The sequence below is a fragment of the Myodes glareolus genome, chromosome 9 (assembly GCF_982192425.1).
Source record: "Myodes glareolus chromosome 9, mMyoGla1.1, whole genome shotgun sequence".
Lineage (NCBI taxonomy): Eukaryota > Metazoa > Chordata > Mammalia > Rodentia > Cricetidae > Myodes > Myodes glareolus.
Genome location: NC_142034.1, coordinates 82,463,423 through 82,607,601, shown reverse-complemented (window position 1 = coordinate 82,607,601; position 144,179 = coordinate 82,463,423). Strand labels below are relative to the sequence as shown.

General features: G+C 36.3%; 1 protein-coding gene across 2 annotated transcripts; it reads right to left on the bottom strand.

The window, feature by feature from the left end:
- Positions 1–59,737: 59,737 nt before the first annotated feature.
- Positions 59,738–141,318, bottom strand: Gabrg2 (gamma-aminobutyric acid type A receptor subunit gamma2). Of its 2 annotated transcripts, XM_048435996.3 has the most exons (10): positions 140,945–141,317; positions 117,132–117,283; positions 115,597–115,664; positions 113,842–114,062; positions 111,486–111,568; positions 108,666–108,803; positions 71,101–71,253; positions 65,786–65,991; positions 63,615–63,638; positions 59,738–62,136 (listed from the first exon to the last, which is right to left on the bottom strand). In XM_048435996.3, the coding sequence occupies exons 1-10, from the start codon at positions 141,046–141,048 to the stop codon at positions 61,861–61,863; spliced, it is 1,425 nt and encodes a 474-aa protein (XP_048291953.1). In that variant the 5' UTR covers positions 141,049–141,317; the 3' UTR covers positions 59,738–61,860. The 2 variants fall into 2 exon arrangements, with proteins under 2 accessions (XP_048291953.1, XP_048291954.1); XM_048435997.3 differs by lacking the exon at positions 63,615–63,638 and having other exon boundaries at positions 140,945–141,318.
- Between the last annotated feature and the right edge of the window lie 2,861 nt (positions 141,319–144,179).

Here is a 144,179-nt window from a genome sequence, read left to right as displayed (position 1 = left end):
CTTTAAATTTTTTAATTTTTACTGTTTTATTACATTCAATTGTTAGACATAAAAGAGCTTGAATTAAACCTTCTCTTAATATTGGAATAGGTTTTGCTTTCTCTTCCAATGAATATCTTGTTTTTAGGAAATAAATAATTTGCTTAAATGCTGTTAGTGAGAAAAAGGACTTAAGGGGACTGGCTGAAATAATGATGGATGGTCACCCAATTCCCTTTGATATAGAGTGACAAACTACAGGGCCAGAGCTCTGCCTAATAGCGGCTGCCATCAGGAAACAGAGCAAGCTTGCCTGAAATAAATAAATAAATAAATAAATAAATAAATAAATAAATAAATAAATAAAGGAGGTTTATTTGCTATGTGGAAATGAACCAGTAAGGAGAATAATATCATGGCTGAGGACAAGAAGGAGGATATAAAGTAAACCAAGATAGCCATTCTATATTCTGTATAGAATTCTACTTTCTATATTCTATATCCTGTCCCTCTCAGGCAATCATTGTGTTAACAAACCTGTCATCATTTGCTATTAACCAAATCTCTGTCATCAAGATTTGATGCTTATATCGAACTGGTAACTAACATAGAGGAAAATCATAGCTGTCACAAGCCTGCATACCATCTGTGCTTTGGGGATGTAACAAAACAGTAATATAGCTTCAAAGGAATTGAGACAAAGTAAAAGATGAAAGGTTGGTGGTAATGAGGGTTTTCTCAAGGCCAAGGGAAAACCATAACAGAAAACTCCCTTAAGAGAGATTTTCACTAATGACCCCATCTGTATCTCTGTCTGGTTACTTTCCTCTGTGAGTGATGTATTCTCTCATATAATTATTCAGCTATGGTGATTATTATAAAAATCACTGCTATAATCACTTTATATTTTATGACAATTGTCTCTGAACTTCCCACAGATATTAAAATCTAAAAATACACATCCTGATGAAAAATATGACAGAATTTGTATGTAACCTCTACACATCTTCCTATACACAATGCATAGCCTCTAGATTGCTTATAATATTGATTACATGTTCATTTTTAGTGAGTACTTGCTTTGCTACATTGTTAAAAGAGAAATGAGTCACATGCCTACAAAGTATTTGGAACTAACAGACCTGTGTTGGAATGCTTTTGGTCTGTGGGTCACTAAATCAATAGACAACTAAATCATATCTATGAACACTGGGTAATTCTCTTGTATTTCAAAGTTAGAACATATGTCTAGGTTTGCCTGGAACCAAAGTGGAAACATATGTCCTATTTTTCTTTTGTATCCACCACTGGCAATTTCACATAGGACTGGAAACATACACTTGAAATTCCACTAAAAATAGGTAAATGGGGATTAAGTTTAGGAGTTAGTCAAGAGAAAATTGTTCCTGGATCCTGGATCAAGGCAAGTATCTTCATGTTTCCTCCTCCTTCTCTTCTTCTTCTTCTTCTTCTTCTTCTTCTTCTTCTTCTTCTTCTTCTTCTTCTTCTTCTTCTTCTTCTTCTTCTTCTTCTTCTCCTCTCCTCTTCTTCCTCTCCCTCTCCCTCTCTTCCTCTCCTCCTCCTCCTCCTCCTTTTTTTCTCTGATACAGGGTGTCTCTGTATATCTCTGGCTGTCCTGGAACATACTTTGTAGACAAGGCTAGCCTCAAATTCACAGAGATCTGCCTGCCTCTGCCTCGCTGAGTACTGGAATTAAAGGTGTGTGCTGTGGTGCGGGAGAATGGTCTGTATTCTGTCAATCATGGTTTAGATAAACGCTGATTGGCCAGGCAGGAGGTGTAGGTGGGAAAACCAGACAGGAAGTGGAAATGATGCAAGGAGAGAAGGAGAATTCTGGGGAGGAGGAAGTTGATTCCTCCCACTCCTGCCCAAGTCACCAAAGCAGCAGGATGTGAGCGGCCCCACTGAAAAAGGTACTGAGCCACATGGCTAAAATAGATCAGAAAAATGGGTTAATCAAAATGTGAGAGTCAGTGAGAGGCTAGAGCTAATGGGCCAATTAGCTTTATAAATAATATAGATCTTTGTGTGGTTTTCTTTGGGCTTGCTGGCTGTGGGGTACTGGGCAGGACAGAAACCCCCAACAAACAAACAGCCCCTCATGTTACAGTGCTGCTACCACCTAATTGGTGTCTCTTGCTCTTTAACCACTGCATATCCTTTAAAGATGCTCTACTTTAGTTTCAAATATTGTTTGTTAATGTGTAGTAGTACCAATACTACTAACTGTACTGAATAAGATGTAGAGAACTATAAAGCATGTCCTCTTGGCTCGTTGTATTGTTCAGTGAGATCTATTGTATGTTTTGCAAAAAGATATCAACATTTATTCTGCTCATAAAATCATGTTCTTGATGAATAGGTCACCCAAGATGGCTACAATATATCCTGGGAGAAATAGAAAGACATAAAAGAATTTATTACCCTTTTACCAACACACACACACACACACACACACATACACACACACACACACACACACGAGATAGAGAGAGAGACTATGCATGTATTGATGTACAAGTTTTAACATAAGAGTTATTTTGTAAAGAATATCATATGAAGCACAATTTGAAAGTTTGAGAGGTAATGTTTGTGCCTAAGCTTTTTGAGCTATAGCTCATCAGTGACACTGGAATGGATTGGTTTTTCATAACCTAAAGATTATCCTTCATAACTTCCTGCTATGTATCCTAGCCTATGTCACCAAAAAGCCTGGTTTCCTGGCAATATTCTGCCCTGTGCAAAGAAGGCGTGGTGAAAGAGGGAAAAGGAGAGAAGAAGAGAGTAAATGGAAGGGAGGGGAAGATCAAGGTATTTATGCTTCTAGCTCCTGTGATTTCTCCTTGACCTGACCACATTTCTAAAGTCATTTTTTCCTATGGCTCTATCCACATGATTCTCTTTAAGAATTTCTACAAATGATGTGTCCAGTCACCCTTCCAAGGGTTGCACAGAATACCAAAGTTCACCCTGCCACATCTTTGTAAGTAGTTCTTTTATTAAACTCCCTAGAGTTATCCTAATTTGAATGTGCCATCTGTTTCCTGCTGGCACCCTGACTAATACACCCATGATCAGATCTTAAAAATTAGTAACACCACATAGCTTCTAATGATTTGAATAGTCTGAAAAATGAATTTCAATATGGTCCTACTAGCTCACAAATCACAAGTCCAACAAAAAAATATCAATTTAGTTCAGCAAAAATATATCTAAAACTCTTCTGTCTTGGTGAGCTTTCTAAAACTAGGTGGGCTCTATTGGGAATCAACAGTGTACCTCAGAAGAACACATAGCTTCCTACAGGTATTCGAGAATTTGATAAGTTATGAGGATAAAGCTAAGGAGATAGGACAAAGGAGTCATTAAATCAAAAGACTTATCAGCAGCTCCAGTCCACAGAAAAGCCTTACACTACCGATAAAAATTAAAATATCAGAAAATAGTTCTTTTCAAGTGAGAAACTCTCTAAAATTTAAAAAAGAAAGTCATATTCATGCCTTTTATAACTCTGTTGACTTCACCCTTCTCATTTTTTTTGGTTCCGTCTTCATTTTTCAGAATTTAGTTTTACCTTTCCAAGCTCTCAGGACTGTGTAATATAGAGATGTGTCATATTGAAATATGTTTATTTATGAATGTTTATCTATGTGTTTATTTACTTGTGTTTCTTTACGATTTTATGTTACCAAGTGTATTTAAAATATTTAATTAGGGTATTAATGTGTTGGTTTCATATACAATACAATATCTCTGTAGGCATAAATTCTTTATAGTGGTTTATCCACCTGTTATATCTACTTCAGTGCCTGGCACAGAAGGAGCACTCAGCATTATGAGGCAAGGACTTGAAGGGGATCAGGTCAGGCTGTGCATACATAGTGTCTTAGTCAGGATTGCTATTGCTTGTGATAAAATACCTTGAACAACTTGGGCTGTGGTTTCAGTTCATATTTTCACTTTACTTTTCATCATCAAAGAACGTCAGGACAGGAACTCAAGGCAGGAACCTGGAGGCAGGAGCTGATGCAGCAGTCATGGAGGAGTGCTACTTACTTGCTTGCTCCTCATGGCTTACTCAACCTGCTTTCTCATGGAACTCATGACAACCTGCCCACAATGGGCTGGGTCTTCCCACATGAGTCAGTAATTTAAAAAATATCCCACATGCTTGCCTATAGGCCATTCTTATGGAGACATTATCTCATTTTAGACTTCCTCCTCTACAGTAATTCTAGTGTGTGTCAAGCTGACATAAAACTAGCATTACATGAATATTCCAAAGTCTTTTCCTATATTTAAGATAACACAACAGAAGTTAAAATACAGCCATATTCTTGATGAAGCAACTTCTCAGACTATCTATGACTTCTTTGATGACCAAAGAGTACAATATATACTATTGTGTCTATGTGTTTGAGGGTATGAAGTAAGTGTTTATAGACATAAGAATCAAGAGAATGTGGCATAGGGGGGCATGTGAAAGAGGAGGATAATAAAGGGGTTTTAAAGAAGAATGAATAGTGATAAATACATAAGGGATATAAAAGTAGAGAAAGACAGAATACTAGGCAAGGAAAGTTTTAAACAGAAGTGTGAGAGAAAGAAGGGAGGAGAGGGGCAAATATTTAACCAAAAGAAATTTTATAGATTCTAAAAGATATATATAAAAATATTGATTTATAAACTGACTAGAAAAGCATTTGTACCACATTTTTCTCATTTATTTATCTGTTAATATGCATCTAAGTTGGTTTCATCACTTAGCTATTGTGACTAAAGCAGCAATGAACACAGATGTGGAAATAGCTCTTTAGGAAGATATGTATCTCTTCGTTCTATTGCTGCAAAGACATACCTTGACCAAAACAAGCCTTGCAGAAGAAAACAGTTATTTGGGGGTTTGCTTAACAGAGTTAGAGGGCTAGTCCATGATCATCATGGCAGAATGCAGACAGGTATGGTGCTGGAGGCAGTAGCTGAGAGTTTTACATCCTGATCCACAGGGAATAGGCAGAGAGAGAAAGAGTGGGGACTTATGTGGGCTTTTGAAATACCAGAATCAACCCCCATTGGCATACCTGCTCCAACAAAGGAACATAATTTAATCTTTCCTAAACAGTTCAACAACTGGGAACAATGCATGAAATACATGAGCCTATGGGGGATAATCTTATTCAAACCACAGTCTCCTTTGGGTAAATGACAGGAGTGTGTAGTTGGGTCATAGAGGTTTGATTTCTGACTTGGTTATTTGTTTGCATGAGGAACCTCCAACCTGATTTTCAGAGTGGCTGAACTTTTTGACACTACAAGCAACAATTTTTGAGTCATTTTCATTCATAGTCCTGATGCTAAGCTTTCTGACCTGGATGAAATAAAATGTTAAAATAGCTTTAATTTGCAATGCCCTGATAACTAATGATGCTAATAACTTTTTAAAAGTCTTTCTTGGACTTCTGCATTCCTTTTTCTGTTCAGTTCAATGAACTATTTTGAAATTCCATTGTTTATTTTCAGATTGTTTAAGGTTTGGCTTGTTTCTAGTTTTATATATTCTAAGCCCTAATTCTCTATCAGTAGTTCATCGGCAGCAATTTTCTTTCATTCTGTAATCTGTTTAACCATTCACTGTACAGAGCTTATAAGTTTCACGAGAGTCCACTTGTTGACTGTGGTTTTGTTTTCTGTGCTACTGAACTCTTATTCAGAAGGTCCCTATCTAAGTCAATACATTGAAGTACACTTCTGACTTTTTTTCCAGCAGGATATCAGGTCTCATGTTCAGGTCCTTGAGTCATTTGGAGTTGAGTTTTATGTACATGAAAAGCGATCTGTTGTCACTTTTCTGCATGTCAAAACTCAGTGGTCCCAGAACCACTTGTGGAAGATGCTATCTTTTAAAAATCGTATAATTTGTACCAATCACACCATAATTTAATGTTACTGATCTCCTAGCCCCACCTTTTACTGAGGAGAAATTGGCTGCTGGGATAATTGCTGGGAGAGAAAGAATCATTTTTTCTTTGAGAGGATGTGGCTACTGGTAGGTTTCCATCATGTGCTCCTGTAGATGAGCCCAAGGCTGTGTATATTCAGAAAACACTAACTAGACTTAGTCGGGTATAAAAATAACAAGGGGTAAGGGCATGAAGTTGGGGGGCACAGTTTGGGGGAATGAGGGATTGGGAAAGGAAAATAGGGATAAATATTACTACGTTTCATCACATAAATGCAAGTAGTCACAAAGCCTACAGGAAAATGGATGTATGTGGAATATATAATATCAAGTAGATCATACAACCTCACAAAGAAAAGAAATATGTTATTCTTCATATGTGGAATATAGTCAATAATAAGCATATATATATAAATATATGTGAAGAAATATGTATGTGGACACAGTATAACATGTCTGAAAAAGAAAACTCAATGGTCAATATGAGGGGATGAGGTTGGACAGGATGCAGGTCATGGACATGAGTTATGGTAGATGATATAAGGCTAACTAGTTATCTAGTTCTAATTCAGACATGGAGTTTTCATTTTTGGGGATAGATAAGTACTGAAAAACATATTCAATATTGAGAGTATATGCCAGTATAGAGCTTCACAGCTTTAATATAGTTATCCAAACTGTATGAAATCTCATTTAGTTGTATGGCTTTTGATTCTGTTTATGGTCAGTATATGATATTTTATTTGTGTGTCTTTTAATAAAAAGTTTATTTTAAAATGTAAAGAGAATAACAATTTAAAAATTGTTTTAATGAGGTTTACTGCTTGGTTGGATAATGCTCCTGTTGGAAATCATGGGGTGTAAAATGAATATTCTAGCGCCAGATGTGGAGTAATTTCCCATGCGATATTTGTCAAGAAGATTCCAGAGGCTCCCCAAACAATTCAAGCTATTGTCATAGCTTTTGGTTGCTCACTAGACTAGATAGCAAGACAATACAGCTGAAGATATCACACATGCTGGATATACGACATAGAAAACAAATGCTGGAGTTGAACTGGAAGCTTCTTGCCCAATGGCTATTATTCATTGAGCTAGAAAGTGTTATTCAGCTACCGTATTGATACTGGGCCCTCTCTGGGGCTCCTCCTGGATATCCTATAGTTGTCCTCTGTCATGGAGATACTGTAGTTTTGGATCTGCAGATCCAGCTCTTTCACACACTGTAGCAGTGCATAGAAGAGGTGAATGTTGGGGTGGGTCGACTCATGGTTCTGGTTCTATGCCTGGGTGGTAGTGGGGTTAGTCAGCCTGCCAGCTTTCCCTCATCTTCACCACCAGAGTGATCTTGGCAGCACTGCCCCAGTTACCTCCCCCAGTGTCACAGGCAGCAAGGAGAATGACCAGATTTCCTACTCTCAAGCCCTCAGTCCAGCTATCCGAAGGATCCGTGGCAAAGAACACTTACAAGTAAAGATGAATGGACTAAGGGGTATACTCGACTCACCGGGCCGCACAACCGTTTCTATTCCAAGAATTTTTTGTCTGTTTATTTGCTACACTTCTAAATTTTGTTTTTGCTTTTTATGTTTGCAGGGGATGGGGAGAGGTCACAAAAGCAGAGAAAAGTGGATAGAGAGATGAATGAGATCGGAATGCATATATATATATATATATATATATATATATATATATATAATAACTAAATAAGTTTAAAAAAGAGTTATCCAGTCTGCTCAGGGAGAAAAGTTATCAATGGTTTCCACCTGTTGTGGATCCTGCATATAGTATTATATAGCTCTAACTTGCAAGATTTGCCCACTAGTGGCATGATGGTTCAGAGAGGTAACCAATCACTTTATGCTTGGATTTGATATCCACATCATAGAAAGAAATCCATGCCTGGTATTGCTAACATGATCAAATGTTCACTGCTGAAGTTTTGCTAAATAGACTGTGTAATGCTACCCTCTCAGCATTTGCACTCATGGACGAGTGCTGCTTTTATTCTTGGTTGTAGAAATTTGCTTTTGCAGTGAGCAGTGGTTAAGGAGAGATTTATTACTGGCCAATGTGCTGTCTGTCTAAGTGTTCAGTCCTCCGTGGGACAACTATACCAGCTCTAGGAACATTACCACATTGCTTAATTTCCTGTTTGTTTTATAAACTTCCATGACAAGAGCAATCTGAAGAAAAAAAGTTATTTTGGCTCACAGTTCTAAGACACCGTCTACATTAGTGGGTGTAGGAGGAGGTAGCTTGTTCTTCCTGGCCTCCCGGCTAGCTTAGCCCTAAAATAACCAAACAGAAATTGTATTCATTATAACACTATTTGACCCATTAGCTCTAACTTCTTATTCGCTAACTCTTACATCTTAATTAACTATCAATTTTTCTATCAATCTGTATATTGCCATGTGGACGTGGCTTACCGTGTAAAATTCCAAGTGTCTGCCTCCTGTAGCTCCATGGCTTCTTCTGACTCTGCCCTTCTTTCTCCCAGCATTCAGTTCTGTCTTCCCTGCCTACCTAAATTCTGCCCTATCAATAGGCCAAGGCAGTTTCTTTATTCATTAATGCTAATCACAACACACAGAGAGGAATCCCACAACAAGTGGGTAAGGCATAGCAGCAGGAGATGGCTTGAAAACAGGAGGTTGAAGAGACAGTTGGTCTCATTGTATCAGCTGTCAAGAAGTAATAATTTGGGAATGTAAGTGCTGAGCTGTTTTTTTTAATTAATTCATTCCATCATTTCAGACCCTGGAATGGTTCTCTACAATTACATGTGTGGGTGGATCTTATTTCTTCAATTAATCTAATCTTCACAATGACATACAGACATGTCAACAACTTGCTTCTTTAGTGATTCTGGATGCTGTTAAATGCTGGTATTAGCACAATCTGTGATGACTGGAATGGTTTGAATAGAAATGGACCCCACAGGCTCATATATTTGTGTGCTTGATCATTAGGGATTGTTGCTACTATATAATGATTGGTAGGAGTGGCTTGTTGCAGTAGGTGTGGCCTTGTTGAAGGAAGTGTATCTCTTGGGTGGGCTTTGGGGTTTCAAATGCTCCAGTCAACTTCAGTGTCTCTTTCTGCTTCCTGTAGATCCAGATGTAGAACTCTTCAGCTACCTTCAAAGCATGCTTGCATGCTGCTATACTTCTTGTGATGATGATAGTGGACTAAACCTCTGAAAGTATAAGCCAGCCCAAGTGAAATGTTTTTCTTTGTAAAAGTTGCTATGGTCATGTATATCTTCACAACAAGAGAGTATTTACTAAGACAATAAAATAATTCATCAAATAAAATCATCACTTTCCATCCTTTTTTTTCCTCATAGACTGTTACTCATCTAAAATTAAAAATTCACTCAGTCCAGCTTCAAACGTACTAATAGTCTTCAACAATCCCAATATTATTTGAGTTAAAGCCTAATTTGAGACTTAAGGTAGTCACTTCATTGCAAACCCTTAAAAAATAAAATATAAAGTATATGTTTGCAATATGCACAGAGAAGAAATCTATCCCAATAGAGAAGAATGGAAGCATAGAAAGAATTTATCAGTTCAAAGCAAGACTTAAGCACAACAGGGCAAAAACCAATTTACCCTCAAAATAGATCCAGCCGGGTAGGAGAAGCATGATGTCACACACACTTTTGAAGACATCATAGTGAAAACCATTATTCTTTAGTCTAAACTTCAAAAAGAGAGAGAAAATTTGACATGGTCTATGTTTAGTCCAACAGTGGAACTACCACTTTTACAGAAATAGAAAGAGTGGAAATCTTGACTTCTCTTTTTTGCCTAATTTGTCTATTAACATTTCTTAAACTTATCTTGAGTATACTAAATAAGTAGGACTGGCATATTTTAAAATGTTCACCCTAAAATAATACAAGCAGAATAGTTACCAAATCTTCTTATTCTAAAAATAAGCAAAAGGTTCCGATGTCCCAGTTCATCAGGCATTAGTTCTGCACCTATGTATCTGGACCTGCACAATGGCCCCGTGAAAGTTCAGATTTCTCTCATCCACAGAGTTTCTAGTATGCTGTATGTTCAGCAGAGCCTGGTGAGTTTCATTACTCAGAATTTCCAGCTGTAGTAAACATTGCTGCTCCCCACACTACATAATAAGAGTTGCTAATTCAGAATAGGTAGGAAATGCTTTCATTTCCACAATAATGGCAGAACTAGCAGATTTTAATGATTAATACCTCTTAAGTTATGTGATTCTGCTAGGGTTACTTCTAAAGTGGTGGGATCTTTCCCTGCATTCCAGAAAAAGACCTGGTATACCATACATCCATTTCAAAGATGCTAATGAGCTGGGTGGTGGTGGCACATGGCTTTACTCCCAGCACTCCAGAGTCAGAGGCTGGCGGCTCTCTGTGAGTTTGAGGCCATCTGGTCAACAGAGCAAGTTTCTGTACAGGCACCAATGCTACACAGAGAATTCCTGTCTCAAAAAGAAAAAAAAATGTGGGGGGGGGGGGAAGAAGCTAATGAAAATGACAGTTTTGCAAAAGAGATACTTGTCAATGTCTCAGGATTTATTTTTCCCTCTTGTATTCAGAAACTCTACAAATTATCTGGAGCTTTAATCTGAACACTGGCTTACCCAACTGAAAAACATTGTCTGATCTCCAATATGTGCCAGTCATAGCAAATCACACACATAGCCCAGATACTTCAAGATTAAACAAATAAACAGAACAGCATTGTCGCTGGCAAGATTCAGCCTGTCACACATGTGTGACGGACTGTGCACAGATGAGGAAGCTAATGCAATTGATGGGATTTGGCTAAGAGCTGCCAAGATTCATTTGTCACTTTCCTGTGAATGAATTGTGAATTCATTTTTAGAATTTATTGAAGCCGACTTGAATGCTTCATAATTACTCTCATACTCTTGGGAAAAGGAAGACTACACTGAGTCACTCAAATTTCTAGAAAACATGTTAGAAAAAAAGAAGAATCTGATTATTTCTGAAAGTGCAATTTGCATGAGCCAAAATTTTTACACGAAAAATCCCAAGAAGCAATGGTACTTCACACATTTAGCCAGTATTTCTCTAGCTTTGTATTGCAATTCTTTGTACATTGAAATGTACCCTTCAGTGGCAGTGTTTATATCTTTAGAAAGAAAGGAAGGGATGATCCTCTAGTATCCATGATTTGATGTTCCATAATAATAAGTCATTTTTTTACATTTGCAGAAAACATGTAAAGCTGGTGATGTCAATACACAGTTCCTGTTTACTGTGACCTCAGTTTCTCCTTTTAATATTCTATATTGGTATACTGTATTTGTTACAATGAGAATAACAGTACTTACATAGCAGTACATGTTTAGCTACCAATTAAGTACACATTTAGTACCAATTTAGATAATCAGTTTTACTGACTGTCCTCATTCCAGGTTGTCCCCACCCTGTCATCAGTAAAGGCATCTCTCTAGGGATCTCCCATGTGAAAGATTCTCAGAATCTTCTGGCTTTAATAATCCTGATAGTTCTAGGGAGAGCTGGTCACATATTTTCTAGACTACGTTTTTATGGATATTTGATGGTTTTTTCTCATAACCATGCCTGGATTATGATTTTTTATCACAAAACCACAGTGTTAATGTCACTCTCCTCAGGATTTCATTGCATTTCTTGTGCTTACTGATATTGATCTCAATTAACTGGCTCAGGTCATCAAATTGTCAGTTTTTCACTGTGGACAATGAGTGGAACACACCTTACTTTTACATCTGCTTATTGAAGAAGACTTGATAGCTTCCAGGTTTGGACAATTATGATAAAACATATTTCCTAAGTGCTCCTGTGTGTGCATGTGTGACATAGTTTTTAAATCAGTTGAGTAAATATCACCAAGAGTGGGCACTTCATCTTACAGTAAATCAATGTTTACATTGAATAGAAATCCACAACTACCTTTGAAAATGTTTGTGCATCTTTTTGATATTACCATTTCTTTTACTCCATTTTTCCTTAACAACTGGATGTTGTGTTTTATAGCAAACACTCAAGTAAGCATGTACTCTTATGTGATATTTTAATGGTCACAGGGCCTGGAGATATTTGTTCATGCTTATTGTTCATTTTGTGGACATCTGGTTTTCATTTGCTTGTTTCTGTTTTTTGAGGTGTAGTCTTAAATCTTACAGGAGACCCCTGAACATGTGATCTGTTTGTCACAGTTACCCCAGTGTTCAGATGATAGGCACATGCTACCACACCAGGCTAATTTGTTTTTGATAAACTGACTATTCAGAATACTTTGGCCATTTTATTGTTTTGTTATGTTACTTAATTTTTTGTCTATAACCCCTATATAGTTTGCATATAAGTATTAATTATATATGGGTTTTACATGTTTTCTCCGAGCTTGTGACTTGTCCCTTGAGTCTCTCCAAAAAAATCTTCCACAGAATAGATTATTTCAATAAATTAAAAAATCACTTGTCAGTTATTTCTTTTGTCTACAGTGCTTAAGGATCATGTCAAAAATAATGAAAGCTAAAAGACCTTAGTTTGTTCTATTTAGCAAGGCTTTATAATTTTAAAGAATATATGCAGATATATTCGGGGTTTGGGTTAATCATTTGGATATGTGTCTGTGTGTTTCTGTGTCCATGCGTGTGTGTGTCTGTGTCCATGTGTGTGTGTGTGTTAATATATATGAAACCAGGACCTCACGCATGCTGGTAAAGTGTTCTGGTTGGAATCTGGAACTCCAGACCTTTGAGCTTATGTGGAACTAAATAGCAATTAAACCCTTTCCTCCACAAGTTGCTTTGGGTCATTGTGTTTTACCACAGCAATAAAAACCCTAACTAAGACAGTTAACTTTATCCGTATTTACTTCTCTCAGAAGACCTCGATGCCTTGGGAGTAAAGAACTGATCATATTTTTAACATCCCAAGTATGAAATACTGTTCTTCTGAGACAAGAGATATTCTCTTTTGATCTTCTTTGTGTGTCCTGAATAGATTTTATTTGTGGATATTCTTTTTCTTCCAAGAGGTTCAAAATCAATGCTCCATCATAACCTACGACCTAAAGATGAAGTGGTACACGTTTATATTATGTCTTTTCTCCCCACAGATCTTCAGCTATGGTCCATCATATCTTGTTTTATATTTGATATAGATTGTAAAGGGCAGAAAACTTTCTTTATTTCCTATTAAGTTGTGCCCTAGAAATTTTACTTTCCATTTCAAAATGGGCCTATTTCATGGTCTTCTGGAGGTCTTGACACACAGGTCTGGTATAACATCATCCAGGATGTCTAAGTACTGTTTTTTATATCTTATTCACCATCAAATGCTGTGAAGAACTGGAGAAACTTGGTTATTGACTCTTCAAATCAGCTAGATTTGGTCTTTTTTTTTTATATAATGAGTTTCATTGATTCACAAAACTTAACCATTATCACTCTCAAATTTCTGACCAATAGGGTGCTAACACTTGTGCACTGAAACCAAGAAAAGGAAGGAAGACTGAAGGAAATATTTAGGTAATTTTCTTCATCCAATAAGGAGATAAATTTCTGGATTCACATGTGTCTGGGACCTTCAATAAAATGGTGATGGTGAGCTAGGAGCTATCTGTGAAGATCTTTAGGTCCCTCTGAGCAAATTCTATAACCTTTATAATCGCTCTACCCCTGGTGTCATTTTTGTTTCCAGCTTTCAATCAGCATAGAGGCAGGAACATCTCTTTGTATTTTACAGACATTACTCTAATGAATCTAAGATGTTGGAAGACATGTAAGTAGAACATTGAAGTTGGCTTAAGATGGGCCAATCTCACATTGATTCTTAGGACATAGGCAGAAAGTAGATTCTTTTCCAGATTGTTGCAAAACTGATCTTGAGGTCAGATTCTAACAGAATTCTTGTTCCCTTCTGAAACCTCATTAGCCAAAGTCATACTATCCATATTTCTCAACATTCTGATCATTAAAATTCTTATGACAATTTACCATTGTTCTCATTTCAACATACTATTGCTTTTTTAATTCAGTGTTTCAAAGTTGTCTATATTCCTCCTAGATTGGGTTAATCTAAATGGGTTGGACCACACTAAATAGGAATTGGGATCTCAGATTGCTTTAAAACATATCTGAACATTAGCCCTCAAACCTCTCTTCTTCTTGACTAAAAGACAATGTAGAAATTGTCTTTCTCACTTTCCCAGAATTACTTTTGAGTCTTTCTCTATCACCACTATAAGCTGCGTGTCAGATGCATCCTAATTGGGGGGTTGGGTGGTAATATCTTTTTCATAAAATCTAAGGACAGGAAGGATGATTTTTATTTTCTGAAAATTCTAAGTAGTTTCAAACTTATAATAGTTTAAGAAAATAAAAAAAAATGAAAGGACCATTTTTTTCCCTAACATTGCTTGACCAATAGTTATGGTTCTGTTTAATTTTACCTAAAGTCTTAGACTTGTGGCTGTCTTCACTGGCTTATTATACTTTCAGGAAGACTTTCAATGGTAAAGCTATTTAGTAACACCCTTTTTTCCCTGGTATTGTAGTTTCTGGATTGGTAATGGGTTTGGATGGTTGTAAGGCAAAGGATGCATAAAAACATTCCTCAAAATTTGTGCAAGGAAACAAGCCAAAAGGAGGTCATCGAAGTGATATAAGGGGCTATAAAAACAGCCCATCATTATGATTCTTCAAAAATGTCACCATTACAAAAGTTGAGGAAGGCTAAAGAAGTTGTTCGAATTATAAGACTAAAGAAGCATTCCTACTGAATATGTGACATAGCCTATTCTGTACTGTAAGAAATATAAGGTAGTGATCTGTTTTCTGAATGTAATAAAACTCATCAGGTACGCTATAGTTCTAAATAAATAGTTAATAGAAGGAACTTGATAATTATACCATGGTTAAAGTTGTATTGTTGTATGATAAACTCCTAAGTAATGTAAAGATGAAGTGTCAAGTCATATTCAACCTACCTTGTCACTTAAGGAAAATATAATAACATTTGAAAGACAGAGTTCTGTTCCCGGATTCAACATCTGGCAGTTCATAATCTGCTGTAAATCCAGCTGCAACACCTGCAACACCTATTTCTTGCTTTGTGGGCACTCTTGCATGTTTACACAGACCCAGAGATAAACACACACAGAGACCAATAACTTAATTTTTAAATAAGTAAATAATAAATAAATGAATAAACTAAGAGCACATGCCTTGCTTTTAGCTTATTTTTATATGTAGAAATTGTAGATTATTTTTGCATTTATGCTAAAGTTTCTATGTCAATATTTTAAAATACTTTAGTTAACATTTCTTTAAACTTTTGCATAGCTTTTCACTTACTTTCCATATATGACTTTCCAAGAATTCAGTGCTTAGTGATTGTTTCTCTTGTTTCTGGTGTTTTTTTCTTACTTCAGTGATTTCATGACATCTTGCTTTTAGGTTTACATAAATGAACATGTAATCCTAATGTATTTCTAATAGTAGTTTTAAAGACTTACCTTAATGATATTCAGTAACTCATTCCTACATTTAAGGGAACCATGCCTATTTCTTCACATTCTCATTGAGATAGTGATTCATTGAATCTTTGTGTTGTGCTATCAGTCAGCGAAAATGTCAATTATATATGTAAATTTGTACTATCTATATTTTAAATTAATTTGAATATGTTCTAAGAGTTTTGGGAAGTTAATGTTGTTTGAATTTTTGTGCACTGTTTACTATGAGATTATTATTTTCTTGATGCCCTGAAATAGCCATAAACAGACCGAGAAAATAGGCTACTTCTCTGTAATATTGGATTGAAACTCTTTTTTCCAAGTTTGCCTCCTGCTTGTGTTTATTGAATTTTTATTGCTGTGCACATATGTGCCTTGTTTTATTTGTGTGCATTGATCGCTTTGCTTAAAATATAATGAAATATTTTTGTGCCTCTGTTTTTTAACTTATTGATTTAGCTTGAAAACAAATCATGTACCCAAAATCAAGTGCAAAGATTACATAGAAAAAATGATGACAGAATACACCAAAAAAACCCAATGCTATATTTACAAGTTAGATATTATACTTTGCATCAGAAATCAAACAATGCCTGGATTTTATCAACATTATCAATTTTCTGGATCACTTGTAGAGAAAAAATTAATTAGGGATTATACTCTATAACTTCTGCAATCAATTAATTCATATTTGAAAATTGATATAGAGGTCACATTTAACATAATAATCAGAAATAGAAAATATTTACTTTTTCTTTGTCACTCTGGAAATATCCCCTCAGGTTTACAATTAGGATCTTGGTAAGGCTTTGATCATTAGCAAGAACCCTGTTTGTAGGGTGACAACTGATTTTTGACATTTTTCAAGGCAAATTATGATCATCTAAATTTATCTGTATAGCTGTTGCTTGGATTTCTGTCACCCAAAGGCTGAATTCTTAAATGTTTGGTCTTCCAGTGTGGTGTTTCTGGAAGCTAATGAACCCCAGAATGGTCAATCCAGCAGGAAAGAGATGGGTCTCTTGTACCCTTGTTTAGACTCACACACTGTCTGTTTCCACACTGAAGCCTCGCTCCCCATGTGTGCATGTGTGTGATTTTGTGTATGTGTGTGTCTGTATTTCATTAGAATTATTGTTTGAGACACAAGGAGTAAATCAACCTTCAGACAACTGGCCTAACATTCAAGTTAGATCTGACCTGAAAACCTCTTTGCTATGCTCTGCCATCTATGGTTCTAGAAAGTTCTATGCAAGCAGCTTAGGGAGAGAAACAGTTTTACCCAGCTGCAACACCTATCAACCATGGCAATGATCAGCATGGCAAAATATTCATAGTGATGCAGTAAGTGGTACTCACATGTTGGTAGTAATGAATGATTGTCCCATTGGATTTAAGTCCGTGCAATAATATGAAAATTATGCCTGTTACTGGAAATATAGCCAACTCTCTGGAACTAGTAAGGTTATGGCCATTAGAAATGAATGTATTACCAACTCTTTGTTAGACCAGCCTAATTTCTTACTACCTTCTAAGTCTTTCCTTATACAAAAAGACACAACACCTGAAGACCATCACAGAAAAAAAAAGCCTCCAAACAAAAACCAAACAAATAAACTATACACACTGCAGAGATCAACAGATGATTTCTAGCCTCAACATATGTCTACACCAAAGCTACTGCATCTACAGCTCAGGGAAGATGGTGGAAGAGGGAACAGAAAGAATGTAAGAGCCACGACTATCAAACAAGTCTGTCCTAGAAATGGCTGCACAAATATGACAGAACAATGGCAATGTCAATGAATATGCTCATGTGGAAATTGGGGAGAATTAGAGGGGTTCTTCTCTGTACGAAGAACTACAGTTCACTATTGACTGCTGGGAGAATTAGCCTCTTCCAGATTGAATGCCCTTGTGGGTTATCATCTGTATTTTACAATCCTCTTCCTTTCTGAAATTTATGTGTAATGCCAGGACTTTCACACCATTGTAGGTGTTTATGGAGCTGAAAACAAAACTGAGTAAAATAGCACATCTGCTCCTATTTCGAGCTGAAAAACGTGGCCTTCAGCCTCCTTAGTTCATCTCTCATACTGTGTACAGGTTCACATTAAAAATCTACTTGGTGTCATGATTTTCTTTGCCATTTTTGTCTATGTTGCCTCCTTTTAGTGTTGAAAAGTACTATGTCAAACCATAGGATGGAAGTGATATGTAGCATTAAGTTTAAGGGAGGTCATGATTCATGATGTTTCTTATGAAGAAAGTGTGTATTATGCAAGTTTTGCTGCATTATCAGGAAATTAGTACTAGTGGCTACGACTTCAATGTCATGCCAGTGTCTGAGGATCATTAAACATGGAATCTTTAAAGAAGAGCACATAATATAAGATTATATACTAATTAGTTAGCAAATATTTGTCTAATCACATCTTATATTGCAGCTAACAGCAAGAGGTGCTGTTGTTGCTCTACGGTACTCACAATGACGTGATAATCTCATAGCTATTATGTAAAGAGTCTCTTTGTCTATGCCCCTGTGTTTTTTTTTTTAATCCAAATGCTGTTGAACTAAGTTACCAGGTTGCTGAGCCAGAATAAGCAGTTGTTAAACATGTGTGTGGAATTCTTTGAGCTTCGGTTCTCTGATCTACAAACATGAATGACCATGCTACTGTGGTAAATTATTTGGAGGCTCTCCTCCACCTCAGAAAATCATCACTACAATTCTCTGATAGATTTGTTTTGAGAGTCAGTATAGTTAACGTAAAGTGTCCTCAGTGCCTTGCAAAGAGAATAAAGGCCCCGAATCCTATTCTTGCCAAGTGATTTTTTTAATTCTATATATATAGTGGCACAGTAAATTGTGTTTTCTATTAGGATTCAAAATAGATCAGACTGGAAAAAGTGCCCAAGATGATTGTCATTCTTGTATTCGCTTCTGATCCTTGAAGGGGAGTAGTTTGCTTACTGCTTTTTTGAGATACCATCTCATTCAGACTGGCTGCTAAATCTTGCCAATCATCCTCCTCCTGCCTCTGCTACCCAAGGGTTCTGATTTCCAGTGAGTGTCTTCACAATAGCCTATGGGTATGATATTTTTAAGTTATTTTGCATTCCCATTCCACATCCTGACTGTTCTGTGTTCTTAAAAGTCTCCCACTATTCTCTGAACTCTTTTTTTTATAAAAGTTTATTAATTTATAAAAATTTCCATTTCTGCCCCTCCTCCCAACACCCTCCCACTTCCCCCACTCCCTCTCCTCCTTCCTCTCCATCCCTAAGAGTAGTCAGGGTTTCCTGCCCTGTGGCAAGTTCCTCCCCCCTCCCTCCAGGTCCAGGAAGGTGAGTATTCAAACAGACTGGATCCCAAAAATCCAGTATATGCAGAGGAAACAAGTCCCAGTGCCATTGTCAATGGCTTTTCAGAAAGACCCCATGCCAGCCACATTCAGAGAATCTGGTTGGAGCATATGCTCGTTCAGACCCAGTCCAACTGGCCTTGGTGAACTCTCATTAGATCAGTCCCCTTGTATCAGTGGGTGAACGCACTCCTCATGGTCCTGCCTTTCTTGTTCGTGTCCTTCCTCCTTCTGCTCCTCATTGAGACCTTGGGGGCTCAGTCCAGTGCTCCAATGTGGGTCTCTGTCTCAATCTCCATCCATCAGTGGGTGAAGGTTCCCTCTGGTCTTGCCTTCTTTGCTCATGTTCTCTTTCCTTCTGCTTCTCGTTTGGACCTAGGGAGTTAAGTCCAGTGTTCCAATGTGGATCTCTGTCTCTATCTCCATCCATCGCCAGATGAAGGTTCTATGGTGATATACAAAATATTCATCAGTATGGTTATGGGCCAAGGCCGGTTCAGGCACCCTCTCCTCTGTCCAGAGAATAATCTGGATATCTCTCCTTGGACCTGGGATCCCCTTTATAATCAAGTCTCTTGTAAACCCTAAAATGACTCCCTTAGTTGAGATATATACTTCCCTGATCCCATATCCATCCTTCCTCCCTCCCCCACATCCCAATCCCCGAGTTTCCCCATTCCTCCCCTACTCCCTTCTCTCTAACCCTCTCCCCTCCCGACAACCCCCCCAAACCCCCCATGCACCCGAGGTTGCCTGGCCAAAACAATCTTATATAATAAAGGAACTTCTGGAGGTATAACCATCCCTGACTGCAAACTCTATTACACAGCTATAGTATTGAAAACAGCTTGGTACTGGCTTAAGAACAGAGAAGTCGACCTATGGAATCGAATAGAAGACCCAGATATTAACCCACAAACCTATGAACACTTGATTTTCGACAAGGGAGCTAAAGGTATGCAATGGAAGAAGGAAAGCATCTTTAACAAATGGTGCTGGCATAACTGGATGTCAACCTGTAGAAGAATGAAAGTAGATCCATATCTATCACCATGCACAAAAATCAAGTCCAAATGGATTAAAGACCTCAACATTAATTGGACCATTTTGAACCAGATAGAAGAGAAAGTGGGAAGTAGTCTACAAGACATAGGCACAGGAGACCACTTTCTAGGTAGAACCCCAGTAGCACAGACAATAAGAGAATCAATGAATAAATGGGACCTCCTGAAACTGAGAAGCTTCTGTAAAGCAAAGGACACCGTCAGTAAGACAAAAAGGCTACCTTAAGACTGGGAGAAGATCTTCACCAACCCCTCATCAGACAAAGGCCTGATCTCCAAAATATATAAAGAACTCAAGAAACTAGACACTAAAACTCTAATTAACCCAATTAAAAAATGGGGTGCTGATCTGAACAGAGAATTCTCAACAGAAGAACTTCGAATGGCCAAAAGACACTTAAGGTCATACTCAACATCCTTAGTGATCAGGGAAATGCAAATCAAGACAACTATGAGATACCATTTTACACCGGTCAGATTAGCTAAAGTCAAAAACGCCAATGATAGCCTATGCTGGATATATCCTGCATAGGATATATCTATATCCTGATAGAGGATGTGGAGAGAGGGGAGCTCTCATCCATTGTTGGTGGGAATGCAAACTTGTGCAGCCACTGTGGATATCAGTGTGGCGGTTTCTCAGGAAACTGGGAGTCAACCTCCCACAAGACCCAGCAATTCCACTCTTGGGAATATACCCAAGAGATGCCCTATCATACCACAAAAGCATTTGTTCAACTATGTTCATAGCAGCACTATTTGTAATAGCCAGAACCTGGAAACAACCTAGGTGCCCCTCAATAGAAGAATGGTTAAAAAAGGTGTGGAACATATACACATTAGAGTTTTACTCAGCAGTAAAAAACAATGACATCTTGAATTTTGCATGCAAATGGATGGACATAGAAAACGCTTTACTGAGTGAGGTAAGCCAGACCCAAAAAGAGGAATATGGTATGTATTCACTCATATGTGGATTCTAGCCATAATTAAAGGTCTTTGAGCCTTTTACTCGTGATCCTAGAGAAGTTAAATAAGAAGGTGAACCTGAAGAAAATCATGTAGTTATCCTTCTGGAGATTGGAAGTATTCTCTGAACTCTTGACAATCCTATCACCTGTCCTTTCTCCCCTGCTCCAGCTGTCGGGGCTCTGTTGTTTAGTTTGCTATGGAGTCAACTTCTTACTTTTAGAAAAAAAAAGCAAAATTTTGTTTGTTTGTTTGTTTGTTTGTTTTACATGAAAAAGCTTTTTACCTATATATTTACTTTTAAGAAGACGCATTGGAGGTACCTAGTACATTCTAAGAAAAATCTGGGTGACATGAACGTCGGCTCATTTATTTTCTGTGACCAGCGCTTCAGGAAGTCCCTGCTCACTTAAGCTTCAATTTTGAAGGGGCCTCTGGCCATTTTTCAGACTTCATGAGAAGAATATTCTCTTTAATCAACAGCACAGTGCTGCTGTTTTCTGTTGCTCACAGTGTGCTTGAGAGGCAAGGCCTCCGGGGTGAGCAAAAAACTGGAGTTTTGTAGCCTTGCCTCTATTCGCCAGCAGGGACTATTTTTCTTGTGAGTTGATGAGGCCTCAATGCCTGAGTGAGTGCTTAGATTTAGATTCCAATGTATTTTCTGAAAACAGCATGACTTCTGGTTACACGGGGCTTCTTAAAAGCGTGACTTTATTTTATTTTACTGGTATGCACTGTATCTTCAATTCTGTGGCATTTAAAGGTATCTGTAACCTACATTACCACATGTCCAGGACCTGTTCCCAGCATATCTCCCAGCCTCTCACTCATAGGTTAATAGTATCACAGTATCCTTTTCTCAACTCCTTTTCTTTAAAATTTTCTTTACCCCTGTCAAGATACAATTAGTACAATAACAAGCTTATCAAAAATTTACAATGGGACATTATTGTACAAAAATGTGTTGTGAGGTGATTTTCATAATCAAACCATTCATACATTCATCAACTCTTTTTGACAGATTTAGGACATTTTAATAGCAGCAACTCTGAATGTTAACAGGCTTGATTCATCAATCAACAGAAAAAGGCTAACATTTTGGGGATCCCTCAAAACAATACTGCTCCTTCTGTTACCTCTAAGAAACATGTGAACCACCAAATACAGACAACACTGTAGGGTTAAAAGGATAGGCAGCACTGTTTCAAGCAAATGGAACAAGGAAACAAGAAGAAATTTATGTTTTTGTGGTCTGATAAAAACACTTTTCAAGCCAATATAGAAGAGATGAAGATCCTGTTATACTGATTAAGAAAAAATTGCATGACAATATTTTTTTACACTTTTTTTTTATTTTAAATTTTCTATTCACATACCAATCACAGTTTCTCCTCTCTCCCCTCTTCCTGCTCCTCCCATCCTCCCTTCCTTCTTCCTCTACCCACTCCTCAGGAAGGGTAAGCCCTCCCATGGAGAGTCAACAAAGCCTGGCATATCAAGTTGAGGCAGGACCAGGCCCCTCCCTGCTGCATCAAGACTGAACAAGGCATCCCACCATAGGGAATGGGTTCCAAAAAGCCAACTCATACACCAGGGGTAGATCCTGGTTCTGTTGCCAGGGTTCCCACAAACAGACCAAGCTACTCAACTATCATTCAAATTCAGAGGACCTAGTTTGGTCCCATGCAGGCTTCCCAGCTGTTGATCCAGGATCAGTGAGCTCTCACTAGCTTGACTCAGCTGTCTTTGTGGGTTTCCCATTCATGATTCTGATGCCTTGCTCATATGCATACATTAACTATTAATTACCCATTTTATGCTTAAAATTAGAACATCTTGGTAATTTTCAAGTGTACCATGGATTATCAATTATAGTATTCATGTTGTTCAATAAATCCCTGGTTTTAATTATTCTTTCATAAGTAAAACTATGCTATACCTGAGCAGGTTCCTTACCTTTCTCTATCTCTAGACTCTATCAACCATTCTGATTCATTTTATGATTTTGACCTCTTTAGTTTCACATAGGAGTGAGAGAGATATAAGTTATATGCCTTTGCTTGTAAGCATTATGTCTTCCAGATTTATTCATATATGCAATAGACAACATTCCTTTTTAAAATTAATCTTTATAACAACAGACACTCCCATCACCCCATGGCCCAGACAAATGTGTACCACCACTATATATAAATGATGGAGGAATGGGAGAGAAAGAGAAGCTAAGAGGTTCATGTACTGTGGGTACAAGTGGAATTAAGAATGTGACAGTGGTGAAGGACAGGGACAGTTGATATGACTGGCTTATGTCTCAGTCTGTGACCCTACCTTGGCTGGAGTCTCTGACAATGACCATGGCTCAGGTGACCACCAAAGACTGTGCAATTCCCAGAGTCTGGGCATCAGTTGAGGCTACACTAGTTTCTGAGGGCAACACTGCTGCCGGGGTCACACCAGTCTCAGTGCCTTGATCTGCCACCCAGGTCTATGGTAATCAAGGGCCAGGAGATGCGGTCGAGGGTGATGTTTGAGTTCGTGGTCCTACTGCAGCTGAAATCTGTGTTGATATCCGTGGCCCATGTTACCACAGGAGAGCTGGCCTCAGCAAGGTGGTCCTACTATATGCCAGCTGCCTCAGATGGAGAGCAATCCCTCATCCCCAGAACTGGCTAAAATGTCATGGGCATGGGAAAGCTGCCTGAGAGGTGTGGCCCTGGTTGGGTCCAGGACTGACTAACTCCACTACTCTAAGGCCCATATCCAGGGCTTTGAGATGGCCCAGCCCCTACATCTAAAACCTATTGCATCACATAGAGGAACTGGCCCTTTGGGACCATAGCAGCAGAATCTCCATGCTGTGGTAACAGCAGGATATCTGAGAGGAACTTCAGAGAGGGTCCAGTATTGATGGTACACCAGAAGTCATTGACTTCAAACCAGATCAACATCTCACTGCAATGGAAGACATACAAGTAAAACTGTTTGAGTTAAAGGTGACACATTGCAGCTGCCAAGGCTACCAGGACAAATGAATATGTGATGGAGAGTTGGGAAAGATGTAGGAACAAAGTGGTTTTATTTTTTAATTATTATTATTACTGCTATTTTAAATTTTTAAATTTCTTCTGGGGGGTGACTACAAGAGTGGAGGTCAGACATAGGAGAACTGAGAAACAAGTAGAATTGGGGTTCATGATATGAAATTCCCCCCAAATCAATAAAAAGTATTAAGTTACAAATTTAATCTTCCCCTTTTTTAAGGTCAAACAGTGCTTTTTACATATATGGCACACTATATGTGAACCATATTTTAAACAGTTCTATAAAAATAAAAAGGTCTCTTAGAAATGTTCATTTTATTGGCTTTGGTGACATACCTGTAAGTAGGATTGGCATATCATTTGGTAATTTTGGTAATTCTTTTGCAACCCTTTTTAGTAACTTTCAGACTGTTTACCATAGCAGCTCCGTCAATTTATATTTCTACCAACAGTGCGCAAATACTTCCCTTCTCCATATCTAGACATCATTTTGTCTTTTTTTATAGCCATGCTAAGGGGCCTGAGTGCATATTCCATCTCAGGGCCTGTTCTTGCTAACCAATGAGTTTCCTAGCTTGTGGGAATTTCCACATCGATGGGTATTTGTGAGACTGGAGTGTCACCCTGCGTGTCAATTCTTGTTGACAATTTTGTTCAGAAAAGAATGAGGAGCATGCTTTCAAAAGGCAGATTCAAAAACACTCTGTTCTGATTTGCTTCTAGAAATACTAGTAATGTGTCTGTCTTAATTTTTGAAATGTGACATTTTAGCAATTCCAAAGGATGCAGGGTGGTAAGACGGTATGTGTCGAACAAAAACAAAACACTAGGGCCAGGAGACTTCTGGCACTTGTCCTAACCCACAGAACATAAGAGGACAGCACAAGAAACCATGAGTGGAAGCTAGTTGGGCTCCACATCAATTCTCTACCTAATAAGCAAGCAAACAGAAGCAAAGCTTTGATTGTTCAGGATGACTGTGTAAAGGCTTACTCTTCCCCAACTGCACCATGGTTAAGGATGAATTTGTGTGGTTAAACAGTGACTCTCTGCAGGCCTATCCCTCACATGCCAGTAAGCACACAGCAATGACAAGTGACTTCAGAAAGAACTGCAGACGAAAACGTTGGCGTACACACGGGTGTAAAAGCAGAAGCTTTTCCTGCTGTTTTTTCTTAGGTTTAGACATTGATTTCAACATCGTACCCCAAGAAATCTTGTCAGGCTGCATTCTCTCACCGGTTACCCTATTTTCTCTTTCACACAAGCCTGGAGTTTCTTGCATAAGTAATCTTTGCTAGTGTTCATTTAAGATGCCTCTCTACCCAAAATGACATTGTATCAAACCTCTGCTCCGAAAACATAAGCCTAATTTCCATGAAGTAAGTGTATCTGCATGGCATGCATGTACTCTTCACAGTCAATAAATATTTATTGACTACATCCCAGATGTCAGTCACAAAGAACGTAGTACTAAAATTTCAGAGAGCAAAGTCAGTTTCAAAGATTAGAGTCTAAGGTGTCCCTCAGAGGTAGAATATCTTCCCAGATGGCGTAAGTCCTGATTTTAGTACCCAACAACACCAAAACAAACAAACAAACAAACAAACAAAATATTGAATACCAAATACATTTAAAACCAAGTATTCTGGCAAATGAATGCAATTCTCATGACCAGGAAATTGAAACTGAAGCATCTTTAGTTTGAGATTATTCTGTTTCAAAGTAAAAACTAAGCAAAGCAAAATAAAATGATAACACCAGCAACAAAACCATTAAGGTTTAAAAATACACTGAAGATTGTAGAACTGTCAGTAGTTAAGAATATGCACTTCTCTCACAGAGGCCCTGAATCTGACTCTGAGCATCCTCATTGAGCACCTCAGTACTGCCTACATCTCCAGATCCAGTAGTGTTTAGTTGGCTTCACCCCTGCTCCCTGGAATACAGTTTTGAGATGTTGGGTAGAAAGCTCCTTTGCAAAGCTCCCTCCTTAGGAGTTGCTGCAGGCCAGACTCCTCTTCCAAGAAAGCCCACCAAATGGTGACCCCTCCCCAGGGAAGGTCAAGACCACTCCCACAGGCTATTTAAACTGGCCCCCAGAGAATGAGCACATAGTCTCCCCTTTTCACTCTTTCAGGTGGTCATTCTGGTTTTCCTCCTCCACCTCCATATTTTCCCAGGACAATCAGGGATTGCTGGCACCCGTTAATCCTGGGTATCTTTTAATTGAGTCTGATTTGGTCTGATTGGGATTGTTTTCATTGACGGAGAGGTTTGTTGGACAGGAAATATTTAAGTAGATCTGATGCCATCTTTTGAATTCCTACGGCATGTTGTGGAAGATTCATGCAAAAATGTGCTATTTTGTTTATATTGAAGAATATTGCTTTAAATATGTAAAGGTATGTTGCATTTGTTTTATGCTGCATTTGTTTAACTGTGTGAAGATAGATCACATTTGTTTTACCTTTTCTGCTTAAGGCACCTGATGGGTTGAATAAAAAGGTGAATGGCCAATAGCTAGTTAGGCAGTGGGAGGATAGGCAGGGCTGGCAAACAGAGAGAATAAGTAGTAGGAGCAATATTGGTGTGGGAAGTCCTTCTCTATATGTGTTCCCTTTATTGGTTAATGAATAAAGAAGCTTGCTTGGCCTGTGATAGGGCAAAGTAGAGCTAGAAAGGAAAAACTAAACTGAATGCTGGGAAGTAGAAGACAGATTCAGTGAGATGCCATGGAGCTGCCAGAGGAGAAAGACGCAAGCCACCAGCCGGAAACTTCCCAGTAGGCCATGATCCTTGTGGTAAAATATAAAATAATAGAAATGGATTAACCAAAGATAAAAGGGCAAGCTAGAAGTACACTTAAGTGATTGGCTAAGCAGTGATTCAAATAATAAAGTTGTTGTGTGATTATTTCGGGAGTCTGGGTGGCCAGGAAATGAACAAGTGACCTCCTATGACAGAACATAGGCTTGAAAAGGGAGAAGAGAAGAAGGGAGAAAGAGAGGGAGATGCCCCCAGGGCCAGCCAGCCAGGCAGCTGCCAGAAAGAGAGACAAGAAACAAGAAAAGTATGACATATAGAAAGAAAGAGAGCTTAAAAAGCCCCAAGGCAAACCGTAGATGAAAAGAAAGAGGTTAAAGTAAGTTATAAGGGCTAGTGGAACATGTGTAAGATAAGGCCGAGTATTCATAGCTAATAAGAAGTCTCTGTGTCATGGGAGCTGGTTGTTGGCCCAAAATAAAGCCTGCTATAAGAACACCTGCACTCACATTTGCTTATATATCCATATATATATACATATATATATTTATTTATTTAAAAACAACAAAAATATATCTTTAAATGACACAACTCTTGGTCAGCTTCTAATTGCAGCCCTTGATATAGAACTTCAACGTGATAAGCCTTTTCATTAATAAATAATAAATATTCATGGTCTAATCAAAAAGCAAAGAAACAAAAAAGCAATAAACAAAACAAAACAAAGCAAAACAACAACAACAAAAAAGCCAGGCAGTGATGGTGCACACCTTTTATCCCAGCACTCAGGAGGCAGAGGCAGGCGGGTCTCTGTGAGTTTGAAGCCAGCCTGGTCTACAAGAGCTAGATTCAGGAAAGGTACTAAAGCCAAACAGAGAAATCCTGTCTTGAAACAACAACAGCAAAAAAACCAAACCAAACAAACAAGAAAATCATGTATAAGTTCAAGCATCTATTTTTACTTGGTTGGTTTTTGTTTGTTTGTTATTTTTTTTCCTCTGTGTACCAGCCCTAGCTGTCCTGGAATAAGTTTGTAGACCAATCTGGCCATGAACTCACAGAGATCTACCTATCTCTGCCTCTCAAATGCTGGGGTTAAAGGTGCGTGCTGTACCTACCCTTCTCCTAGCATTCATTTTATTGCCGTGATGAAACACACTGACTAAAGGCACCATACAGTAGGAAAGGATATTTTCAGTTTATAATGATAGGTCACAGTTTATCACTAAGGGAACTCATGACAGGATATGTAAGCAGCAACCATGGAGGAATGTAGCTTCCTGGCTCATCCACAGGTTCATGTATTGTTAGCTTTCTTATACAGCCCAAGACATGAACAGAGAATGGTAAAGCTCTCAGTGGATTGGGCTTTCCTACATCAATTGATAGTCTTGCATACACATGTCCACAAGACAAGATGATCAAGGCAATCACTCAACTGAGACTCTTTTCTCAGAATACTCTGCAATATATCACGTTTACAAGAAAATCTCACTACAGCAAGAGAAAAATACATCCAACCTAAGGAAGTGTTTATAGAAGTGTCTTGTTTATGTTCATGTTCATGGGACTGGCTGGGACTTAAGGTTAGCATCATGAGATTCTGTCATATATATTGTCAGTTCTTGCAAAGCTCAAAGTACACATATAAAAGAAGTTCTTTAGTGAATGTGTAGTCCTTTTATACCACCACAAGGTCAGATCTAGGTCAAATGATCCTTTTTCGTAAGTCGATGCCTATATTTACCTATGTGAAGCAGTAAATTTGCATTTCACCCTCTTAGGAAAGACACTCTGTGCCACCCTAAGAGAAAGCATGCAATGAAGCCAAAATTGCTTCCAATTCATCTCATTCACTCCTCCCCACAGAAAAGGGCTTCACTGGGAGCACAGAAGACACAGGTTAGCTTTACTGAGAGCTGCTCTATGTCAGACCTTTTCATCACCATGGCCGCATTCACCCAGTAAGTCTCTCTCGCTACCCGCCCCCACGCTGACATGCACATTGGATATTTAAACATTCAGACACAAAAAGAGACAAGAATAGTACATACCACATAAGCTTCCAGTGTCAAAAATGGACTCTAAAATATTAATCCTTTGTTTTCCCACCATCCACATTCCAGTGATGGACTTCACAGAAACTTGGATCATACTTTAAGATGAGGCATTTATCACTGTTTACCAAGTCTAAGGTTACTATGCAAACACTATAAGAGCTAGTAACTAGATTTGGGCTTATCATAGTAATTACAGGTGTTACTACAGATGGAATAGAAGGGGCTGCTAACAATAAGCAAGGGAACCTCTGGCAAGGGAAATGGAGCACAACAAGAATTGTAGCTATTGCAGTCCTGGTAGCCACAACTTGTCTCATGAGTCTTAAAGTGTGTTAAGAGCATAGTCTGTAGAATCAGCAACAATGACTTAGGGGTTAACATACAGGACTTGTTCTGAGATGGATGCTTATGAGTTGAAAAAAAAATAAGTTTGAGAGAGGAGAAATTGAGCTGTGACATAGCCAGGTCATGAACTCCCCTAGAGCTATAGTGACCCTTGGGAGTTGGAAGAATCTTATGTCCATCATTCATTGGCAAAAGTTGCCCTCTGAGGAGTCCTGATTTTTGAAGCCACTGGCCTGTGTTATGACAAATCTTTCAAGAGGGCTAACAGATTATGAAATAAATGCATCCTTTAATCCTCAGAGAACGCACAAAGACATGACAGGAGTCAAATATTGTACCTTATCTTTAACTTTTCCCCAGGAAATAGGGAAACTAATCCCAATTTTGTCAATGAAGTAGTCAGAAATAGTTAAATAATGTATCCAGGGAAACTCATGTCTCCTCATATCAAACTCAATACACATATTTACATTGCTGTTAGTGATGGAGAGGACTTTGTGATATCATGGATTAGATATTTGCCCTCTCTCAAAGTGTCTTAAGCAATCTAGGTGTTAAATTTATAGGTTACTCTAAGTAAAGTCAATATCGGAACCATCAAGAGTTGTTAAATATAACCTAGTTTTCAAAGCACGGTAAGGGGCCAAGGTCAGTTGCCACAAAAAAATAGAGATGTACAGGCTTGGGGTCTACTCCTCAGTGCAGTATCTTTCCCTGAGAGCGGCAACATCAGCATCACTTCCGAGCTTGCCAGAATATAAGCCATTCAGTCCCAATGTCTCAAAAAGGATAGGGTTGTCATTTTTTATTTGAGGAAGCTTCAGGTCAGTAGAAGCTCTCCTATCTTTAGAGCCACTGAGAAAATTCCTCCACTAAATTTGGAAAAATTGCTGGTTCCTGTATTCTCTGCTCATCTTTCTGCCTTTGATTTGCTTTTGCAATGGTTCTTTTTTTCTTCTGTGATAAAGCATGGTTGGCTTCACAACAATCACAGGATAAAATGAAAGTTTTAAGGTTCAATTTTTCCACAGTTCTGTGACTTACCAATCTTCAAATATCTTCCTGATTTCTTCTTGTTGTTATTAACATTGAGAGTCAGCTCTATTTTCTCAAGAATCCTGTTTCTACAGGTACCCTCTGTGTGATGCGGTGGTATATGCTTTGAATCCTGCCCCTACTCTATCTGAGTCTCTCTTTCCTTCTCTCCCCCTCTTTTTTCTCCCCTCCAATCTTTTTTAAAACTAATTTCACATGTATATTTATATGACAGCAATAGCATCGTAAAACCTGTGTGTCTCCATTCGTATCTACAGTGATGAGATTAATACCAATTTTACTTCTTCTAGAGTTTCTTTATGAAGATCAAATGAAATCAGAAGTACAAGGTTATTTATAAATTATGATGTGCAAGACAGGATAGCAGTAGCGTCATTCTAACGTAGCGTTAGCATCCAGGAAAAACACTTTGTACTTGATTAATTCACATGTCATTTTGATAAAGCAGCCTTGTTAAATAATAGTTTTTGCTGTGATGGTTTTCACATACCAGCAGAGGAGAGAATGGGAAAAGAGTATGTTCAAAAGAAAACAAAAAATATGAACAAACACACAAAAAAACTGGCATTTTTTTCTTACCTAACATTTAGATTTCCCTCTGGCTATGAGAGCAAAAGCTAAAACTTTTACAAGTATTTGGTGTGAAAAAATATCTTTTGGCATGTGTTGCCTTTCTCAGGGGCATTCAAAGCCCTAGTTGGAGAATGCAGGGATGAACAAATAGAGAGCATGGGGATAACCTCATTATATTTATACATTTTCATGAATGCCATCGAAACCATCCATAAAATGGAAACTCATCTCTATGGGCTCAATGACAATCTCGGCATTCAGCAGGGCCTTCACAGAGACATCCATGGATATAGTTCAGGGCTATCAGCTGAGACAGAATAGAATATCTTAGACCTGGTGATAGGAGCAGGTGAATAGCTTTTAAAGCTTGATGACGTTGAATCCAGTTGTGATGAGTCAAAGGGTCCATTTGCTGGTTCTCTGATGGTCATCATTGGAGCTTGAATAGACAATATAAAAACTGCTTTACTTCTAACAAGTAGTGTATAATGTAATTAATAGTATGTGACTCTCCCGTGGTCCATTAATACACTGTGACCGTTCTCTCTTCCCTTCCCCCTTCTTCTTCCTCCCACAACCCCCCCTCCCTTATTCTGAGGAAAAGAAGTCTGCAGGATATAAGTAAGCTTATAAGAGTCACATGGTAAGGAACTGAAGCTTCCAAGGTGCAAAGAGAACAAGCTGTGTGCAAGAGACGAGTGCAGCCCCAGCCCAGTGTAGAGAGCAGCCATGAACAGGAACTATTCCAATAAGCTAGCTCTAGACTGCTGGCTTTCAGAGGCTTGTGACATTTTTAAGTTTCCTGTATTAAATGACTGTGTTTGGGGAAAATGTTTTATGTATATGCGGAGCTAATTAAAAAGAACTTGTCATAGGTATATGACTGTTTATAGTAAAGTCACAATAAAGTAAGCAAAAAGTCATTGCATCATAGTCCTATGTCAACATATTTATTGAATGCAGCCCTCTCACAGAGATGGACTTTTGTAATTTCCACCAGTGTCTGACAACTAATTCACTACACAAAATGGTTCTGATACGAGTGGATCACAACATTCCTTATTCATATGTAGTAACATAATTCAAAGAGAAAGAAAATAACTTACAATCCTTGGTTTTTAATAGGCATGGGATCAAAACCCACTATAATCCTGGTAGATTTGGTCTGCGATGAGAAGGAACATGCTATCTTAGAGACGATACAGTGCTTTCCAGGTAACTGCACTTGTGTAGCTTGCAGACTCTGGGGACAAGAATGGAATTGCACTGTTGCCCCAGATTTCACTAGCAGCATTGCAAAGCACAGAATGGTCTTACTAGAAGCATACCGGGAAAACAGAGAAAGGAATTCCTTTGGAGCCACATGTGGGTGTCTTCTGAGAACACGTGGTGCATTTCATTTCAATGATGTCTACAGGTGACATATAGCAGGAAAACTTTGACTTCCCAATGTTTACTTGACAAAAAAAATGATATCCGCAATCCTCCCAGTAATGCCTACTCAGTCACTCATCCGTTCCCAGAAGAACATCGGTCAGAACTTGTCACTTTTATTTAAGAACGGCTTTGGCACAGAGAAATCCTATTCTAATCATTCTTGTGTTTGACTTGACAGTTTTAGAGTATCTCATCATGTGTCCATTACACATGCTTGGAGAGACCACTTATCAGCAGAGACTTTTCTCCTTGGCCCACTTAGAAAGATTCTTATCTCCTTTCAGTCAAATTTCTAGAGAACTGAAAAGTGTATATTAAAAATATCACAGTTTTTGGAAATTTCTGAGGATTGTGTGAGAAAACATATTATAGAAACAAATGTAATTTTTTACTGGGAAGAAAAAAATGTCAGTGTAACGTAACACAAAGAGACACAGAATCACAGAGAACTGGATCCTGAATGATTTATTTTTACTTTGAATACTATATTGTCTAAGAAATAAGTTGAATTCATTCAGCTTTCCCCACATTTACACACCACACTACAATGCAAACTAAATATTATATGGATGATAATGCACAAATTGGATTTACTCACTCAATCTAACATAATCTCCATTTATAACTAATGCCTGTCATTTGTGATTCGAGAGAATGCTGTTTTAACAATCCTGTCAACCTTTCTCATTCATTACAATGTGTATGTGGCTCAAAGACTTGACTTATTTTATACACATTACTACATATGACACATTCAGCAACACTGAGACGAGTAAGGAACATGTCTCAAATCAAACATTTCATTCAAATTTACATTAAACAAGTTGTCTCAGGAAGCCAGTCATTTACAAGACAAGAAGGTAGCTGTGAACATGTCTTTGGGTTATGAAAACAAAGAAATGTGCTTCCATAGTGAATAATTACGACAAGAAAAATAATACAGAGGAGCATCACCTCACAAAGTCCCAATGAGCTGCATTCTCAGTAAACAAAGATGAAATAATTGACACCAAGGTGTAGAAACACCTACACATAGTTTACTCAGGTTCTTAATACCCGGATACACGAACACTGTGAAAAAATTTAATTTATTATAGCCATCTAAAATGTATAGGCAGATGTCATTTGTTCTCAACTCATATTCATGGTCTCGCCTCATTTTCTATTCTTATTTATAATTCTGAGATGGAGACATATCAACTTCGTTCCAAGGGAGTTATAGCAAAGGACATCAGCGACCAAATCAGATTTTTCTAGTACTTACTTTGCTTTAATTGATAATAGCACGCTGATGTAACTTCTCTGTAATGCTGACTGCACACAGCTGTCAAAGAGCAAAAGGGGAAGTCTCTGTGAATTTTCAGCTTTCCTGTATGCTTGAAATTGACACAAAAATGTTCAAAAGTAAATCGAGTGTTTACTTTCGCCATCCACTTTCATAACGGCAAAGTTAGAAGATATGGAAAAGGCCCCACTGCGCAAAAAAGACTTCCAGAGAAGAATAAGATGTGGTGTCAAGATACAGAATTTAGAACTTAGGATCAAACACTAATTGCTCTAGTATAGGTGAAAGATAAAATATCATTTCCTTATTACAGTGGGCCTCCATTTGTCATCCCCATGTTAATGTGACCAATGGGTCTTCTGATTTCTTTCATGTGTGTGGCATCACCTGATCCTAACGTGAAAGAAAATTACTCACACTGAACAGCTAGACGTAGAGATAATTGTCTTATATTCCTTAGAACCAGTGATTCTTAGCTACTTTCCCCCACACACCCTCCCCAAGCACAGGACATTAGTCAATGTCTAGAGCTGTTTCAGGTTTCATAACTGGGACAATACCTAAGAGGATTTCTCTTGCTAAGCAAAATTCCGTGCAGGGGCAGCCATTCAGCAAGACTGTTCAGCTGAAAGTATTGGTAGTGCAGAGGTTAAGAAATTTTGATTTTTTTTTAAAGTGGTGACATGTCAGATATAAAATATTGACCTGTATCCTATGTCAAGGAGCCCAGAAATGTCACTAAGACTATGAATGGCAGAAAGATGACACAGAAAAAAAATGGGTTCCCTTACAAATATATTTTTCCTTTATTCTTGAGAATTTTATATATATTAAATATGTGTCTTATCCACCCTCACCTCACACTGCCAAGTCCTTAACTATCCTCGCCAGCACATCTTCCTCCCAAGCTTAAGCACAAGGTGGCATGCTGTGGGAAAAAGGATCCTTGATATATCTCAGGTTGTCCTTCAGATTTCTCGTTTTATAGTTGGGATAGCCTCTGAGAATATTGAGTTAGTGGGTAGAAAAACTGTCTTTATATTTTTCAACTATGAACATATGATGCTAACAGTATTAAAATGATAGTAGTGCTTGGTTGGCAGTGGCAGCTTGTGTCAATTTCAGAAAGCAAACACAGCATGAAATTGATGGTTTTCAACTTCAGCATCAATACTATGATGAGGGGTGACTTGGAAGCTCTGAAAAGCTTCTAATTGCCTTAAGTAAGAGATCATAAGACTCTCAGTGCACCATGCTAACTCTCTAAAGACACTGGTACCATGTGTGAATCTTAGTAAGACTGAGTTTCTGTACACAGTGTTAGTGTTCTGTTACTTGCTTGTCTTGAACTTACTGGTTTGGGTTACATACAGCTTCTTTATCTCATTTGTTAAAGCAGTGAGTTGATTAAAGTTTAAGCTTTCTTTCAGAATTAAGTCCTACATAACTATAAATTAAATTCTAATGTTATATTTGTTCAAAAATATGATCATGGTGTGTGTGTGTGTGTGTGTGTGTGTGTGTGGTGACTGTCAGAGGAGTGGTCATATATGACTGTATTTGTGACCACATGCTTTATAAGGTAGCAACTACTATGTATACTAAATCCATGATCATTATTAAAAATTTTATTTTTTGATTGATTGGAGCAGTGAGAGTATTTGTAAAATATCATATTTCTTCATATCAAATGATGAAATTCTATGAAGTCTTTGGCAGCATCTGAATCATACTCAAACAAAGTATTACAATGGTGTCATGATCAGAAATAATATCAATATTGTCATCTTGATATAGAAATATGCTTTTCTGCATATCTTTGTATTTCACTTAAGTGTGTCCTCTTTGAATTTTTGGGACCCTGGAAGTAAAGACCTAGAAAGAGATGACAAAGTCACTCTGAATACCCATATACTTAGATAACATACATGAAAATGCAATTTTTTGTGATATTTTTATTTATTTTGGGTAACTATATATATAGTATATAATAAATATATATTTGTGCTGATTACTTATTTGAGATCCACCCCAAGACACTTAAAACAGAAGCTATAATATGATTTTAGAAAGTTTGCAAGGATATAAATCAAGACTTCAGAAGCAGTTGATGCAATAGTTAAATATCACATATTTTATTGAGAAGGTACCCAGGCATCCTCTAGTTTCTCAGAATTCCAGGTGATGATCTTGTAGAAATAAATTGTAAGAAACAGACAAAATGCACTAAATCTTTAGAAATCCTAATGTGCAAATGCAGACCCAACAGCTGTGTTTTTGCTGTCCCTTTAAAGTGATAGGCAATGACGCATCACATACACATTTTGACCTTCTGGTTCTGAGGGCAAAGAGCCCAGAACGGGCACCCAGATTAAGACTGGCAGAAAGAAGTGAAGCTAAAATAGCAGAAACGTTTTACAATGTGCCCACATGTTCAGCACTGAAGGAGCTTTTGACATAGAACTATTCTTTAAAACTCCGGTTAATTTTATATTTTATTAGATGAAAACAATTTCTTTATTGCAGTCTTTTTATTTTCATTGAGACTCTACATGAAAACATTCTTTAGAAAGAAAAGTGTTGTGTCCTTATACTACTTTCTTGAAACCATTCAGAAGGTTATTATGTAAACAGAAATTATGCAGTATTAAATAGGGTCTCACTAGATAACCACAACTAGCCTAGAATTTTATTTATAGATCAGGCTGAACTGAATTCACAAAGATATGCTTTCTAAATGCTGGAATTGAAGGCATGTACCATGCTTCCTGGCTTATATAATGTTCATCGATATTTTTTTTAAATCAGCATATAATTTACACTATTCCCCCTTCCCTTTTCTCCCCACAACCCTTTACATGTTTACTTCCTCTTGCTCTTTCTCTCAAATGTACAACCTTCCGTGTTTAATTTTTTGCTAACTAGTCAACCCAAAATAATCAATATACAATAACATACACACTGAGCATGTTATATTTATATATTTAGGCATATATGTGTATATATGCATATCTCTATTTCTTAAACAAATGTCTCATTGAAAAGCATTTAATAATGGCACAAGGCAGGAAGTCCTTGAAGAAGTAGAGATATTTTTAATAATACATTCAAAATTGGGCAATGTGTGCACTATGATTTTTACAAGGTATAGTTCAGGAATTCGTAGGTCACTGAATCACTGCTGTTGCATGAGGCATAATTCCAGTTAAAACAACTCATTCAACATAGTGTCAAAAAGATAAAAAAAAAAAAGCAGACTAGTAAGCAGCAACAGTCTCACTCTTATTTTTCTAACATTGTTGATATATCCAGGTTTATTAATAACAGATAAAGATGTGTGTTCTGGTTAAATGAAAACCAATAGCATTAACTGTAATGAAAGCAGTTGAAATGCGATTTCACTCCTGAACTCTTCTCTGAAATGGCTTTACTCAATGGAATTGTATTTAATCGACAGTTTAATGGCTCGGACCATCTGGCATTGCATTATTTGTACTAGAACAAATTCAGTCATCTTCCAGCAGTTAGCCTTTGGTGCAACACTCTCGATTAAAAGAATAGTTCTCTTAAGTAGGTAGTTCATGGAGACTTGACAAGCATAAAACAAAAACAAAACAGACAGTCCTAGCATATCCCCACAGGAGTTTCCATTCCATTTAGGCATTTTTAAAAGTTAAGTAATTGAAACCAAACACAATGAAACTCATCTATCTAGGTAACTAAGAAAAAGAGAAATGGAAACTGGTGGATATGTAGTAACTGGAGTGATTACACATTCCTATTGGGGCTGGAAAATTCTCCAGTATAATAAGTTGAGCTCTAGTGGTTTACTGTAGAATTAGAGGCCCAATACAGCAACCTTTGCCGGAGCAGGCCGGAGTCAGTGAACTCAACAGGAGCAGGTTGGAGGGAACAATCTTCATAGGACCAGGCCTGACCCAGCGACCTCCCCCAGAACAGGCCTAGCCAGTGACTACCACAGAATCAGGCCCATGCCAACCACCTCTTCGGGACCAGGTCTGAGCCAGCGAATTGTGCAAGGTTGCTGAGTGACCTCCAGGGTGACTAGAACCGTGGCCCTGACTCCACCATGAGGAGCAACCATCTGAACCTTGGATACACTAGCACCTGAAAGACTGATCACCAGAGACCAGGCTCCAACTACACCAATCAGAGAAAAAGATGGGTAGACAAGGTAAGAACACATTCAATATCACAAAAAGCAACACGACGCCAGCAAAAGCCAGTGGCTCTATAACAGCAAGACTGGAACACCCCAATAGAGATGAAGCAGAAGAAAATGACCCAAAAATATCTTTAGATGAATATTTGAGGATCTTAAAGAGGAAATAAAAAATTCTCTCAAAGAAATGGAGAAAAAGACAAACAAAAAAAATGGAAGAAGTCAACAAATCCCATAAAGAAAACTAAGGAAAGGCAATCAAACAAGTAAAAGAAACTATTAAAATTTTAAAAACTGAAATAGAGACAATAAAGAAAACATAAGCCAAGGGAATTCTGGAAATAGAAAATATGGAAAAATAATCAGGAACCAGAAATGCAGGCATAAACTACAGATACAAGAGTTGGAAAAGAGATTCTCAAGCACTGAAGATACAGTAGAGGAAATAAACTCATCATTCAAAGAAACTGTTAAGTCTAACAAAATATCCAGGAAATATGGACCATGAAAAGACCAAACTAAAGAATAATATTAATAGAAGAAGAAGTCGAGCTCAAAAGCACAGAAAATATATTGAACAAAATCATAAAAGAAAAAATTTCCAACCTAAAGAAAGACATGTATATGAAGATACAAGAAGCGTATAGAACATCAAATAGACTGGACCAAAAAAAAAAGTCCCCTTGCTGCATAATAATCAAAACACTAAATAAACAGAATAAAGAAACAATGCTAAGAGCAGCAAAGGAGAAAGGGCCAAATAAGATAAAAAGACAGACTTACCAAAATTATACCTGACTTCTCAATGAAAAAATTAAAAGCCCGAAGTTCTTGATCAAGCATTGTGCAGACATTATGAGGGTATGGATGCCAGGCCAGACTACTATACCCAGCAAACACCATAGATGGAGAAAACAAGACATTTCAAGACAGAACCAGATTTAATGAATACCTAGCCACAAACCCTGCCCTACACAAAGTACTCGAAGGAAAAATCTAACCTAAGGAAGTAAGCTACGTCCACAAAAACACAGACAATTGTTGATCTAACAGCAGCAAATTCCACAGAAAGGAAAAACACATACAATAACATCACCAACAATGAAAACTAAAATAACAGGAAATAGCAATCCCTGGTCATTAATGTTCTTTAATATAAATGGACTCAACTCACCTATAAACAGAAACACTAACAGATTGGATATAACAACAGAGTCCATTCTTCTGGCTACATACAAGAAACACACCTCAACCTCAAAGACAGACATAACCTCAAAATAAAGAACTGGGAAAAAAAATCCAATCAAATGAACTTAAGAAACAAGCTGTTGTAGCTATCCTGATATCTAACAAAATAGACTTTAAACTAAAATCAATCAAAAGAGACAAAAAGGACATTTTCATATTTGTCACAGGAAAAGTCCCTCAAGAGAAAAATCTCAATAATGAACATCTATGCCCCAAATACAATGGCACCCTCAGATGTAAAAGAAACACTACTAAAGTTTAAGTCACACATTAAACCCCACACACTAATAGCAGGAGACTTCAACACCCCACTCAGACATAAACTTAACAGAAAAATAATGAAACAAACAGATGTTAAAACTCAAATGGACTTAAAAGACATTTACAGACCATTCCATCCAAACATAAAAGGATATACCTTCTTCTTAGCACCTCATGGAACCTTCTCAAAAATTGACCACATTCTAGGTAACACAGCAATCTTCAACAGATTAAAAAAAAATCGGAATAACCTGAATATCTTATTGGATGACCATGACTTAAAATTAGAATTCAATAGCTACACTAATTTCAGAAAGCTCACAAACACATGGAAATTAAATAATGTTCACCTGAATCACCAGTGGGTCAAGGAAGAAATAAAAGAAGAAATTAAAGACCTCCTAAAATTCAATGAATATGATCACGCAGCATATGCAGATTTATGAGACAAAATGAAAGCAGTGTTCAGAGGCAAGTTCATAGCACTAAATGCCTACATGAATAAGTTAGAAAAATCCATGAGTTAACAGGACACCTGAAAACCGTGGAGCCAAAAAAAAAAATCATGTTTATGCCTTTATTGTCTGACCAAAAGTTCCATCATTAGCTACCTATCTAAGATATCTGAAATGATATGCCCCAAAATGACTCAAAAATAAATACTCACAGCTGATTTCTTAGTAACAGCCTTAAAATAGAGAAAAAAATGTTTCGATCATAGCAGCACGGATAAACAAACAGAATTTTATTTATACATGAGCATTTTATTCAGAAGTATAAAAGGAAATGTACATAGCAATATAGTTAAATATCAGATGTATTGTACCTCGCAAAGAAAATTTGAAACAAAGAATTCATGGTTCCATTTGAGAGGACATTCTAGAAAAGATGTCACTTACCGATGCACAAAAGTTCAGAACAATGATTGCATCAGTGGGAAAAGATGAGAAGTTGCTGTGAAGATTCGGGGGTAAAGTCTGTGGGAGCAATTTTGTTTTGCTATGTTTTTGCTAGTTCACATTTATTTGAGAAACAAGAATCTCACTGCTTAAGATCGCCTCTACTCTTCCTTTTCTCTTTGTTGGCCTTTTCATATGTTCCTCGTGCCCATTTACAAGTTAATTTAGATTTTGTCTATTTTCTCTTTCTTTTCATACACATGCACAGAATTAAAAATGCAATTTCCAAAAAAACGATAAGTAAACTGAGGTTTTAAATTTTTAATAAGTCATCCAATAGATTCTTTTAGAATCCAAGTGACTAAAGTCCCAGTTCAATGTAGTCAACCACTTACTATACCATAGAGTGTCAACTAATAAACAAGAAAAAAAAATCTTCACTACAAAAGCTGAAGTAGAGAGCTGTCATATGACATCACCCTCCTTATTTGCTATTGAATGGTCTTCCAAATCTGGAATAATACACTCACTTCACTCACGTAAAACTTTGGACATTTTCTTTTACAGACTCTCTGAAATAAAGCGCAACTCTAGTACCTTCTGCCTTTTTTTTTTTGAAAGTAAATTTTATTAAATTATAAAAGTTTCCATTTCTGCCCCTCTTCCCAACACCCTCCCACTCCCCCACTCCCTCTCCTCCTCCCTCTTCGTCCCTTAGGGCAGTCAGGGTTTCCTGCCCTGTGGGAAGTTCAAGTTCCTCCCCCCTCCCTCCAGGTCCAGGAAGGTGAGTGTCCAAACAGACTGGATCCCCAAAATCCAGTATATGCAGAGGAAACCAGTCCCAGTGTCATAGTCAATGGCTTTTCAGAAAGACTTCGGGCCAGCCACATTCAGAGAATCCGGCCAAATTCCGAGAATCTGGTTAGATCACGTCCTCGTTCAGTCGCAGTCCAACTGGCCTTGGTAAACTCTCATTAGATCCGTTCCCTTGTATCAGTGGGTGATAGCATCCCTCGCAGTACTGATTTCGTTTTTCATGTTCTTCCTCCTTCTGCTCCTCATTTGGACCTCGGGGGGCTCAGTCCGGTGCTCCAATGTGGGTCTCCGACTTTATCGCCGTCCTTCGTCAGATGAAGGATCTATGGTGATAAGCAAAATATACATCTACCTTCTGCCTTTTAATACCACAAGAATACAGGTCTTTCCCCCCATCTCTAATGTTCACAACACTAGCTCTCTGATGGCTTGTAGCGCTTGCTTAACTGGTGCTTCTCTTTCAGGTCATGGCCCCTCCAATCCATTTTTCACAATTCAGTCTCAGCGATTTTCAGAAGTCAAATCTGATTATGTCACTTTTTGGCTCATTTAAAGCCTGTCAATACCATTCCACTGCCTTCAGGAGAAAGTCCTACTCCTTAGCAGGGCGTACAAGGTCATTCATGAGAGATTATCGTCTTAAATTCCTGGCTGCTTCTACCTAAAGCATTTCACTTCATTCTAAGTTCCAAAGACAGGATACTGGATGACACAAATCATGCTGCATTTTATTTCATTTTTTTTTTAAATTTAAAGATGGCAACTTACTATTCTATTTCTTTGCTATCTCCTACTCTGGAAGATACACGTGTTTCTTTCTTCCCCTACTTTAATCCATTCTTGTTATTTAGCATCTGTGTCTGTGAATTGTAACACGATTATCCTTTACTTAATAGCTAATATCTACTTATAAATGAAAATATATCAGTGGACTGCAAGTGGATAGGGACTGGAAGAATAGAAACAGAGGAGATAGAAGGAGGACATGCTGGGAAAGTCCACTAGAGTTGGAGGGTATTTGGGGAGCAAGGTGGAAACTTAGTGCGGTGGAAACTCCTTGGAATCCACCAAGATGATCCTAGCAAGGACCATTTGTAATGAGGGCTATGGAATCTAAAGCAGCAATGTTTTAAAACCCAACCTGTCCTTTCTGTAAGATATGCTGGGGTTATGGTGTAGAACTTCTGTTGTGAGCCTCTAATGACTGTTCTAACATGAGGCCTATACCACATGAGGAGGAGCTTATGTCCAAGACTGCCTGGATGGCCAGGAACCAAAAGCTGGATGTTCCAAAGACCTCGGCAGAGTAGAACCAAATACAACTAGTGAGAGAGAAAGAGTCAATGAAATGATATTATTCTGCTATACTCATATATCAATGTCTAGTCCAATCATCATCAGAGAGGCTTACTCTGGCAGCTAATGGAAGTAGCCACAGAGACTCACAGGCAAACATTACGCAGAGCTTGAGGAACCCTACAGAAGATGGGGAGACAAGATTGTAGGAGCCAGTGCGGTTAAGGATACCAGGAGAACAAAGCCTACAGAATCAACTAAGCAGGGCTCACAGGGGTTCACAGAGACAAAAGTGGTAATAAGGGAACCTACATGAGTCTGTGCAAGGTCCTTTGCAAATACATTGTGCTTGTTTAGATTGGAATTTTTTATGGGAATTCTAACGGTGGAGGTATCTCTGACTCTGTTCCCTTTTCTTCGGGCCGTTTTCCTCATACTAGTTGCCTTGTCCAACCTTGATATGATGGTTTCTGCTTAATCTTATTACACAATATTATGCCATCTTAGGTTGATTTCCCTGGGAATCCTTCTCTTTTCTGAAGGGAAACAAAGGAACTGGGGGAGAGCAAAAGTAAGGAGTGGACTGAGAGGAGTGAAGAGAGAGGAGCATGAAGTCAGGACATATTGTATGAGAAATGAATACATAAAAAGGAAAAGATGGGAGGAAGAATGGGCAATTTTCTCCTGTCTAACAATTTTTCTTTTTTCCTGTACTTAATCTCATCTTTCACAATTTGGCTCAGGGATAAGTTCCATATGTGTTCTTCTCCAACACCAAGAAGTTTTTCCCCCTTCTTTTGTTCAAGAGAACATGGGCATTTCCATAGTCATAGAATTCACTGGAAGCTTTCTTGATTGATTTATTAACATAATTTCTACTCCTTTAAAGTCACATGACTTGACTTTCTTTAAGTTTAGGTTTCTTAGAACAAAAATCTAAGGGATGGGTTTAATGTAAATCATTTAGAATATGATTATAGTAACCACTAATAAGAGTACAGTGCCAGAGAGGAGATAATTGCCAATAAAGATGTGTTTGGATATTTTGCCACCCTAGGTATATTGTTGTATATTGGGTCTTGACAGGAATACATATAAAATCTGTGTCTCATAGTCACTACAACTTAGGAAGGGTTAAAACTTAAAAATTGCCAATTTGAACAACTTTCTGCACCTAGCATCAACTCCCCTAGCTGCTGGTTGAAAACAAGTCAACCGTAAAGGTGAATAGTTGTTAACTTCTGGACCCCAGATATCAGATCCTGTTGTATGAGCAGCAGGCTTATTCACCATGCTAGTCTGTATCATTATAGGTGTTCAGAAACATTTATGGAATGAGTGAAAATTTAAAGAAAAAAACAAAGTCCACATTTTTGGTTTTAGATTGTTATTCTCACTAGCAAGCCTTATTTCTGGCACCTGATGCTATATAGATATTTCCAAGGGAATACTTGAGTGGCGGCGTCACTGAATAAAGCAGATGAACATAAAATTTCCTAGATGCTATGATATCTATGGTATATTTGTGTGTATATATATGTATATATATATATATATATATCATACAAGCACACACATACATACACAGAAACACAAACACACACTCCTTACAGTGCATCCTTCTCAGATGCATGGCCTTATTATATCCCAGAGGCACCTTGGTGACTAAGGACTACATTTAATCCTTCTTAGCCAGCCCATATTAGTGAAGAGCAAGCAGGATGGTAACCTTCTTTCTTCTGCTCCACAAGAGAAAGCGTGTTGGAAATAGCAAGAGATGGGGCTTGGGGGCACTGTCACTTAGGAACATTTCCAATCACACCGTGGGGTGGTGGAGCACAGATTAGTTGCTGCCTCATGGGATCCACTGATGACGGAAATGAAACACATCTCCAGTCTCCAGAGCTATTACCCTCTGTATTCCCCAGCGTTCTTCGATATTTTTAAAAAGAACAGAAACTAAAAATAGAGGTTTGGGTGTGGGAGACGTTGAGTCTTCAAATAGTTTCTTGAAATGTCATGTAGAATGAGAAGGACTCCTGGGATAAGACAAAGGGGATGTGTTCAAACATCAGCAGAAAGCAAATGCATACAACCTGGAAATTTTAAAACTTTTGTCAAAACCAATAAAAAAAAGATTTAACTTTTCTTGCTGTAGTGAATTTATATGAGGTCTAATGTTTCAGTTCCAATTTTTTTCAGTAAAATTTCCATTTCTCTAAAATTTATTTCTATAGTGACCATATATAACCTAATTTTAGATAATTTTGCTCATAAGAGTTTCTAACCTGGTTTCACACCTCTTTTTTAAAGATAAGATAAAAATTAGTTTATATGAATCACAATAACACATATTTGTAAACCCCTGAAGGCTTATGCTGGCTGGTTAAATGAAGCCTAAGGTAAGAATCTGTCTCAAATAAAAATATTATTCTTTTTTTATTTTTTATTACTTTATAAATAATACCATTCAAACTTTCCACTTCCTTCCTTCCTCCCATTTCCCTCCAGCTCCTCCACTCACCCTTCCTCCATCCAGTCCTAAAAGAGGGCAGGGTACCCTGCATTTTGGGAAGTCCAAGGCCCTCCTACCTCCATCCAGGCTTAGGAAGGTATTCTTCCGAAGATAGTAGGATCCCAAGAAGCCAGTACTTGCAGTAGAGACAAATCCCAGTGCCATTATCATTGGCTTCTCAGTCTGCCCCAATTGTCAGTCACATTCTAAGGGTCCAGTTTGAGCCCATGCTTGTTCAGTCCCAGTCCAGCTGGCTTTGGTGAACTCCCATTAGATCAGGAACACTGTCTCAGTGGGTCGACCAACCCCTCGGGGTCCTGACTTCCTTGCTCATATTCTCCCTCCTTCTGCTCTTCAACTGGACCTTGGGAGCTCAGTCCAGTGCTCCGATGTGGGTCTCTGTCTCTATCTCTCTCTGTCGCCCAACGAAGGTTCTGTGGTGATATTCAAGAGAGTCATTGGTCTGACTGCAGGACAAGGCCAGTTCAGGCATCCTCTCCTCCACTGCTCAGGGTCTAGCTGGGGACATCCCTGTGGACATCTGGGAACCCCTCTAGAGCCAAGTCTCTTGCCAACCCCAAAATTGTTCCTTTAATTAAGATACCTTCTTCCCTGCTCCCATAGCCGTCCTTCCTCCATCTCACCCATCCCACTCCCCCCTCCCGTTTCCCCCCCCCCGTCTCCCCAACCCTCCCCTTCTTGCTTCTCTTTCCCCTTCCCCCCACCCCACAGCCACCCCAGGCTCCCAACTTTTGGAGCGAGTGGGGGGAGGGACAGAAACCTCTGGCAACAAATTGGCATATTAACGTGAAGGTGACTAAATCCATGTAAAACAAGAGAAAGCCTGGAAAGGAATTCTAGACACTAAAACACAACGTTAAGCCGCAGTTCTTCCTTTTTTGTTTTTTCTTTTCTTTCTTTTTTTTTTTTTTCAGATGGGCTCTCCTTGCTGGCTGCATGTTGCAGCTCCTTTAAAAGAGGCTTCCTGACTCAGCTTTAGCTGCAAAAACCTTGCAGCTGTCTTAAGAGGAACCACCAGCAAACACATCAATGGTGTTTATGAATTGTTAATAGCATGCTGCTTGGTGGTGTCAGGGACCTTAAAATGTCACAGAGTTGTGGCAATAAAAATGTTTCCGGTTGGTACCTCTGTCATGAGGCTAAGAAATGAGGTGGATTCAGCTGTCAAAACCACAGCTTTAATCCTAGCCATATTGCTTGGTAAATTAAAGAAAAAGATACACAGTAAAGATAGACTCAGATGAAGAAAACTTCTAAATAGTTTACAGTGTGTCAAAAATATATGTCGACTTGGGAGAGAAAAGAGAAAGCATAAGGTTCTTAAAATATAAAAAGGAAAGAAAGGGAATAGTTTGATGTGGTGGCACACCCCTTTAATTCCAGCACTTGGGAGGCAGAGGCAGGTAGGTCTCTGTGATTCAAGGACAACCCAGTCTACAGAGTGAGTGTCAGGACTGCCAAAGATACACAGAGAAACCTTCTCTCAAAAACCCCAAATTAAAAATAAAAATAAAAGAAATAGAGTTTAAAATAAAGCCTAGTAAAGATGGAAAATACACAGAGAGTCTGGATACTGCATATTATTGTGTTGTCTTTGAATTGTTTAATGGCTGAAGAAGAAGCAACAGCTGCTAAAAGACATTTGGATATAAATGTTGCTAGATTAATCCAACATATGTATTTTGAAATGCCTTGACTTCAAAATTTAAGTTAAAAGGTATGTTACTTTGGAGAAGAGGTTTTGATTTTGTTTCCACAGAAAATGTGAAGCTGTGGATCCATTCCAGGTTAAGAAAAATCAGGTTTGATCAAGGAAGACCCTGCCCACTTGATAAATCTCCTGTAGGAGTGGATGGCCCAGATGTCTGAGTTCTATATCCAGAACATTTTCAGGACTGCTGGCTGAGATGATCAAGCCTCACAAGATACTTCAGTCAGGACTTGATCAAAATTCTAAATTTTCTTTAGGTCCCTATAAGGTTATCAGCACCCCCAATCAGCAGGAAATATCCTGAAAAACTTCACCTGCATTCTCAGAAAAAGGATTATGATATTTATCTTTGTTTAGAGTGTTGATTACAAGATGTAATGGATAAAGGTCTGGACAAAAAATTAAACAAACGATAGTAGATTCAAAGTTCTTGTTTTGAAAAAAAAAAACGAGGGGGGAAGTGCTGTGGGACAATGGTCTTTTATCCTGTCACTTGTATTATTTTAACAAAATGTTGATTGGTCAATAGCCAGGCAGGAAGTAGAGGTAGGGAGATGAGAACAGGAGAATTCTTGGAAAAGGAAAGATGCAGTCTGCAGCCATCACCAGACACAGAGGAAGCAAAATGAGAAGGCCTTGCTGATAAAGGTACCAAGTCATGCGGCCAGCATGGACAAGAATAATGGGCTAATTTAAGATGGAAGAAAGAGTTAATACAAAACCTGAGCTAATAGGTCAACCAGTTTATGATTAATATAGAGTTCTATGTGCTTCTTTGGGACTGAATGGCTATAGGACCAGGGGGGACAGAAACCTCTAGCATTAATCCCTCATGTTCCTATTCCAACCAACTCCCTATCCAGAGTTCTTTCCTCTTTCACCTGTGATTTTATTTCCCCTTCACAGAGAGATTCATGGGTTTCTCCCCTTGTGCCTTCCTTATTTTTTAAGTTCTTTGAATCTGTGGCTAGTAGCATGGATATCATTTACTCAATGGCTAATATCTACCTATAATACCTACCTATAATAATGACATGTGAGTACATTCCAAATTTGATTTTCAGGTATGGGTTACCTCACTCGGGATGATCTTTTCTATTTCCCATCAATTTCCTTCAAATTCCATGATATCATTGTTTATGGCAGCTGAGAAATATTTCGCTGTGTAAATGCACCAAATTTTCTTTATTAATTCTTCAGTTGATTAACATCTGGGTCATTTTCAGTTTCTATTACCAATAATACTGTCATGAAAATAGTTTAGCAAGTGTCCTTTTGTTATGATAGAGCATTCTTCAGATGTATGCCAGGAGTGGTATAGCAGGATCTTGAGATGGGTCGATTCCTAATTTAGAGAAACCTCCATGTTAATTTTCAAAGTGACTGTACAAGTTTGCACTTCCATCAGCAATGGAGAAGTGTTTTTGATCTTAGCCACTCCAACAAATGTGAAATGGAATCTCAGAGTCATTTTAATTTGCATATACCTGATAGAAGAAAAAGGGTGGAATAGCCTTGAATGTATTGACACAGGAGACAACTTCATGAACATAATAATAATCATGCAGGCAATAAGATCATCAATTAGTAAATAGGACCTCATGAAACTGAAAAGAAACTATAAGGCAAAGGACATCATCAAAAGGACATAACGGCAGCCTACATAAGATCTTCATCAACCCCACATCTGACAGAGGGCAAAGTTTCAAAATATATAAATAACTCAAGGAATTATACAACAACAAACCAAATAATCAAACTTAAAAAGTGGGGTACAAATCTAAATAGTATTCTCAACAGAGAAATCTCAAATGGCCAAGAAACACTAAAGAAACATTCAATATCCTTAGCTATTAGGAGATTGTCTTTAAGTAGAAATAATCTCTAATATTCTAATCAGCAGAAGTATTGTTAACATTGTTTTTTCTATTATCCATCTATCCAACTAGACTGGAACTTTCATATTTCTTTTTAATTTCTTTTATTATTGATTGTAGCAAGAATAATATAAACGCAAAGCCAGATATTGGGGCTCAAACTCCAGATAATTGAAGCAAAACAGTCAAGCCACTAGAATGCTCTTACCTCTAAGAAAACCTCAGACTGAAAGAAAGAGAATGAGTTCCTGTCACATCCCACCTTATATATTTCTCTCTAGTGCTGGGATTAAAAGTATGTGACTCCCTAGTATTGAGATTTAAAGTGCGAGCCATTTCCACCTGGATCTGTTTCTGCATTGATCTTGTATAGCCTACTGTGGCCTTGAACTCACGGAGATCCATTTGCCTCTGTCTCCCAAATCCTGGGATTAAAGGTGTGTGACACTACTGCCCGGCCTCTAGTTGCTTAGTTTTACATTCTAGTCTTCAGGCAAGCTTTACTGACAAAACATAAATAAAATATCACCATTTTCCCCTCTTTTTGTGTAAAATAAAAAGGCTATAACTAATATAAGAAAAACTATATACAATAAGTACAATAACTATGTGTGATATTTGCAGGCAAGAAATACATCAACAATGCCTAGTTCATTTGCATTTGACAAACTCAGAGAAAATACTCTATATCTATCCTATCTTGGTGAGTGCAAGGTCTTATACATGACTTACTTTTTATCATAACTGCATTACCATCCCAAACTATCTTTTGATATCTCTCAATCTTATATATTTCATATTTCTTTAGTGAATTTATTTTTTGAGACTCATGAACAATGAAAACTATAACTATCTAGTATTCAACAACCTCAGATACCAAATAAGAAAATAATGTTAACCGAGTTAGCAGAAAGTGTAAACAAGCGACTCCCGAAAAATGTGAGAAATGGCAGAAGCATCTGGTTGCCTGGGCAATTGACCCAACACAGAATATCTGAAAGACTTTTCTGTGACAGGGTTTTTGAAAGACTGAATTACCGTGTACGGGCAAGGTTTGGCAATCACTCTCTTTTGTTCCATTAGGACAGCATACTGTCTGGAGTTGAGTCAAAAAAAGCACTTTCTTGCCCAGTAGCTTGCTTTTGCCCCAAATAAAGTAAATTCCATGTGGAGTTTCATCAGAACTTATCATCTTCTCTGATTGGTGTTGGCACAAGCAGACATGTCTCATTGTCATAAATAAACCCTGTGTTATTAAGACATCTTAAATACCATATTCTCTGTATCTCTGAAGTGTTTCAAGACATGTCATTCTAAAATATATCTTTATTTGACCTTGAAAACATTCCTAATGTGACTACAAGTTCAATTATAATAGGTGATTAACAACTAACCAGAATTTCCTTATTATCCTAAACAGTTGGTAATAATAATTTTCAAGAACTAGAAATTTGCATTACATTGCTGAATGAATTTTAGAGGTATAATGCCTTGAACAAGATAAAAATGTATGCACAGTATATTTTAACAAAATTAATCTCAAATTTGTATCAATATACAAAATTTGTATACAATATAAAAAATACAATCCAATGTAAATAAACATTTAAAACTGGTAGCTGTTTTTTAAAAAGCAGATTCAATAATCTGCCTTTTTTTCTTACCTTATCTCCCTTTTTATCTTTTCAGAATAGACTCAATAATATGCCATTTTATCCTATCATATCTGTAACCTCTTTTTTTTTCTTTTCAAAACAAGAATTCTGTATCTAATCTCCTTTGTTCAACTTTACTCCTGATTGTAACCAATAACAACTTGTAACCAAACCCCTAAACAATGAAAAATGTCCATAACCCATTGAAAGACCACAAACATCCACCCAGCCTCTTGGGAATGTAGGCATCCTTTTCTTAAACCTACTTCCTGCTGTCTGGGGGTGATGTTATCTTTGAGGGATCCTAAAAAGAAGAATTTGAATTAATTGTCAAATCCTAGGAGAGATGGATATATCATTTGTTGGACAGACTCTGTGTAGTGGGAAGGAACAGGACATGAGTCCTGGCTAGAGTCGTCTATTAGTCTGGGTCATCTCAGCTAGCCACCTCAAAATTTTTCTGAACAGTTTGTACAGTAGCATAATATCTTTCTTCAAGGACTTGATCTTGTGAGATTTCCGTACCTCTAGCTTTATTTCATTGATCAATAATCTTAGCCTCTTCTCTGAACCACATACTCCACTGTAATTGTAGACCAGGCTCTAAAATAGCTTTAACTATCTCTATCTAGTCATTAGGGATAATTCTATTAGAAACTGACATTTTGTTTAACATTTTATCACAAAAGGTGAATGCATGCCATATGAGGTTATTGCTTCCTTGAATTTTCTTAAATCTAACATTGGCACAAGAGTCCATCCATCTCTTATTCTATCATTGCTGTTTGGTTATTGGATATATTAATTTTAGTTATTTGAAAACCTTAAACTGTTCCTCTCTATTCTTATAATGCAATGCTTAAATTGATTCTCCATTAAATTCCTCTATCTGGATTTGAAAATTTCTGTGATCTGTTTGATTAAATTTTTCTAAGGCCTGTATCTTAGCACTCAGACTAGTCAATTTTTATACTGATAAAGCAAAATAATAATGCTGATAATTTTTACAATTGACATTACCTAAATTCAATCTAATTATTCTCTCATTTAATCATTTCATTTTCAAGTTATTCAGCATATTAGCATACAGAGAAACAAATTCATCCAATGTAATGGTGTTTTCCATTTTTTAATGTGTGAAAGAACTCTCTCTTTTAACTCATTCCTCTCTAAGAATTCACAATTGTCTTATCAAATCTGTGAACGATATTGATGAAGATCTGAGGCTTATTGCTACTGTGCAGCAGAGTAAAAGTCTGACTGGATTTTAGGGCTACTAACTGGTGGTATAGGAGGTTCTTCAGCCTATGTGTTGCTTTCATTGGTTAAATAAAGTAACTACCTTGGCCTTTTAATAGGGCAGAACTTAGATAGGTGGGGAAAAGAGAATTGAATGTTGAGAGATAGCAGGCAGGCAGAGATAGCTCCCATGGAGCCTCCAGGTCAAACATGCTGAATCTTTTCCAGTAAGCCACGACCTCGTGGTGAACACTGGTGCTGGAATTAATCCACCACTGCCTGGCCTCTATGACTAACTCATGTGGCTGTTAAGCACTGATATTCAGGCAAGTTTTATTTATTAACACATAAGAATATACCATTATAACTGATAATATAATAGAATTACAAAAATTTCCCTCCTTATTCCTTCTTCCATACTCTCCCATCTACTGTTCCTTGGTTTCTTTCAAATTCACAGCCTCTTTTATCTTTAATAGTCACATGCATATATGTATCTCTCCTTAACCACTTCTCTCTATATATATTATTATATACATATACATAATTATTTATATTCATACCTATATCATCTATTATCTATATCTATATGTAACCTATATCTCTATCTTTATCTGTATCTATCTATATAAATTCCTAAATACAATCTGCTCAGTCTGTTCCCAGATCTGACCATCCATGGCTTTTTAATTTAAAATGTTCTCATTAATTCACCCCCAATTTACTTTGAAATGTCTGTGGTGAGGCTCTCAGGACTTGGCAATCACAGTTTACTTTGAATATGAGTGACAATTAGTAGTTCCTTTTCTCATGAATTTGCTAAAGCTTTGCTTCTTTTTGAGCAAGTTTCTTGGAGATCTGGAACTGGCAACTGTGTTTAGCCTCAACTAAATAGTATGAGATTCAAATCAGCAAAGTTAAGCTTGTAGGTCTTGAAACTCTAGATAGAGTCTGAAGATTGTTACCACCTTCCATGAAGACGAGCGATTTTTACCTGCCTAATTCTGAATTGGCAAAATGTTCCTTCCATTCTTGAGCATACATAGCAGATTCCTCATTTGATGAGTGCAAATGATTATCTCAGACAAAGAAATGAAAAACACTATCTAAGAGGTGTATGCTACAGATACTCTTTTCATGATATATAGGTTATTCAGTTGACAAAATTATACTTTTCATGTTAACAAATCAATATTTTGATTATTCTTATTTACATTTAAAACTTTGATCACCCTGTGAATGCAACATCAACCGCCACAAGTCAAAATGAAAATAGAAGAATGTTGCACATTTTCAAATAACTGAATGCAGCTTTTTATTCTCTCTCTCCATGACAGTATCAGTACCGGGGTGATTTATGTGAAAGTCCTTAAATAACTTACAAATTTCAATATACGAAAGGTAAAACTAGAATTAATATGACTCAAGCTCTCATGAGAAACTTCTGGGTAAAACACACTTTCTTTTTTCTTGAACCACAATGATAGTTAGATACAAAAAGAAACTAGAATAAAATTGCCTGATTTATGGTAAGGTCCTTTAAAGTATGTGTTATGTCTTAAGTATGAAATAACAAATAAATATACATATATATTTAATAAATTTATATTGCTAAGATAGGTATAGAAAATATGTTTCTGAATTACCACCATGCACACACACAACACACACACAGCATACATTTACATACATGCATACACAATACAAACATTTAGAAACATTGCTTGATATCTTGCTATACATTATGTGCCCTATCCACCTACATCATTATTTATAGAACTATGAATTATTCACACTATTCTGAATTTTATAATGTTACTATGACAATATACCACATTTAATTCATTCATTCCTTCATTTTGAGACAAGTCTCACTATGTGTCCTTTGCGGGCTTGGAATAAAATATGCAGATCAGTCTAGCCCCCATCTCCTAGAGATCTTCCTGATTCTGCTTTCCAAGAGCTAGAATTAAAGGTATGTAACAGTGTTAAACATTTTAAATTCTTTAGTGCAATAATAATAGCCATTTGATAGTTGCTTATGATTTGGATTATTAAAAAGGAAATGCACTGTCCCTTGTAACCAGTTTTGTGGTCAAATTTATCTTTTTGAAGGATTTTAACAGGCTGAGGACATATAATTTGTCCTCAATAATCTCAACAATTTCTACCATGTTATGCAATATATGCTTTTGTACTGAGAAATAGGTATACAGCCCACAAATATCAATAACATTATTATTCCTTTATTTTAACTTGATTGGTATGAGGACACAAAATCAGAGAATAAACAAAAACTCAAAATTGTTTTTGTGATATTTGAAAGAAATTAATTAACACAGTTATAAATAATTACTGTCCTATCAAAATAATAGTAATTTTAGTTTTGTCCCTTCTTGGAATAATTCTGCCTTGAAATATCTTATTTAAAGAAATGTGTGTGTGTGTGTGTGTGTGTGTGTGTGTGTGTGTATGTGTGTGTGTGTATTCACAAATCTAATCGTGTCGGTTGGCTGCCGTTGATAGAATATTGATAAATAAAAATATAAATTTTCTGATATTTCAAATGGTTTTCAGCAGATGTTGTCTTTGGTGATATTCTGAAATTAACATCACATGAGTTTGAGTCTTTTAATAAACTTTTATTACATTTTTTTTGAGGAAAGTTTGTGAGCATGGACCTTGGAAGGTCTTGGTGATACAAATAAATAGACATATAATTGAATACCAAGTACTGTTGTAGAAATTAAAGATTGGCAGTAGACTCTGTAATCTTACCTTTAAGAAGCTTGTAGCCTTGTAAGAAATTCTCAGTTCCTCTACATATTGTATATATTCTAGATGGTTTACATTTATCCTGTCAGCCTCACTTTGAAAACGTTAAAGACACCAAACAATCTGCTTACTTCAAAGGACTCAGCTGTTGTCACTTTAGATTAACTTGTGCCAATTAAAATGTAATTGTCTTTATAGTCATTGCCTTTGTTATTTTTAGTCTTGAACTCATGTGGAATTGTTCTCTTGGGCTCCCAATGACATAGAAACTCTGTCTTTCTTAAGCCTTGTGAAAACAGATGAGAAATGTTGGTTCAAATGGTCCACTCTTGGCTAAATCAGCTCAAGGCTGTGTTGGCCTGCAAACTTCTGATGGTCTTGGCTGCTTTGCTGTGGGAGTACTCCGAAAACTATGGCTATTAATCTACATTAAAGACATTTACTTGTCCTTTGTGCAACAATTTGGAAACTTTTCCATGTTGGAGAGATGACTCAAAATAAAACATGGACCTCTAATACTCTGAAATGGTGTTTTTCTTAAAGATTTCTTTATTTTTATTTTATATGTATGGTATGTTGCATGTGTATGTGTCAAGACATTGGGTGCTTGTCCATCAAGGCAGAAGAGAGTGGTCAGGTACTTTGGAACTGGAGGTAACAGATGGTTTGAGCTACCATGTGATTGCTGGTGCTATAAACCAGGGGATTCTGGAAGAGCAGCACAGGCCCTTAACTGTAGAGTTCTAGCATTTCTTTTTTAACTTTAAAAGATTTATTGTGCAACAAGAAAGGTCTTACCCTTACCTGCCTGTTTGTATCAAACTTTTCAACGGTTATTACCCTGAGATTCTTGGCAATGCTCTTTTTCATTTCCTTGTGGAGTTTTAAAGACAATACAAACATGAAATACTTTTTAAAGGCCATTTTTCAACACAATAATATTACAATTGAAAAGACCAAATATCTTAATTTCTTCAAAAATGTATAATGCAGGAGAGTACAAATAAAAATATGTATTTATGATAAGTTTTAGAGAGGGTGATTTCCATCTCCTTCTGTGAATCCACCTTGTGTCAATCCTCACCATGTGATAGTGAAGAGACTGAGTCTGACCCCTCTGGAAATTGCTTTTCTGCTTAAAAGCCACTGCCTTTATCTATAGCTAATGCATCTGGTGCGTGACTTCTGTTTTTTGTATCCCCTTTAGGTCTCCTTTTATGTAAGTTTTTAACATTCATTTATTATTATAAATTTGTGTGTGTGTGTGTGTGTGTGTGTGTGTGTGTATTCAAAGTTCTGTGAAAGTGTGTGCATACCCTGGAAAATATGTAGATGGAATAAAAAAACATACAGAATGTAGTTTTCTTCTTCCATCAGGAGTGTCCTGGGATTTGAACTCAGGTTTTCAAGTTTGGCAGCAGGAGATTTGCCCTACTGAGCTATCTCACTGGCCCATGTATATAATTTCATGATCTTTCATCTCTAGGGTGCTATGATAGGCAGAAACTTGGCTCCTAACAAAGGTCAACATTCTAATCTCTAAAAGTGATAGATATGATACTATACTTTCTGGCTTTAATGAGGAGCACTAGACAAAAAGTACTAGAGAAATATGGAACCTAGAAAAAGTCAGGAGAGCATGCAGAAGAAATGCAGCTCTGGGCAGTCACCTCTACACTAACTGTTGAGGTTGCTAACCATCAAACATGACAACTCATATTGGGCTAAGTCACGAAGTTTAGGTAATTTGAAACCATAACATTAGGAAGTCACTGTAAATAATAATGGCTTTTCTCAGTTGAACTAATAATTGTATACCATCTCTTTATTGGTAGGCTTTAGTAAATAATCCTTAATAAAATGAAGGTAAGTAATAAATTTTCTTAATATCTAATGGAGCATATTATCTCTTTTCTGTCAGTTCTGCAATTAAGAAATGATTATAGTTTTTGTTCAACAAAACTCAGGTTTATAAGTGCATTCTGTGGAATAGAATCTACTGGAACACATATAATATCTGACATATGTGTTTCATGTAGCAGCATTATTAATTATAACAATAAATAAGTATGTCAACTTCCCGTGGTAGAATTGAACGATAACAACAGAAATCCAGAAGCTGCTTTTTATATGAACTCATATCTGCATGTAAAATTGTATAAAAATATAGATGTGCATGTTATCCACCCCATACTTATAGATATTCATATGTGTATCTATGGTTTTATCAATTTACCCACCTGTCAATTTAATCTATGTGTTTAAGCACATGTGGAGAGGAGAAAATGACATGTGTCCTTTAGTGTGGTTACCTGTAGCTAGTGAGTGAATGACAGTTCTTCACATTTTGTAAATTATGACTTCTCATTAGCAGTGAGAAAGGAAGATCTAAAATTAAAAACAGAGTCTCGCATCCAGCAGAACTTTGTACAACCAATGCTTTCCTGGATTTATTCATGAATAGACTAGAAGCTTCTACTATAACTTTTGTGTAGTCCCATTAGGGTTATTTGTGTTCCCATTTTCCCCTCTGTATCATATTCTTGATTCTTCAAGGCAAGGCATGCCTTTAATTGTTCTCTTTCTGGCCTCACAATGCCGGGCATGAAGCCTGTGGTTATGTATTTTCTGAAAGCATTCTGCTGAATTCACTTCATAGGTGACATATCAAGATTTTTTGATAAAAGACTTCATCTCCGTGTCATAAGACACACAAGGTTCAGAAGAAACATGTTGTAAATTTATATAACAGGGAGATAGACATAAAGATAAACACCCTGATTAAGGATGCAAATGAAGGCTAAATTATGCATGCCATATTTTTGTTACAGCATTGTTCATTTAAATTTTGTTTACTAGGAGGACTGAATGATTGCTCAGTACTTTGATGAAGTAAACGTTAGGATTAGGTCATTCTAAATCATACCAAATAGTGGAAGAATTAAAAGGAAATATCTTATTGCATGTTAGTAGAGTCATAGAAATATTCTAGACCCAGTTGAATAATCAGAGGTGGGAAAACATCTTAAGTCTTTTATAAGGGACACATGATGCAAAATGGCAAATTGGCCAATGGCTACATGGAAATTATACAGCTTGATAGACTCAAGGTGTTCAATTTCAGCCAATAATATCAGCTCCTAATAAATGACACGGGGAATGTAGAATAAAAGTCCATTGGAAAGAGAAGAGGTCAAATCCCCTCATTTATCTATAAGAAACTACTCCCATCAAGAAAGGAGTCTTTTAGACAAATTCTGTTATTAATTGGCCAATGTTTTTCCCTTTCTCATTTTCTTATAGATGATAACTGTTAATTAGAAACAATACAGACAGAGTTCTAATATCCACACCTTCTAAAAATTCATTTCTATGATGAAGAAAGTAATTAACGTTGATTCATTTTATAACATTGACTCCATTTACCTTTATAGTGAAAGTATATGATATTTTGAAATATTGTCTCTGTTTAGAGAAGAGGAAACTAAGGCACATAAATACCTCATAACACTGAGCTACCTGGGAATCACATATCTGTAATCCTAGGGCTTGTGACACTAAGACTGAAAAAACAGGACTTCAAGGCCACCCTGGACTACATAAAGAAACCATGTTACAAATAAACTAACTGTTATAACATGTAACATCAGGGTCAAGATTTGTACATATGAAATATGAAACAAGACTCTATGACTCTCTGTTTTCATAACCCAAAGTTTCACAAAAGAAACTTAAATTGATTACATAATTGTCTATACCCTGTAGTCGTTGAAAGAATCATAATGGCCAGCTACTGTTGACAATGCACAGTTGTATTCCGGAAATGGTAGAAGATTTGGTAAAGAATAGCTATGAGAACTCTTAGAGAAGCATCCCTTGCCCTATGACTTAGGAACAAAGGTCTCGTTTATTTTCCATTTGTTTGTTTGCTTGCTTGTTTATTTTTCAGATGATTACAATCCCTGACTTTTTAAAAGAGTATCCTGAAAGCAGTATAAGAAATATTCAACGGTGAATTGTATTGTGCATGGTGGAGAATAAACAAAATGTAAAATCTCAAGTTATCAAAAAGTCTAAAATTTACTAATTTTGTAATTAATAGAGTCAAGGGAAAGTTTATAAAAGGAAGATTCAAGTATAATAAATCCTAATGGATTTATAGAAAGATACACCAGAATTTTACTTCCAAATTCGGAAACACTGTGAGACACAGTGGGAAGAGTAAACCATGTGATCTTTAGGCATTCATAGATAATACTGAAGTGACCTTAGTGTAGGTCATTACTTTACCTTCTACACCTTTGATAAAAACTCATGGAGAAAGAGCATAGAGACAGCACTCTTTCCTTCCTCCCTCCTTCCCTCCTTCCTTCCTTCCTTCCTTCCTTCTTCCCTCCCTCCCTTTTTTCATTTTTTTGTCTTTTATAAAATCCCCACAGACCACAACACTTGATCAATTTAATATGACCTTCATCACAAAGTTTACTGCTGGAACTCAGTAGGTAGCATTGGGACCAAAGAGGAATGCTGGCTTTACACAGGAATATGTCCTTAGCTGAAGATAAGGCATTTGGTAAACATCAGAGAAGACCTCTGAGAAAACTATCCTGATCTGACCAAAACATGAGAAACAGATGTTTAAATCAGACGCAGGAAGACACAGCAGGGCAAGGCAAAGACATGCAGAGGAAGTGATCATGAATTTGTCAGTGACTGTTTCCGTTACTTTATTCTCAGGAGAATTTTAAAGACCTCTGAGAAAATAGGACACCGTCGGTTGCAGAATCACAGAACATCAGGTCTCCCTGTTTTCAAATTTGGAACTGTTATTCATTGGGGGTTATCTGAGCCTTTTTGGTTCATAAAACTGTTTTTTTTTTGTTGTTGTTGTTTGTTGGTTGGTTGGTTTGTTTTTGTTTTTGTTTCTGACAAACCTGAATTTTCAACCTCTATTTTATCTCTCTCCCTCTCTCTCTATTGCTGTGTGTGCCCCTGTGTCTAGGGGGAGGGGCAAACTTGTCGTGGTGTATATGTGGAAGCCAGAGATCACACTTTCATTTCACTTCCCACTTTCAACTTTGTTTGAGACAGAATCTCTTCTCACAACCACTGCATACGCCGGACTAACTGGCCCCTAACTTTCCAGGAATTTGGTGGGAGCAATGGGATGAGAGGTGGGCAAGCTACTGTATCCGTCTTTACACTGATTCCAGGGCAGTGAATTCACGTGCTCAAGGCAGATGCTTTCTCCACTCAGCCATTCCTGTATAGTTTAATAAAAAGAATTATAAATCAAGTTCCACTCTACACAGTGTAACCTTAAGGAAAATAGGATAGCTCTGTCTTGTAAGAGGGCTGGTTGGATTGGAGTGGGAGGAAATGAACTATGTGGGTACACTGGAATGATTCACCACTCTTTAGGTGCCATTAATTAGGGTGCCATTATTATATCTGATTTATAGTTTATAAAATATAGGTTTCTAATGGTTGCCTTCTCAAGCAGTGTGCCAGTGACACTTTAATCCCAACTTTGAGAAGTCTTTGTACATCAAGAGTCCTGCATTAGAAGACCAGTTTACCAACTTCATTAACACTTCTGTCTTCCATCTTCACTCTACCAAAAATGTTTGTTTCATTTTTCTTTTCTTCTTCTTTTTACCAGTGAAGAAAATCACTTGCTGAATGTTGACAACAAAGTTCACAAATAAAATCCATTGAAATTGTGTTTATGGACATGAAATTGGAAAGAGAAGAAACAAAACAGTTCAACCAGACAACTGAGATGCCCCCATGAATTAGAATGCAGCATTTTTATTGGAAAAGTTCATATGTTAGGCAATTCTCTGTGAAAAGATTTGCAAATACAGAGACACAGAGCAGCTGATGATTAAGAACTGGATTATATATAATATATATCCATATTGTTGATATTATACTCATGTTGGAAAGCTAGCTTTAATTTTTTTTTCAGTGTCCCTACTACAGAACACATTTCAGGTTGACACTAATGCCATGTTTCTCACAATTAGAATTTGCCAACAACTCTCCCCAAGAGTCAACAATGACTATTTTGACAATTTAAAACAAGAAAATAACCATCTATTTACATCCGTTTGAGGTTAAATACTAAAGCACTGGTATATTAAAGGTTTGCAAAACCAGCAGCTGAATGTTTTCAAGATTCATCCAGATAAATTACAATGACTTTGTGTGATTGTATATTAACAAAGATATTTTCTTTAATTGTAGTTTCATCATCTATAAAGTTATACTAACTATGATTTGACTTTGATTTAAATTAGTGTTTTCCTTGAAGAAGAACTGACCATATGGTATTAATTTTTTTTAAAAAAAATAAGGATTCAGAATGATGACATTAAAGTCTAACTCATGTCTGAAGTCAGGCAATCACTTAATTGTTATGGAGCAAAATGAGCCTTCAGTCAGAGGCTCAATGTTATCCATGTAAGTCACTAAGTGTTGATTCAGTTTTTAATTTAACATTCAGTACATTTTTTCCAAGCACAGAACACTGCATACTGTATACCAGTCAGGTATGAATTTTGTTCATACTTTCATAGGTTCATAAGCAGAAATTTTTTAACAGATTAAATTGATTCTTTAAAATAAACTGGATAAATAATGAAGAAACTCTATGCTCAAGTCATCAATTGCATACATATGTGTAAAAGCTGATGTTATTTTAAAATAAATACAGACTTTGCTTAAAACAATTTTTTGAAGATTAATATATAAGCTGCAGTTCTTTAGGTTCTCTGATTACTTCGACAGATAATGTGTCACTGGTCAAAAGCAATGTGAAAAGATGAATCACTTGTTCTGGGTTATAAAAAACGATATTCACCAGACTATCAGAGGGTGTGTTGCTTTCAACCATGTTTAATGAGCACTGACTATGGGCCAGGCACAATGTAAGATGTTGAGAACCCAAAGAAGAAAATGATAAGGACTCTGCCCACAAGGCATTAACCATCACTAGAAGCAGATATCGAGATGGAGAGAGTCCTATTAAGAACTCACATCCTCAAAGAAAGGTAAAACAACAGCAAGCACATACATTGAGTTTATAGGCTAGTGATGAAGTTGGGCATATTTAGAGCTGTCAAATGTCAATCAACCTAAATTTATTCAAATTTTTAATGCCATACAAGACTAACATAATTTTAAAACCTGAATTTTCATGCATGAGGGAGAAGACAGTGAATCCCCTCCAATTTCAAGCCTAAATCTCTGTAATTATGTTAATATATTCTGTTATAGCCCAAAGACACAAAATAAAAGACAATACTATATGATGATCATATAGGTAATTTATTTTGGCTCTAAAGAGGTGCATGCATTAAACTGGAAGCATTCTACATTACTGAAATATTTACATCATTGTACATATGATATGCAGGAAATTTTCTTCCTCCCTTGAAATAAAGGTTTAATAGAATTCTAATCTAGGCTATTCTATTGTGATTCTTCACCAGTGAGGGAGGTATTCTTATTTGCTCCAATTTACCACAACTTGACTCCAAGTGAACACAGCACACAGTTTCGCCTCTTTTGTCCTACACTGTGGGAATCAAAGACTGTTACCATCACTTTAAACACTCAAGGCTTTCATTGATTCTATTGCTGTTTCTCAAAGATAGCATGCTCAGTGTAACAGTCCTTGTTCTAAGCTTACTTTGCCTTGCAGGTTTGAAAGACAGTGCACATCGAAGTTCAAATTACAATAACCAAAGGAGAGTTGGCACAGATAGTACGACATTATACATATTACTAGGTTGAGACAGAAAACCGATTCAATGACCACATAAGGGATTATTTAATTGGATTTAGAAAGACATATTCTTTCCATGAGATTCAGTGAATAAGACCCTTATCCACTAAACCCATACCTTCTCACAGATAAAGATAAGAGACCCAGTAAACCAGATTGAACAAACAGAAGGCGGTGGGAAAGAAGATCCGAGCATAGGAGTCCATTTTGGCAATGCGGATATGTATTCGCCCATGTCTCCAGGCTCCTGTTCGGCAGTCTTCAAAACAGCAGAAGAAACTGGCACAGTCCTTGCCATCCAGACACTCGTAGCCATATTCCTCGTCCCTCTCTTGAAGGTGTGTGGCATTGTTCATTTGGATGGTTGCTGATCTGGGACGGATATCAATGGTAGGGGCCTGAGACAAGGTAGGTAAAGGAGAGAGATCCAAGTCAGATACCCTGGATGTAGGCTACACAGTTCCTCCACAATGTCACCAATGAGATGATGAATCTGAAAATGAGTACTCGAGGAACTGCTTATGGCATCGTGAACTACAATGGCAAAATTGAACTTAGAAAGATAGCACGGTTGCAGGTGTCAGACTTTGAGCTTAAGCGGTGCAGCTGGAAATAATACCACCAAGCTAATGGCTACAGCAAGAGGATTGAACACCATAAGAACTCAAAGTGTAAATATTTAAATCAAACTGCATGGAATATCATTCCACTAATTATTAGACGTGAAGCTGGTTACATGAAGCTGGTTAATGGTACTGCAAGTGAGTAAAATAGAGAAATAAAAGTGCATTGGTTTTCAAATCAAATTGCAGGTCATGCTAACTTATAAGCAAGAAGGAACCCATCATACTACTACTAATAATGCTGATATGCATGGAGAAATAAAGAAGATCATTGACGTTATACTGCAAAGATTTAATTTATGCATTAAAATAATGTAGTTTGTCTAACACTCACCATCTTCAAGTTTAAAATTGTCATCATTGTTTACATACATTGAATGAGATTGAGAATTCAAAAAGAATGTCATTACTTGTCAATGTTTGACCAATAATAAAATTAAACCAAGACTTGAGGCTTACTTTTAGCTTTTAGAGTATATAAATATAAACCACAGGTTCTAAATTAGTTATTAGAAAGAATAAAAATATCATTTCAATATTTCACAGAGCCAATAGACCTGGTGATCACACTGGCAGAAAAGAAATACGATTTTAATTTAAAGTCTTGTAAACACAGATTATTAATATAAAATTTTCAAGTAAGTTCACAAAACATGGTTTGTTTTTTGTTTGTTTGTTTGCCTTTTTTGGTTTTTTTGAAACAGGGTTTCTTTGTGTAATAGTCCTAGCTGTTCTGATCTAGCTCTTGTAGATCAAGCTGGTTTCAAACTCACAAAGATCTGCCTGTATCTGCTTCCCAAGTGCTAAGATTAAAGGCATGTGCTATCACTTCCCAGCATAAAACGTGTTTTAAAACATCATTTTAATTAGTGTTTACAGAGTCAAAGTTTAGCTTTAAAAGTATATATACTTCATATATATATGTGTGTATATATATATATATATATGTAAATTATAGACAGTGAAATGTATTTCATTTGCACAGTCCATTTGGGCTTTGGGATTATTGAAGCCCTGTTACCTGTGATTACTACTGGCCTTGTGATTATGAGCTGAGAATAGAATCAAAACCTACACAAATAGTCTAGTCGCTGAATCAGTTCAAGAGAGCTATAGAATATTCTCCACCTTGAGTGTGTCATCATATAGTAGACTACTTAAACGTTTACTCATTAAAAAAAAGCACCATGAAAAGCATTAATAGTTAATTTAGCAGTGGCATGCAGTGAAATTTCCATTCCAAAACATTATACCTTGAAGGAAAACATCCGAAGAAGCTTTGGATTTGTAGACAGAAAAGAGAATGCATTTTTTAATAGAAAGAAGGAAAAGGAATAAAAAGAGAAAGAGAAACAAAATAAGACAAATTAAAAATACATTTTGAAAACGCAGTAAGTAAAATGAACTGAAAGCATAAACACAGAAGGTGGGCTCTGAGGTTGGCACAATTAGCATGTCTAAAGTTAGAAAATGACATTTTGTGATTGGTGATCAAATCCTAAGCAAATTAACCCACAAGTACATGACTGTGAAGGTCAAAGCTGTTCAGTTGCAAGGATACATCCTAGTAAAAACTTTGTCTGTAGAAAAATAGTATGAATTGTGTGGTTGCCACTAAAGAGGACCTCATATGTGAGTCCTGACAAGGAGAGAAGGACACATTAAACAAGGAAATACATTTTCAGCTTCTTAGACCTTCACTATCTAGACTGCTATCTAGTTTTGATTAGTAAACAAATTGGCTTAAAAGAAAAAAGTGTGTAATATTCTCAAGGAATTACATTTTCTTGTTTGTTCTGGTCTCTCTTCATGTCTCCCTGAGATTTTTCTTCTTCTATTGCCATGAACTTGAGTTAAGGAATCCAATTATTTTTGTCTCTGTAGCAATTTCTACACTAAAGTGATAAGGAAAGCCAGGGGACTTTTGTAAAGGACTTTAGGTTTCACCTAAAAGCCTGCATCCCATCCTCATCATAGATGAGTATCAGTATAGCCATCTTATTTGAGGGAGAATGAATTAGGAAATGAGTAGATGTATTAAGTAGAGAAACAAAATTTAGAGCAAGAAAATTCAAACAAGAATAGGAAAAATGGAAAGGTAGAGACATAAGAACAAACAGGGATAGGAAGGACCACACACAGTACAATAAATATTTGGGACATTGAAAAAAAGCAAATTTCCTATTTTCCTTAACCAGTAAGAATAGTGGTGCTATGTTATTTACCTTCCACAAAGTCTTACTTTTAAACAAGCATGTGTCACTTGTAAAATGTCTTCGGTATTTCTGGAGGTGCATCGGGGTATGAGATAGAGCCAACTAGAGTTTTCTAGTCATCCCACAGTTCATGGCAAGATTCGTAGCCACTGTAATACTGCTCATGCCTCTCAGAGCAGAAAACCAGGGCAGGGTCTCAGTCCAGGAGGGTAGGGTCACTACTTTTGTCATCCTCTCAAAAGGAAATGAATTTTCACTTTCCAGGGGGCTTCTGTAACCCAGACACTAGACCAAAGTGGGTAAATAGGTATCTATATGCTGTCCTCAACATTCACCATAAAAAATAAGAGCTTTGCTTATTTATATGTATGCCACAATCTCTTCTTTTATGGTTTAGTTCAAGCATATGTGATCTTACCTGTTTCCAAATCAAGCAGTCACCAAAAATAAAAAACCAGGTTGTCAACTGTGCAGTCAGTATCAACTCCTATTACTATCAACCGAGATAAAGAACCATCATTTTACTTTTTTATAACTTTTAAAATATTTTCTTGATTTTTGATCTTCATAATAATATTTTTATTGTGTATCAGCCTTATTTGACCTTGGTTTTGATATAACCATCTTATTTGATATGAAAAAGCAAAGACAGGAAGGCCAATTAACTTGCCCACAGAATATTAAACCATTTTTAAGACACATGTAGGTATGCAATGATAAGAAACCTTCTAGTAGAAAAATGCATATATGAATATAACACATGCACACACCTACACATGTGCATACATACACACACACACAGTAAGTTATTTACAAATTAGTATGACTGGTAAACTAATAGAATAAACTAATGTTTGGAATCACTTTGGTGTGTCTTTTAACTAAAAACATAATAAGATGAGAGTCAATGACCCGTAGAATAATAACTCAAACATGAATGTATTCCTAGACATTGCTTTAATCCCCCATATTGAAGACAATGGACAATTATATTTGCATAAAGAGTCTGCCTTAGAGTATCTTGTAACTCTGACCTAACTAATGATCATAAATAAACCTGTATATTATGCTCAAAACCTCACTTAATTCCCTCTTGTTTCAATGTGCTGAGCCTCAGCATACAAGTAAGCTCCCCATTCCAAACCCAAGCCAAATCCAATGACCTTTTTTCTAGGAGTTGAGTTGTTTTGATGGAAAATGATACATACAGGGTTTTTCTTCTTTTTGTCTTTGTCCTTGCTTGGTTTCCGATTGCTGACAAAATAATGCAGGGTGCCATATTCCACCAGAGCAGAAAACACAAAGATGAAGCAAACAGATACAAAGAGATCCATTGCCGTGACATAGGAAACCTTGGGCAGAGATTTCCGGGCTATGGTGCTGAGAGTAGTCATGGTCAGGACAGTAGTGATACCTATAGAGAAGCACAAGAAAGGTGATCACATGATGTCATCAGTAAGGTGACAATCTGAGCCTCCGTTCTGGAAATATCACTTCTAATCAACACCCTAGGAAGGGATGAGTAACTGCAAAACTAGAATTAATTCACTCTCTCCAAAATACTGTCTGTCTTTTAGGTACAAATTATCCTGGATAGCACTGAGTACATAATGAGAAATATAATTGATCTTGTTCTTGGTGCTTTGTATTTTAGTGAGAAGAAGCAGTATGAATGAAGTTAAGAAAGAAAATCCTAATTTTAATTTCTGATAGATGCCACGGAAAAGGTAGGGATGGAGAGAACTTCCTTAGACGGAGTTCACATAGGAGGACTTTAGAGACATCCAAGCTGAAATTGAAGCTTCAAAGGTAAAGTGAAATCTGCTTTTGGGCTATTAATAAATTAAGGGTAGAGTCTGAGAAAAGTTAATCGTGTCTATTTATGAAAATTTAGGGTGCCTGCCATCTGCAGAGAAACAAGGAGATCAAGGGGATATTGGTAAAATAGAAATTGTATTAATCATGCATTATACATGTAATATAGGGAATTGTCTTTCTTTGATAGGGGGAAACCATTTAAAATTACTCAACAGGAGAGATGGGTGAATGTGTAAGTGACACTATCTAACTAAGATTTGCACAAAAATATAACTACCTCAGAAGTTATCATACCACCCAGAGCACAAGAGGAATCATGTTCTCTCCAGACTAGTATCGATGGAGGTGAAATAAAAATGTGGGCATCCTAACATCAACTGCTTTACACTGGACTACCTTTTTAATTTCCATATGTATTTGTAAATACAAGAAAATATATAGAATAAAAATCTTAGAAAGCTGAGAACTTTTGAATTATCCTGAGTTGGGAAGTTATGCAGTTCTGGGATCCTCCACCACCAGTTATTGGAGGGGAAGTTTTTTTTATTGGTTTAGATAGTGTTAAGCTTAGAGTTCAGCATGGAAAACAGTGGTGCATCTTAGATATCTTAGATATCTTTGTGAACATTAAATAATGTTCTAATGAATGTAGATGGTATTGTTTTGAAGATTTGGAGTGTCGTTCAAGGCTCCATGTGCTAACAGTCTTCAGCTTGACACTTGGGAACATGGTGTGACATTTAGTTATAGGAGAGGAAGTCAGGACATTTTAAGTGCACACATAAAGAGATATTAAGATGCTGGTCTCACTCCCTCTCCCCAGCTCACATCTATCTGCGTGACATAGCAGAATTCTTTCTTTATGAACTTCAACCACGATATCCCATAGTTCAGAACAGCAAGGCCAAGTGACCACATTCTGAAACCTTTGAATCTTTGAACCAAAGTAAATCTTTCTTCCATTCACATTTATTTACTTTATATACTGGCTACACTGATGAAAAACTGACTAACACAGGACACTGACATCAAACAAAGTCCCAAGTATGGCTAGATATGTGTGTTGTTTATTTTGGAGACAGTCTACTTCCGAAGCTAAAAGAAACTAATTAGGTTGGGTACACATTAATTCAAATAGAACTTCTTGATTGTACCTAATTACATCTTATATTTTTGGAGAGAATGTGAAACACTGGATTGGAAACCAGGCCTACATTTTCACAATCAGGCCTGAAGCTACACTTGAACTTTGAAAATGTGAAAAATGTAGCTATTTTTGATAGAGACCACGGATGAGTTCATTTCAGAAGATCTGGCATGTGACAGTTAAATAAAAAACAAATTTAGACACATTGCTTAAATACTGATCTCACAAGAGTGAAAGACGGTACTTAGGACACAGGGATGTTCATCACAGCTATGCAATGTATATCTTGAGGAACTGCTTCTTCACATTTCCAGGGTGCTTCCAGGGGTCACAGAAAAGAGAAAAACTATGACATTAGGAAGTAGGGAAGTCAGGGTTTTACGTGAATCACCAACAAGATAACTTGATATACTCTTGAATCCCAGTTTTACCTACTGAAATTAAATTTCTCTTACCTTGGCAAGAGAAATGAAATGCACAGTTTTTATTAATTACTCCCACCCTGGCATGAAGTGAGTTTCTCAGGGATGCTGTCTCACCTCAGAATACTTGAGTGAAAAATACCAGCCTCTGTTTTCATCTTGCTGTGCACCCTGCTCTCACTATAACGTGATTAACTTTCCAAAGTTACCAGCTTTGTACCAAACCACATTCATGTGTTACAAGATCCAGAAATATGTCCTCAGAAAGAAATCGATTTTTCTGAGTGCTTTCAGTGGCTCTGCCATCACACATGTCAGCTGAATCTGTTCTGAGACAAGAAGTTCAAAATCTGTAGGTATTCAAGGTAGTCTCATTTAAATTTTGACTACAAATGCCTGAAAAGATCATGGAACTTCACAAATATACAGGAATGTTCTGAAAAGTGACTGGATATTTGACTCACTTGGGATTAAAAAAAAAGTCCAAATGTGGGCTAGGCTCAAGGTAAATGAAATAAGCACCCCCATGAAGTGGTGTTGTGAAATATTCCTGTACACTGCAGGAAGATTGCCACTGTGATTGGTTTAATAAAGAATTAAATAGTCAATAGCTAGGCAGCAGGTATAGCAGAGAGGGTTCTGGGAAGAATAAAGTCAGGTCACCAGCTACGCACACACACACACACACACACACACACACACACACAGAGAGAGAGAGAGAGAGAGAGAGAGAGAGAGAGAGAGAGAGAGAGAGAGAGAGAGAAAGAGAGAGAGAGAGAGATGCAGAATAGGTAAAAGCCACAAGTCATATGGCAAAACATAGGTAAATAAAAATGAGAAAGGGAAGGAGAGGGCATGGGAATAGCTAGGTAAAATGAGAAAACAGTATATTAAAAATTCTTAATAGATTGAATAGAAAATAAATTGATTAATTTAGGTTATAAGAGCTAATGGGACAAGCCTAAGCTATAGGTCAAGTATTCATAATGAATAATAAGTCTCCTTGTCATTTTGTTGTGAGCTAGCAGCCTAAAAAATGTGTCTACAGGGTGGGAATAAGTTTCCTGTGCTTCCAAAGCATTCTCAGTGATATTAATATATTGTTATTTAAGAAGCACTGATCCAGATAACTGATAACAAACTTAAGATAGATGCACGCTCAGCTTGGCTTCTGTACTTTGACAATAAGTAGAATTCAGCAAGTCCTCATACCTAGAACAAACCCATGTCTAATTTTCCAAGGTGCATGTCTGTTGCCAACTGACTGTGTGACTTTGGGACTATTACTTAACTCGCAGCATATTTGCATGCTTAACTCAGCTCTGAAGTATGATAATCATTGCAGCTTCTTCCTGTGATCACTCTATGATGGTTCTTTCTGTGAAGGGTTGCGACATGCAATAACGGCACCAGGAACACTGAGCATCACTGATCGACACATGATCAAAGCAGAACGTGTTTCCTGTCTTAGCAAGGGCCTCCCCTCAACCTACCTCCATCTCTTTCTTTTCAAATGGTTTCTTGTTAGAGAACACTTGTTACTGAGTGGTTGAAATGAACCGATCATGTGGTCTTAAACAATATATTGGTAGAAAGAATCCAGCCTTCACACAAAAAAATAAAGACTGAAATGTTTTCCTTAAAATAACTTTGGGAAGATGGTACATTGGAATTTTTCAGAGTATTTTGTCATAAACATATAAATTAACAGAATAGTTACTTGTGCAGTAGCACGTTGGAAGCTTTTTGCCAGAGATGAGCAACACATCTACAAATTCTCTTGAGAGATGGTTACATGCTCACACGGAACACTCTGCAGTGTTAGGCTTAACATACTTGAAGTTTGTTTCAGTATGTGGCATTAGACAGGATATTTGAATTGGTGAATAGGATTTGTAACACAAAGTACTGCATATATCAGAAAAATCAAAATAACTTCACTTCGAAACAGATGGGAAACTAAATTGGGTTTGGAAGAGGACAGATATGCAAATGTTCTCTTTCTCCCTGTAGTCACGTCTGCCCTCAGTTTAATAACCTGGTACAGATCATTTAATCAGAAATGATAAGAGTCACTATCATTTTTTGAGGCTTTTGTCTGCCTAATGTTCTTTGCATGGAACATGTTACTTTAGCCCAGTAAACTCTTCAAGTTAGGAGCAAGAATGATACATATTTTGCATGTGATGAAACCATGGATTAGAGAGAAAGAGGTTTACTGCACAGCTCTATTGTATGTATGGCTGGAAATAAAGATCAATGAACTTCAGCACCCATGTTCTGATATTGCTTCCCTGACCACGGGACTAACAAGACACGTAGAACCAGGTTGCACATGGCTAATGATTGAGTTTCATGTAGAAAGATCATTCATTCTGTGGATGGAGACCGTTCTTGTTAGTCAGTAGTTTTGCTTTGGTTTGTGGAATTCTTCTTCCATATATAAGAAATAGATAAAAATCTAAGACAGGGATAGCCAAATCTAAAATTTTGACTAAATTGCAAATTATCATAAAACAACTGTGTTCCCTAGATTTGTCAGTAAGTGTTTCCCGCTTATTAATCATTTAGATGGCTCTTCTGGAGCCAATTTAGTTAAATATCATCACAGAAATGAATCGTATGGCATTAGCCAGGAGTGGTATGCTAGGAAAAGGGTAACAGTTGATTCTAGAAAACAACAGTGCTTGGTTTTCTGTACTTCCTTTACCCAAGATACTAAATTTCCCACATTCGCAGATTTTGAACTCTTTTATAAAATCATAATATCACTAAGCAAATGATTGAGAAAGGATAAATGCTGTCAGTTATCATGAAAACATGTGGAGAAGTCTAAAGAGTAGAGGGTAATAAAAAAAATCAAAACTCTCTTGATTTTTTTGGATTTTATCTTTAGTTATATGTATTATTTAATTGTGCTACAGAAATACTGACCCAATTAAAGAAGAACTATAGAATTAGTAACCCTTAAATACAGTAAATGAAAAATAGTCATATTACTTTAATGAAAATAATAAAAATGGATTTTTTTAGCTTTTGAATTCTGGGTGAACCCACATAAAAAGAGAAATAAGGAGTGATTTTTTTCCTCAGGTATTTGTCTTGAGAAACCAGAGCACCTAGAAGTATGCCTCACCTAAAGATGTTCGGGCAGGAACAGCATCCTTATTGATCCAAAAGGACACCCAGGATAGTACCACGATGAGTGTGCAGGGGATGTACGTCTGGATGGTGAAATACCCCATTCTTCTGCTCAGATCAAAGTACACAGACATGACCACATAGTCACCTGGAAGAGAAAGATGGAGCTGTGGGAAATCTCATCAGACACCATGAAGTAGGGCAATATGCACATATTCAACTCTCTTGCACACACAATTTCAGAGTTGACTTGACGGCTAATTGAGAATTCTTTTATAACTGCTTGGGCAAAACACAAAAATGAAATTGTAAAATAAAACCCAGCCTGAACTAAGGCCTAACCCTCCCGGAAGAAATGATATTATCAGATAAAAAGAACTAATTTTGAGTCTTAAAAGTATTTTGTCTTTGAGATGACACTGGTTCTTGCTGTCCATATGTAGCAACAATGTATAAGGTCTTCTTTGGTGTGAGTGGGGAAGTACCCTTTATGCACAAAGCCTTGCTTGATTGCCTTGTATTGCACATTATGTAACAATTACCCCTTGTTATTTCTATATATACAGACCACTGGAAAATATCTAGGTGATTGACACTCATAAAGTTATATTTTGCTCAAAATTATAGTTCCTTTCCCTCGATGACATATTTTCTCATGATTTCACTGAATCATACAGTCGTTTTTTAGCAATTGCTTTCACCCATGATTGTGCTTTCATTTTGGTGCGGATGCTGTATGTGCTGTCATTTGATTTTACCTGCGTGAATCCTTAAACTGTGCCTCTTCCCTCCACTCTCACACAGTCAGTGGCTAGCACACCGCTTGAGTGCCAATGGACAGTCACTAATATTCATAAATTAAAATCAATACTTTAAAGTCCAAGAAGAATATTATGAAGCAATTGGGTTTTAAAAATGAGTGTAGACATAATTTGACATTTAGTCTAAAAAGGCATAACATTAGATGAAAAAGAATAGAATGTAGTCAAAATGTCTTATACACCATGGAGTACATACTGCTATTTTTTTTTCCTGATATCTGCTGTTATTGTACTTTTTTCCCATTTTTGTGATAAATTAGTGCACAGATATGCAATTAACAGTGATAGTGTAAAGCCTAAGGCAAAATACCCCACTGACTCTGAATAGCCACTCTAGTGGAACAAACCATGGAGGCAAGTGGATTTTGAGTTTATGCAAGGGTGTATGTGAGGAGTTGGCTACCTTCCTCTAGGTGTGTGACGTCTGCATTTGTGAGTTCTTTGCAATAAAGTGATTTTATATTTTTAAATGAATTTATTATTTTTAATATATTATGAAGCTTGTCTACAATTTTAGAATGAGGAAGGACAATTGGCTCTTTTAAAGCCTGCCTAAAGCTGCATAATGAGTTTCCAGCCAGCTTGAGCTATATAGTGATACTTTATCTCAAAGAAGCAAACAAAACCAAAATCTGAAATATAACTGAAAAATAAACAATTAGAAAAAAACTCAATTGGTGCGGGAGAATTGTCTGTAATCTGTCAATCATATTTTAAATAAATGCTGATTGGCCCGGCAGGAAGTATAGGTGGGAAAACCAGACAGGAAGTAAGGTGATGCAATGAGAACAGGAGAATTCTGGGAGGCAGGAAGCTCCCTCTGCCACTCCTGCACAGACCACCGAAGAGGTAGCATGTAACTTGCCCAGATGAGAAAGGTACGGAGCCATGTGGCTAATGTAGATAAGGATAATGGGGTAACATAAGTTATAAGAGTTAACAAGAAGCCTGACCTAATGGGTCAATCAGTTTATAACCTTATGGAGTCCTGTGTGTGATTTTCTTTGGGGCTTGCGGGTTGTGGGGTACTGGGTGGGACAGAAACCCCAACAAGCCAGCCCTCATGTTACACTCGATCCTAAGAATTTGTCTAAATAAATGCAAGGGGATGTGTTAAAAAGCTCTAAGGAATCAAATAATAGTCATATAGCTCTTTATGTAATATGTATATATATATATATAAAATGATCTAAAGTCATTAAATTTGAAAGGTGTTTATGTACAAATTGTTTGTAAGACACCTTGGCACCAGCTTGCAGCATGCCTATAAAACAAACTATTGTGGTATTTGAAATTACAAGTTGTTCCATGATTCATCTCCCACCTAATACACATTTGTACCTTCTATAGGAGAGAATTTCAAACACTACACCTTTTGTCAAACACGGGCTTAATACATGGGTCCTATTTTCAAATAACTGCTTTCACTTCACTATATGATGTTTTGTTCTAACATGTGTACACACACCGTAATCGTATGTGGCAGTTGAATAGTTTGACTTTGTGCCTGATTTTCTTTACTCATGGCTTTCTGAAGCTGATGTGAAAATGAGAAATGGGTGTAGAAAGCCTCACACAAAGGCTTTTTCTGCAGGGTGTTGCAACTCAGTGTCTTCAGCAGTCTCAAGTCTTACCTCACCCTGACACACTGCTGGGATGCACATCCTTTCCTTGGTTGCTCTTTAAGAGACTAAAGACACACTCAACCCATCATTAAAATTTTAGAAAACTCTCGGCACTGCATGCTGGTGCCTTCACAAACTCTTCCTTGTCTCATTTAATTCTGGCTCAAGAACAGCTTGCCTGGCTTACAGTGGAAACCTTCACAGCTAGCAGAGAGCAATAATTATTTATGAATTATGCAGCAACTTTCAAAGGTAGAAAGTCTTTCAATTCTGATAACTCATTTTTACATATTTCCTGATAGTATATTTCTTTGTACTGATTTATCTGAAAACAAAGTTATTTGAAATAATATTTCATAAATTAATTTGTTCTTGGATTTTGTATTGATTTTTAGTATAATAGGCACAGGTCTTCTTTTCTTTCACATTTCTATGATCATAAAATTGTAAGCTCATTTATTTTACATGGAAAGCTGAAAGTAATAGAAGTTTTTTTATAACATTTAAAATTTGAAGATCCATTTTTCTCCCACAAGTTTTCACTACATTAAAACATATTTTAATTAAAGTGTAGAAATGGTAAGATTGCAGATAAATCTGCATAAAACTTTAGTAGCTTTTTTTCATATTGTATAAGCTAAGGAGAGCCTACACTTTTACATTAGTGGTCTAACGTCTCAAGAGTGAACTTTAATTTTTTTCAGCATTAACAATATTTTTATCTTGATTTGATTCTCCATTTTCCTTGAGGTCTAACTTCTCATAGTCTGCTTATCTACCAGCTTCTACTATAAGATGATGGCTTCTGAGCACCATCGTTCCTTGCCTGCGAATCTTAAAACCTTTCCACCAGTGGATTATGGATTCAAACTCCAGACCAAGCCATTTAAAAGCAAAGCAGCGTCACACAGACACCCTGCTGACTGTCTTATCACCAAGACCACATCGCTTTTTATATGCTTAAAAACTCTTATGCTGAGAAGTCAGTAAAATCTAATCCTCTTAAAGTGCTGCATCAGTGACTCCCCAAGTCCCAAAATGCTATGCAAGTCAAAGATGGGAACTTCAGACACTTCAAATAAAACTATCGTTTTGACAAGTCCCACACATGATACCCTAAGTCATAACATTTGGTAAATTAGTCCCAACCCTGCTCATCAGAGCATGAAAACATACAGACTATAATTAAAGGCATGAAAAATATCATTTAAATTAAATTAAATGCAAGTATTATTCCTTTTTCTTATTTCTTAGGAAACTTCCTATGACTGATTCGAGGAGACAAATTCTCAATGTCAGAGAAATGAGGCTCTATTTACTGTTTACCTGTGATAATTAACAGTCAGATGAAAGCATTAGATTTCTGTACTTTGTAGATACTTAGCCTGTTCTTTTATTGATGAAACTATAATATGTCTACTCTGAAAATCTTAATGATTTCATGGTTAGAATTTGCCTTTCTAGAAGCTCTGAAATAATAAGAGAAGTTCCTTTCAAGTTGCTGGAAATGAGGTTTTACTTCATGAAAACATTGGTTTGAATGGTTTGCATGTGTTTAGTGGAAGCATCCTAAACGCTTTGTCTGATGATAAAAAAAAAAGAAGACCAGAACAAAGAGTTTCAAATATACCTTCTCCTCATCCATCTCTCATGATTTTTAATACATTTACATTTAGTGGCACCAAGAATATTCTACTAGGTTTACAGTACCAGCAAATGGTATCTTACTCTCCTATCGTTTCAATGTGTCTTCCTTGCACAAAACACTTTTCATCACTGTTCTACAAAGAGTTATTTTTACAGTTAGTTCTACAGAAAAGAAAGACTTGCCTGATCTCACCACTGGTCCTACATTAAATGGTTTAGACAGAAAGAAAGTCATTTTCTCTCTAAACGCAGAGAAAGAAGTGATGAAATGCATTTGACCTGCCTTTATCACCTCATTCAACACCAAGACCCAAGGCATCACTCCACGGGAAGAGAGCTGACTAACATGCTTTAGATCAAATTATTTTGGCAAACTGGCGATAAAACCCTAACTGTTATCATAGAACCTTCAATCAATAACTGACCGACCGAAACAGGTGCAGAGATCCACAGTCAAGCACTGGGCCAGTTGAAGAGAGGGAAGGGGGGACTATCTGAGTGAATGGGATCAAGATCATGATGGGAAAGCCACAGTGATAGCTGACCGGAGCTATTGGGAGCTCACGACCTAGACCTTCAGGTGAGGAGCCTGCATGGATTGAACTAGGTCCTCTGCATGTTGCTGAAAGTTGTGTAGTTTAGTCTGTTTGTGGGGTCCCTAGCAGTGGGAATAAGATCTGTCCCTGGCACATGAGCAAGCTTTTAGGAATCTAGTCCCGGTGTTGGGATTCCATGCTCAGCTTTAATGCAGGGCAAGGAGCTTGATCCTGCCTCAGCTTGCTATGGCATGTTTGTTGACTCCCATGAAAGGTCTGTCCCTTTCTGAATGGAGAGAGAGGAGAAGTAGACAGGGACAGAAGTTATGTGGGGGGGAAGGAAATAGGAGGAGAGGAGGGAATGAAAAACTGTGGTTGGCATGTAAAATAAGCAAAAAAATAAAACACTGTTTTCTGAAATTAAATCTGTTCTTGACCTTAACACACAAATTCCATACACACTACATATATGAGCTCATGAGTAAATAGACTATCTTAAAACACACAGAAAAAAAAATAGACACCTTTATGTTGTCCGAGGCTGCTCATTCATTGCTGGCCACCCAGACTTAAAATAACCACACAGAAACTGTATTCATTAAATCAACACTTGGCCCATTAGCTCTAGCTTCTCATTGACAAACCTTACAACTTAAATGAACCCATTTCCATTATTTTATATTTTACCATGAGTCCCATGGTTTACTCACAAGACTCCAGTTCATCTGTCTCCTGAGATAGCTACAGGTGTCTCACTGACTCCTCCTTCTTTCTCCTAGCATTCAGTTTAGGTTTCCTGCCTAGATCTACTCTGTCCTAGCACAAGCCAAAACAGCTTCTTTTTTCATTAAGCAATAACAGCAACACATATACAGAAGGATTACCTTCATCTCATAAAGAAAAGACTTAGGATGCATCATGAAATATAGAGGATATAAGGAAATAGAAGTAAGTATACTGTTTAAAACATAAAAATTCTAATTATAATAAATTCTATAATTCTTGTGAAATGCAAAATGCCACCTTTGAATAGACTATTTTCTACATAAATAAGTTATCAAGTGTAATATCTTTAATATATACAGAATGCCCAATAGACACTGAGAAAGGAATCTTTTCTTAGCTCTGTATTTTCTAAATATATAATTTGATTTTAAGCTGTGTATTTATCTGTGAGAATTCTTTTTTCTTTTTATGTTCCCCAAACCCCAGCAAAATAAATTTTTTTTTAATTTTATGCCTTTGTGATTTCTCTACCTTTCCATCATTTCCATTCTAGATACCAAAAGAGTTTCTTCTCACACTTTTACTTGTTTTGATCTCCTGATCATACACAATCTCTCTCTTTGTCTGTCTTCTGTCTGTCTGTCTGTCTCTCTTTCTATCTCTCTCTCTCACACACACACACATTCCATAGCAGATATAGATCTGTGCTCTCTAGAACAGTGGCCATAACAACTATATAATGATTAATTATATAATTATTAAATAATTATATGTAAAAATTAATTATATTATTAAAATTGAGTTAAATAAAAAGAAGTAATGGTGTTTGTAATTTAAAGAACAGATTTAAAGCTCAGCTCTACAAATGGCTAGCACCTAGGGAAAGCTCTGCATGGTGAAGTTTGCAGAACAGTTTCTTAACTGTAGCAATTTCCAGTCTATACTGATCCAGCACAGCCTCGTCTCAGATCTTTTATACTCTTTCATTTTTATGACCTGCTTGCTAGATGAATGTTATATTTTCCCAAGGGGATTCTTTTCTGCCCATTGTTATTGTCATATATTTTCAGAACACACTGAAAGTCTTTACTTTAGATTCTAAGTACGTTCTAACATCACTGGCTGGTGATTGATCATGTCCAAGATATGTGTATGTATGTCACATGATCAGAGCGGAAATAACTCTTCTAGAACTTAAGGAAAAAATTTGAGTTAAACAAATGCATCATAAAAGAATGTAACATATCTTTGCTTCATTAAACAAATTTTTCACAGCACGAACAAATGTAACATATCTTAAACTAATATTCCACAACTTGTATCTTGATTAAAATTTGTCTATGAAGTCAGTGGGAGATGTAGCTGTACCTATTTTGTCCTACAGTTTATTCTTCTGAAAATTAATTAGTATTATATAGAAAGAAGACAATATTATTCGTTAATGAATGAATGCTTTAGTTTAGGAAATATTTACAGCCATGTAGAGTTTTTAAAGCCCTAATATTTAATTTAAAAAGAAATGTACAGTAAACAAATTTTCTGTATAAGTTGCCAGATTTAGCTACCTATGATGTACTAGGTCACAGTGAGTTTAAGTAATCTGATCTGCTTGCAAAGACTTCACTATTCAGTTTGGTGGTTGGGTCTATTCAGTAGAAAAGAGCACAACCAGACTTGGATGCTAAAACTAACAGTATCCAAGGTAAATCTGATGGTGTATTTTAGATTTTTGTTTGTTTGTTTTGTTTTTAGTCTATGTTTGTGTGAGAGAGAGTGTTTGATACACTGATATTATTTGTCTTCTCTTTGACTTCTCATGTTGAAGCAAAAGAACAAAAAGAAACTACAGAAGAAAAACTGAAAATCAAAAGTAGAATAGATATAAGCTTTTGGGACTGAGTCTGTCCCTTCCATCTGAATGTCTGATGAGGATAGAAACGTGGAGCAATAGTGGAAACAGGCCTAGTTAAATTAATGCTTTCCAAAAAAGCTGAGTCCATGACTCTGGGTGATTTGCAGGTGTTTGGTTCTCAGAGGGGAATGAGGAAAACAAGAGTTGAGAGGAATGGCAAGTATAGATTCACTTCATCTCAGTGAGACCCTGGAGGGTCAAGGACAAAATTTGCCACAGCCTTGTTTTCTCCTAGAGACAAAGCTGTCCTGGCAAAATATTGTAGGGTAGTTTACTCTCCAGATATTGTTTTGGCCTGAGAAAGGGATAATCCTGAGTTATAAGGAATAAACCATTAAGCATTCGGGAAATGGATCCCTGAAACCAAGGAAATTGAAAATCTGGCAGTAGAATCAATGGTGGCTGTGATAAAAATCTTCTGTTTACCTATGTCAGCTGGGGTGAAAAATTTAATCATGTCATTAGCTGATATATGACTTCAGACAGCTTCTCTAATTCCCTGAAACTCAACATCTTTATCTATAAAATGAGAATTATAATTGGGTAAGTGAGAGCATGAGAAGAGCCAATACATATATATAGTTCTCGACAATTTTCAAACACATAATGGAAGTTTCATTAATGCTAGTTATTTTGGAGCAAAGAAATCTTTCTAACATTATTAAACATCATTCTGAGCCATAAGGCACCTCAGGAGGTATCGCTACCACCCTGGAATACTAAACCTGTTAAGGCCCATGGCAAACCCAAGACTGTTGTTTCCTAAGCCATAGTGCTACAGAAATAAAAAGGTTTCTTTATTTTCTACCAATGGTTAGTGACATAGAGGCACAGAGGAGGGAGAGGGGGGAAAGCTGAATAACAGTTGGATGTGCAGTTTATTTACGAAGCTGATTTGGGTCACTGGGGCTCCTGACTACCAACAAAATTTGCCTTCATTTACTGTTGAGCCTTTTGTAATGCTGCTTGTTCTATGTTAAGAGGGCATTCTGAGTAAACAACTATGTAGTTTTTCACTTAGAAAACATGTTTTAGATAAAAGGGACTCAGTGTTGACATGATCTTTAGAGCACAGGGATTCTGTAGAGTCACACCATGGAATATTTGCTAATATCAGTTTCTACATTCCTTTTCTCACAGCTTCTCTCATTAATACAATATCTTCTTTCTCATGCTGTAAAATCCCTCCACAGATGCCTAGCCTAATGTAGACCTTTGCAGCACAATTTGTTATTCTGAGTCTGTCATCAAATTTCAGAAATGCAGCCAAAGAATTCATCCTGGGATCCATTTAAATAAAATAACTCTGGCTCTTGCATCTGAAGCTGTAACTTCAAATGGATATGTTTGTCACTGTTATCTATCAGAAGGGGAGACAATTTACCAGATAATTAAGTCTAACTCCTACAAGCATCTGACTAGATATTAAAACATGTTTTACATAAGTATAGAGGAGTTCCCAGTAGCAAATCTACTCCCAGAATCCAAGTACAAGCAACAATGGTAGCAAGAGATAAGGCTAACTAGGAACCTAGACTTGACTTAATCATGGAAATCCCCACAGCAAAATAACTAGACAAAGGCTGCTACTGAGAATATCGTGAAGAGCACTTTTGCTGATGGAAGGGAAGGTATTTGGATTTTGGAACCTTTCAAATCAAGGTCCAACAAATAAGGTGCTGCTTCCTGAGGACAAATATTTAGGGAAAAAACTTTTTTTGGTTGCTTGTTTTTTTTTGTTTGTTTGTTTGTTGTTTTTTTTTTCTTTTTTAGAAATCATTTCTCTGTGTAACAGTCCTGACAGTTCTAGAACTGGCGGCTCAATAGACCATGTTGCCTTCAAACTCCCTGAGATTCTCTTGCTTCTGCCTCCCAAGTGCTGGGATTAAATGCATGTGCCACTACCGCCTGGCCAGGGAAGTAACTTTCATGGCATTAATAGGTACACGTCTTGTTAATAGCAACATTTTTGACCAGTAATAAAACACTACATGTAATTCTTGGGAATAAAAGACTAGCAATCTCCCCTATTGTTTTTGTTTATAACAATATAAAAAGCATTTGTAAACACCATTAAATACACCCCCACCTTAATATAACTGAAGGATTTGAACTGTTAAAATTATGCTTGCTTGTTCAACAGTTTGAATTTTGAATGGCAGAAAAATCACACATTATAGAGTAATCTTTAATGAAAAGTTACTCATGGTTTTCCATAGGGTGTGGCACAAATGGACTTCCTAATTTACTCAATCAGAAGCCCTCTAAGAAAATTCTCAATTGTAAATTCTAAGTCTTCTATTAACTTCTAACAGTATAAGGGAATTGTTTGAAATCATTTTAAAAAATACTATAGTTGACTTCTTAAAGAAAACTAGACACTAATAAAATAAAAAAAGGATCTGAGGATGTATCGGTGAAGATCTGAGGAAGTCTGCAGTCATTAACTCCTTGTTTCCTTCTCAATTAAACAAATACCAACAGAGGAGAACTCTATGGACCGTTGAGTCAGACAGCATGATTAATTTACCAGTTGTTAAACAAGGAGCACAATGAAGGGGAGAGCATGTTATATGGAGTCATTCTGACATAGGAATAACAGCTTGCACTAGATAGAGAAAATGAGTGGGAAGGAACACACCCCACAGTCCCAGGCTGGAGAACATCTGCAGCCACAGGCAGCCCCTTGATCCATCCTCTTTTAGGATAAAGGCTGCTTCTTCAAGGAAGCTGTTGATCAGCTATCACTTTGTAAAAACAAGAAAATCTACATTAAGATCTGAGTTCTTGTCCCAGATTAGTCAGCCACCATTTTGTGATGTGGGAGGTCCTTCTGTCTATGTGGTGCATTTATTGGTTAATGACTAAAGAACTGCTTTAAGTCAATGGCAGGGAAAAAGAGAACTAGGTGGGGAAAGCTAGGTTATGTACTGGAAGAAAAAAAAGGCAGAGTCAGAGAGGCACCACAGAGCCATGGCCAGAGTCAGCCATACTGAAACTAGCTGGTAAGAAACAGCCACGTGGCAATATACAAATGAATAGAAATGGGTTTAATTAATATTAATTAATTATTAATTATTAGCAAATAAGAAGCTAGAGCTAATGGGCTAAGCAGTGATTTAATTAATACAGTTTCTGTTTGATTACTTTGGATCTAAGCTAACCGGGTAACCAGGAAGAAACAAGCGGTCTCCCTTCTCCAACAAGTGAGTGATTGGACTGGGCCTCAATCTCTTCTATGTTTTCCATCTGCTATTTAATTGGTCAAGAGCTATTGAGCTCCTTGCATACTACATGGAACCAATCATTGTGGTTTTTGCCTCCATTAGAGAGATTGTGTGTCCGAAGCCATAGAGCAAAATGAAGTGATTTCTCTTATGATCAGAATTCATTCTGTCTCAGATAGATATCAAATAGCTACTCTAAGCAAGCACATTGATCATGAATGCACCTTTCTTGAATAAAGTAAGACCAAAGATGAGGCTTGGAGAAGGACTATCAAACAGAGCTTCTTCAATTTGACTAATTATATAAATCATTGGAATCAGCCCCAAGATGATACTTGAACTCACTCACAATAGAGAATGTGCATAATGATTACATCCCTGCACCCAGAAGCTTTCTGGAGAATAAGTCTATTAGTAGAAATGCTTTATAGTTCCTGTTGTGTTTTGTTTCTCTATCTCTTTCAATAAGTCTCTGAGAGCTTTTCATTTGAAACTGGGCTGATTGGTATAACCCAGGCACTGCTCTTTTCCTAAATAAAAGTCTCTGCTGAGCTTGAAGAACCTGATGGTAGCAAAATATCAAGCTTTCTAAAATGGCTTTCAAAGCAGCTAGGGGAAAAATAAAGCATGAATGTTCAAATCCTGCAAAAGGTCAAATAATAACTCGGACCTCAAGATGTCAAATTATTTTTCAAGATGTTCAGCAAAATTATAGGCTTAAAAACTTGACCTACATGGCTTTTAGTTCTCAGCATTCAAGTTTTAAATTCTCCCCAACTCAGTGGAATTCTTACACTCAGGAGGTTCTTTTGGCTTGTTATTGGGATATATTTAGTCTTCCCTAGGGACTAGCACATGTTATCTAGTACCAAATGGTTTTCCCTGGAAGAATGCATACAACTAATATCATATTTACCAAGCAGGTTGTTTGTGTGTGTGTGTGTGTGTGTGTGTGTGTGTGTGTGTGTGAATGTGTGTGCGTACATGTGAACATATGCACACATAACCATAATAACAATTATTGGAAAAAGAGGTCATGGATTAAAAAGAGAGGAAGAAGGGAAATATGGGCTGGATTGGAGGGAGGAAAGGGAAGGAAAAATTTTGCAATTACATTTAAATAAATAAGAAAAATTAATTTCACATGAACTATGCTAAGTAAATTATGCCATATTTTAGGCAGTTGGTTCCATAAAGCCTAACATCTTTCTTTAAGGAAACCATTTATATAAGATAATGCAGGACTCAGTATCAGAAGTACTAGAATCTAATTTCAACTTACTATGTATTCCTTGGTAAACATCGCCCATCTCGTTCACTTTATCTATTCTCTATGAAATATCACAAATTCAGTCAATGATAGATTTAGTGAAAATACTGCACAAATAATGATTATAACCTTGGTGATTTTGTGTCATTTTGACACTTAAGTCTTCACAGTTGGAAAGCATGCCAATTTCACTACTGAAAGTTTTAAAAATATTTACTTTTAAATGCAGAAATAAATAAAACTACTTGGCAGAGAAGAATATAAACCAGCTCTTGATTTATTTACTTATTTTTATTTATCTTTTTAACTTTGACAGTGGATAGTTCTTACATGGAAAATAGGAATAATAGCCATCCTTACCCCATAGGTTTGTGGTAAAGATTAAAGATATTGATTTCTTAAAGTTACATAGAATGGTGCTGAGGTGGAGCAGTGTTAATGAATGAAACTGAATGTCAGCATCTAAGGTTTTCCTTTACTTATGTTTGCATACAACCTTAAAGGTATTTTTATCTTACAGGAGGATCTATGTGAGTTCAAGAGCAGCCTGGTCTATAGAGCGAGTTCCAAGACAGAATCCAAAAGATACAGAAAAACCCTGTCCCAAAACCAACCAACCAACAAACAAATATATAAGTTATTTTGATCTTAAAACTAAGCTGTGGATTAGGTCTTCTCTTTTATATTTACGCAAAGAATAAACATTCTTGCAGTTTTACATATTTTGACAGGACATGCCAAGAAAATAAAACATAGTCACATTTATTTGTGATCCAAGCCAAAACGTGCTTAAGACCTGGTTAGGACCTTCTTTGTTATACTACAGTGCATGCTTCAAGTCACAGACAAGATTCCATTTCAGATATAAAATTACAAGGCCACAGCCCATCCCTGACTTGAGGAAGCTCCTTGAGAGGGTAGGGGAGATTTGCAACTGCAATTTTTTTATACTAACTGGATTGGTAAGATTGCACCTGTCATTCCTTTACCTCCGCTCAACACAGTCATCTCCTTCTGCCCACTCATTCTTGCAACACCTTATTTTATGGAATTTAATTTTTATTGAAATAAAATAAAACAGTGCAGAGACTGTGAAAAATATGTAGCCTCATACATTTCCAGATGACATTTGATTTTCAGAACTCAATGTTGTTTGTGTTTCAATTCACATGTCAAAGATTAAATTACAGTGTCTGTGTGTCTCATGGGGATGTTATGTGTCTGTCATTTTCGAAAGATCAGATGTGGAAAGGGCTATTATCAAGGATTTTTCTTCAGCAGAGATTTGGATAGCAATTTTTTAGAAGAATAAATTCTGAGTGTAACTTCTCAAGGAAAGGGTCCTGTGTACCATGACGTGTAGGTATCTATCCCGTATCTTGTTTCCACTGTTATGGGATTCATGTAGAGGATCATCAGAAAGCATCCATCCACATATCAATCCATCCATCCTCCATTCATCCATTCATCCATCCATTTCCTTGAAGTTGGTACCTGCTTGTTTGTTTTTATTCAGATGCCATTCTCTTTCACCATCAAAAGCAAAGGAATGATGTTGTGCTCAAGTACATAAAACTTTATCTGGTATCATTATACAGAAAATCATCTATGCTCTATGTGATGACATTAGGATTTAGATTTGATCCTATTTACAGTAAGGTCAGAGTGCAAAGGATAAGTAGAGCTGAAAATATTTCCTCCATTTTACAGGTTAGAAAGCAGAATTCAAAAGGAGACAGATCTGCTAGCACTCATTGATCATAAATCAGACTTTACATTTATAACCAGGTGTCTCATTTCCTCCAAAGTGCTTGATTTTCCTAGTATGATCATTTAAGTAAGTAATATTTGAACTATAAAACTGAACCATGGTTCATGCATTAAAATTTTAATAGACCCTATCTTGCCTTCTCTTTGCCTAAGTTCCTGATTTCACTTCAGAGTCAATGAACCCTAATGTGGACTAACTCCTTATATGATTTTCAAGTAGCAAGGCAAAGGATAGCTTCTAAATTCAAAAGAACTGCACTAACTTAAAGGCACTGATGTCTCACAACAGCAACAACAGTTTTCTGATCAGAAGCGATCCCCCTAGGAAGATTTAAAGCCCATATAAATGAATTTGCAGCCTACTTGAAATTTGTTTTTCCAGTAATGGAAGAATTGAGGTTCCTGTCTTCCTTTCTCCAGCCTTTCACTCAGAAAAGAGAAAACCTCTGTCTTTTTCAGAATGCCTGCATGCTGTAGGGTTTATATGTTCCAATGGAGCTCTTTTTGCCAACCTATTACTTTTTAAAATTTTATTTTTTCCTATTTCTTTACAGTATATATAATTCAGTTGCAAGAAGTTAATCACAGAGTATTTGTGAAAATTTGTAAGCTTGCTATGAGACACTAAAGAAAAGAAAATAGCTGCCCTCAATTATATTTTACTGTATGATATTTTCCTCTGATAGGAAAGATATAGACAATACTGTGTAATGCTTAGATCCTGAACAAAGAATTAAAAAAAAACAACCTTTCTTCTTATGTTTTTCCTGTCTCAGGTTTTGTAGATGATTTTGAATTTTAATCTGCCACACTGCCATACTCAAACTCACCAAGTTTGCAGAATTCATCTTTTATTAAAGGAAACGAAAGTCTTGTTAGAGAGACTGGGGCTGTGGAATTGTATCCAATTGGCAAGTTCAAGTCTGAATTTTCTTTAAATACACACACACACACACTGTGTGTGGGGGTGAGTAAAGAAGGAGATCCTTTATGTTTACATAAAATTTCCTGTGCCTCTGTGGCTATGTTAAGTAAAACAGTGACTAACAAAGCACCTCCCAATTTTGACATAATTTATTTAAACTACCTTCACTGTAAAGTAAATTAAAAATATATGCAAATTAGAAAAGAGAAAGCATTCAATTTAGATTTAATTTCATTAAAAAAGTATATCAAGGAAAATATAACTTAGCTACAAATGAAAAACAGGAGAGTTGAGAAAAGCAAAATTTGAGGGTACACTGGCTAATCCCAGCATTCAGGATCATTTTTGAACTCAATATTAAAATGGAGTTAAACTAAAACAGAAGAGTTTAGCTCTGCTTTAGTTTTGAGCTAAATAAAGCAGAAGTATTTTGAGCTCAAAGGCAAAAGGCCATCCTTGCATAGTAAGACATTGTCTCCAAACAAATAAACAAACAAGGCAGAGTTTAAAAGGTAGTATACTCAATCGCTAAAGTAATCAGTCCCAGGTCTGTACCACTGAATTTCACTTGCTGCTTCTAAATTTAAAATTTTCCAATTGTGAGATTCCATTAAAAGCACTGTACATGTTTTTATAGGGGCAATGTACTTGCTCATATAATTCAAGTAACAGGACCTATAATCATAGAAGTTGAGATTTTTCTACAAAAGTCGTTTAATTATTTTAAAGCCTAAGTGTAGAAAGCAAGACTCCGTCTGTCCAAGCCTGCATCGTGAAGGATTAGAAATGCAAGTGCTTCTGTTTTGAGAGAGAAGACAGAGGAACCATTGCGATTTGGCATTTGGAGATGTTGATTATGTACCTGCTGAGAACAGAGCTTGGGGCAAGGATCCTTTTTACCATCGCTTGCTCATGTTTCTCTTCCTGATGTGAGGAGAAAGAAAGCCAGGACAGCTTCTAGCATTGTTCCCTGAAGAGCTGTGGTATGTGATTATGTAAAAGAAACCCAGGCAAACAAAGAGATGTCAGCCAACAGTGTCACCACACTTAGCCCTCCTCATGGGAGAGCCTGACAGTGTCTCTCAGTCATTGCCACTTCGAGGGACAGTACTACACTTGCTGGATGTGGCTCTAATGTCCCAGATGAGAATCTGGGATGAAATCAATACACTCTCTCACTGTATCTCCACTAAGGAACAGGCTTGGCACAGCTAATCAGAGGAGATGCTTGGTTTGGCTTGCTGCCAGGTTCTGTGCTGTCCAGTCAAGGGCATGCAAGCAATTAGACTGATAATTTAAAAAAGTGGGCTTTTCCCATTTCTGGTTAATTCACCCTTCTGGCTGACCTTGTCTGGAAAAGTTGTAGCAATTGCTTTATCTAAGTGTCTCCATTTTATGGAGGATTCTTGGTGAGACAATGCTTTGAACTACCTAAACAATTTCTTTCCTGTGTGTGTATGTGTGTTCTGTTATCATGGAATAAAGGAAGATAGAAACATATTCAAAGTCTTTACGGCCACAACTAATGAAATTCATTCTCATACATGCTTAGATAATGCAATTGTTTATATTCATAGATTATGACAGCGATGGTTGAACCCCACAGTACTAACAATGCCCCAGATTCTGTAATCCTACAAAACCTTAGGATTAGTTCTGCTCGGGAAAAAAAATCTTTCATTGCTGCCTGTAACATGTTAACAATTAACTTTTAACCTTCCTCTGTCCAATCATTTTCCTGAGAAAATATTCATTCTAGAAAGGTGAAGCTCATGAAATTGAAGTATTTGTTAACAGACACCCCAGCTGTTTGGAGAACCAATGCATGGTCACAGAGCTTCTAACTTTAGTCATGGTATTCTTTCATTAATATAAACAGTCCATTTCACAAACCATTTGTCACACTTTCAGAAGGTTCAAACAAATATCCAAATAGCACATGTTGTATGACACTACTCTCCTTAATAGTTAATATTTTTTACATAATTCCACAGCAATACACTTCTTTTCTATGTTCGTGGATTTATTTTGAAGATCATGACTTTTAAATCAATAGCGCACCAGAAAGAATTTTTTCTTTGTCGATAATTTTCTCGAATAGAAACACTGATCCTTTTATCTTAGTGGAGAAATAGCAGCTATATTAGTTAGTAAAGTTAAATACCAAAACAAAAATGAACATTCTAGGCCACTGCTGATACAAAAATACCTAGAAGCCTGAACCTCAGGAGCAGACTGTGGCCTGAGCGGCATACCAGAAAGATTTTTGTGCCGTTAGGTCCTTGAACTCAAGTATTAAAGACCCTGAGACAAAAAGAGAGGAAGAAGAGGAAAAATGGCTTTTGGGGTGTGGGTGTGAGGACTGGAAGGGCTCCCTTAAATCTCTTCTCCTCTAAAGGGAAGCAAGAATAAACTATAAAGCCAAAAGGCAGCAGTAACAATACACCTTTCCTGACTATGTCCGTGATCTCAAAGGACAGTTCTTCTCTGTTAGCCTGAGACTTACAATAACAAAAATATTTCTATGTGTGATTAAACACTGCATTAGTATTAATTGAAATCTACACTGTGCCAAGAAGTTTTATCTTCCCTCTATGTAGATAATCAAGTTAGACCTTCTTACCCATCTCATTTCATAATACGCATACTAAATTGGAAAAGTTAATTTGTTCAGGGTAACATTAGAAAGTGGTTGAACTCATAATTATATGCAGGTTTTTGTTTGATTCTCCACAGTTTATGGCCTTTACTCTCTTCCAAATTTTCCTAGGATATACATGAAGCATCATGTAATTTGATTTGAAAAATGAATGCTACTAATTTTAGATATCTTTTACCTAGCACTCAATTTGCTGATTGCTATAGGAGTAAAGGAAAGATTCTTCTCCTCAGCTCAAAACACTTTGCTGCTAACCTTTCAGTATTAAAATGTAGGAAAGACCATGACAGCAATGCACTGTAAGGCATTCTAGGAAAAATCAGTTAGTTTTTGTTGTTGTTTTATTTTGTTTTCTATTCTTATAGGAGCTGAAAACAGTTGTGTGCTCTTTACTTTCCTATCTTTGCAAAGCTGGGAAATGGAATGCAGGGAGAATTGTCAAGATCTTTGGATAAAGAGAGAAAGCCAACATTTCCTCTGCAGGTGAGTGTTCTAATTTCTTTCTTATGTATGTATGTATGTATGTATGTATGTATGTATTTATTATGTATACAATATTCTGTCTGTGTATATGGCTGCAGGCCGGAAGAGGGCACCAGACTCCATTTCAGATGGTTGTGAGCCACCATATGGTTGCTGGGAATTGAACTCAGGACCTTTGGAAGAGCAGGCAATGCTCTTAACCTCTGAGCCATCTCTCCAGCCCCCGAGTGTTCTAATTTCTCAGCAGAAACTTGAAGCACAATGCACTAAATGATGCAGAAGAGCCCAGCATGTGAAACAAAACGTCTTCAGCGATTGATTGAAGTTAGCATTCGCTGGGCACATAAACACAGGCAGGCTTGTACAGCACTTTTTTGAAAAGAGAAAGTTGAGTGACCATATTTATTTTTCATGCATCTACAATGAGGCATGATTGATATATAATAGGCAATACAGATTTAAAACATGCAATTTATTTAGCTTGTTATCTTTGCATTTTGTGCCTAGTTGTTTTAATGTCAGTCAAAATTAATGGATGCATTGAGGAATCATGGAGTAACATTAGATTTCATATCCCAACTGCTAATTATGTTGAGTATTGTTTCATGTACTTGTTTGCCAGTCATTATTACATTTTTCTCCGTGGTATGAGAGATTGAACCCAGGTGTGAACACACTAGGACAGGAGCCCCCAGAATTACGACAGGCAATTCTAAACTATCCTGTCAGGGCTGAGTTAAGCATAACTGGTTCCTCTGGAGGAGTTAGCAACTGTTTTTAACTGTGCTATCTCTTCTGACCTTAGCTGTTTTTGTAAAAGATAATTTTATCAATAGTTTTAAGCAATTTTATAATTATGTAATTTGGTAAAGTTTTTGTACCTTTTCCTCTGATCAGAATTTGATCAGATTGAGTTTTTGAGTTAATGGTCTTCCCTTAATTTATGAACTGCTCGATTATTTTCCCCCATTGTTTTCTTCTCCTGCTTGTTTCCTCTGTCTTTGCAGAGCCTGCAAAATGAGTTGTGCCCCACTATTTGTAACCAACCACCAACATCTGGTCAATAGTTCTGTGGTGCTTATTCACTTCTTTCATGTTCTTGTTCCTGTGCTTCATTTTGAAACATTTGTTACTATCGCTTCAAATTCTCTAATCTTTTCTTCTACAGTGGATAATCCTCAGTTAATTATAACCACCATTTTTCATGCCACCAACTGGAAATTTAATGTGGAGAGGTTCAATTTGTTCTTTAAATTTTAAGGTATAAGCCACATAGGTACAACTGTTTGAATGGCCATCTCTGAAAACTGTAACAGGTGTATTGATTCTGAATTGATTATTAATGACTGACATTTTTGCAGAATACAATATTATAGTACTAAATGGAGTATGCTACTATTCAGAAAATTCAACTGCTTAGAACCTTCTGGATATTTGTCCAGTTCCTTTTCTCTGCATTTCCTCCTTTCTAAACTTATGCCCTTTGAACTCCTCCTGCATTGCTCTAATGACTTTCTCAACTCCCTCTTCTCAATTCGGTAAACTGCTCATGCTAGGGAGTCTGTCGCATACTGCCAAGTACCGATATAAGGAAGTTCACATACTTCCACATATCGTGTAGGCTACAGAAGAGGAAGCTGAACAGAAGCAGCAGAGGCCAACCCTAAATAGGATTTATAGGATAAATTTAAATACTAATTAGGAGGATCATTAACTTTGATAATTTTTCTTTTTAATTATTCCTTTTAGTTTTTGAGATTATAACATAATTAAATCATCGTCATATTTCTTTTCCTCCCTCCATACCATTTCATATGCCCCTTCTGTGAAAACATACTTACAAGTAACATTGTACTGACAAGTAAATTGTATAAAGTAATGTATATGTAAATACATATACATATATGAGTGTAACAACCATCAATGAAAAAGAGGCCATGAATTTGATAGTGAGCAAGAAGGTATATAACGGATAACTTGGAGGGAGGAAATGGAAGGGAGAAATGATGTAATTATATTAACATAAAATAATAAATTGATAAAAATAATTCCATAACATAGATCCCAATAGGCTGACCCCCTCCCCTGTCTCTGTTTCTGTCTCTCTCTTTCTCTGGGTAGGTCATATCAATATTTCTTTGCTATAGAAACTTCCTTAATAAACAGTATCTCTTGGTTGTATTCCTCCCTGCAAGAAGATAAGAACCAAAACCAAACTTTTACTCAATTATACCTTATGTAGTTCTATTTTCACTGGATGAAGAGAGGAGGAGGGCAAAGACAGACAGACAGAGAATCCAGAAGGACAAAGAACTATAGGAATGCTGGGTGAAATATCAAATGAGTATCATCTTTACAGCTATTAGCAGATCAAAATTTTCTTTTCTTTCCAGGCTCAAATAGGTCAGAAATTGCAAGGCGAAGGTAGTGAAAAGGTAAGCAGAACCCACAGAGCACTGAACATAACATTAAATTGGTACACATCAACCAGCCTAGGTCATTATTCACAGTGCAAGCAAAGCCCCTTCAAAGGAACACCCATTACTGGAGTTCCCGGGTGGTAACATTGCCCCTCAGATAATGTTCCAGCTGAGTCTGGGAGACACTGCTCCCTGTGAGAAAGGACAGGAGACTCCCACCTGCCAGGACCAGAGGTGGGCGGAGGTAGGCAACTTCCTCAAATGAGCCCTGTAGTCATAATTAACTACAAAAGCTCTTAAACAAGATAATGACTATTCTGATACCTTCAAATTATATTTCAAATATATACTGAGGTATTACAAGAATTGACGGTATTTTTAGGATAATGATTCTTTCATTCAGAAAAGTCAATGTGAAAATGGCACACTCCGGAAGCAGAGTTGAGCGGAGGTGCTCTTCTGCCAGAAAAATGTGCAGATATGTCTGGCCAGTACTTTGTAGATACATCACAGAGACTCATAGAAACTATTTCAAATTCATTTAGGTACCATTCATCTTTATTCAACTGAAGAATTGCTTACTCTAGGGAAATTTATCTTTATGAGCTTATTAGTCATATTATAAACATAGGAGGTTCTAGATAGATAACCAAGGTGCTGAGATGAGCTGACAAGCCTGGACCACTGTCAGCGTCCTGCACACATATCCAGGTCAGCTTTGAAGGATCTTTGGTTAGCCACTTTTTGTTTCTTAAAGTTTCTTACTTTATATCTGCAAAATGGCTGTATGGCAACTCCATGTCTGGTGCAATTGAAGTCAGTAATAATTGACACCATGATTCTGTTATTTAAATAGCAACACTGGAGGTTTCTTTTGTATTTTTAAAAACTTTTTTCCTGAAAACTTGTACTAATTCAGAATTCTATTAATTTGCTTCAGAGTCAGGAATTCCAAAGAGTAGAGAACCAGTCTTTCTATATAAGATGATTTGCATATGCTTACCCAGTAATTCCCAGAAATTCTTCACATATATAAAATTTTTGACCATTCCTCATGTTAGTGAAATTTTATAGTCCATAAGACTTTAAGAAATAAGAAAACTGGTGCACAGAAAGGCCTGTTAACTGACCTTTTTTTTTTTCTTTTTCTCAGCTAACACCTGGGCAAAATTATGGGTGTGAGATTGCCTGCTGGGCAGCCGGTAGCAAGTCACTGGGAGCTTGACAAGCCAACACCTCCCTGAAAAGACAGTGTGAACATGCAATATTTCTACAGCAAATAGTTGCTTGAAAAAGTGTTTATATAACCTTCCTTTTCTCTTCATCCCTTATGCCTCTGGACATAACTTCACAAGAGACCATCATCCTCTCAAGATATCCCGCAGAACAAAACTGTGATGAACTTGGCCCTTGTGAAGAGCACAACCTGATCTCAAATTCTTTAATTTTTATAATGGCTGTGAAGGAGCTGTTGTCATCAAGTGTTTTTAAGCCACATTATTCTTATCTGTGAAAGGTGGACGGTATGAATATCTACTTTCAGGTCTCTGTGTGAATCAAGAGCACCTTCTTGGGGAAATTGCCGTGGCAATTTGCTGTATTAATTATTCATTCAAAAAAGAAATATATTATTAATTATTGCAACAATGGCTAACTCTGAAGTTTGAAAATAAAGAGCAATTATCCTTGGAGAAGGATATTACTAGGTTTCCAGTTTTCAAAAAGAAATAGGCAACATCTCTCTCGGTTGCAAACAAAATGTAGACTAGAGCTAATGCAAAGTTTCATGATTTCTTTTGCACAATACTTAGGGGCTAGAGCATGCCATGGATGTTTTGAGAGCAGAAGATAAATCGGTTTTTACATCTCTTTCAAGATCAATTTCAAGGTTAATTTCTCATTTCCTTCCTTCATTCCATATTGAAACTTTAATTTCCATTCCCAAGAGCAGTAAGCGATTGCTTTTCAATGTACATGGATAATTCTTTCTCATACTAATGATGACTTCAAAATTGGGTAGGTGGCAGGTTCTTTATTGGTTTTAGCAGTAAAGGGCAGTAACTCCAGGGCCACCTAAACCCTATCATCCCATAGCTGTCTCTTAAAGTAACTGCTCTCTCTTTTCTATCCACATTTAGTCTTTATCACTTAGCAGTAACAATTCCCAATGTGTGTGGCAAGGCCGGAAATGTACCCTTTGAGTAACCTTGATAAGAAGCTGGCTGTTTTTGCTAATCGTAGCCCTAAAGTCCTGATGACAAAATCTGATTGCAGGGTTCCGGGAGGAAGAAACAGCCACTTGCCACTTCAGTCATTCTCAGCCTTCTTCCTCTGGAGTTTCAACAATGGTCTATTATTTTTACGTTTATTTGTTTGTTTTGTTGATGTTGTTGATTTTTATTTATACCACAATTTCTCATTGGACCAAAGTATATGTATGCATAACCACAAAGTATGACTTTAGAACATCAAACCCTCAGATCTTACAGATAATGATGAGAATGAAAACTGGTGATATTACATTTCATGTAGGGAACATTCTATATGCTATATGGAGTTCTTACATCATTATTTCACTGGAGTTTCCTACAGCTTTCTGGGAAAGAAATTCTATCAATGAGACCATATCTGGCAGGTGAAAATCCAGCATACAAAGAGATAAAGAGATCTGCTTCAGTTGGCTCTTGTTAGAGGCTGCCTGGGTCTGAAAGCTTGGATTAACATCGTTTACACTAGTTTTATCTGTCAACACTACATGACGTTGCAATGAATAATTAATAATTACCAACACTGCTAAGACTCCTTAACCACTTGTTATATCCTCCAGAAAGCAATCAAGACTCAGACTTCTAATTAGCACAATTACTAGCCTGTATTTGTCATTGTTTTGCTTTCTTGAGTTTTATATTTCATTATTACAGTTTGTCTCACTCTCTCATGAAATAGACACCAATCAAAAGGAAACCTTCAAGTTCAGGAACTGGGCAGGGAGAGTAGAAAAAGATTTATTGGATTAGAATCTGGGAATTGATTTTTATATGTTGTCATTCCTACCAGCTATTTGGAAGACCATATGCAGATCAGTGAGTTTATCCACACTTCATTTCTAAAATTGTAACAGATAGCAGCCTGTAAGATGATTCATCAGGTAAAGGTACATCTCTTACAAGTCGGCTGCCCAGAATTTCATCTAGGAATCCATGTGTCATAGTAAATCTTTGTCAAATTGACAAAACTATCATTGCCAGGGAAAAGAGAGCCTCATTTGAGGAATTTGCCTCTATTAGATTGGCGTATGGGCAGGTCTCAGGGTAATTTCTTTATCTCTAGTTGATACAGAGAGGATTGTCCCACTGTGATTTGCTAAGCCTGGGCATAGGAAACATTACTGAACAAGTGAGTACAAGGAAGTCAGTAAAATTTTTTTTCTTCTGTGGTCTCTGTCTCCGTTTCTGCCCCCACATTCCATATTCAGTTCTTTTCCTAGCTTCCTTCAATGATATATTTTTTAGGTAGAAATGTAAACCAAATACCTTACTCCCAAGTTGGTTTTGGTGAATCATAACAACAGAAAAACAAAACAGGTGGAGAGAACTGGCATCATAAATGTATCCTCCCACTTCTGTAAGTGTCCCCTGGCACAACACACCTTCTTACAGCCACGTGTCATACACTTAGTAATGATCATCATAAAAATAAATTCAAGTTAATTCTTTAGTTATGACAAAGAAAGGAATTCAGCTAAGAAAGTCAAGGTTCCTACTTATTTACACATTTTGTTAGTATTATATGACCAGTTCGTAAGGTATTTTTATGTGAAGGTATTATTCTGTGAACCAGAAAATTAAATCAGATATTAAACTGGATGTTTTTGATACCCAAAGCTAGTGGAGCTGAGTCAAAAATCAACTTAAGTTGGGCATGATAAGGCATGCGTTTAATTCCAGTACTCAGGAATCAGAGTCCAACCTGGTCTTCAAGATAGGCAGGGACACACAGTGAGACTGACACTTTATAAATAAATAAATAAACAAATATATAAAGTCAGACAAACGAGCAGAAAACCCAACACTTCCAATTGTTATGACAAATTTCTCAACCACTACCCTCAAAGCCACTTTATGGGACAGCTATTAAAGGAACATTCCCACACATTGCCTTTCTGTCTGCTGTCATAATGGAAAGCGACAAAGCAAGCAGAATTAGACCACTGCATCAATCACTAGCTCTAATATTCTTTCAATAATTTATGAATCACTTTTCTTTTCTTGAATCCACTAAATTTGCCAGACACTTTTCAGGAATTTTCATGCGAAAATTTCCCTCAATTTTTAAACATTTTCTAAAGAGTAAATGATGAAAAGAAATATTATTCTGATCATGTGGTTACCTGTTTTCAGGATATTTGAAATATTCTATGCATTTTAGTTACTATGTTTACATCACTTAGCAACTCTATAATACTTATCTATCTGATAAACAAAGTGAGATCTCAGATGTTTCTGTGACTTGCCCAATTTACACAAATCTTAATAAGTTAGGCTGGAATGTAAGGCCCAGGTTTTCACACCAACTCCATTGTTTTTTTTTAAACTTCTTACTGAAAGTGATGTATTGCTAATTTTATACACTTGTGATTCTAACAAGAGTGCTCCTTTGACTCATATTTAAATATGTATGTATGTATGCGTGCATATATATATATTATATAATCACAGGAAGTATTTTAACTATCTTATTTTTGAAATACAGCAGACATGGTTTAGTACTCCAAATACTGTCATCAAATTGATTATAATATGTAATAGCTTGTTATATTATACAGCTGGCATGCAGTACATTGAAAAAGTATTGTTTTATGTATACACATACACGTATACACTTACACACACACACACACACACACACAGGCACTTGCTATCTTTGCAGAGGTCTACGATTCAGTTTTCAGCATTCACACAATAACTTGTAACTATGCATCTAGGAGTCCAATGCTTCCTTTTGAGCTTTTTGGGCACCATTCACACATTTGGTACACTTACTTGCTTATTTTACATAATTTCAGAGAAAACATACATAAAATAAAATACTAATATTTTAATAATAAAAATAAAATAATATTCCTTGGAGGAAAGAATTTTAATATGCATCTCATTATTAAAATGCACCATGAGAAGGGGTTTTATTTTACTTGAGACTGATTAACTACATTTGTATTTCATGCAAATCTTACTAGAACTTCAGGATTTTTATATACAAAAATTAAGCAAAAACAAACCAGATAACCTGGCTTTTTAATTATTTTTGACCATTTTATATCGGATTACATTCAAGTATTCCCTCCTACTGAGGAGAAGAAAATTTTAGGTCATTTTCTCATGTTAACACTGATTAATAACTGTAAAATTGAATTTATCACAGTATGATACATACAAACTTGTTTTTTTTATTGTAATTAATAAAGCTATCTCCACAATTCCTTCACCTACCCATGTTCAAAACATGGGACCTTTCTCACCACTGCATGATGATGCTCATGTTAGCATCACGTATTCCTACTTGTTCTGTATGAAACTGATACATGAATAAGATGTCCTTGACCAAGTGAGGTTCTTGACCCCAAGTTATCTCTGTGCAAAGAGATGACTCCGAGTCTGACAGACATTTTTAGTCATGTACGCTATTTTCTCTAATAGCAGGCTATAGTTTCCTTTTCTCAATGGTAATCGATAATGACATGTGACCTTAAGATATGAAGTCAAACAGAAACTGAAAATAAGAAGGACCAGCAAATGACTTGATTCCTCCAGTGTATTATGAGGATCCCTCTTGTTCATCCTGAGTGGATGGAGTCTTTTTGAAAGCTGCAGTGTCTACCGAATGGACCCATTCTCCTAGTGAGGACTTCGTGAGAAGGGATGAATGAAATCTTCCGCATCCCTGATCCTACATATGTGGCCTGTGTAGGGACAATTTATAGTTCTAAGGGTATTATCACTGTAATAGTTGTTTATGTTTCTGTAACTCAAAATATCTGATACCCATTTCTCCATAGTCCATCCCAGAATAGCCTGCCTGGTAGTCCTTCATGTACACAGCTTGCACATCTCATTTCATGCACATCAGTCTTACCATGGGGCTCTTCTCTAGCCAACAGACTCTCCGCTAAAATGTCTTCTACCTTTCAAAGTAGAACTTTTCACATTCACTTTGTTTTATAGTATTACCCTTTTGCAAAAAAAAAATGCCATTCCATAGAATGATAAAGAAAAATTAACATAAAATGTTTTACCTTTAAACTACAAAAATTTTGAATATCACTTGTTCTTTATGATCTAGTCTGGTTTAGGCTGGCAGACTAATTCTATTCTTCTAGCGTGCAGTAGATCTTGAGAGGGTGGGGGGAGAGAATAAGAACTGGAGACTTATAGAGACAGATTTATAAACAGGTATAAAAATATGCCAGAATAATAAGAAGAAAACAAATTGCAAGTTTGGTAAATAAATAGACACATCTTTCTGCAAACAAAAGTTCAACAATTTCTTCACCTTAAACAGAAAATGACGTGTTCAAGGTCATTCAACCATATGGTGGTGTGGTTAAAGCGACAAGCCTTAAACAGACTTTATACTGTTTTCCCCACACCAGCTGTCACAGTGCATTGTAGAAAATCAACGATGGGATTTTGTTGCAGATGTCGTAGATCTTCCCAACACTACAAGAAGACTTTCGTAATTGGCTATGCAAGACTGCTGATCAGTGCTATGCAGAAAAAGCAGCAGCAAAGCTTTGTACTGCTTACATGGAGGCCCGGAAGACAACACAATGCCTGTAGGCACAGATGGCTGTGCATAGCACTGCGCGTCCCTATTTTTATCTAGCCTCCATCTCCAGTGAATGTGGGTAGCAACAGGAAGTCTACTGAAATTAAAGTCAATTTAGTTGTTGGTGTTAGATGGTTATGATATGTAATCCCAAGCACGAAGGTGAAAATGGTGTGGTACCTAGAATGAATAAGCTCTGTCATTTTCTTGAGACCCATTTCAGTGTCTATTCTCAGGCACATCATGTTTGGATGGTTTTCACATTTATTTCCTAACATACTGTTATGTGATGAACTCTCTTTGTCCTTTAACAAACAATCATACTTCTTTCAAAATGTATATTCTGGCACTTTGTGGATTTATTATGTTTTATTTCCCCCCTTTTAAAAATAATAGTATGTGTTGATATTGTTTTCCAGATATCAGGGAACATTTGATCAGAAGGGAAGTCAATACCTTTGAGAGACAAGGTTAAGTCATGTTGAAGATTTGGGTAAAAAGAACTTTGGATATTCTTCATGTTGAGGCAATTGATGACCCTTCTCTACCCGTGAGCCTGTGGAAACGGGGCTCAGACATTTAAGATGTAAAAATGTTTAACTTACGAAGTCCCTAGGAACTTTCTCCTTCTCCAGTGTTCACTGAAATAAAAAACACTGTACTCTAATCAGTTTACTCTGTTTCAGATAGGAGCGTGCTAATTGATTGCAACTTCCCAACCTCTCTGACGTTACCTCTTTGTACTAATTTCTTTTTGAGTAAAACTACAATTGCCACTGGTCCTTAAAATGTTATACTTTGCAATTTAGTCATAAAGATGCTAGCCAGAAATACCATCCAAGGAACTGTGATTACTTGGCATTTCAATTGTTTCACCAGGTTTTGCTATCTCTTTAACAAGGCGCTATTACAAAGCTCATGAATTGCATATCTTCTTTCATATTTCAGAGCTCCTCACCGTTCAGCAGTGAACAAGTGATATAATTGGGAAAAAAATGAAAGCGTTTGGCTTTGCTAGTCACATAAGCGTAGGCAGATGAGAAATCACGTTTGGGAGATACAAACTCAGATGTGTAATTTGAAATTATTGTATCTTATTGGAAATGCCACATTTTCTTATATTCCGCCTTTCATAAATACAAGTGTCACTTCCCAACTCTTGTAGTGAAATACTAATGGGCAAATGTCTGTATGTTGAGCCTAGACTAAAAAGTGAAATTTAAGGTGATGGTACATCCTAGTGTATCCTGATAGTGTACTTCTTGATACATGTAATTTTGGAGTGGCTGGAGGGTGAATTGGAGGATGAAGAATAGTGCACATCTATCCTAAATGTCTAGACCTGTTGGAATTGTTGTCCTCTTAGTGTATTTGCAACAGAATTCCTCCCTGAAGCTCAGTATGTGGTACTATTGGGGGATGAAGGGACCTCGAAGAGATGACACCTGCTGTTATGAAGCAGGGTCATGTGACTGTGCCTTGAAGGGTTCTTTGTGACCTGGTCACTTCTCTTCTTCCCAGATGCACAAAGAGAAGAGAGTACAGTATTCCAGCCTATGCTTCCACTATGACATTTTTCCTAAATACATACTCAGGACAACAGGTATAAGTGGCCATGGACTGAAGAGTCTGAAAGGGGGTGAAATAAATTTTCTTCTTGTAAGTTGATCTTCTGAAGTATTTTGTCACAGCAGTGAAAAACAAACACAGAGACACATCACACACACACACACAAACAACAATGAAAATTCTTTCCAAGTTGTTATGAAAGGCAAAATGTTCTGACTTTCACAGAAATCTCCTTTCAATGAATAAAATAAATGAAAAGTACTGCTTTTCATTAAGAATTTGCTGATTTTTGTGTGTGAAATGTTTAAAATTTTAGATGCATAATATTGAACAGCATATTCTATAAATACAGACATTAGACAAAGGAATCATTCTTTCACAGAAAATGGAATAAAAACAAACAAATTCATCTGTGGGTTAAGTACTGACTCTGTACACTCAGTCTCGAATATGAAAATCATTTGAGGTTTTCTACTTATTTCACAGCGGCAGATGTCTTGGAGACATCTGTTAGTTGTTAGCTTTATCTACTTACACTAATGTATCCTTAAGATTTCTACTGACTTAGAAAATAATCTGAAAAAGCTTTTATACAGGTCTCCACCTACTGTTAAAACAAGAGGTTCATTCTTATATTTATTTTAAATAGTTCTCATGAAAAATGCTATGTTATATTTATCCAAATTATACTTTTCTTTATATAAATACATTGGATTTCTGATGGCAGTTAATATTTCCTTAACAACTCCATATTACATTAGCTGTAAATATATTTCTAGATGTGATAAAAATCATTAAATTAACTGTGTTACAATGTTTCCTCTCCCTGAACACAGTTACTTCCCTAAGGTGGAATGTAACAGCTTCGCATGTTACTAATGGCCATAAGTGGTCATAGGAAGTATTTCTGTCACTCGTGCATGGACCTGTAACGTTAGCCATCGTTGGCTGTTCTAAACTCCACAATGAGTTTCTTTTTAAGTCAGTCTATCTCTTCATGGAATATGCTAATGAGTGGTGTGGGTGAAAACCATGGGTCTGATAAATAACAACATTGAACATCTTTGAGCAGAATCCTTAAGGCTATAAGTTTCTGTCTACATTTATCAAATAGGAAAAACAGTGATCATCCTCCTTAGAGACTTGTGGAAATAAAGCTGCATTGTTCACAATTCCCAGATGTTAAACCGTCCAAAGACTTGTCCCTTACTAGTTTCTGGCTATGGTTTGTCTTCCTTGGAGCATGCAACTCTTCTTGCTAAGGAAGCACAAGCAGAGATCACACAATCACACATGTCACCTTGAAACCAAACAATTATCTTTATATGTCATCAGACTTCTAGAAATACTTCCCTTCACCCCTAGAAATCTATTTCCAGAAAGGTTCTAAATACTATCAGAACAACACTAAAATTTAAAATTAAAACACATAATGTTCAAGATGCAACATGAATAGTCCAGAATTACAGCTAATAGAAAATTACCATTTTGTTATTAACTTTGAAAAGGGTGGGAGTGACTGCCATTTATCTTAAACTCAGCACCTACATGTTTGTAGGTTTGCTTGCACTTGATTTTTTTTTTCAAAATCACACTGAAAACTCTGAAAAAGAGCAAAATCCTTTTTAAAAATATTCTACCTATGGAGAAAGTAACTTCTATATTTACACAATGGGGGGCATATCCTAGGTTACAGCAGAAGTTGTGGCGTGCTGAGGACAAGGGATTTGGAACACTGACTCAAGTGCACCTCTTTTATAGCCAAGAAATTTTCAGTCTGCAAAATGAACAGCTTTGCAGGCTGCTCCAGGCCAGCAGCAAGTTGCGTTATTTAATATTTCCCTCAAATGAAATGAATTTTAACATTTTCGCTTGAAGCTTAAAAATAAAATAAAAATCCATTGTTGCGCAGTCATCCACCAATTTATTCTAAGATAGCATGTTACTATTCGGGTGCTTTAGAAATTTTAGTATTGATTAAAATAGATTCATGACTCACAAAATCTCAGAAATACCAAGACTACTGTACCAATGTTATTGCTGCCGATTTTCCATTCAGTCCTCTCTCCTCTTTTAACTTAATTAAGAAAAGAAAACCTTATTGACGTTTGTCTTCTCATTTAATTTCTTGCCTCTCCACTCAATATTTAGTTCACTTCACCAATCCTTTGGTTTCTTTAATTTCTTTAGCAATCTAAATTAACCTCAAGTTGAAAACTTTGATTTGTATTTAGAGATTGTGTATGTAAATAAATGTATGTATAAAAGGTTGCATTTGAACTTAATACCAAGTAGCAAAGTTGGCATAAGCAGAGACGGCAGACCAGGTCATCCTATGAGCCTGCTCATAGAGAAGAGTAATGTATGGTAGGGAGTTATGCACAAGGTTTGAAGATCAAGAATAAATAGCACATAATTCTATATAGCAAGCAATGAGCAAGAGCCTGATCCATGAACCATTATATCTAAATTGAGGTCTATATATTATAGCTGGGGAAAGTAAAGATCCATTTAATGGTACATATTTTTTTAACTTTTCTATGTTTAAATTTACTGCAAAGAAAATTAAAATACGAATATATTTATATATTTCTGGTCACTGAGATAAAATACCAGACAAAAATCAAAATAACAAAGAAAGGATTTATTTTGGCTTAGCTGGTTGCAGGACCTTTAGGTAGCAGATCACATTCATCCACTGTCAGGAAGCAGAGACTGATGAATGCTGGTGCTCAGCTCAATTACATTATTTATTATTGTTATTGTTGTTGTTATTATTATTATTATGTGTAGTAGTAGTTCTGTTGTTGATGTCATTGTCATTGTTGTTGCTTTGTTATTGCTATTACTCAGTGCAGAGTCCTAGGCTACAGGATGATACCATTCAAGGTATGGCAATGCCAATTTAGGTAACTCTAAGTCTGAGCTCAAAAAGTTCCTGAAGGGCAACAAAGGATGGAAAAATAACTAATCTGTAATTTTTGAAAAAAAAGTTATGAAGGAACTTCATGCAACAAGTGTTTTAGATGCATTAAGAACAGTAGTGGAAGGTTCAGTAGAAGGGAGGGTATGAGGATTTTCTTCTTGGTTCACTATAAAGGCATTCAGGTCCAAAGAATCAATATCCACTATGAAATCCTTTGTTCATGTTTCCATCTCAGAGTGTGTACAAGGAGAACAATGTTCTACTCAGTACACACACACATAAACACAGTAATGTAGAGAATATGATGGCCAAATTCTATGAGTATGAATAATAAGAGCACAAAGAATTAATTACTGGTTTAAACATTGAACATGGGAAAAAAACAACATTGAATTTTGTATTATTCATTTTAACTGGTGAAAAAGATATAGTTTTAACAAAGTAATTGTCAGCTTTGGTGGCCTGAAAGGTCAAAGGCTAAAAAGTCTTATGTAAAATAAAGCAGCAGGTATGTTCTCACAACATAAAAGATTCCCAAGAGAGAAGTTGATGAGATTTTAATAATTAGTTATGGTGATCCTGGTAATAGTAATGGAATGTCCTTCCATTTACAAGTGCTTCCCACAAGCTAGAACACTGCAGGCATTTTTCACTTGGCTTTCTTTTTCATGTGAGTGCTAGGAATTCAAATTCATGGCCCTGTGCATATGCAGAAAGCATTCTTACCGCCCCCCCCCACATTCATCTCCCCAGTGTCCCAGGTTTTTGTTTTGTTTTTGTTTCTTGCGTTTTAATGTTAACTAGAACACCAAATTTCATGCCTACAGCAATCCCAAGACAATGGTGATGTTGACTTCAGATATGTTGAAGGGTTTCTAAGAAAAAAATTGCATGAATACTAAGAGGTGAAGCTAGTTAGGAAATTGAGTAGCCAGGACCTAAGGGTGCACACTGTCACTGAAGGTTCCTGGCTGTTTTGGTGTAACCACCAGTAAAAGCATGAAGGAGAGTCTGGCATTTGTTTAAAAATTTAGAGTCTCAGAAATAAGATGTTGTGGGTAGGGCATGTGAGATAATGTTCAGTATTATAAGAGTCTGATCCTCAGGACCTACATGGTGACAAAGACAGAACCAACTCTGATGGGTTAGAATTGATCACTACATGCACACCATGGCCCATGCACACACACACACACACACACACACACACACACATACACTAAATGAATAAATGAAATGTGTTTTCTGAAATACTGTTTGTGAATTAAAATGTTCCGTAACATAGAAAGAGAATTGAGATTAAATGTGAACATAGGACAGGCAAGATCACTTTAGGCATCCATTTGCAAGTGAGTTTTGTGATAAGCTGAGAAACTACAGAAAACATTGCTGAAAGAGGCATGAGGCTGGTTTCTTAAATATTAGAAATATCAGTGTGAGTCTGATTGAATTTGCTTCATGCTTGACGTATGCTGGGCTTCGTCCAGTGGGGTCTCACTGCACCAACAGGGGAGCAAAATAGTGTAATAAGTAAGGAAAAGCATGTGTCTGGTAACAGACCTTTTAAAATGTATGCCCTATAAGTGAATGCAATTCTCACAAACAAATCCTCAACGTCATTGACTGTGATATCAGCATTGTTGGTAGTTGTAGTTAATTTTGCGATTTGGGGAACTGTTATAAGCTGTTTGCACACGGAGAGAATGCAGGTGCATGTTGGTAGTGTTCAAGAAGTTCTGCTGCTCTCCGTTTAATTGACAAGGCACACACCTTGGAGGAGAGCGGCTGGCAGCAGGGACATGCCTTAATAAGCTGCAGACAGAGTCCAGATAAGAACAGACAAATCTGTGAACTAGGACAGTGGCAATGGCAACAGAAAGGAGGGCAGTTACACAAGAGATTTCAGAGGCACAGGAGCCGTCATGATTCATTAGGTGTGGGAGGCAGAGACATGACTCTGAGTGTTCATGCCTGGCTCACAGGGGCCATGGTGGTGCTGTTGCCAGATAATGAACCATCAGGAAGAGATGGGGTTTGGACAGACGATTGTTAGATCAGGCTTTGGGATGATAAAGTGACTGAACTGAAGGCACTAAGTGCTACACTAATTTACCACCTGGAAAATATTCCCCTCGAGGGACGGCACAGAGGTACTGATAGTAAATAAGATGACTTGGGAAGTAAATTCGAGGACTATGAAGAGGCAATGGCTTAACTAGGGAGGAATTCTTTCCTATACAAACTTCTGTATCTAGTTTATAAAAAGTAGGGGTAAAAACTTCAGTGCTAATTGTAGTACATTCTGCCTTTTCTTCTCTTTCAACACACTCAGTTTTGGAAGCAGAAATGCACATACCATATATATAATATTAATTTAGTTTATTATACTTTATAGTAACTCATGTTCATACTAACTGCTTCTGACACGTTACTTTTGGTAATTTAAAAAAAAACTGTTCATTTAGCTTGTTCAGTAAACTAAAGAAAAGTAGCACCGAGAAAAGGGCTCCAGCTTCAACCATGACGAACCAGGAGTCATTGTGCCCTGTCTTCCCACACAGTTTCCCGACATTCTATAAATGAGCAATATCATTAGAGTCATACACAACGCTCATCTCCAGCAACTTGGTGTCATCAGCTGTGGGAAGAGGCTAGGCATTTGTGATGTTAGCTTGATATGAACCTGGAACATTCTAGCTTTGATATGTCACTTTTCTCCTAATTACTCAATAAACCTCCTCCTCTAACCAAAATTGCAGAGAACGCACTGGTCTTCCAGCTTCTCTTGACTATGCTCTCAAATCATCAGGTTCATAATGCCTTCCGTTCCACCTTGCTTGCTCTACATCTGTCTAACTGCTCTCTTGAGTCTCGCAGCACCTCCCACCAGTTCTTTTACACTGGATTTTCTAGAATTTTTTTTTCGAGTCAGGGTTTCTCTGTGTAGCTTTGGAACTTGACCTGGACGTCACTTTGTAGACCCAGCTGGCCTCGAACTCACAGAGATCCACCTGTCTCTGCCTCCAGAGTGCTGGGATTAAAGGTGTGTACCATCACCAACCAGAGTAGTGTCACAAGCATCAAGGTGCCCTGTTGGTACTGATGCTAGTTTTCGACTCAGGCTGTATTTTCAATGAGGCCCTTCAAATTGAAATGCACAGGGAACACACATTTTTAAAAGGAGAACAAAGAGTAGAATGAAATGGTGACTGTGAAACCTCACACCCCCACACATAACTCCACATGAAGCTGAGTTTCATGAAGAGAAATTATTATAACAATTCTAGCATTCACCCTCCCTACAGCTTCACTGTGGCTTCCTTACAAAGCGTAATGTTGTCATGGGACTTTGCTTATTCTTACCACGTTTAAAGGGATTGGACTCTCTTCTGTACATTTGTCTTAACAAATGCCCTTAGGCAGTATCCAAGTTACATGGATGGGGGAACCTATACTAGGAATTTACGATGCATATCAGCCTTTTTCTGCTGCTATTTGTGCTGAACATCTTGCTGAAACACAATGAGTTAACAAAAAGCATGCTAGTCATGAGTTTGTGGCTGCTGTTTTAGGGTGTTGGTACAAAAATAAAAATGTGAATATAAAGCAGAACTTAATCCCAGTTTCTCTTTCTGGAAGAGATAACCACTGGAGATTATTTTTATATTACTTTTATATATTGGAGGCTTTAGTTCAAAGGCAGTCTTGAGATTTGTTTTTCAGCTTGAGCCAAATGGAAAAAAGATGTTCTAGTACAGGATGATCAGGATCCCTGTGAGTGAAGGAACAGAAGGCCACCTTTCTCCACGCACTCAAGCACTGTTTCAGCCTCTTTACTTGCTTTTCCAAAACAAAAGAATCTTTAGAATAAACATGTCAGTGATGAAAGACATGCAAGGGTCAGATGCTTCTGTAGTTTGGAGAATGGTACGCTGAAGGATTTATTTTGAAATTTAAGTTTCACTTAGTTCCTGATTCTTCTCATCTCTGAGTAGCAGAGACAGTACTTTCCAAATAATTCAATACACAATTCATGTCCTATGAATTTTGCAAAAAGGAACTATAGGATATCTGATTAACACTTAGGTATATAATTCAAAGTCTTTTCTTAATATAATTGATAGCATGGTGGAAACCTAATATCTTAAATTGGGACATATTTAAGTCGATATAATGGCACTGAATACTCTGCACAGAGCCCACATTCAACTTTTCAGAGTTCAAACAGACTCCACATAGGAAATGTTCCTCCTTTCAAAATATGTCAAGTTTGCTCCCAAAGAGAGTTTTGAAAAAATAAATCATAGCATCTATATTAGTTGCTTTTATATTACTGTGCAAAAACACTATGACCAACATATTTTTATAGAAGAATTTATTGGGGACTTACAGTGTTAGAGGATGAGTTCATGGACCATCATCATGGGGAGTGTGAGAGCAAGCACTCCAGCAGGGTGCCAGTACAGTACTGGGAGTTTGAATATTGACACACAGTCACAAGGCAGAGCTAACTGTACTGCTGGAGGCTTTTGAAATCTGACAGTCTACACACAATGAAACAGCTTTTATTGGTTAGGGTTACTTTTGTGGCAAAACAACATGACAAAAAACAAGTTGAGGAAGAAAGGGTTTGTTTGGCTAGATATCCTGAATCAAAGTCCCTTGAGGGAAGCAGAGGCAAGAAATCAAACTAGGCTGGAACCTGGAGGCAGGGTTGGACTGGCTGTGGAGGAGTCCTCCTTACTGGCCTATTCCCTGTGGCTTGTTTAGCAGGCTTTTGTATAGCTCACAGGATCACTAGCCTAGGAATGGTAAAGCCATATTAGGCTGGGCCCACAAATATCTATCACTTATTAAGAAAATGTCCTGTGATCTTGCTTACAGCCCAATCTTACTGAAGCAATTTCTCAGTTAAGATTTCCTCCTCTCAGATAGCTTTAGCTTGTGTCATGTTGACATAAAACTATCCAGCATATTCTTCTTTCAGCAAGTCCACACCTTCCAACCCTTCCTAAACATGTCAACTAACTGGGGACCAAATATTCAAACATGAGTGTATGCTAATTTTTCTTGTTCAGACCACACTGCCATTAAAAGTCATGGTACTTCATATAAAACATATTGACTTTCAACTTCTCTGAATAATTCAATGCCATGGCTCTTTGTACTCAACAAAATGCAGTTTTAGCTACATTTATGATTGACAGCTCTCTAATGCCAGTATTATTTTATGTATAATATGTACATATACGTATATATCATATACACATACTCTCAATGAGTACTTCTTTTAATACATATGAAGCAATTGGGAAAATTGGTCCCATAAGAATTTCAGATAATGTCACAGTATCTACAGACAATGCCTGATGCAGTGCGACAAGACAGGTCTATGCAAATGCAAAGCGTGTTATCTTCACCAGTTATGAAGCCAGGATAAAATAGTTAAACTGAACAGTGATTTCCAGACACAATAATCCGGATGCACATATGAACTCAGAGTAACTGTAACAGCGACAGCATGCGTAAAGACTCTGCAAGCTCCAGCCAGAACAAATCCCAGCATAGAGGGTGGGAGGTGAGTACATAATTCTTTAACTGAGGAACTATTAAAATTTGATAGCCTCTGGTAGAGGAGGACTCGGGTTTTTTGGTTTTGTTTGCTTGTCTTATGATGGGACCTCCGATAGACTAACTTTATACACTAGACGAGACCACAATTCCAACATTAATTGTGCAACAGAAACTAGGTACAAAAGGAAAAAAAATTAGTAATCACAAAGTTGGGTGGGAAGGGGTGAAAGCACAGTATGGGTGGGATTAGAAGAGATTGAGTATGTTAAGTCTCAAAGACTTAACAGAAGTATTTTTAAAATATTAAAACGTCTACTTTATTTACTTTTGTGGTTATTGAAAATGTTTCTATTTCAATATACTAAGAAACATACTCCCTAAAAGGAATAAATTAATTTGCAGCTAATAAACATTTCTTTTCACAAATAATTGCAATAAATTTTATAAAATTAGTAAATAAAGGGCTAGACGATTTTAAATTCAATTTGCTTTGAATTGATCGGTTACATGTATCTTCATCTGTGCTACTAAAATACCAAGAAATCAATATGCCTCATGGTCTTTCTAAATATCATGTAGAGATCTGCATCAAAATGCTTTGCAAAGAACATGTGTCCCTTAAAATTCTTCTCAAGGGAAACTTACCAGAAGTTGTCTTCACTACTTCAGTGGTGTTCCTCAATCCAACAAATGAAAACTGGTAGAGCCTCCAAGATCGTGTGTCACCCACTTCAACAGAACTACGCTTCCACTGGTAAACAATTTCTTCACGTGGATAGCCATCTACCATGAGATGAGAACACTCAGGTTAAATGCAGCAGCAGAGGGTCACAGGTAGCATTACCTTCTTTGAACAAGTTGTAGATGCTAAGGGAGGCAGCACTGCAAGTCATATAAGGACCCTGGACTGAAAGATACTGTTCTGTGCAAAATTAGCAAAATTCTTACCACACCCTGCTGGAAAAGACTGGAAGTAACAAAATCAATGCCTTTGGAAAATCACTTTTAATTGCATAGAGTGTAAAAAATAAATGATGTTCTAAATATTATATCTGTACTTTATATCACCTTAGATAATACAAAGATGTTCAGTATAAAATAAAGATTAAAAATGTAAGATAGTGTTTCATAGTGAAGTCTTGCCAATAGTTCAAGATTTTGAGAGTCATGTAGACATAAGAAATAAAGAGAAAGGTGCAATAAAGGTATTTCTCCAATTCTTAATATCATGACCATTTACGCTATCATATCAAGTTATTCAGACTCCCTCTCCCCCACTCTTTTGATCTGACTTTTGTGGATAAGGATTGCAAAATAAGCAGCTCATGTTGGCTTTGAACCCATCATCTCATGCACCCATCTGATTATTAGAATTACATGACTAGTGTGTGGCAAAGAACAGGAGAAGAGGAAATGTGGGATGGTATTAGGATGCAATTTGGACTCAGTTTTAAGATAAATAGAAACAGAAATTTGAAGCTAATATGTAGAATGCCAATGGGAACACAAAAAAGACCATAGTGGAATAAAAGATCTTTACAAAAAATAGCATTACACTGGCAATCAGGGCAGAGTAGTGACTTTGAGTATGATTTCCATAGTTATCATAGGAATTTTCTTAACTGTTTGGTAAAATAATTCTTAACAGTGATTATCATAATTACTGTATTACAGAACTGATGGACAGTGAACATTTCCTTACTGGACAATATTATTATGAATTAGCTGTGTGCTGTGTGAACTCCTTTAGTCAATAACCTTTAAGATACTGGCCGACTTTGGGACTGGACTCATGTACTATAAATACAGATGAAAAAGTGTGTAGGGGGTGGGTGGAGGTTTAGACTGCTGGATTCGGTTCTAGTTCCCAGAGCATGCAGAGTACTGAGGGTCACTACTCCTTCTGTGAGTTCACCCTCTAACAAATAGACCTTTATTATACTCCTTTCTGGACTAATGTAGAACTATTTCATACCACAACAACTGTGTACAGAATTTTCTCAGTAAAATATTAACTTAATTAAAACCAAGAGTGGTAGCACGGAAAAAGGTCCTAGCTTCACTCTCTCATATGGCCCCAAATGGATGAGTGCATGAATGAATAAGTAAGAAAAGAAAATTATTTCAACTATTTGTATATTAATAATAATAAATAAAGATAACCCTTGACTATAAAGTATGCTTTTCCATTTTAATAAAATATTCTTTGCTTTACACTTTTATTTTAATTTCGGTTGAATCCTTGTTTACTTTTGGAAAAGAGAGCAGGTAGATGATATCTACAACAAAGCGGGTACATTTGTAGCCACACTGAGGATGGGAAAAGCATGGTGTCCCAAGGGAACACTGAGGGGAGTGTAGTGGTGACTGATTTTCTTCCAGCAGTAAGCGACATTACATCGTGTGTGAGTGTTCGTGTGTGTGTGTGTGTGTGTGTTCAGAGGACATTCGTTAATTGTAAGTTCATGGCACAATTATTTCCTGTTTTTGAGTTTCAACTAACTCAAAAGAATAGCAACTCTACTTGGTTAGTAACAGACAGTAAGGCAATTCTCTCTGAAAGTGAGGGGAATGTCAACTTTATAACTGAACACATTTTTCTCAAATAGATAAGTATGAAATCAGGTATATAATTGAATGTTTTCTAAATTTATATCATGTGTGTTTATGTCCTTGGAATTGATGACTTGATGACGGAGGATTGCTTCTCTTACTATTGGTCTTTTAAAATTAACTATGACTATGACTTTATTGATCTTAGGAGTTTCCCTAACTCCCTCACAGAGAAACTATGTTGATGAAAATATATCCTTCAAAATGCATAAATATTTTTTATGTATTCAATTATGTCTAACAGTAATATGAAAAACAAAGCAGAGAAGGATAATCTTTGTGAATGATCAACAAATAGGAAAACATTTAGAAAACTGATGTTTGTTTGGTTTCAAATATCTGTACAGAAGAGTTAAGGCTTAATTGGTGGTAGGATTGTCAAAGATCCTCTTGGTAACATATTATCTAATGAAAACAATAACAATAATTCATGTTTTTATTGTGCTGACATGTCATGCACTTTTACACATAATATACTAACAGAAAGGTGTTAATGTGGGGCACATCTTGCCTAAGAATATGTTAAAACACTCTTCTGAGTCCACTGAATATGGGAAGTGGAGGTATAGACTCAATCGGTGTTCCCTTTCTATTGAGTTCAGACCTGATCTTAAAGTCCTCTCAACAGTGACTCTAGGAATCCATTATCTAGCTTCTAAAATTTCCCACTCAATGAATTCTATTGCAGAGATTTTCTTAATTGGTATAATTTGGAATAACAATAAAAACGATTTCAGAATCAATAATATAGGCCGTGGCCAGTATGCAACTTCTATGATTCATTACATTAATTAATGAGGTTATCAGCATGACTACAGGTGACAGGGCACAATACAAGAGAGCACTGCTTACAACTGGAGAACTCCAGGGGGCAGGAGTGTTCGTCCATGGGGAAGTTGTGCAACTGCAGCTGGCACTCAGCATCAATTGTCAGCCTACGTAGAAGGACAACAGAGAAAACCACCAGCATCAATTCTAAACTGCACACCGGCATTTTTTCTAGAACAATCTGACATCCCTATTGATAATACAGCATGATCCTCAGTGGAAAAATAATTCTAAATTCCAGGTTAAAAAATTATTTCTAGTTGAAAATTTTCATATAGCAACAGAACCATCTACTTCGGCTCAACTCAATTTATTCAAAATATGTGATTCCTTGTTTTGTATCTTATCTTATTTATTTTTAAAAATTAATTGCACACACTGGAGATTTCTCGGTGAATATATTTAACTTGTTTAAGAGAACAAACTGTTTTCAGAACTTAAGCACATTTACTGTACATCAATATGAATGCTTGCAGTTCTCTGATCTTATCAGCTAATTAACACAAAGCCTTCTGTTGGCAAGAACTTGCTGTCTTTAAATTGCCATAGGTGGGTTTTAAAATGCCTCTGCGGTGCAATGGACTTGTGTGCATTTTTACAAGAGAACACCATGAAGCCATCAAATAGAATGCTATAAAGGAGAGGGTTATCTAAACACAAAAAGAAGATACTAAATGCACATACACTGAGAGACTGGGAAAGTCTTAGCCAGTGAATCCCATTTTGCACAGAATTAAAGCCTAAAGAATTGGGAGATTTATGCACTGGACTGAGACTCCAGGAGTCTAAATCTAAAGGAGCACAGATATTCTGATCTCCTTTGCAGATGCATGGGAAAAAGTTACACTGTAATGGTGATGGTTGGTAGTTTTGAAAATATTCATATCTGTGAGTTGCATTTCTTATAACCTACAATGCCACTGCTTAAGTTATAAAATTGTTATTTTATAAAAATTAATTTAAAAGAATTTCCAATTGACAGAACTTTTAATTGGGCACATTTACATTTTTGTAGTGTAATAAAGCAATTAATGATTTTGTGTATCTTTAATTGCATATAAGGCATGGGCTAAGTGAACTTCTTCCTAAAAATGTACCGTTAGTGCTCTGTAGTATTTGAACCTCCTCAAGGTCACATGACCAGGGACACGTCACAGGACTTGGACTTACGCTTACCACTCTTCATAGCTGGAGAATTTAATAATTTTCTCCTTATGATTTTTTTCAAAGAAAAGCTTGGCTTTATTCACAAATGAGATTTTAATAAAATTTTATTTTTATTAGAATTTTCTCTTGGAATTAAAGTGAAATTATTACAAATTAAAGATAATTGCAGATGCAAATACAGACTCAGAAATATATAGCCCTATCCACGTCACATACATATACAGACACTTTCAGTTCATATAAGGAACTAAGCTAAATCATCTTTCTTTCTCTCTGTTCTTACAATGTCTCAAGTCTTAAGCAGACCACAACTGGCAGGTTTAGGATACTTCCATAATTAAACACTATAGTGCTTCCTCAAATTAATAAAACTAGAAAATAACTACAACATTATAAAATGATAAGACCTGAGATATGGTGAATGATTGCATATTTCAAAAGCCAGTTTGAGCTCTGATGTATAATACAGACTTTGATTTTCACGTTTTACCTTATCAGTAATTTAATAAGTTTCCAGTGACTTTAAAATCTACACAATGGATTACTTTTGCAGTTGGAGCCATTTTTCGCAATAACTAATCTAACTGGCAAAGGTTCAGGCAATTTTAAAATATTATGGTTCATATATTCAGTATTAAAATTTATAAGACGTATATTTTACTGGTACCTTTTACATGCCAAAACCTAGAAATATGCTATTTAACTTTCTGCTAATATACAAATAATTTTATGTCTGAAATACTTATGTATCATGCCCTGTAGTTAGCATTGTACCCATCACTCTTTTCACTTCTAACAAACATGTGGGTAAGATTCTTACCTGACAGCTAAGAAGTACTAGCTACAGTTTGAAGGCATTAAAGAATAGGAGGTAAGTTAGTGGAAGGTAAGAAGACGTACACACATCACAGAAAGTAGGGGCTCTACCTTTTCTAATAATTTATATCTTTGTTTGCTTAATTAATCGAAATAGAAAGTGTAACACGAAAAATGTCATGCTTCTTATGTAGAAAAGAACTTTAATATGCATTCTAGAATCAAGTCCCTCCAATATGTTCTGTACCTAGAAAATTCATGGCTTCATATGACAACAAGAGAGAAAGCAAAGAGTCACATGCTTCCCTTTCTTTCCATCCATCCTTCCTTTCTGAAAGCATAGGGTTAATTTTGTTCTTTTATTTCCAAGAAACAACTTTTTTCCCTTCAAAAATACCTTAAGGTATAGAGAACTCGACCATCATTCCAAATTCTCAGCATCCTGTTGGGAGTGGTGATCCAATGAGCATCGGCCTTTTTGGAGTTCCTGAAGAAAGTGTCTGGAATCCAGATTTTCCCCACCATATTGCTGTTCAACCGGAGAACTTTAATGGTACTGTTAAATTTCAAACGTCTGTCATACCAGGTTTGGGCAAAAAATATATCAATTGTATATTCCTGTTTGAAAAAGAACAGAGGAGTTAGAGTGTTTGTGTTTCTCAGTCCCATGCTTATTGCCAGATGAGGAAGAGTTCTTTGGGTGTTGAATAGCTCAAAAGGAATTAGCAGCTTTCCTGATGAGATCACTACCATATCTGGGTTTAACCTTAGTTTCATATAGTTCTGATTTCTGGCCAAATAGCCAATCCTTGGTGAGTATGTGTGCATGTCTGTGTGTGTCTGTGTATGCCTGTGATTCTCTGTGTGTTTGTGTATGTGTCTTTGTGTATGTTTGCATCTCTCACTGTGTGTGTCTGTGTTTGTTGCATGTGTATCTATGTGTGTGTCTGAGTATCTTTGTGTATGTCTGTGTCTATGTCTGTCTATGTGTGTTGTGTATGTGTGTGTCTGTATGTGTGTGACTCTTCATTTTTTACTCTGGGTTAGTTTTCTTACTAAATGCTTTTCACTCGTCAGATGATTTATATTCCAATTTCTGTCAATAATCCAAAGAATCAAGTATTATAATAATAAACATTATCTTAAATTATGTAGTATCCTTATGGTTCCAAATAACCATTCCTGAATCTTGCATTACTTCATTGCTTACACCCTGCCACCTTGTGCACCGTTTAGTTCAGTGCTTGAAGGTTAATTTTTTGAGAGAGCAACCAGTTTTAATAACTATTTTTAACTAATTAATGCTGAGCTGAGAAGTAAAACGAGAACACACCTTAGTAACAAACAAAATGAAAATTAAAATACAAGGATGAAAAAACAACATTTTACAGACTGAGGGACAGAAACCATCATTCTGATACCAAGATAATCTCTTTCAATATATTGTCAACAATGACAAAGCTAAATTATTTCTTGCCGACTGTCTTTCAATATTTAGCGTTTGTATCAGGATACTGAATATGTAAAAACTGAGCATTATTTTCATGATTATGTAAGTTTTATATCATTTTATCTATGTCTCTATATTTATCTGTATAGAATAACTTTATTCTATCATGGCAAATGCCAATTTTCAATCATAATATCACAATAATTTGTCATATTATTATACTATATGCTGTGCACTGAAACGGTATTTTTCTGCTATGTATTTTGACTGCATTTGCTTCTTTATTTTATTTTACCATATTATTTATATTAAAATATACTATAAATTTATTCACTTCAGAATTAGGCTGAAAATATTATAAGTATGAATATTTACTCTGGAAAAGATTATATTTTGAAGCAAAGTATAATTTCTACATCATCAATCTTCTAAAACATAAAATAGTTTCATATTTTGCTGTAGGCAGCAACTGACAGGTTTACAGTGATTGTTGAATCAATATTAAATCAAAGTTAAACTCACTGATTTTATTTCTAATAGTGTTTGAGTTTTATGACAAAAATCCTTAAATTTTTAACTGCTTCAAGTGACATGAAAAAAGTCGGTCTTTAAGTTTATCTTTCTTTTGCTAAATTTTGGTTCCCCTTTTTAAAAAGTCCATATTATTTCTAAGCTAAAAATAAATTGTACTGTGAAACTCACCATATTGATAGCATTCACTGGGCCAATGCTGTTCACATACATGTCCGTGTGAATTAATGTCGGTTTTACTGCAAGGAAAATTAGAGGGATATAATTTTTTGTTTGCTTTTTACCAGGAAAAAAACAATCTTTTTTGTCTGTTTCTTAGCCTACCCTCACTCAGCTGCATTAGAAATGATCTATGCAGGAGTAATTCAGTACTAATCAATACTTTAGATTTTCATAATGATTTTTTTCAAAGAAATATCTCTTTTTAAGGATGTTGTTTCAAAAAGCAAGTGTAGTAGTTTTTGGCTTTTCTTTGTTAAAGTATACAAGAGTGAAGAATAAAAATTCTTCTTTTTGTTTGTTTTTCTATAGCATTCTTTCAGATATCCTGATTTTTATCATTTTTTCTCTCTGAGCTCTAGAAACTGTCTGTGCCTCCTGACCCCACTTGATTGATGTATACAGACACACGATTACTAAGTGGCAGGGGAACTATGTATTAAAAGTTCAAAATAGACACAAACAGCATAATGTAACATTGCTCTTGTCAATTCTTTGACCACCACTTTGCCCTCATACATCTCCACCCCACATCAAATTGAGATCTTCACTAATGACCTACTGGGTTGCTGTAACTGTGTAGATAGAAGGAAAGTGCCAGCAAGCCCATTACACACCAATCTGTTAGACAGAACTAATATCAAAAATAGGTGGTGTAATGCTTATGATCAAATGAGTGTGATCTATATTGATTTAAAATTTAATTAGTAGAAGATACATGAGGTCCTTCTGGGCTTTAATTCAAGCATTCTTATCTATTCTTATTCATTTTCCTTGAAAGTACCATGCCCAAACTCTCTGTGACAGATGGAATTCTTCTTCAACGGTGACATCTAAACCCTTCACTTCCTGTGATGGAGGCTACTTCGTCGTCTCTTGACTTTGGGGTTGGTGGATCTTACTTGGACAGATACTGTCTGTACAAAAGTGAATGACAATTCGAAGCCCAAACATCAAGGATGGTGATGTTTAACCATCTCTCTTTTTCTTTTCTATTACCATGAAAAAGATTCTCACAGTTCACACCCTGATTCTGGAGTAGAACGAGAGACTATCAGATCCGGTTTGACTAGGTGTAGGTTAGTCCATCCCCCACTATGATGTCAAATATTGCTTATTGCGTGTGTTTCTGAAATTTTAGCTGGGTATTACATAGTTGTGTCTACCCAATACCTTCTCTGCTATTGTTCATTTTGATTTCTTTTCTCTCTGGTGTTATTTCATCAGGAGTTTTGATGCAACAACAATAACAACTTCTTAAAGACTAAAATCTTTGTAATATCTGGAAAATATCTAGCGGTTGTAAAGTCTCACCATTGCTACCACCAGGCTTAAATGCTATTTACATATCCTTTCTTTATATTGAAAATTGTAGGATTATAATTTTAAACTTTCTGGCTCTTGGAATATAATGATGTGATTTTCTAATTAAGTATCTAGGCCTGGTGGGTCCCCTTTACAGCACAGAACTCAAATCGTCTTCATACCTCCTATATCAGGCCGGAGTTTGTTGTCATACCCTTCCAGTAGGTTGTTTAAGATGACAGTGACGTCACCCTCGGGAACCTTTGGAGTCAACACCCATGTTTTATTAGAAGTGTAATCTTCATAATCATCATCGGATTTTTGGCTAGTGAAGCTAAGGAAAGAAAAGTATTAGTCAGTAAACACATAGACTACACCTGAGTTAACTTCTACCATAAACCGACCAGAGCAAAGGAGGAATGAGGCAGGATTGCGGGAGTGAAGGGAAACTGCAAAAAGTTTACCTGATGGTTAATCTAACCAATTAAACTGTGCAGATGGAGATTAAAATGCATTAAAATGTTTCTTACAGTTTTCCGGAGTGCTTTGCCCTCCTGTCTATGAATAAGACATGTGTTATCTCTTATTTTTGCCTTTCAATGATTGTTGTTCTTCTCACCCACATACCAAGCCTCATTAAAGACATTTTTTAAAAAAATTGTGAATGTGATATTTAAAATATTGTAAAGCAGTCTAATAATTCAGCCATAATGTCTCCTTATTGCTCTTTCCAGAAGTTATCTTATGCCAATCTATTAATAAAACTAGGGGAGTGATTATTAGATTCACTCGCACAGTCCTCAGTTGAGCCCCTCTTCCTCCACCTGAGCCACTTAGGAGGAGATCAGGCTGAGTGCTTTCTTGTCCCCCGGGCTACATGATGTGTATTTTCTCCACTTTCTTGTACTGAAGGCTCGAGTCGTTCATTTATCTTTCCTTGTTTTGAAAAGTGTACTACGAAGAAAAATGTAGTTGCGGGTTTTAATTCATCGTTTGTCACAGCAATATTAACTGAGCTGGATGTACTGTAGTCATATGAATAAAATTAGCTGTTCTGACTGATCAAATAGTCTCGGGATATACTGTCAGTCAGTATTATATGCTGAAACCAGGTGGAAAATTCCTCGTAATTGACAAAGAAGGGAGAAATGAATTCAGAAGGTGAATTGAACTCTGTGATTTATATACTCCTCTGCTCTAAGTTCTAGCTCCTCCCCTCGCACATGCAAAATTACTGTATTTTTCCAGGTCTAGAAAAATGTAAGTTCTGGCCAAAACCTCACCTTTCACTTTCATCAGTACTCCAGAAATCTGGGAATTGTGAAAAATTAACATATAAATACTGACACCAAACCCTTAGTTTTAGCTTAATTTTCCTAATTATGTTAGAGAATGGATACCACTGGATAGCAGATTGTAACTTTTCCCTGAATGTATAAATAGATTTTAGAAATTTTTTATTACAGTTATTTATTTGGAGTTATTTATTCGGGAGTAAGAAAGTGTGACATGACACACCTGTGAAAGTCTGTGTTTATGAGAAGGTCAGAAATAGCCCATGGTACTCTGTTCTCTTCTTCTACCATGTGGTTCCTGGGGTCAAGCTAGGGTCATGAGGCTGGGTAGCAAAGCCTGTACATGCTGAGACATGTATTCTTTCCTCATGCCAAATTTCACATTTCCTCAATCATATAAATTACTGAAATATTTATTTACACAATGTGGATGCAGTAAATAAGTTTGAATATATGTATAGTTATACATAGGGATATAACATTGCAAATGTGTATATACACGTCAATGGATAGACAGAAAATAGATGATCAATAATATGTAGATGTACAAAGTGGTAGAAGAATGGTGACTGAGTTGTTAACTTTGCTTGCAAAGAAGATAGAAGGTGATGTTTTAAGACGAACATTGACTAGTTAGATTAGCTTAGGGAGCAAGGACAATAATCTTGTTTTTTTTATAGCTTTGGGAAATAATATTTAATATTAAGTAAGTATGGAAAGCCTTATAGGAATGCACTAGTTAGTAAATTAGTGTGCATGTGTGTATGTGCACGCAGTTCACATGATGTTCTTGACTGAGCAGAAAATGCTTCTCACCAAAGATACATGTTATTAAATGAAAATCATAATCTAACACATGGAATACTTTCATACAAGTTACTATGAATACCTCAGAGTTCTCTAAAAACAACAAACGCTATCTTGGTTATCCACCAAAACCACATGATAAAGACCCTTTGGCTAAAGATACCACACATTTTGCCTATAAGACTAAGAGAAATCAATCTCAAACAAACTGGGAAAATGCCCACACGTTGGTTAGCTTTTACAGTGCCAGAAGGAGCTACGTAGTCTGTTAAAGGAGAAAAGACATCAAGGGCCTAACCTGTCCCTCAGTGCTGCATATTGATCTGCCATGCAAGAATACACCTGTGTAGACTAGTCACTCTTATGGGGTAACTTTCTTATTAATTTGGGTTCTCATCCTCCAGGGGGAATCCACGCCTAGTACTATAATCCTGGGTCAAGACCCGTTGTTGGAGAAGTTACAGGCTCTAGAGTAGTACCTGATGTTATTATTATCATCATAAATTATCAAGCTGTTTCCTGAAGATTTTTTACACCCTCAGAAGTAGACTACTCTCAGGGGAATGTGTGTGCACGTGGGAGTCCCAGAGTGAGTAAAAAAAGTGTATATCATCACAAATCATGGCATCCATATATAAAATTCTCAAGCAATATATTTTGGGAAATATGGAAATTATATAGCTAGGATGTATTTATGTATGAAATTCTCCACCAAAAAATTTACAAAAATAATGAAGTCCATGGACAAAACATCTACAAAGACCCTGTTTTACATTTGTGTTAATGAGCATAGGAGCTCCAGATAAGCATTCCTTCCAGAGCACCTGTACTGGATAGGGTGGACTGGCAGAGTTTCAACCACCTCTCCAAAGAAAGCAACCTAGACTCGTTTTCTGCTAGAAAATTGCTTTTAGGGGCTCAATTCCTCATTTCACCAAAGCACTGCTAAGCACTACCTAAATGAACTCTAATCCTATGACCCAGTTCTTACTACTGTGTTTGGGGGGAGGTTTTCAAACAAGAAACTTCAATTTATATAGTTCATGAAGAAAAGAATAGTGTTAGTCCATTAAAAGTAATCATGATAGTATTTCATTACTATATTAATCCATGCAAAACTGTAAGTGCCTTTTAAATCTTTTAACTCTTACCCTGCTTCCCTGTCAGTCATTGGGATTCCATTTTCTTTAATATAAGAGGATGATGATTAGGCTATTTAATTTGTTTATAGAAATGCTCATGCTAATAAATAAATATTGCTATTATTTTTTACTGTCTCCAACTGAAATCAAAACTTTATTTAATGTAGAAATAAAATAGGTTTGATTAGAAAAAAAATACTGAACTTAATGACTTTCTCAATTTCATCACTTCCCTACCAATTGTTGAAACAAAAATCTGATTATTAAAAATGAATACATCAGTGGTAGTTTTATTTCCATATTTCAGAATGTCCAAATAGACACTGAGAGAAATTAAAATACAACAAAAAAATAAGAAACAGATATATAGGAGACAAGTAAATCTGGTTTACCCTCCATATTCATTCTCACTTTATTGCCTGGAAAAATTTACTTAAACTTAGAAAAACCAGACGATTTTGTCTTTAAGCGTGGGAGATTATCCATATTCATATTACACTGTATAGGAATATGATACTTATTCAGCGTCTAGGTCCATAATTATTATGGTGAGGTGACCATTGCTAGGTTGAACAGAATGGTTCTAAATGTGTAACTAAAGCGTGAATCCATAGATGCTGTTTCAAGGCATTTACCTAGCATTACTTCAGAAGAACTAAAAACAGATGCTTTCCAGGAGGAAAAATAATGAGCCCCTATATTATAAATAAATGAGGTTTAGTTTCTCCACAGCTCTCCCAGCTGAAATCTAAATTAAAGGGGATGATGCATGATCTGGGATCATTTCCAGATTTGTCAAAAATAAATAAATAAGAGGCAAAAACCTTCCCTCATTCAGGTCAGGCTGTTTCATTTGGTCTTTAGAGGAGGGACGTTTATATTTACAAAGAGCTTTGTAAGGGTGATAGTGTCTGACGAACAAATGAGGCATCCTGTGGAACTATAGGCACGCCTGTGTGCAAACAGACGGATAATGATTTAAGACAATCTATTTAACTGCTATGGTGTTGCTTGGAAGCACACAAACTTGAAAATCTGAGCTCAGGAACCAGTCGGCATCCCCTGGGGAGGATTTAGAGTTATTATTTTTGTAGTACTTTTAAAAATTCCTTATAGAGGAAAGGGAATGCAATCAAAATCATTCTTAATTTAATTGATCGTAATTTTAAAAATTCACCTGAATGAAAATATCTGAGGAGTTGTGTCTACAAACCTTCAGTCTTCTCATTTCTGGAAAACTTAAAAGGTTGTCACAGGCCATCTGGCCAAGAGTTCCGGAGTAATAGTCGAAAAATTCTTAGACTCTTCATTAAATTTCCAGCCATACATCAGTCACCCATATTCAGAGAGTCCAATTTGGGCCTATGCTGGTTCCTTCCCTGTCTGTTTGGAGTTGGTGAACTTCCATTAGCTCAGGTAAACTTTATCAGGGGTGTCCCTACCATAGTTTTGACTTCTTTGCCCCTCCCACTCTTCACCTGAACTTTGGGAGCTCAGCCCAGTGCTCTCCTGCAGGTCTCTGCCTCTGTTTCCATCAGGTACTGGATGAAGGTTCTATGGTGACATTTAGGATAATCATCAACCTGACTGCACCACAAGGCCAGTTCGGGCACCCTCTCCTCTATTGCTTAGGGTCTTAGCTGGGGTCAGCCTTGTAGACTCCTGGGTATTTCTCTAATGTCAGGTTTCTTGTTAATCCCATAATGGCTCACTCAATCAAAATATCCCTACTGATGTACTGGCTTTAGAGGGAATCCATTTTTTTTTTTTTTTTGGATGATACCTTGCTCAACCTACATATAGTAGGGAAGGCCTTGAACCTTCGCCAAAGCAATGTGTCTTACCCTCTCTGAGGAGTGGATATGGAGGGGTGGTGAGGGAGGGAAGGTGGAGGAAATGGGTTGAAAGGAGAGAGTGGGCACTGGGATTGGTATGTAAAGTGTAAAAAAATAATTTGTTTTCTTTTTAAAAAAATAAAATAATGAAAAAAAAACAAATTTAATAACCATGGGATATTTTAGATAAATTCCCAGTCTGCCTTAGTCATTTGAATCTCTGTCTATGTTGTAAATCATAGTATTCATTTTGTTTCTGCCTTTACACATTTACACGTGGTTCTAACTAAGCCATAACTATAAACATTAACTCTTCTTAAAACGGATAATGAGCTATTTAGGAAAAGGCAGGGCTTGTACGAAAAAAAGTACAATTACATAAAAGATTAAAATACTTGATTTTGGTATGTATGTGGGTTGTTTGTTTGGAAAAATTAATTAGTATTTATTGAGTTATATACTTTCATCTATCTTATATTTTAATAGCTTTACTAAAGCTCCAGGTTAAATAGGGGAGTCTTTATTATACACTTCCAACATAAAAGAGGAAACAGTTGGGTGAATTAAAAAACCTCAGTTGCTTCATTTAGATGTCTGTAGATCCATTGATTCTCACTTCCTCATAAATATAATCTATATTTTTATTTCCCTAACATAGGTAAGATAGTTGAATAAAACAATAAAGAGAACATTTATTTTTATGCTTGAAATACTTTTAAAATGCCAGTGTGGTTTAAAAATCAATTGCACTACTGCTATGTCGGAGCTGGTTGCTGGTTTCTTTTGCAGACACAGTGATTCACATGAACACTGTTTTACATGTCATTATATCTCCCTCTGGTCATATATATCAGAGAAGTGATACCTTTGATTCATTTCTATTAACAAATTCTTATACATTGGCAGTTTTTCTCTCTTAATTTTATCTTCAGGGATGGAGAACTCGGTGAGCCATGCACTACCACATCTGCTTTTATGCAGTCTCTTGAGATCTGAATTGAGATAATTAACTGATCCACTGAGCCATCTTGTTAGCCTAGGAGTAAATGTCAGTGGTTCTCCAACTGTCTAATGCAGTGACCCTTTAATACGGTTCTTCATGTTGTGGGGACCCCTAGCCTTAAAATTATTTTCATTGTTACTTCATGACTGCAACTTTACTACTGTTACAAATTGTAATGTAAATACCTGTACTTTTCCATAATCTTAAATGATCTCTGTATAAGGGTTTTTCGGCCCCCAAAGACGTTGTGACGTTGTGACCCACAGGTTGAGAATTGCTGCTCTCCAAAAAAAAAAAAAAAAAAAGAAAAGATTATGTACAATAAAGTATGATTCTAGTTCATTTTCCTTTGGGGATAAATGAGTTTGTAACTGAAACCAGTGACTAATAGGGCACCTTCAGCACAAAGTTCAAATATCGTAAGCTCGACATTGTAGACAGCAAGGCTTTCATCAGCCATAGTGAGGAATAGCAGCAAAGCTTGCAGTTAAAGGTAATGAATGTGATCAGCTGCCCCATTTGGAGTTGGAGGTGGAGTTGGATTCGGAAAGCGACACACTCACGGAAGCAAGACACCACTACAATTTGGCTCCTTTCAAAGACTGAAAGGGGAGGATTTCATAAACAGGTAGAAGAGATGCATGTAGATGTTGGTGCATGTGTGGGTGCAGAAGAATCACCACAGTGCAGTGAGATATGGGACTCCATTCTGCTTTCTGGACCAAGAATTCTGAAGGATATCTTGGTTTCGGTGAAAAGTGGACTTGAGACAATGGTAATTATGACTGTAGAGTCTTCAGTAACTTTTACATGGCTCCCTTTCCTGAAAGAACGTGTAACTGACTTGCTGCGTAACTTCTAAGAAGGAGTTCAGTGAATGGGCATCAATTGTGCATGCATGCAGATCATTCTGAGAGTAGATTGCCTAGCTTGGAATGACACTCTTAGCCCGCGAATAGTTCAGTGTGTTCAATTAGGTTTATATCTGTTAATCAGTGCAACACTGACTGAATCAAATATCAGACATATATTCCAGTGCATAATATGCAAAATATTTATTAACAATCCATCACAAATGTTTCATTAGCTGAAATTAATCTTGACTACAGCTGTCAGAATCTCCAAATTAGCTTGGAAAACAGGAACATAAATAATTATGACAGGTGGGGTGGACTTCATTGTGTGCTGGCACAATTTTTAAAATGTGAATTAAAAAACAAAAATACAAAAACAACAACGAAAAACCCCATAGGTTCAGACTGAGCATGATTGTTGATGCCTATATTCCCAGCACTCAAAAATCCAAGCAGGAAGATTCCATGAGTGTGAAGCCAGTCCAGACTGTAAGAATTCTAGACTATGTAGGTTATATAATGAAAACTTGTTTCAAAAAATAAAAACAAAACAATAACAACACAAAATAAGACCCTTTCTCTTTGTCTCTTCCTATTGTCTTGCATACTGTCAAAACAAACACTTGCTTTGATCATTTGGTCACAAGTCACTGACATCTCTTCCTTTTCCTGCTTTCTTGTTTAAATTCATCAGAGAGACAAACATGTACAAAAGCTTGCTCTAAAAAGAGTGACTACTTCTTTCCAAAGCTCAGAGAAGGTCTCAAGGAGGAGGAAGTACTGAAAGTCGGTATCTTTAGCTAGACGGTGAATTATGCCTTAGATTTTCAGTTTGATTATTTATCCCTCAATTAAATTGTGGTTAAAATTAGCTTCCCACAAAGAGTGTGCTTAACCTATATCAAAAGAAGATTGAAATGCACTAGGTGATGAAACAAAACATGAAGTCAACTGGAATACTTGCTTAGAACAGAGTTTCTGCAGAGAAAGAGCAATCAGCTTGTGTTTTAGGATTAGAACACAATGCCATGAGCTATTGTCTTTGGGACAATGTTCTTGTCATGGTTTGCTTTTATTTCACTTGAACATTTCTCAAAAGTTGTATGATGTCATGGAATGACATTCACTTTCATACACCTTTAGGAAGAAAATATTTTTGCTATTATCTGTCTGTCATGGGCATCTGTATATTCTATAATGCTATCTACCAAGCTTCTAAAAGACATGCATCAGGACATTCTTAGACCCATTACTGTGTTGATCAATAGAAATGAGTGTAACTCAAATGGACAATGGAATTGGTAGATAAAATACAGCATCTTCATGCAGTCCGTGCTCAGTCTCAATGAAGTTAACAAACTGTAGTTAAAAGTGGCAAAATAAATCTGAAAAATAAAAACCTAAACAAAACATGCAACACATGGAAACATATGGAAATAACACATGGAAACATATACATGAAAATGTGATAAAAACTTTAATGTCAGGATTATGTCACTCTGGTGATAAAGTGAGGATGGCAGTTAATTGGAGGCAAGGGAGAGAAGACAGAGACTGGTAAATAGATTCCTGGGTTTGTGATAATATTTTCTTTCCAGAGTTGCTTGATAAAGACATATTTTTATTTCATTGTGCAATACTCCATCTATCCCTATTGGTGCCTTGTGTTCTTATTTACATTTTATTTCACAAAACAAAGAAAGCTTAACGTAACCCAATTTAACCAACAAAGTTAGACATAAGAAAATTAGAACTCCCGTGAACCATTTCTGACCTCAGTAGCATCTTTCAAAATCATCTAATTCCTTGGTATTTGCTAAGATTTCCAATTAATATTGTTATTAAAATTTTGAATGGATCAGTTAAGAGCATGTGCTGTTTGTAAAATAGTAAAAAAATCATGTTAATTTCCTTTTGGGGCTTTCATAAATAATTAATGCTAATGCGTAGATGAACTGCCTCTGTTACACTCTATTGTCTGTAAGTCACTAATATCATTAACTACCAACCATTCCTGTGTGTGGATATGCAAATGATGTACATGGCACACACTAGAAATAGTTTCTAGGTACCAATAGCATAAAATTAAGACCACAAGCAACAAATTCTTGACCATGAAACTCATAAGACAGAAATAGAGTTTTAGTATTAAACATAATTATGAAGAAATGTGAGTATAAAATTAGTAAATAAGCATGGTTTTACTTAATCATTTATTTATAAGGAAATTCAATGTCCTTGTTTAGAAAACTGATGAAAGTACTATTTTCTTGATAATTGTGCTGGGGATCAAACCTAAGGTGTTCGACAAGCTAAGTAAGCATTCTTCCAGTTTAGCAGTATTACATCCTCAGATTCTGCATGACTTGCTCTCTTCTGTCTGGAAATCAAAGGTCAATTTTACAATGGAAGATACATAAAACACAAAATGTATTGAAGAGAGGGGTGTGATTATATACACCATCAAGGATTGCTTCAAGGAAGAAATAATATGAATTTCTTTATATGTGATAACTATGGCATCCAAGACAGCATAAAATACCACTCCCTCCACAATAAATGTCTAAACAGGATCTAGAAAATTCCTGCATGCTAAAATTATTTGGAAGTCTTTATAAAAATACAAATACTGAAGGAAAACCTTAATTATATCTTAACTGATCAAAGAAAGTAAAAATCTAGGTTTTCAAATGATTTTGAGGTGTGGGAAATTTAACAGTTAATGAAGAAACAACACAGAACTTTTTGGATACACTTTCTTGGACATTTGAAACTTCTATTCCACATTTCAGTTTTGGAGTAAATATTCATTTGAGAATTTCTGTTATGCAAACCAAAGTACATTGACAATAAGAAAAAAAGCATTATCTTTAATAGTTGTGTCCTATTAAGACAACTTTTTTTGACCTAAATCTTTGAAGTCATTCTGAGGGAACAACTTGAAATTTCAGAGACATAATATTAAAAGACATTAAACAACATATTTTGAAAGTTTTACAGTTTTAAATTACTTTCTTCATATCTAATCACATTTGGTAAAACTCTCAGTTGCCTGTAATTGGTATTCAACCCTTGTTTTTAGATTGATAATCTACTTTTTAAAAGAGCAGTAACAAAATCAACTTGTCTGATAAACAAAAAACTCAGGTAATAAAAGCTTAGTAACATGGTTCCAGTTTTATTGCAATTACTTTGCAGCTGTCATCTATTATGAAAAGTGAGACTAATTTCCTAGTTTTTAATATTTTTAAATGAATTTATCGAGATTATAGCATTATACTGAATCACTGGTGCTTGGCTTTCATTTTGTAAAATATTCAGTAAATAGCAGGAGCAGAGATATGGTTCGGTGGTTCTGAGGACATAGTACTCTTCCAGAATACGTGAGTCAGGTTCCAACACCCATATCAACCAGTTCACAACCCTAAACCTCTGACGTTCATGCCGACTGTATTCTGTACTCACATGAAAACACACACACAAACACACACACACACACACACACACACACACACACACAACTTTAATTAAGATAAGATAAACCTAAAGTATCAAAATACATATTCCATGTATAAATTACTCTATGTCACTCAGTTGTGAAATCTAGGGAGAGTGACTGAATTTCGAAAATGATGCTTTAAAGGTTTAAATCTTCTAGTCCTTTAGTTAATCAGCTTGTATTTAAGACTCATGCAGAAGATGCAGCTGTAGTTAGACAGAAGGAAGTGTTAAGTGCAATGCTGGTATCAAACACCTCTCTTCTATTTGTGGAGACAAATACTTGAGCAAGTAGAGAAAGGCAACACTTAACATGAAAGACAATCCTAAAGCTTTCTCTGAGCAAGACGATGACTAATCTGTCTCCCAGCACATCCATCTTGACATTGAGGTTACATCTTCTGAAACACTTGTCTCTTCACTTTTAAAATCTTAATGTTTTCTGGGAAAATGAGCGTTTCCATCCAGAACAAAAACCACTTTAAGAAGCTGATAAAACTTTTGTTTCTTTTTCTACCAAGGAGAAAATTAAAAATGAGATCATTAATATGCACATGCACAAATTTCATTTGTCTATAAGACAGCAAGAGATGGGCAGGATGACCTCTGTGTTCTCCCAGGCAGTCTGTGAGTGAAAGCCAAGACTTTTCCAGGTTCTGCGAAATCTGAAGGTCACTAAAGGCAGGTGTATGAAAAAGAAGGTCGGCATGTAATTTCATAAAATATGTCCAGATACATTGTTTAATATGTCTGTATATGTCCAGATACATTGTTAAATGTATCAAATTCAAAGGCATTCAAACAAGATTGTTTTGATGTTTCTCCATCTAAACACTTTGTAGTGTTTTTTTTTTTATTTTACTGAGATTGAAATGTGTGTTTGCCTAATTGCTACTACCTCAAAATGTTGAATTTTTTAATGTGGTTTGTGTTTCACAAATTTAGACGACCTTCCAAGAATCATATTTGTACTTAAATTTGGGACTTCAGTGATGAATATTTTATTACTGAAATAGTACTTGGCTTCTTTTAAATTTGTTAGACAGTTTAAGTATTTATTTTTAGAATATTGATAGCACATAGCAGTCCCTCACACTTCTGTGCAGGTTAATTTCAGCAATGTCAACTAAGAACTCTGCTGTCAACAAGAACAAGAGAGAATTTGTATGAGCTAAATATGAATGACAACATCCTGAGTGGACAATTTCCCCAAATAGCCTGTTCTAATGTAAAAATGGTTTTATGGAGTTTAAGTTTCAGCATATTTTAAGTCACCATGTTGACTTCATTGGAAAATACAATGAAGAAAACATTTATATAATGTTTATAAGAGAAACAGTTTCTACATTTCATAAATTAATAAATTGATATTTTTATATGTCATAATATTAGCAAAATCGAGTTATTGTGAATTACTATTGCTGTACAGTTAAAACAAGAGAGAGTTGTAAATCAGGACATTTGAAAATATTTTGGTGAGACTATCACATGAGCAGATGGCAGTAAAGCAGGGAATCTCTGCTGTGGGCTTTAGGTTCTTTTTGATGACATCCTTAGCTTTGGGGTTTGTGGGCACTAATGGCATTTTGAACCAAGACACTCCAAGTTTTTTAACTTCACAGTCAAGAGGCAGTGGCCACTGAGTGACTATTATGAGGCCTAAAACAGCCTAAGAAAATTCTTAATCTGGATTTGCAAAACCTGTAACATGTCCTAATCACAAAATTTTACTCAGTCTTCAGTGAAACTGGATCTTACTTTTGCTACCTCCAGTTCTACTAATAAATTTTACAGCTATGAAATTAAAACATGTTTGTTAATCCTTTCCATGACAATGCCCTAGAACATTTAAATCAACCAACTAATAAATATTTTAATTTGTGTAAGAGGAATTGTTTGTCATTTTTAAATGCTACCATTTCAGTGCCACAAAACTAAATCTGTATAAACAGATCAGTTAATTATACAGAGATAATTTTATAACTGTTATAAATAAATTGTGTTTGAAATAACCAGACTACTATAAAAAATAAGAAGTGATTCTTGGCCTTGTTTGGATTTAAAGACAGATGAGATTTCTGAGCAAGAAAGAGGACAACAGTCCATGTTAATTGTTATTGACACTTGTGTGTGCATTGCAGAATTCATTATTCTCTAGAGGATGTCCATGTGCCTTCTTTAAGAATGACACTGATGTCCAGAAGTATTTTCACCAATTCAAAACCTTTACTTGAGCTACAGTTTCAATTCAGGCTACTTAGCTTTCTACTTCCCAAACCCTTTCTTCTAGCTGTTCTACTTTTGGTTACAGTGTGTCAAACATCTGGTTTTAGTTTAGTGCTAAAATTATATCAAAACCCTATTCCCATAACGTCTTTTATTATTCTAAATCATTCTATTCATAAGTATAGTGTTTTTTAAATCCCCTAATTGTTTCAACTTCACTTAATCAAAAAAGAAATCACAATGACTTATTCATTGACCAGAAGGGTTTATCCCGACCACCGATGTAAAGTAAAGTTTCTGTCATTTAAAAAGGGTTCGTGTGTGTGTGTGTGTGTGTGTGTGTGTGTGTGTGTGTGTGTGTGTGTGCTTGTGTTATGCCAAGGATAAGACTGGAACAAGTAGTTACTGGAAGTGCAGTATTAAAGGTAGAAAAGTCAGGACATGGGATGATGGGATGGATTGATCTACTTGAATTTGTTTTCATTCCACATTCAACAGAGCACTTCAAAACTCATAAAGCTAATACTCAGTTCATCGAATCGTGACACATATTTAGCCATGTCAGCCCAGGGTAACATGAGTGGAATCTCGGGGATGTAGTTGCTTGAAAAATGATTGAGCCTTAGTTATAGAACTTCCTTGGGTCAGGAGAAATAAGTGAAACAGGATGGTACATAGGTATATCATTGGTTATGAGTAAAGTTATGAAGGTAGATCTATAAGGTCATCATGTGTGATATGTAACTATATTTTAAAGGTATGTTTTTATTCTCTAATATAAGTGCCATAAGAACAAGTGCTTAACTTGTTCAGCTGCCTTTAGTGCTTTCATGGTGCTAGGAACAGAGCAGTTAAGTCGTCTTGAAAGTAAATTATAAGCCAGGACATCATATTTTAGTTTCCCAGAATAAGTATAGACCATTTATTTCCAACTTATGCCTTTAATGCACTTGAAATTTTTTGATGTGGTTTATTGAGAATTACCCATCTGCTATGAGTTTGTTTGGAAAATTACTTAAAATCAGTAGTCAAAGAGAATGAATTGAATGACTTTCGCTCACTTTCTGTGCATCTGCAGGGGTGTCTTGGATGTTTGTTCATCAGAGAAACTATGCAAGGAAATGTGAGGAAAACAATGAGGTTTAGGGAGAACTGTTCTTCTGAATCTGTAAAACTGTAAAAGACCTTCGTGCCATAAAAGCATCTGGAAAACCTCCAAACACCATAGTGAGTGTTAGGAATGTTTGAATGCTTGCATATCTGTGTTTTTAACACATTGTTAATTTTTATTTTCTACTTATTTAAATCTATGAATGGTGTGTGTGTGTGTGTGTGTGTGTGTGTGTATGTGTGTGTGTGTGTTGACTTGCAGTATGTATGACTGGTAAGTTGCACTTCATTCCACAATATTGGCACTTTATTAACTCATCTTCAAAATTATAATTAGTTTTGTAAATATTATTCTACTTAAGATCTCTCTTTTAAGCTATGAAATAGGAAAGAAGTGTGTGAACAGCTCTAAAAATCTGTGGTAAGTCTTTCATGAAAATTTCCTGTTGGAGATAGCTAGTCTCAAAGAAATTGGGAAATGATGGTAAACTCTGATACAGCGAATGTAGAGAAAATAGAAAATGAATCTGGTGTTTAAAGACATATAATAATTTCGGTGTCATACAAAAATATTCTGCCAAGCAGGGGTACGTTCTCATTAGAAATATACCCTGCAAACCTCAGATTTTCAGTTCTATAAGCCTGTGAGAAGAAAATTTCCATTCATAATATTTTAACAGTGGCCTAGGATACTTTTTTACAGCAGTTCCAACACACTAAGACAACCGATTTCCTCTTACATTGCCACAATGTTAGAGTTGGTTTGGTTACCTATAGCATAAGTCATGAATGATGGTGCATAATTTTGAGAGCTTAGAAACAGATAGTTTTTTGCATGTGGGTACTGGTAGACCCCTATGGTTTGACTGTAACCTCATGAGAGATTCTGAGCTATAGTTGCCCAGCTAAGCTTTTCATAGCTGTGATTTGAGGAAATCTGAGAAAAAATGTATCTATTTTATACTGCTACCTTTTGGAATAACTGGAAAATGATACATTCTAACACTGTGAAATTTGAAGTAGCTTTCACTGTTATGAACTTGAAAACTCTTCTACTAATTTATTAATAAAATCATTCCATAGCTACTTTGCATCTAAAAACTTTCATCAATGGAAATTAAAGCATGGTCTCAAAAACACATAAAAAACCAACAACAGTATTGTCCCATTAACTTCAATCTAACACACCATGAAAATAATTAGGTGTATTAAAATTCAACAACAAAAAGCAATACCATTGGGTCCCTTAACATCATGTTGACCAATAAAATAAGCGCCAAAGAAAATACATAGACATTTAATTTCACTATTACTAATTTCACAAGTAGGAAAAAAACTATGTCTGCATGAATTAGAAGAAATGTTATCAAGAAAAACTCATCCTGTTATTCATTAAATCTTACATAAATTACTTATTAGACTAGGTTGTTATTGAGAAAAATTAGTTTGGGGGCTTTTTCTTCTCTGTCATGAGTGAGTCAGTAAAGAGCAAACATGGCGTCAGAAAGATATTTTTGGTGCTGATGCCATAACCTAGGTGACATGGTCTCCCACCTATGATCAGTTCTATGAGGAGTACAGAAATTGAAGAGATAGTCATGACCACAGATCAGAAAATATCACCTTGCCTTTTTATCTTTCCCAATACTCTTCAACCATCTATAAATACATCTATTCTGACAAAAAGCGAGTTGACTGTCAAGATAAGCAAGCTCATTAATGAATTCAGTAATTTTGTTTAGCAAATGAATGTCAGTAGTTTGTTACTAACTACTGGAAAATAAATACCTATTTAGTTTTATTTTAGGGAACTATATTTAAGGAAGAGTCTCCTAAAGTGATATATATATATATTCCTGCAATTTTTGTCCATATCATTTTAGTCTCTGATTCACAGAAGCAACACACTTAAAATGAATAATGCAGGCATACTAGAAATTACAGTTTCCCCCTCAGTTTTATTACCTCATTCTAGGTAAGAAAATAGATGGGAAATTTAGAGAACAAAGTAATTAGAAAATTTAAAAAACTGTATCTTTGCATGCTCGCAAAATTTAGAGTTTAACAGAGGGAGACAGGATATTTCCTTGGCATAGAAACTGGCATTTAAGAAAGAATAAAGACTAGGGAATAGACAATGACCCTGCAATAGCAAGAGAGGTAATAGGGACAAGTATATTTACCAGTCAGTACTCAAAGTGACTTGCCAGAGAGAAATTAAATGAGGTGATTGAGGCTCACTATGTAAGAAATGACTAGATATAAATGAGTTTTATATAACCAAATTTGTATAACCAAATACAGTTTAGTAGTCTATACTCTTACAGACACGTCACAGGCTAGGATGTATTGCTTAAGAGTTGTTTTTCGTTTGTTTTCTCTTGGTTTGTAGCCACTTTTGATGGATTTCAAAGTTTAGAAGAAAGAGAATATAGAAAAGATCAAAGTTTTTTCCTTCCATTACCTAATTAAATTGCTATTGGGCATGTGGGGAGCAAAGAGCTTCATTAAAATGATCTTTCCAGAGATAGAAAGTAAAAAAGGAATAATTTTTAACATTTTCATATCGATTGTCAAATAAAGGGATAACATCTTAAATTTGCATTTCTGTGGCTATGTCTGTGCACTGACAAATGATTCCACCCTTGCAGCACAGCATTTGTTTATTTATTTATTTATTTATTGTTTTTGTACAGGGAATTTGAAGGTAATTGGTTATATGTCAGTTAATTCATTAACATAACTACTAGAATAATTTTTACCAAAATAGTATTTTCTTTTAAAAAAAACTCTAGAAAAGAATAAAATAAGGTGAAAATTGTGAAGGAACTAAAAACTCTTATGTGTACTTTTATATAACATATCTCATTTTGCACTTAAAACCTGAATGCCTCCATCCTTGTTATTTTGGCTCTGTTGTATTCAGACTACCTTACTTTAATATTTCTGGAGTCAACTGCAGAATACAGATGGTCATGGTATCTTTTATGTCTTTTATAACTGTATTTGACCATTTATATTGAATTAACAAAGACTCAGAAACGATAAATTAATAGAAAATATATATCCATTGCTAATTATATAACCATAAGACATTGTTTTATATATATATATATAACTGTTATATATATATAACAATTATATTATATATATATAATTACAAGCATTATATAACAAATATATTAATATCACTACATCTGAATTGTTTATACCAAATATTGTATGGAGAGGGCTTCCCAATATATATATATATATATATATATATATACATATATATAGAAAGTTGTTGAAGTGGAAGTATGTAAATAGACCACAGTGTGACTTTTATCATTGCCCTTTGTATTTGTGTGTGTGTGCGTGTGTGTGTGTGTGTGTGTTTAAATAGTTTTTTTCTAAATGCTAAGAGAAAGGCTTAGGACAATTCAAAAAGTGTAGACGTCTTCAAAAATAAATATCATTAATGTATAAATTTGTTATACATACGAAAAGTCACTCCAGAATTATACTTAAAACTGTGAGGACCAAGAAAAGAAAAGAGCATCAGTTTTCCAAAACTGTGCAACAAGGTATTTGCAGATGAATCTTTGATGTTTGTGAACCTCTGTCCCAGACTATCTTTCATAACACTAGAACCCCGACCTGTTCTTTCACAGCATCATGTAGCTCTCATGTAACACATAGCATTTATCTAATTAATCATTATTGTATACCTTTCTGGTCATAACCTGTACCCACATGCATTATATTGAAACTCTATGAGAACAGATCTTGTGGCTCTGCTGCTCTGTAATTCTACACTCAGTCACCACAGCAAATGTAACTCAAAAATAGACCTTTTTACATTAAGAAAAATTTTATTGATTTATACATCTCTTGCTTTTGTTTTTGAGATAAGATCTCTCTGCTTAGCCTAGACTGTCCTGAAATTTACTTTGTAGAACAAACTGGCCTTGAACTCTGGGAGTTCCTCCTGCTTCTGTGTACTGGGTGCTGCTATTAAAGACATGTATCACTACATCTGACTCACCTATACCAACTTTTGTGCGAAGAGTATTCACTACCCATGTATTCCAAGTACGTTTGCAAAAGCAACTTATAAAAAAAGACTGATAACCACCAAACAACACATAAGACCGTCTATCACTTATTTTTCCACACCACAAATATATATTAAATATTGACATGGTCTATTTAATTTGAGACATTTTACCATAAAATTGAATGAATAAATTGCAGAATCTACTTTCTGTATGCCCTACTACATAGACTTGTTTCTGTAGCTGAACTTTTATTCATGGTAGGGTTTCAGTTACTATAAAGGATCTTTGCTTTTAAAAACATCCCTTTTTTTGCCCACTGCTATGTTATTTTCTGTTCTTTTGGTTTTCTTTATGAATGGGTGGAGAGTGTAATGTCAGTGCTACGTATTTACCCTTCACATGGTACTTTATCTATGCACAGCTGTACAATGATCTTATAATAATATAGAATTATTACCATATTTATGCTCTCGTAATATAATACTACAAGGATTAATATGATTGGGAGTTAAGTTTTCTTTTTACTTTAAGCCACTAATATGTAACTTAACAGGGGCTTTTACATTTTCTTTTAAAGGACGTTCAATATCCAGTATAGAGTACAAATGAAAAAGGAACAACTCTCCCAGGGAAGCAAAATGAAGAGGCCTCTTGCAATTCACAACAACCTGTGTCGTTTCTAGCACTAAGAATTGTATTGTACTTATCCAGTGTTTTGTGTATACAGGAATCTTGGTCTTTCCTGAAGCTGATATTCAAGAATTCCTAGGTCCTTTAATCAACTTGTTTCTAAGTTATGACAGTTCTTTCTAGAAAAACGTGTTATTCTCATCATCTAACTAACAAGTCTATTGAGGGTATAAGATCACTGATATAAGCATTATAGTGAAAACTAAAACTATAATTAATACTCTGAAACAGAAACTTCTTTTTTTTCCTCCAGGTATAAGAGCATCAATGCTTTGATATTAGGAGGTCCCATAGCATGGCTAATTAAGTAAGCTCTAGCATGATGCAGGTAATTAAAAGCGTCATCCCATAGTACATACATATTTGAAAATTTAAGTTTCCAGATACTGATAAAATCATGTTATTTCAACTTTAGTATACAGCATTATTAACTCAACTTCATTTTTTCATCTTTTGCTTTTCTAAGAATTTTGTAAAAAAAAAAATTAAAGAAAACTACTGAGCAAATTTTCCTGTGAGTTTGCTTGGTAGAGAGTAAAGACTTTTAATTACTGATGACATTCCATAGTAGGACCTGCATAGTCAAAGAATTGCAAATTGAACTATTTCTTTCTTACACACACATAATCATATAGGAAATGTATTCCCCAAATACAATTCTAATTTTGTATTTAAACCATTGCATTTGGTATGTTCTTAAATGTATAAAGCCATTGAATAGTAAGATGTGTCTAAGTATGCCTGTCCAGAGAGTACAATGTGATAGCTTTTAATGGTGATCTAATTGGTAAGTACTAAGATCTCAAAGAATCCTCAGAAAAAAATTAGATTAAATATTTTAATGCATCCAATGGACATTTAGAGCTAAGATATCTTTTCTAGACTCTATTGTACCTGATATCCTATAATTGGGCTTTATTGAAATGGCATGTGTTTGTGATTTTTCAAAAACGGTTTTACCAAATTGATTACAGAACACTGATTAAAAGTTCTAATTAAACAGTCTGGAAGTTCAACCAGATTTGGTGTCAAAACAGCCAGGGTTTCACTTTGCATAGCTATTCCGTGACTTGTGGTTGCTGTTGTTGCTAGTTTCAGGTCGATGTCAAGAGAAGGAATCATCTGATTGAGGATGTGGCTCAATTACATTAAGCGCTTAGCACATCCGTGTTCTAGAAACAACCCCCAGCAGGATGCATGCTGTGTAGAATTAGAGGAAAGCAAGGCATCTTCTAAATCAACCATAAATATATATGCACTTTCAAATCAACTTTTGTCCTATGTGTAGATATAGTGAACCATACATTTTTGTGCCAATTGTATCTAATCTTCACTGTGGCATGGTGAAACTCTCTTTATCACCCAAGCTTGACAGATTAGGAAACAGAATTATAGACAGATTAGGTGGGTGGCTTAAGGACAACAGATAGCCAGAAGTAACAATATGAGTGTTTTTTGGGATTCATATAGCAAAATATCTGTGCTTAATGCTAAGTATACATGTATCACGTACAAAGTACGTGCACATACAGCATGGCTAGTTTTATTTTAAATCGGTCACTAATTACCTCTGATATTTGGGTTTTAACTTATCTACCCTCTGTTCTTGTAAGTATGACAGCTTGTCAAGATTACTTGTGAGTTATTTACATTGTGATTAAAATTTTAAACATCCATGTCCAACGAACTGAGATGTTATAATCAGCAAGGAATCATGGGCCTGGTAGGACAATATGGACACCAGGAATGATGTCCCTGCAGTCAATCTTGACTTCCTTCCTACTTGAAAAGAAATTATAAAATTTTGTTAACTTAAATTTTGGTAAATTATTTTAAACTAAATATAAAATGAATCTAAAATACCAGAAAGGTGTCTATGGATTCTATTAAATGAAAGCTTAATTTTTACACTGATGCCGAGCACAGTAGCACAGTCTGTAATTCAACCTGTAACTCAGCGTGAACTACCCAAAGTGAAATTTTAAAAACAGAAAACAGTTTCAAAATCCCCGCCTGCTATCCAGGTATTTGGTCTACAGTGTGGTGGGGAAAGGATTCTTGCAAATTCTGAGTCATACTTTCAGCCTCTGTTTTTACCCTTCCACGTAGGTGCTCAAAGAAGACTAACTAGGAGCCTATGTCGACAACCAAAGCAATAGTGTGTGCTTATGAAAAACAAAGGTAGTTTTCTTGAAAAAAAATAAGGGAAAGCATTTGTAAAGATGTAGAGTAACAAGCTTGCTGATGAAGATTAACTCTGCAAAAAAGATGGTTATATTGAAAAATCACAGTATTTCTTTTATGTTTATGCTGATAATCTACAAAAATGAAAATCAGTATAAAACATAATGACATTAAAAAATTCAAAACTCTTAATATTTTATCTGACATACTTTATCCAGCAAAGTTAAGAACACAAAATAAATATAAGCATTAAAATGACACACAACAAATATGTATGTACCTATTTGTATGTGACAAAATTAATTCAAAAGAAGCCATAAGTTTGACATAGAGCAAGAGAGGAATATGGGATATTTAATTATGTTATAACCTCTAAAATAAAAACAGTAAAAATATTAAATCATTTATTTAAATGAAAAATTGAAATTGTCAAAAATTCAATCTAATGTGTTTCTGTTTAACTAATTTTTAAAAAATAACTATCTGTCAGTCTAAATATAGTATAAAATAATTTATGCCAATCAAAATAAAATGTCTCTCTTTGTATACCAATTTCCTACTATTCCTAATCATTTCTGTTATATTTTAAAATTTATTAATTTTTAAAACTCTGTGGTAGGATGAATTCATATTAAAATAATTTACAAAATTTTTAAATTTGTTTTATAACATACTTATCAACATATGCAGTTGTGGTATATAGAATTTGTGAATATATAGACATTTATGTAGGTTGTATGTCAAAATTTTTCAAAAAATTTACACATGAGATAAATATAGTAACATCCTTTTTAGTTTTAATTTTTGATTTATGGGCATACTTGATTAATATACAACTAGATAGCTAATGGATAAGAAATTGATTTTATATGCCTAGATGAATAAAATTGTAGGAAACACAATATTTATGAATATTAACTAGGGCAATAAATAAACTTTTCTAAATAGACAACAGGCCTATTTTTCTTAAGGAACTCTGAGAACCTGTTAAAATCAACATTCTTACACTTCACGCAGACCTCATGACTCAGAATCATCCAGCGTGTGCTTGAGGAATTTCCATTTTTGTAAGTTCCCAAGTGATTCTCACAAGTTGTAAACAAGATACAAGGCAGTGGAGCAAATTTCAAGTTTATGGAATTCTGACTCAAAGGAGAGGCATAAGGTTTCAACATACTTGCTCAGATGATTTAATTTATGATTTATTTTTCTTTTATGTTGGGTTGACCAACTGAGTTTGGTCATTTAATAGGAAGAAAAGCTTATTTGAAGTGTTATAGATTAAAAGTGTCTATTAAAGTTTCTTCTTCTATAATGTTCATCACCTTTCTCTTCCTGTTATTGTTTATTGCATAGAATCTGAGGATTCCATTTTTTTTTATAAGAGACTCTTTGTACGCCACACCTTTGCAACAGCTTTGGAGAGCAAATCTTCTACTTTCTCCATCCATACTCAGGTATTTAGATATATCATCAAAGGACTACATCACATGAAACTCTGACCACATTCACTGCATGAAACTGCAATGGCTACTTGCTTTATCATTACTTGGAGGATACAAAAATACGTCTATCAGAGCATTTTCATAACACATAAATCATAAATGCTATCATATCATAAAAAGTAATAAAATAATATTTAGGGGTAAAATAGAATAATTTGGAGGTGAAACACATAGGAATATACTCAAGCAGTTGGTTGCAAATTGTTTACTAAAATGAATGGAAATAAGAAGGAAACATACATAGATTTTATTCCACAGGTTTCATGGTTTGTAGAAGTACAAGAAGAAATACCCTATTTATGAGCACTCTGATTCCCAAAACAAAGTTTACAAACTTACATAAAATATGTAACAGGAAAGCGTGTGATGATTTTTGAATAGAAAAAAATATTTTAATGGTTCTACTAAATTCTGTGACATATAATATTGTTTTTGATAAATATTGCTTTCCTCTTCTGAGATACTTTTTCAATTTGTGTGTTTTAATGAAACTATCTATCTAAATTCAATGTTTATTGTAGTTAAACTCTTAGTTTATCTCTATTACAACAGCTACATTAACTTCCAAGAAAAGTTTGGAGTAGTGTCTTGATATCTTCCACAGATTTATGTCTTTGTTGGAGGTTGGGGATGGCACAGCTATAGAAGCATTTCTTACAATATTTGAATTTAAAATACAGAAGAGCATACTATGAAAGAGTGGACTTCTAGCCTGCTGTAGGTTCTGATTGGAAACTAGAATGTGGTGAGAGTTACATCCATGAATAGAAGCATAGACACTGTGCCTGCTGGAGGGATTCTACTCTCATAGGCCTAGTTCAAAGAAGTTCTAAACAATCTAGATGAAACACATTTCAGGGAGCGCTCATGGTCAGGAATTTTATGGATCCTCCTCTCCCTTTATTTGTGCAGGAAGACTGTGCACTCATGCATGCTTCACGATTTTGCCATTGCATTCCTTTGGTTGAGCTTGTTTTCAAGACTGCAGCCAGGCCAGCTCTGTTCCAGATAAATTCCCTAAACATTCATTGAACTATATTCACTACCTTATGTTCAGTAGCCCCTCTAACATCTGATGGTGGGAGTAGCAATAACTCGTGCAAGGTCCCCAGACTCCTGTGCTGTGCCTTGGCCCACTGGCCTTCTGACTACATGGATGTCCTTTCAAGGTTTAGAAATCCTGATACTGTATGTGGTTTGGCAAGCCTCTTTACAACGGGCCCTAAGCTGGACCGCTGTCCTTGGTGCTGAATCGTGTTTGCCCATCTGGAAATCAGCTGCCGGGTCAATGGGGCTGGATAGAAAACCTGGCTGACTGAATACTCAGGTGCAGGACCAAAGAAGACTGTAGTGTAGAATAGAAAACGCGCTGCCCCCGCCCCCAATACTCCTTCACACAGATCACGCTAGTCTTCTCCAGGACCCCATTTATAATTTTCTCCACCAGACCCCCACCCAAATGCCTTCAATATGGCCTCAAATGCTGGCGTGCGCGAGCACAGCCCACTTCATATCAGATTGCAGCAAATTCAAATGCTATTCCCAGAGCACAGAGTCTATGAGGTGAGCTATAGCGCTCAGAAACACGACACAAACAAATAAAACCTAGTTCATTAGCAAATAAACCAACATGTCCTTTCTCTCTCATCCGTCTCTCTCCCACCCCGTATATTCACTCTTCCCTAAATTATAAAGCCTAAATGCCAAAAGAGTGTCTCAAATCTGGGTGGTCTCCCTGCTTCCACAACCTTATCTCTCCCCCACATCTCTCTAGAGCCAAACAACATTGAAAACGGCCCATCTTACCCCGGGTAGAGCGATAGCAGGAGCAGAATCCACAGCGTCATTTTCTGTGAAAATACAGGAGAGTAGACTGTGCTTCCAAAGCTCCATGTATTTGGCGAACTCATCGCTTTTTTTTTTTCCTCTCGCCTCTGGGTTGCAGAAGAATCCCTCCCCTTTGTATTATTATTATGCTGATGATTTGATGCTGGCTCCCCCCACCTGCCTCTAGTAGGTCCCGTCACTCAGGAAATGTATTGCTACCAGCTTCGAAAATTAATATTCAGGGGGCAGAAATAAAGATCAGTACAAACGCTCGCAGATACCATCAAAGCGTCAGCTCGGGCAGCAGCTTCCAAGTCTGAGAGGATAATATAATTGAGGCGAGGGGAGGGGGGATGGTACAGGCAGAGATGCACAGGGAGGCAAATGAGAGAAACAGAAAGTCGCTCACTTTCATGTCCTGTGCGCTCCCATGAACTCCCAGGGGTTTGTCCTTTTAGATTTGTTTATGTATTTGCTCTCTGTTCTTTTCTTTCTTTTTAGATGGGGCTGTGCTCTGTTTGCGTGGTTCTGCTGTGTTTCTGCTTAAAAGAAATAGAAAGGGGAATCACTAGAGGCTCTGTGTGATTAACTCGTGCAGACTAACTGTGAGGTCAAAGTGGAAGAGATGTGAAGCTGCAGCAGGCATTAACACATGCGTGATTTCTTGCCAGCACTTTTTAACCCTTTCCTGTACCAACATACTAGGATTTCCAATCATGGAAGTAAAAAAAAAAAAAGCGAGAAAGATGCTTCAGTATGCTCAGAAACAGAATCACTGGAGAGGGTTTGTTTGGCCAGATTTGAGAACAATTCTTATCTTAAAATCATGTAATCTTAAGCCATGTGTGCATTGCTGGGGGAGGGGCAACAGGCAGTGAGAAAAGAGTAGCTGTGCCTAGTGAACTATCCCTCTGCAAAAGAAAGACTTGGTAATTTTAAATTGAATGGAAGCAGAAAATACTGATAGGGTAAAGCATGGGGAAAGTCCTGTGCTTCTCAGGACCTTACTCCTCCCTTGTCTGTTATTCATGTGTTGGAATGCTGACCAACACAGCTGCATGGAGACAGCTGCTTGAGTAAGGATCACAAAATAGGGCCCTGATTCGCTAATGCCTGTGTGTACTTGTGGGCAAAAACAGTGGGCGATGTAACAACACCAAGACACTTCCATTTCTTTCCTTAATTTTATTTTTAGTAGTTTTGGATGCAATCTTGTATTTAAAAAGATTGTAGAAAGTAGCATTTCTTTCTTGATCAAATGAGCCCTGAAGACATTGGAACTCTCTTATTCTAACCTAGTTTGCCAACCACGCAGGAAGTCTCTACTCTCATATCCTGGGGAAGGAAGTGGTGTGGTGAAGTGCTTCCCACTTCCTGTAGAGTCAGCATTGTACATGCAAAAGGTTCATTAAAAATTACAAGTAAGATAAACGTTGTAGCTCTTCATAGAAAAGTGCCAGTGCACCATCCCTAAACCAAAAACTATTGTGATGAAGATCATCCTATACTAACGGAAATTTAGCAAGAAGTTCAGGGACTGGGACTTGAACACAAGATGATAGGATGCCGCGTCTATCATTGCTCTCAAAATTACACATTAGCAAAGCAGGAAAAATTAGTCATGACTTCTGCCAATGATGTAAGTTCAGGAGATGCCTTCTGGCAGAGACATCAAGGGAACCTGCATGATACTAGCCTTAAGCATAATTATTTCATGGTATGTAACAAAATCCAATTAAAATAATAGCAGCATTCATATGAGGTCTGAAGGCAGAAAGATTGGATGCTTATTTAAAGAAAATAAAGGAATTCCACACTAGCTCAGAACTAAGAAATAGACCGATGTTTATTAAAAGGTAAAACTTACAAAGACAGGATTCTCTGCTTGAATGATGGATGAAGATCACATCCAAAGCAAACTTAACAGCGAATGGGGGAAGCAGAGAGGAAGGGGCTGGACGCATTTCCGCATCCAGGTAAACAGTCTATGAGGTCATGTCCCAGTAGGTGGGTAGTTCCCACAGCAGAAGTCAACAGATTTCTTTCCACTGTGGTTTCAATGAAGACAGAACAAATTTAAGTACTTTTTTGCTAAAATGGTCCCCATTCCTAACTACAGCAGGAAGATCAGGGTTTCTCCTCACTGCTACAATTTTAATTTATTCCGAGCCTAGGCAGTCTATAATTATGTGTTGTTAGTGACTATATCTAATCTGATCATAGTTTTGCAGAATAGGGCCTACAAACATATTTTTAAAATGCCTACCAAAAGAAATCAATGACATAAGTCAAATGGACAGTCTAGTTACAAATCATTACAATATTAGAAACCATACCCATTGGAGTGACTGTAGAAATAAACCCGTCATTTAAGTTCCAGTCAGAATTCTTGGAAGAAATTGATGAAAGAGTGCTTTGTGGAATATCCTAAACAGTCAAATGAAATAAGTAGGTAGGCCACAAACCAAAAATATTTTTTTTTCTAGATGGCATAAATATTTGTGTGGGAGGAATCTGTCTACTCCCCTATGGGATATTTCAGGCATTCCAAAGTACTGTCTCAGATTAATTCAATTAGTCATTCACATAATGAAACCCACCAGAATGGTTGGTATCATTCACAAATTTTCATATATTACTCCTTCAGCACACTCATAATAATCTCCACAAATTATATAACCTATCTCAATAATAGAATAAGTTTCCCATGTAAAAAGAGTCCATATAGTTATTTACAGTGTCTGGTTACAAATTTTATTGTGTTATTTATGATTAGTAGGCCTGAATGTACCTTGATGGATCATCTTATCTGATGACTAGTCTTTGAATTAAGCTATTTTTATATGTTTGCTGGTATTTCCACATTTACATCAGGCTTTCTTGGACTGCCAACCCCCAAATCATTACTTGGAGACATATATTTAGTTAAGAATTCTTGGCCTTATCTTATATTTGTCCCACTAGCTCTTTTAACTTAATTTAACCTGCTCCTCTTCATCTATCTTTTGCCTCGGGAGTTTTTACCTTTCTTTCATTTATTCAATATGTCCTTCTTTTCCTTCTTCTTCCATGTCTAGCTAGTTGACTCCAGTTCTCTCTCTCTTTTTCCCTTTTCTCTTTACCCTGAAGCCTAGATTCCTCCTCCTCTTCTCTATACCCTACTATCCCTCCTACCCTCTACTGCATAGCCATTGGCTGCTTAGCTTTTCAATAG

Excerpts from the sequence above, each read along its gene's own strand:
- Gabrg2 (XM_048435996.3), bottom strand. The coding sequence starts at position 141,048 with ATGAGTTCGCCAAATACATGGAGCTTTGGAAGCACAGTCTACTCTCCT. Across the intron at positions 111,569-113,841 it reads CGAGTTCTCTATACCTTAAG|GCTGACAATTGATGCTGAGT; the intron begins GTATTTTTGAAG and ends CCTTCTACGTAG. Across the intron at positions 108,804-111,485 it reads CCCCCTGGAGTTCTCCAGTT|ATGGCTATCCACGTGAAGAA; the intron begins GTAAGCAGTGCT and ends ATCTCATGGTAG.